Consider the following 113,144-nt stretch of genomic DNA (forward strand, 5'->3'; position numbering starts at 1 on the left):
TTTGTGAGTTCTGTGAGGCATTCTAGCAAATTATACATCTGAGGGGGTCATGGGAACTTCATGGGCAGAACTATGGGTGGCCCAGGCATCCCATTTGTGAATGGCATGTCAAGTATAGGCATGGAACTGAGCCTCAGAACTGGATTAAATGACCTGAAACGCAATTGTTGGAAATTTGGTTGCTGGTGTCAGAAATATCAGACGTTATTTAGTTTGACTTTTAAAGTTCCCTGCAAATAGGATACATGTTGAAAATAATGTCAATACAAACAGGAAAAAAAATGACAAAACTTACATATTATGAGTTTTCCAGGTAAAAACAGTAAGGCAGTTGGATTAGGTATTACAAGTAGTTAAAAAATGAAGAGGAAAACATCTGCCTTTTAAGAATACATGCTGTGAGAAAAACATTTTGAAAGCGGATGTGCAAAATTATTTCTACCGTTTGGTAATTTTGTCCCCCAAATGATGGAACCGTTACCTCTAAAGTCTCATCTGCATTGTAAAAAGACTTGGAGATGTAATTTATGATTTGTTTAAAAATTTCAGTGGGTTTTGAACCTATTTGTTAAAGATATTAAAAATGCAAAATCACCCAGTTCACAAAAACATTGGCTGACATTAGGAAAGAAAGAATTTTCCTAGCCAGGTCTTAACAATAACTGAAAAATTGGTGTATTGAATAAAAAATGAGTATCAAGACCTACAAAGTGCAAACAACAGTGTATTTCCATTTGGATCTTTGTATCTCGGTGAGGTATCTTATCAGTTAGAATTGTCATTAAAATCAAATACCAAAATAAACTGAATTAGATCTTTAAACCTGAGTCCTGGAACTATAGAACTATAGAAAAAAACAAAGGCTATAATCTCTTTTGGACATCACCTTCACAAAGCTTTTCTAGATATGTCTCTTAAGGGAAATAAAAGCAAAAATAAGCTCCTGGGACTACACCCATATAAAAAGCTTTCACCCAGCCAAAGAAATCATCAATAAAACAAAAAGGCAACCTACCTAAAGGTAGAAGATACTTGTAAATGATATATATGATAAGGAGTTAATATTCAAAATATATGAAGACCTTAGGCAATTCAACACCAAAAAGCCAAATAATTCCATTAAAGAATCAGCAGGGGATCCAAACAGACATTTTTCCAAAGATGATGTACAGATGGCTAGCAAACACATGAAAAGATGCTCAACTTCATTAGTCATCAGGGAAATGCTAATTAAAACCACAATGGGATTTCAACTTCACTCCTGCCAGAATTGCTAGTATCTAAAAGACAAGAAATATCAAGTGTTTGCAAGGATAGGACAAGAAGTAACTACGTGCACTATTGGTGGGAATGCAAACTCGTGCAGACGCTATGGAAAACAGTATGGAGGTTCCTCAAAAAATTTAAAAAAAGAACTACCCTATGATTCAGTAATCATACTACTTAGTATTTACCCAAAGGAAATGAAAATTTTAATCTGAAAAGATACATGCATCCCTCTGTGTACTGCAGCATTACTTATAATAGCCAAGATATGGAAGTAAACCAAGTGTCCACTGATAAATGAATAAAGAAGATGGGATACACACAAACATACAGAGTGGATTATCACTCTGCCACACAAAAAATGAGATCCAACCATTTCCAACAACATGGATAGACATAGAGGGTATTACGCTAAGTAAAGTAAGTCAGACTGAAAAAGACCAGTAACATATGATTTTGTTTATATGTGGAATCTAAGAAATGAAACAAACAAAAAAGGAGGAATAGATCCATAAATACAGAGAACTGATGGTTGCCAGAGAAAAGACTAGACTTTATGCCATCAGCTACTTTCTTTAAGGGTTTTTGTCTATTTAGTGAACTAAAGGAAGAAACTAGAGACAGAGAAGCCATGGATAGAAAGAAATAAATGAATACAGCTAGAATGAGAACAGAGATGGCCCTTCCTTCCTGAGAACACTTTTCCTCTCCATTTCTCCTAAACTCCAAAGACTTCCGTTTCTACTGCTTTTCATCCATTCACCTCCGACCTGGTCCTCACTCAAAACTGCATGACCTCCAGGGCCTCAAAGGGAGTTTTCTTTCCTGATCACATTGCTCTTTTTACCTTATTGCCTGAACTTGTCGACCTGCTTTCCCCTCTTGTAACTCTGGTCCTTTGCCCTTCTCTTTTTTACCTTCCCATTTGGGCTACCCCATTTCCAGTTTCCCTTTCCTAGATTTTTGTTGTTGTTGTTGTTGGCATAAAAAGGACCTAATATTGGATTACAAAGGTTATAAAACCCTGTTCCAGCTGCTTTAGAACCCAGAGCCCTTCAGGCTACTGGCCTCATTTTTTTGTGCAGAGTGCCCTGTAGGGTCTGGTTAGAGGCTCCCTACATTCTTAGGACAGCCACTTTGGCGTGGGCATAGCCCAGGGACACAATCCAAAACCCTAAAGCTGAAATTTCTCATCCGGGATTCTAAGATTTTTAAAAAAAACTGAACTAGTAAGTTCCTTGAATGCCATTCAAAAGTATAAGAAAGTACATACACCAATTAGATTCTATAATCACATATTTGCTAAACAGATTATAGTGAAAAAATAACAAAACTGTTTCTTTTCAATAATGATTGTATTGGAGACTTACTTTTATAAAAGAGATGGCAACAACATTGATTACAATAGACTGAAAGGCATAAATGTTTTTCAAGAAGTAGTATTAATTACTTCTCTGTACCTTACTGTATTTTCAAGAAATGATTTGTTTATTCTATTAGCCTAAGAGATGAGTTATAACACATTCTCTCATCACTTATAATTTTTAATTGCTTCACTCTCTGGCAAAACTTAGGATCAAGAAATACAAGCATTGATACTGCAGTAGTGTTGTGTGATGACAGATGATAGCTACACTTGTGGTGAACACAGCATAAGGTGTAGAGAGGAGATGAATCATTATGTTGGACTCCTGAAACTAATGTAACATTGTGTTTCAACTATACTCAAAAAAAATTTTTTTAAGAAATATAAGTATTCTCGGGGTGCCTGGGTGGCTCAGTGGGTTAAGCCTCAGGCTTCCACTCAGGTCATGATCTCAGGGTCCTGGGATGCCCACTTCCCCTAAGCCGGCTCGGTGTCTGCCTCTCTGCCTACTTGTGGTCTCTGTCAAATAAATAAAATCTTAAAAAACAAAAAAAAGAAATATAAGTATTCCTGGGGTGCTTGGCTGGCTTAGTCAGCAGAGCATGCAATACTTGATCTCTGGGTTGTGAGTCCAAGTCTCATGTTGAGCATAGAGATTACTTACAAATAAAAATCCTACTTGGAAAATAAATAAATAAATAAATAATTTTAAAAAATCCTACTTAAAAAAAGAGCATAAGCATTATTGATTCTGACTTTACTGCAAACCTCAGCATTTCTAGGGAAATATACATTTTTAAAATATATACAATTTTTAAAATCAAATGATTTTACCATTTTTAAAAGATTTTATTGATTTATTTATCAGAGAGAGAGAAACAATGAATAAGCAAGGAATAGGCAACAACAGAATTTTAGCAAACAGGTTTGTTTTCCTTTGCATTTGTTTTAAATTGCTCTAATTTTATTATTGTTGCACTTTCTGTGATTCTGTCAGAGGGAATTTCCCCCTTTTAACCACTTATTTTAGTTCTGATCAAAGAACTCAGATGTGGGAACAATCTGCTGGCTCACTGAAGGCAGATTCAGTTTCCTGACATGGTTTATAACTGTTAAAAGCAGCCAAAAGATGAGGTCATTTCACATATAGATTTTTCCTTTGGTCTCTCTGCTTTTCCAGTACAATAGAAAATACATGTGCCAATATCCACCAATTAATAAGGATTTAGATCCATAGAGTTTTTATTTTTATTTATTTATTTTTTTTTTTTTGTTAGAGCGCAAGCACAGGCAGACAGAGTGGCAGGCTAGAGGCAGAGGGAGAAGCAGGCTCCCTGCTGAGCAAGGAGCCTGATGTGGGACTCGATCCCATGACGCTGGGATCATGACCTGAGCCGAAGGCAGCCGCTTAACCAACTGAGCCACCCAGGCGTCCCGATCCATAGAGTTTTTATAATTTCAATGATATTTGAGGGCTGGTAACCTACTTCAAATGCTAGACAACCCCAGCAAATATTTAGGAACTCCTTGGGGTGCCTGGGTGGCTCAGTGGTTAATCCTCTGTCTTCAGCTCAGGTCCTAATCTCAGGATCCTGGGATCGAGACCCAGGCTTTCTGCTCAGCAGGGAGCCTGCTTCCCCTTCTCTCTCTGCCTGCCTCTCTGCCTACTTGAGATCTCTCTCTCTCTCTGTCAAATAAATAAATAAAATCTTTTTAAAAAATTAGGAACTCTTTAATCCCTTCCAGGACAAGAGAGCCTCCTGCCCTCAATAGAGAGCCACATCACTTCAGAACTCCTTCAAGCACAAGCCAGGGTGCTCTTTTACTTTTTACTTTGAACAGTGGATTTTTCAACAGAGAAATATATATCCCTTTACATATTTGTCCCCTTTGGTGAAGTGGGTCTTTAGGCACAAGTCATTTATTCATTATTAGACCAATTAAATGAACACCTGCGCTTTGCCAGATACTCAACGATGTAGTGAGGATAAGGCAGTGAAGAAAATAGACCAAATCCCTTCTCTGAGCTTCCACTCTAGGGAGAGAGAGATAGATTAAATAAGCAAAAAATTCTATAATGTATTAGATGGTTATATGTGCTGTGGAGAGAACTGTAGCAGGGGAAATGGTTAGGAAGTATTGGGGGGATAGCAGTGCTAGTTGCTCTTTTATTTAAAGGACAACTTGACAACACAGTTGTGCCTCTTCCTTTAGTAAGAATGAGCTACAGGGCAAAGGGTAGATGTAGACCTAATGGATTAAATTTAAAGTTTAATAAGGATTTAATAAAAGTTGTAATTTTGCCAAGCATGAAATAAGAAGGAAGAGGAGATAGAGGTGTTGAAGGTGATTGCAAGAAGAGATTGTCATGAATGACTGTAGTATGAAAGCTGGATAAGAAGGGAAGAGGGGACAGTAGGTAAGGGATAGTGAAAGGTGATAAAGGGTTAATGGGTTACTGATTCTGGTGGAGGTGAAGGATTGTGGGAATCCTTAAGTTCCTGATTCTCTTCTGGAAGGGAAATTGGAAGCCCCACTGGGATTTGATCCTCCATTTTTATTTTGGAGTGTGTGACTCATGAATAGCCCTCTTCAGCCCTTTAGTAATCTGGACTTGGGCAAATGGACTCTCCTTCATAATGGGTCTTCTTCTCATAAAGAGCCTGAAAATGCAGCTAAGGCCAGACAGGCATCCACGTTACTCAAGATGGGTAGGAACTTCTGAGGACTTTCAGATTAGGTTACAGCCCTTTCTCCAAAACTTCCAGAACTTCCTACTATACCTGATTTATATTTCTTATGCCAAAAGGAACTCTTTATGCCATATAGTTTCAGCATTCTAGATGCAAAATTAACTTTCAGTGTTTTCCAGTGTTATTTCTTACAAAATCTTGATTGACAGGGTTAATGGGACAGAACCTTAAGTTGATAAATCTTGAGTTGATTAACTAAACTCACGTTCTATGGTAGCACTATATAAAATTCACGCCTTCTTTCCTCACAGATGGGGCCTGTGTTTAGGCCACTTCCCCCAAATTATTTGTAACCTTTATTTGAACTTATTATGGTAAGGTAATTCTTTATTTGCTATATGTATTCATTCACATCCAAATTTAAATCTTCTACACATTTAAGTTACATATGAAGAAACTATATTTAATTATATTTAATGTTATTTGTTAAATAAATAAATTTAATAAAGGAAATTATGAGCTTATACCTAGTGATAAACATTATACATTTTATTGTTAAAACAATTTAAGGACGCCTGGGTGTCTCAGTTGTTAAGAGTCTGCCTTGGGTTCAGGTTATGATCCCAGGGTCTTGGGATCAAGCCTGGCATCAGGCTCCCCGCTTAGCTAGAAGCCTGCTTCTCCCTCTCCCACTCCCCTTTCCTGTGTTCCCTCTCTCACTGTCTGTCAATAAATAAAATCTTAAAAAAAAAAAATTTAAAAACTCATTTTACTTTTTTAAAAAATGGTGAGTCTGCTAATAAAAATATTGATATCTAAGGCAAGTAAGTAAAAGGTCAAATTTTTAAACCATGAAATTGAATAGGGAAGAAGCAAGACTGGGACCATGAGTCACACTTCCCCTTGAAGTATGTTATTTCATCCAAAGCCTTCTTTCATGTTTTGTCAATGAATAGGTAGATGATCTAGAGCCTTTAGGATCACTGAAGGACTTTGGTTTTCACTATGAGGGAAATAGGAAGCCACTGAAAAGTTCTGAGGACTGGAAGACATGAATTGATTACCAAGATCATTCAACTGCTGTGTTGAGGTTAGATTGAAGGAGGCCAAAGGGAGATGCAGAAGCAATGGAGATCAGCCTATTGCAACAAAGTCGATGAAACATATATATTGACTTAGACTAGTTCAGATTCTGGATAGGTTTTGAGACTGTACCCACAGAGATGCCTGGTGGCTCAGTCCGTTAAGTGTCTGCTTTTGCCTTAGGTCATGATCTACGGGTCCTGGGAAAGAGCCCCAAGTTAGGCTCCCTGCTCAGCAGGGAGTTTGCTTCTCTCTCTCTCTCACCTGCTGCCCCTCCTACCTGCTTTTTTCCCTCTTTTTAAATAATAAAAATCTTAAAAAAAAAAAGAAAGAAATGAAAAGATTTGCTAATGAATCAAATTCTTTTTACACTTGATTGGCTATAAACTGTGAAACAGGCAATGACTGAAATTTTTTAGCCAGAGTAATTGTAAGAATGGAGTTGTTATTTACTGAGATGGGGAAGACTGTGAGCAGAGCAATTTGAAGGGCATTATCAGGAACTCAGGTTTGGACACTGACACCAAGTTTAAGATGCTCATTAGACTTCCAGATGGAGAGGTATCCAGTAGGCAGCTGGGTGTATGAATCTGAAGTTCAAGAAAAAGGCTTAGGATAGACATGTAAATTTGGGAGCCAAGAGCAGATAAGCCTAGAGACTGTGCTGCTCCTAAGGGTGTTTCAGTAGGGAGAAGGTCCAAGGACTGAGCATTGGAGAATTCCAACATTTAAGAACTAGCAAGAGCTGACATTTGGATTTAGCAACATGGAGGTAACAAATACATATTTTTAAAAGATTTATTTATTTATTTATTTTGCAAGAGTGTGTGCACCTGCATGAATGGGAGCGGGGGTGGGGGACAGAAGGAGAGAAGCAGTCTCCCCACTGAGCACTGAGGCCAACGCAGGGCTGGATCTCATGACCCTAAGACCACAATTTATGCTGAAATCGATTCTGACGCTCAACAGACTGAGTCACCCAGGTGCCCTGTAAATATTTTTTAGTAATAAATTATCCTCTATGTCTATATGTATTAAATTGCCTCCAAATTCCTATACAAAACCATTGATAAACTTAAATCTTTAACTGAGTTCTGGGGACACTTGCAAATTCATAGGAGACCAGAAAGTTAATTTTCCTCTTGTTGAATCTGATGCTAGAATGAAGGATGGAAACTTTAAAATGTCTTTCATCTACATTCAGGTGATATATTGATTTAAACTAAAATAGAATTCTTTGATGCTTTTCTAAAAAAAACCCAAACAAACCATAATTACAACTATTTTTATGTGTCACAGAATAGCGTTTGTGATATCCTAGTCTTACTGTACTGGTCTTCAGCCACTCTTCCCCCAATATTTTAGAAGCTACTTTTCTCTGTTGTGTCTCTGTCACAAACCTCTGGCAAATCTCAGTGCCGGGGAAAAGCAACTATCTTACTTCTTCACGAACACTCACCAATCTTAACTTTTTCAAATGTCTCATTAAGACAATTTCCCCCAGATTTTCCTCCTGTTCTCCGTAAGAATTATTTGAAACTAATTTCACTCTTCTAACTTCCTTCCTGCCCTTTTCTCCCATCTTTAGCTTAGACTGAATTTGGAGCTGTATAATAAACTCCCTATTCAAAATCACTAACCAGATATTTTAAAGGCACCCTGAATTCATTATGTTCAAAACTGAAGTCATGATCTTCCCCCTCCCTCAAACTTGCTCCCCTCCAATTTCCTTTCCAGTAAATGGTGCCTTCCTCCAAATACTCAACCCAGAAACACCTTATCATCTTTACATCCAATCTAACAGCAAATCTTCAGGAGTCTACTTTCCAAATAAACTCATTCTCCATATTCTCCATTTTAGAATTTTTTTAAAGATTTTATTTATTTATTTGACAGAGAGAGATCACAAGCAGGCAGAGAGGCAGGCAGAGAGAGAGAGAGAGAGTGAAGCAGGCTCCCCGCTGAGCAGAGAGCCCCACGCGGGACTCGATCCCAGGACCCTGAGATCATGACCTGAGCCGAAGGCAGCGGCTTAACCCACTGAACCACCCAGGTGCCCCATATTCTCCATTTTATAACCATTCTATTAAATTCTTTAAAAGCTCAAGTCTATTTTTGTCACTCTCCCCCTCCCTACCCACCCATGCCCTTAATTCAAATTTGATTTGCCAATCTTTAAAACCTGGCAGGATCAAAGGATAATGTTCTCAATGACAATACACTTTGAAGGTTTTTGATACTTCCTTCCCATTCACGATTCTTATAGTGTAGTGGGGAAAATAGACATGAAATATGTGCCTGGCTATATAATTGTAGTTGTAATAGGTGTTATGTAATTATAACAGGAGTGTAGGATAAGGAAGACCAATCTAGTGGAGGCCCCCTTGATGGAAAGACTTTGAAAAGGTGAGACCTTGTGTGTGAGAAGGGGGTATAGAGAAGAGGTGGTTATAGGAGCCCTGAAGGGCAGAGAGAGGAAGGGAGGGGAGGTGTGGGGTGGAATGATGGGGTTATCAGAAGAGGTAAAAGGACAGTGTGGCGGGAGATGTGGGCACTATTGGAGGAGTGGTTGGAGCTGAATATAGATAATCCAAGTAGAACCTTGTAGCTCAACTTAAGGGGTTTGATCTTTATCTTAAGAACAACAGAAAGTAATTGAAAGGTTTTAAGGGTGTTAACATGATGAGATTTAGCTTTCTAAAAGATCACCAGAGCTTCTCTGTGGAGTATGCAGTTCTCCCTAACATTGGTTCTCAGGACTAGGACAGCCAAAAAGTTGACAGCTGAACAAGATTTGCACTGAGTCATTCCTCGCTTTTATTTTCTTTGACTTCCCTTGAGCCTTTCACAGTGTGAGTGTCACACCCTATGTCTGTAACTAGATCACACCCTAGTTCCTTTCTTTTTCCTGCCTAATAAGATTTTAAACAAAAACAGGAACACAAACATCAAATCTAACCAACCTGTACACTATGGCATTGCCTCTTCCATACAGTCCTTGATTATTTGGTTACCTGGAAGTAAAGGCCTTCTAGTCCTTCCTCTGACAAACTAAGCCATTTTCTGGGTTTTAAGTAAGGAGAGTCTTTCCAATGCAAACCTGCCTGCTGCTCCATTTATTTGTATGACCTGTAGCAGCACTGCTTGGTGAGCTCTCTAACTCTCACATAAAAGCGACAAAATAAAGACATGCCAAATTGTTCATGGCCCCCAGATTTTTGCTTCAAGAAACTGTAGATTGTTTTTTTTTTTTGTCTTTTTTAAAAAGATTTTATTCATTTATTTGATAGAGATTGCAAGTAGGCAGAGAGGCAGGCAGAAAGGGAGAGGGGGAAGCAGGGTCCCCACCGAGGAGAGAGCACCATGCGGGGCTCCAACCCAGGACCCTGGGATCATGACCTGAGCCGAAGTCCCAGGCTTTAACCCACTGAGTCAGTCACCCAGGTGCCCCGACAGGTTGGTTTTTAATGGGTTTCCCAGAGCAGTTCCCCCACCTATCCTTCCACCCATTCATCCATCTAGGAATGACTTTTTAGAAACATTGTTTGCCACTGGATCCAAAAGGCGACTTTAGTGCTAAATACATTCTTCTAATACATACCCACTAATAAAGAGGCAGTCGCCAAGACTCTCAAAAATCCTAAATCACTCTCCACGCAGCTGTGAAAATGCTGTTAAGTGCCATTTTAAACCAAGTGGGGTCCAACCTCAGCTGCTATCTAACACTGAGCATTCACTACATCAAGAAATGGGAGCTTTGGGGCGAACTGGAGATGAAGGATGAGAACGGTGCAAGCCCAAACTTACGAACCCCCCAAACAACATAAGGCTAATTCATTTCATCGTTTTTAAAAAAAAAAATTATTTATTTGACAGAAAGAGATCACAAGTAGGCAGAGAGGCAGGCAGAGAGAGAGAGAGGAGGAAGCAGGCTCCCTGTCGAGCAGAGAGCCCGATGCAGGGCTCGATCCCAGGACCCTGAGATCATGACCGGAGCCGAAGGCAGAGGCTTAACCCACTGAGCCACCCAGGCGCCCCCATTTCATCGTTTTAATGGTAAACTCCTTGTGGGTGGCGTTCCCACGGCTAAACCCCAAGCTCTCCGCATCGTACCTGGACTTCTGCAAAGGCTCAACAACAGGGAACTCCCCCGGGGAAAGACCTTCCCGCCCGCCCAGGCTTGCGCGGCCGAGCCGAGACCGCACGCCGCTCACCGGTGGCCGGCTCACGGCATGCCACGTGACACGCTCAGGCCAATGGGCGGGCTGCCCGCCGCGGGGCTCCCATAAAGGCGCCTGTGGCTGCCCGCTAGCGGCTGCCGCCATTAGGACGAGAGCTGCCTGCGACGGTCGGTGAACGACTGCTGCCTCAACCCCTTCATCTGGTGCAAGCTGGCGGGGACGATCAGATAAGGCCCTTTTCACCCAACGCGACACAGCGTCTGCGTGGACTACTGCTGTAGGATCGGGGCCCTCGGTGCGACGCTGAGCGAGGAGGAACCGTTTTTTCCCTCTTCTCCCCTCCCCCATCAACACCGTGCGACCGGCGAGGCCGTTGGGGAGGCCATCCCCGTGCGTGCGTTGCTGCCCAGGTGAGCTGCCCGTTCCTTTCCCTTGGCTGAAAACTGCGAGCTTGTTGCCCCAATGGATGCTTTTGAAATTTTTGCCCTTTTCTCTTAAATGCTTGGGATTTTTTTGCAAGGAGAGTGGGGCGAGGACATGAGGTTCCAGTGATACAACTGCCTACTCCCCATCTTGGAAAACGCTCGTCGTTTTTGTGGTTCTCTTGGTCCTAGGATTGGTGGATGTGTATGTACGGTATGTTTGGGGAATGCAAGAGAAAGTACGGGGCTTTAGCTGTAGCTGGCATTTTTGTTTTTTTTCTTGGTATCCTGATTTGGGACAGGGACATTCCCACCCTTGATTTATTTCTTTCTTTAGCTAACATTATTAAGCTCTTGGAACATGCCTAACTTTCTGCTGGGTGCTGCAGAACCTGGGCCTGTACTCAAGCTAGTGGTTTACATTAAGAATTCAGATGAAGTTTTGGGGCGCCTGAATGGCTTAGTAGGTTAAGGCCTCTGCCTTCGGCTCGGGTCATGATCTCAGGGTCCTGGGATCAAGCCCCACATCAGGCTCTCTGCCAGGTAGGGAGCCTGCTTCCTCTTCTCTCTCTCTCTCTCTCTCTCTCACTCTGCCTGCCTCTCTGCCTACTCGCGATCTCTGTCTGTCAAGTAGCTGAATAAAATCTTTAAAAAAAAAAAAATTCAGATGAAGTTTCTACATGGTGCTTTGGGACCCATGGGAAGGACCTAGGTGGGTGGAAGGCGGTGAGGGAGGCTTCTGGGGTGGAGGTGATAACTGAGCTGGGTCTTGAAAGACAAATAGAGGTTAGTCTGGGGGCACCGGGGTGGCTCAGTGGGTTAAAGCCTCTGCCTTCGGCTCAGGTCATGATCTCAGGGTCTTGGGATCGAGCCCCGCATAGGGCTCTCTGCTCAGCGGGGAGCCTGCTTCCCTCTCTCTCTCTGCCTACCTCTCTGCCTACTTGTGATCTCTGTCTGTCAAATTGATAAATAAAATCTTAAAAAAAAAAAAAAGAAGTTAGTCTGAAGAGTGTTGGGAGGAGCCCTGGTAACCAAGAGAAAATTTTAAAAAGCACAGACATGTGTAAGCACAAAGTAGGGTGGGATAGTGAAGAAATGCAAATTTTTTAGTGTGACTGGCAGAATGTTGGAAATTGGAATAGTAGCTACCTTTAAGTCTAATGAGAGGGAAGAGGTTTATATGTGTGTGTATCGTGAACAGAAGTGGGTTGAACAGTGCCATTGTAATTAGTAAACAAAAATCAAAATGTCACCGTTGTATCAGTTGAGGCGGGAGTAACAAGTGATTGAACTACAAAAAAAAGTGGTTTGGGGGTTAGAAAATAGGAATACCCTAAGTATTCAGAAAATGTAAATTTTTTTAAAAAAAGATTTTATGTATTTATTTGACAGACGGAGGTCACAAGTAGGCAGAGAGGCAGGCAGATAGGCACATAGAGAGGAGGAAGCAGGTTCTCTGTGGAGCAGAGAGCCCAATGTGGGGCTCGATCCCAGGACCCTGGGATCATGACCTGAGCTGAAGGCAGAGGCTTTAACCCACTGAGCCACCCAGGCACCCCCAGAAAATGTAAATTTATACTCCATAGTCAGAGAGTCTGTTGATGGAGTTAAAGAAAAAAGCAAGGGAAGACCCCTGAGAGATATTAATGGATTAGCAGATGAGATTATGACGGCACTATCTTCTGGATTTCCAATCTGATTCTCTTCCCTTAGCACCCTGTTCCTATCTCTGTCAAAGCAGTAACTATATGCATCCTCTTGTAATTACCTATTAGTCTATATAAAGAGACTGTACCCCCCAACTCCTAGTTCAGTGCTTGGCATCATTGTAGGTGCTTTATCAGTATGTAATAAATGAACAAATAGAATCTGGGGGAAAAAGCGGTATCCTGGAAACCAGAGAAGAGTTTCAAGAGAGTCTTGATGGTCTAATGATAGATGTTGCTGAGAGGTCAAGTGAAATAAGACTCAAAAGAATCCATTTAACAGCTAAGTATGGTAAGTATTAGCCTTAGTGTAAGGGGACTTTCAGAGGAATGGCAGGGGAAAAGTTGAGTGTGAGGTGGGATGTAAAGACAGTGTCATTTTTTGGCATGCTCCGGCGTGAGGTACAGAAGAGAGAAGATTGAGGCTACAAGGAGACAAGAGGATCAAGAGAATTTTTAAGGAGCCTTGAGAAAGTGTATATGGAGGGTAAGCTAGTATGAAATGTTGACAATATAGGCAGGAGATATGAAGGACTTTTGTTATCTCCTTATCTAGAATACCTAGGAGAAGAGTTTTACACAGTGAGGGCCTCCCATTCTTAGACTGAAGGGAGGAGTAGACGAGAAGTTTGAATCACTGTGAAGAATATACATTTTCAAAAAATCATCTGTTTGACTTTAAGTGAGGCCTGATTATTTATTTATTTAATATATTATTTATTTATTTGACAGAGAGAGATCACAAATAGGCAGAGAGTCAGACAGAGAGAGAGATGAGGAGAAGCAGGCTCCCTGCTGAGCAGAGAGCCCAATGCGGGACTCGATCGCAGGCCCCTGGGATCATGACCTGAGCCGAAGGCAGAGGCTTAACCCACTGAGCCACCCAGGCGTCCCAGGCCTGATTTTATTTTGAAGAAACCATTTTCTCCCTTGAATTGGATGGACATAGCTAATTTGATGATGCAGGATTTGGAGTCAGTATTTGAGCTCACATCCTGTGGATTGCTTTTTTGACCTTTCTGAGCACTAAAACAATCTGGTGTTCAGAATCCATACTTTTTTTTTTTAAGATTTTATTTATTTACTTGAGAGACAGTGAGAGAGAGCATGAACGAGGAGAAGGTCAGAGAGAGAAGCAGACTCCCCGTGGAGTTGGGAGCCCGATGCGGGAGCCCCTGACTCCAGGATCATGACCTGAGCGGAAGGCAGTCTTCCAACCAACTGAGCCACCCAGGCGTCCCACTTTTTTTTTTTTTTTTTTTTAAGATTTTATTTATTTATTGGGAGGGGGATAGAGGCAAAGGGGAAAGCAGACTCCCTACTGAGCAGGGAGTCTAGAGGAGGGCTTGGTCCCAGGACCCTGAGATCACGACCTAAGCCAAAGTCAGAGCCTAAGTCAGATGCTTAACCAACTGAGCTGCGCAGGTGCCCCCAGAATCCAAACTCTTTGGATTCCCTGCATGTGTAATATCTACTTAAATTGAGCCAGAGTGTCACCATATAGCAGAATAACTCATTCTCTCCCATTTATTGAAATCATGGAAAGTATTTTTAAACAATCTTCATTCAAAACCTCAAAATTCAACTCTATTTAAATTCACCTCTATCTAAAAGGAACTTCTAGGTTCTAGATATGTTAATTTATATTTTTGGTTCTTTATCAACTCAAAGTTTCCTTGAGACCTCAGAATATGGGGCAACACAATTTAATACTTGCACCAATGAGTTAATAATAATTAAGGAATTATGTAAACTTTTTTTTTTTTTTTTTTGCGAACTCAAGAAATTGGTTGGTCCTGGTGTTTTTGGAAGGGTGAAATTTTGCCAAAGAGATCAGACTTCCTGATATGTCTTCATGTGCGTTGAATTAAAGATGAAAAGTGTTTTTGCTTGTTGTGTACATTTTAGGAAACCTTTGGTTTATAAGTATTTGTCAGGGATGACTGGAATATTCACAACCATTTCAAAGACTTTTTCTTTCTTAGACGTTTAAATTTTTACTCTTGTACACTGTTGGTAGGGCTTTAAATTAGAATAACCTATGGACAGCAATTACACATGTACTGACATTTAAAAGCATTGTCCCAGAAATTGTTGTGTGTTTTTTTTGACCCAGAAATTGTTAAGAAAAATTTATCCAATAGGCCTGCCCCCCCACATATATATCTATATAGATATATATGTATATCTTCTAGATATATATGTGGGGGGGCAGGCCCCTCCATGTGTGTGTATATATATATACACACACATATATGCACACACGTCACACGTGCACGCATGTGCACGCAATAGATATTGGCTATATGCAATGATGTATTTATGAGGATAGTCTTAGCAACATTGTATTAATATCTGTATGTCCACATTCAAATGATGACATACTAGTCAGCCATTAAAAATATAGGGGGCTGCCTTGGGACAATTTCTAATATGAATTAAGTGTAAAAAACACTAAAAGATACACAAGAAATTGCTAACAAAAAAGAGGGGTCCTAGTTGGCTAGGGGAAAAGAATGGGAAAGGAAGGGTGCCTGGGTGGCTCAGTCAGTTAAGCATTCCACCCTTGGTTTTAGCTCAGATCGTGCTCTCAGGGCCATGGGATCCAGGCACATGTTAGGCTCCAAACTGGGCGTGGAGCCTGCTTAAAATTTTCTCTGTCTCCTTTTCCCTTGCATCTCTCTCTAAAAAAATAAATAAAATCTTAAAAAAAAAAAGAATGAGAAAGGAAACTTTCCTTATTGTATACCATTCATACTACATGGATATTAAAATTCAAATATACTTAATTTTTATTGTCTTTAAATAACAACTTTAAGAACTTGTTAAGAAGACAACTTCAAGAATTTGTCCAGAAATCAAAATATTATTTTATAATGAACTATTTAGTGGGCAAAACACGTTTGATTTTTAGTCACTTTGCTCATGGAACCATAGAATGATGACATGGTGATGCTAATTATGTGATTATTTTATTCAAGGTAAACCAGAACTTTTCCTAATTTATGGTACATTGTCTTTGAGCAATTGTAAGTGGTGGTTATATAATATTGAATTCTTATCGACATTAGACTTATTTCATCTTCCCATGCTATTTTTCTTTGTAGAAATGTACCCACGGGCAAAAAGTACATGAAAGCAAAAGTAACAATAAAATGACAACTCACCATAAACATTGAAAACAACAGTGGGCTTTCATAGAGACAGGATAGGCTACAAGTTATGTATATTTGTCTGTATACTTGTAACTCCATAGTTTAATCATGGAGTGTAGGTCAATGAAGTAACCACTCCACTTAAATAAATGACAAAGTGTGGCACCTTTGAGCTGATTATGACCCACCATTATGTCAAATAAGGTGAAAATCTTTTGAGGAGTGTGTTACTGAACTACTATGCTGGCATTTTCAGTTTTCTATTATTAACATTTTCTAATAAATAAGATCAAGAGTTAAGATTAATGGAAGAAAGGCTTTAGAGAAAGTAAAATAGTGGCAACTAATGTAGAAATTTGCCAAGTATAAAAAGCCACATAAACTGCTTTTTAAAAAATTCTTTAAATAAGAAACAGAAAATTTCACTGAACAGAAAGACTGGAGTAATTACACAGAATATTTTTTAAAGGGGACAATTCCTAGTCCTTTTGCTGAACTAGAGAGCTTCACCTTGCACTAGAAGCCAGGGCCTCTAGCCAAAGAATGCAGGGCATACTCCTGATATCATTACCAGATTATCAAATATTAACTTTTTTTTTTTTGCCCAATGATAATTATCATTGTTAAAAAGTTAAATTAACTTTTTCCATTTTTGCTCTTATTCATGGTTAAGTCTATCTACAGCTCTCAATAACAATGTGCCGTAAGTTTATTGCTTAAAATTCTTAACATATAGAAAAAAATACAAAGAAGATCTATATATCTACCAACAGTTGTCAGTATTTTGCCATGTTTGCTTTTTTGTATATAGGCTTTTCTTCTAAACCATTTGAAACTTGTTTTATAGGTGTCGCTATTGACATCCAATTTTTTGAACATTCATTTAAACATCTTTTTCTTGCATAACCACCATACTATTCTCAGACCTATCATAATGTATTCTTACACCTGTCAAGGTGAACAATTCCCTAAATTTCCCTGGTTGTCCAAAAACGTCTTTATTTTTTTCAAAGATTTTATTTATTTATTTGACAGAGAGAGATCACAAGTAGGCAGAGAGGCAGGCAGAGAGAGAGAGAGGGAAGCAGGCTCCCTGCTGAGCAGAGAGCCCGATATGGGACTCCATCCCAGGACCCTGAGATCATGACCTGAGCTGAAGGCAGCAGCTTAACCCACTGAGCCACCCAGGCGCCCCCAAAAACGTCTTTAATAGCTGATCTCAAACCAAGATTTGATCCAGGATGATAAATTGAGTTCAGTTATATCTTAATTCAGAGCAGTTATTCCACAGTTTCTTTGACAATCTTTTTATAAAAGATAAACCATTTGTCTTGTTTTATCTTTTTTTTTTACTTGTTTTAGGTCATTTGTCTTCTAGGATATTATATATTCTACATTTGTCAGTTTTCTTATGCTTTTGTTTAATTTTTCCTAGCACTGTCCCACAGAACTGCATCACTACAGTGATGGCAGTGTCCCATGCCAGTATTCAATAGCTATTGAGCATCTGAAATATGGATGAGTTTTTGATTTTGGTAATTTTGGTTAGTTTAAACTTAAATAGTTCTGTGTGGCTATAGCTTGTCTCTTTTTGGACAGTGAAGCTCTAGCCCTTTAATTTTCTGTTATATGAAAGTTAAATGTAACCACTTGTTACATATTTTTGGCCAAAAGCCTTTATGGGTTCTGTGTATATTGCATTTTGTTTTATCAGGAGACATATAGTCTTTCACCCCAATATATGCTATTTTATTTTTTTTTTCAAAGGTTTTATGTATTTGAGAGAACAAGAGAGTGAGAGCGTGCATGCATGGGGTGGGAACAGGAGGAACAGGAACAAGCAGACTGGGCTGAGCACAGAGCCTGTCTAGGGCCTCAGATCATGACCAGAACCTAAATCAAGAATCAGATGCTGAACTGACTGAGCCATCCAGGCTCCCTTTTATTTATTTATTTTCTTAGATTTTTAAAATTTGTTATTTGAGAGAAAGGAAGGGTGTGAGCATAAGCAGGGGGTGGGGCAGAGGGAGAGGCAGACTCTGCTAGGCAGAGAGCCTGATGCGGGGCTCGATCCCAGGACCCTGAGATCATGACCTGAGCTGAACGCAGACCCTTAATGGACTGAGCCACCCAAGCACACCGTTCTATTTTATTTTTAAATAATCTTGACCCATCTTGAGGCTTGAACTCACAACACCTGTTACTCCACTAACTGAGCCAACCAAGCACTTCCCAATACGTACTGTTTTAAGTTTTTACTAGTTAGTATTATCTTATAGGTACTACAAAAATCTAATTTTGGGATTTGACTAATTTTGTGCAGGTGTTTGATCAAAGTACCAAAGCAAGAAAACAATGACAAGTGGGGTTTAAATATAAGGGGCATATGAGGAAGTTATATGAATAGCTAAGGATATAATGGGTATAAAGGAGGAGAACAACTTTAAGAGTTGTTAGCCATTTTAAATACTACAGAGAAGTCTGGGAAGATAATTGAGGAAGACAGTGAGGGCTTTGGAATATTTCAGAGTGTTCGTTATCTTTAGAAAAGCAGTTTCAGAAGGGAGTTAGAGAAACCAGATGGATGTATTTGACTTTTAAAAATTTTTTTTGCACCCAGTGGTTGGTTAGTGGTTTTTTATGTTAATAAGCATGTAGCGGGAAAGGTGTTTTAGAATTTTTTTTTTTTTTTTTTTATTTTTTAAAATATTTTATTTATTTGTCAGAGAGAGGGTGAGGGAAAGCAAGTAAGCACAGGCAGACAGAATGGCAGGCAGAGGCAGAGGGAGAAGCAGGCTCCCTGCGGAGCAAGGAGCCCGATGTGGGACTCGATCCCAGGACGCTGGGATCATGACCTGAGCCGAAGGCAGCTGCTTAACCAACTGAGCCACCCAGGCGTCCCGGTGTTTTAGAATCTTAAGCAGACCTTTGTGCTGAGCACAGAACCTGACACAGGGCTCTATCTTATGACCTGAGATCATGACCTGAGTGGAAAAAAAGAGTCAGATGTCAACTACACCAGCCAGGCACCCCTAAGTACTTATTTTTTTTTTTAGAGCAATTTTAGGTTCACTGCAAAATTGGGAGAAAGATACAAATTTCCCATATACCTACCGACTCCCATACATGCTACCTCTCCCCCATCATCAACAGCTCCCACCAGCGTGGTACATTTGTTACAGCAGAGGAACCAACAGTGATACCTCATTATCACCCAAAGACCTTAGTTTGCATTAGGGTTCATTCTTGGTGTTGTACGTACTAAAGGTTTGGGCAAATATTAATGGTATGTGTCCGTCATTATGATATAACACAATCTTTTCACTCCCCTAAAAATCCTCTGTGCTCCATCTTTTTATTCCTTCTCCCTACCTCTTGGCAACCATTGACCTTTTTACAGTCTCCTTATAGTTTTGCCTTTTCCAGAATGTCATATGGTTAGAATTATACGGTATGTAGATTTTTCAGATTGGCTTCTTTTGCCTAGTATGCATTTAAGATTCCTCCATGTCTTTTCATGGCTTGATGGTTAATTTCTTTTTAGCGCTGAATAATACTCGATGTTGTTCCAGTTTATCCATCCCACTACTGAAAGACATCTTGGTTGTTTCCAAGTGTTGGCAGTGTTTGAATAAAGCTGCTATAAATATCTGTGTGCAGGTTTTTTTGTGGAAAGGTGTTTTTAAGGAAAAAACCTAAGACACTGACTAGAGCATATCTGTGGATAGAGATATCTGCATAAATTAATTACAAAAAATTTAAGTGTAGAAAATGTGGTCTTAAGAGCAGGAAATATAATTATGGATTGTATAATCTTTAGAGGAAAGCCTTCCTAATAAAGAAACCTACAATAATGGAAATAAAGGCATAACTAATAAAATAATAAGATTCTGGAAAAGGGGAAAGATATTCATGGAAAAGAAAGAAGGCACTTAAATATAGAATAGGAAATAAGCTAATGGAAGTTAATTTTTAAATGGTTTCTGTTGTAAACTGAGATCCTCTGCAAAAAGGGTATAGTGGAATTGAGGTTTTGATGAGGTTTGGAAATGCATTTTTTTAAATTGATCGACATTAAGTCATTCGTTTCTTTTAAGGCAAATTCCTGAGCAATGGGACCTAACTTAAAAGTAAAAAATTCTTTTTTAAAAGATCTTATTTATTTGTCAGAGAAAGAGAGCACAAGCAGTTGGAACCATAGGCAGAATCAGAGGCAGGCTCCCTGCTGAGCAAGGAGCCTGATATGTGACTCCATCCCAGAACCCTGGAATTATGACCTGAGCGGAAGGCAGACACTTACTCAACTGAGCCACACAGGTGTCCCTACAAGTAAAACATTCTTGATTGCTCTCCCGGTTTCTCCCTATATAAAAAATAGTCACATCTGCTGGATCTCTAACATAAAACTGAATCTGAACACTTTAATTCAGCTTATGTAGGCTCTGTCCTAAGCATTAGTCAGACAAGACCTCAATCTGTTGTAGGTCAGTACCCACAAGGTCCCTGCTGACATTGAGTTTACATTCTGGGAACTGGGGGAGGGAGGGTTGGGAGACAGTAAATAAGTAGACAAACATGGTAGTGGTGAAGCAGAGTAATAGCAGATGTATTAGCATTGGGAAGGAGGGGAAAGAATGCTTACTTAAAAGGAGGTTGTGAAGGAAAAGCATGGAGAAGATACTTGAAACACACAACAAAGGTTTTGTATTCAGACTATATGAAGAGCTAGAAATAAGGTAATAGCAGACAACACAATAGAAAAATGGGTAGGACCATTCAACAGATGATTGGCAAAGAAGATGTTCATGGGGCCAATAGACATTAAAAGGTGTTTCATATCATGAATCCTCAGTGAAATACAAATAAAATCATGAGATCACATTTTACATTCACCAGAATGGCTGAAATGGAACACACTGATAATACCAAATATTGACAAGGACGTGGAGTGAGTAGGATTCTCCAAGCTCTGTTGTGCATATAAATTGATATATTTTGGAAAACTGGTATCTACCAAAGTTGGACATACATATAAATTTTATGATCCAACAGTTTCACTTCTGGGTTTATATTCAACATAATGCATGCACATATTCACTGCAAGCATGTTCATGGCAGCGTTATTGGTCAAACACTGGAAATAACCCCAAAGTCCCAAGAGGAATGGATAGATTGTGATATAATTCAATCATAGAATAAAATACAGCAGTGAAGCTGAACAAATAAAACATAGTTAAATCTCACAAACATAATACTGGTACAAGGCCAGTGTAATACATAGTAAAAACAGTGTAGTACTAAGTAAAAACTATTTATGTAAAGGTCAAAAACCGGCACAGTTGAAAGGGGTAGAATTCATCATAGTGGTTATCTTTGTGAAGGAGGGAGGGTATAGTGATTAGGACACTCCAAAGATAGACTAAATAAATACAGAACAGAACCAGTTTTAGTTGCAACACTAGAGTATCTCCTTTGTTCTTGATGACCTTAAGAGTTCTAGTTCATGTTTGAATAACATGAGAAGAGGGTAAGGAAGTACAATAAATTATAAGATTGATAATCACCTCCAAGTTAATTCATTTTAATGTGGTTCTTAATCCTGGCTACACATCACAAGCACCAGGAGAATTTAAAAAGCAGATTTGTAAGCCTTATCACCAAGAATTGGGGCCTGGGCTTGGTATTTTTTAAATGATCCACAGTACCTCACACCATTAGTGTGCTTGCTGTTAAACAACAACAAAAAAAGTGTGAAGATGTGGTGAGACTGGAACACTGTTGGTGGGAATGTAAAATGTTGCAGGTGCTATGGCAAACAGTCCTGGGATTCCTAAAAAAAAAATTACTGTATAATCCACCAGTTCTCAGTTCTGCACTTCTGTGGTATATCTATAAGAGTTGTAGGTAGGGTCTTGAAGAGATATTTATACATCCATGTTTATAGCACTATTCACAATAGCGAGAGAGGTGGAAGTTAACCAAGTGTCCATTGATGAAAAAGTACGGTATATTTGTATAGTGAAATATTAAACCTTACAAAATGAAGGAAATTTTGACATATGTTACAATATAGATTAATTTTGAGGACATTATGCTATGATAAACCAGGCACAAAAATACAACTGTATGATCCTACTATTATACCCAAAGTAGTTAAATTCATAGAAATGGGATAGAATGGTGGTTGTCAGGAGCTTGGGGGAGGCAAGAATGAGGAGGAGGTTTTCTGTTTCTTTTAGAATTTTATTTATTTGACAGAGATCACAAGTAGGCAGTGGGGGGTGGGGAGTAGGTTTCTTGCTGAGCAGAAAGACTGACGTGGGGCTCGATCCCAGGACCCTGAGATCATGACCTGAGCCAAAGGCAGTGGCTTAACCCACTGAGCCACCCAGGTGCCCCAAGAATGAGGAGTTATTTAGCAGGTATAAAGTTTCAGTTTTACAAGATGAAAAAGTCATAGATTAGTTGCTCAAAAATGATTATATTAATCATTTATATTTATAAATATATAAATATAAAATATTTATATTTTATATTTATATATAATAAATGATTATATATTGAATGACACACTTAAAAATGGTTAAGATGATAGGGGCACCTGGGTGGCTTGGCTGATTGTGTCTGACTCTATCTCAGCTCAGGTCTTGATCTCAGGCTTGTGAGTTCAAGCCTGGAGTTGGGCTCCATGTTGAGTATTCAGCCTACTGAAAAAAAAAAGGTTACGATGGTAAATTTTGTGTATTTTACCATAATTAAAAAAAATATATTTTATTTATTTGAGAGAGAGTATGAGGGAGTGGGAGAAGCAGACTCCCCACTGAGCAGAGACACCCCCCGCCAATGCGGGGATTGATCCCATGATCCTGAGATCCGTGACCTGAGCCAAGGTAACCACTTAACCAACTGAGCCACCCATGTGCCCCTACCATAATTTTTAAAGAAAGATTCAAAACTGTCTAATATGCAGTTGAGAACTAACGCTGCTTTAATGGAAACAAAGATCACACTGGCTGAATATAATACTGTTCTAAAAAAATGGACAGCTTAAAAAAAAAAGACAATTTGGGGGCGCCTGGGTGGCTCAGTGGGTTAAAGCCTCTGCCTTCGGCTCAAGTCATGATCCCAGGGTACTGGGATTGAGCCCCACATTGGGCTCTCTGCTCAGCAGGGAGCCTGCTTCCTCCTCTCTCTGCCTGCCTCTCCGCCTACTTGTGATCTGTGTCTGTCAAATAAATTTAAAAATGGACAATTTGTTTAATAATTGCCCTTTTCATTTTGCTGAGATACTTGGTGTAGTACCTTTGCTGCTCTTTTGTCCTTTAATGCTGTTTAGGAATGTTAGATACCATCTTTCCAAAATACAGTTTTATTATTTTTTATTTTAGATGTAGTAATATGTACTTAATAGTAACATTTTAATATGTGTCATGTTTCTAGTATTAGGTTTTAAAGTAAATCACTTTAGGGGTGCCTGCCTGGCTCAGTCAGTAGAGCATGTGACTCTCGATCTCAGGGTCGAGAGTTCAAGCCCTACATTTTGGGTAAAGCCTCCTAAGTAAACAAATAAATCCCTTTATTTAAATTATACAGAAAAATCCTCTATTTTGCATTTCTTCTTTCATTGAATTAATTTTAGGGTATATATATATACATACATACATACATACCACAGTTATGTTTAACATTTCCTGTTACTTCTTTTTTACCAGAAACTTACAGCCTTTTCCTGCTAAGACCTCAATTTGTGTTTTAGAAAGCCAGAAGAAATACCATGAAAGTTTGAAGTACCTTAAATCATCCAGAACTAAGGCATACATAATGAAACAACTCTTAGTACTTATACAGAAAGAGGTTTGTATTTGTTTACAAATGTATTCATCACTTGGCTTTTTTGTTGTCTTAATCATAATGTGATGTAAAACATAATATTACTCATTAACACTTTTTAGCTCCTATAGAAACAATTTTAAATGTTGTTTGAATGTAACTCAGTTTTACTTTTGTGTTTAAGGACATGTATTTATAGGCAACATTGTAATATCAGGATTTGATCCCATTGACAATGTCTCTGTCAAGTCGACAAACAGCTCTAGTTAACCCTCCACCACCAGAATATATAAATACTAAAAAAAATGGGCGATTGACAAATCAACTTCAGTATCTACAAAAAGTTGTCTTGAAGGCTTTATGGAAGCACAGTTTTTCCTGGCCTTTTCAGCAGCCTGTGGATGCTGTGAAACTAAAGTTGCCAGTAAGTATATCTTATGATTATGTTGCTTATAAAAGAAAAACAATGTGAATCTCTGAAAGAAAGAAAGAAACTAGTCTTTTTTTAAAAAAATTATTTATTTATTTATTTATTTATTTGACAGAGAAAGAGATCACAAGTAGGCATAGAAGCAGGCAGAGAGAGAGGGGGAAGCTGGCTCCCCACTGAGCAGAGAGCCTGATGCGGGGCTCCATCCCAGGACCCTGGGATCATGACCTGAGCCGAAGGCAGAGGTTTTAACCCACTGAGCCACCCAGGCGCCCCATAAACTAGTCTTTAATATTATAAAATATATTTAATTTAATGAAGACCTCTAATATATTCTGTACCACTGAAGAATTTTCCAGTGAGTAATTTTCCTAAACAACAAAGCTCATTTTTCTGAGCATTGAAATTCTTATTTTAACAGTTTGGTAAATTATAGTACATGTTTTCTTGTTAGAGAATGTGTCACCTGACTTTTTTTTTCTTTAAGTTTTATCTATTTACTTTAGAGGGAATGTGTGTATGTGAGCAGGAGAAGAGGGCGAGGCTCCAGCAGGCTCTGTCCTGAGCATGGAGTCTGGTATGGGGCTCCATCCCCTGACCCCAAGGTCATGACCTGAGCCAAAACCAAGAGTCAAATGCCCAACCAGCTGAACCATCCAGGCACCCCTCACTTGTCTTTTTGGTGGAAGGTTGTCATGAATATCAGCTTCTTCATGAAGTTTTTCTTGACACTTACTTCTTGGTAGACTTAGGTTCATCAAATACAGAATTCAACTTTAAGTCTTCTCTTTGGTATTTTCAGCCATCTGATAACAGAATAGTTAAGTAATTTGTTGCATGGTAAACCATGGCACTGGGATTATATTCTGGATCTGTCAGACTCCATAAATTCTAGGTTTTTCTTCATGCCCTTCACTTTTTATTTTCCAGGATAATTTTATTCTTACATTCTTGTTTTTGTGATTCTTTGTTATTTTTTTCTCTGGAAAAAAAAAAATGCCCTGGCAGTCAGCTGTCTCAGTATAAAATTTTTGGTTTCTAAATTATGGATTTTTAAAGGTAATCTAGTTACAAGTGTATAACCTCTTAAATCTACTTGTGTACCAGTAGTTGTAGTGAATTTGTTCTTACTACTAACATTTAGAATTTCTTCTTAAAAACTAGGATTATTACACCATTATAAAGACCCCAATGGATTTAAATACAATTAAGAAGCGCTTAGAACATAAATATTATGTGAAGGCTTCAGAATGTATAGCAGACTTCAACATAATGTTCTCAAATTGTTATTTATACAACAAGGTATGTTGTATAAATTTATGTTATACTTGGTAATTCTTTGCTCTTATAGATGATGTGTATAGAATGTGTGCTGATTTCAGATTTTAGGTCTTGATTTGGGATATTTTACAGACTTTTTAAGGATAATGTTTATTATCCTTAAATAATAAAGGATAATGTTTAAGGATAATGTTTATTTTTTACTGGATTTCATAATTTTCATGTATCTATTTATTTAGACTATTTCCCATAATTTTGCCTGAATAACTGTAATGGTTCATTATGTTTTAAAAAATGAAATACCAATGATAGTTTGTTTCTCTAAGTATCATTTCAAAATGTTCTCTACCATACTTCTGCCATTTTAATTATAAATGGTAAACTTTACTATATACTAATCTTGGTTAAATGTTCATGGTATGAATGCAGACAAATTACATACATCTAAACTTCATGACAAGTTAACTTAAAGATGAGACCCATTCTCTGTTACATACCAGTAGTAGTATTTGCATTTGTGTTAATGAACTGACTTGTCTGATAATATATGTGGGCATTTGACCTTAGTCCCCACTTTAGCTTTCATCCTATAAAACTGGATTTGTGTATTCATTTTTTCTCCCTAGAGTATTCCTGTTTCCCAGAGTACTGCATTCTTTTTAAGTTGTTCTGTATCTAAAAATTTTAAAACTTAAATCCCATTTATTCAAAATCACTGGTAATGCTATAGTGTAATAGAAATTTTGGTTCCCAAACCCTCAGTGCCATCTTAAATTTAAGAATCTTAGCCAACATGATTTTTTAAAAAGTAACAATTCCAAGTGTCCTTTTACATTTAATATTTTAAAATGAAGTTCAGTAATTTTCCTTAAGTGCCTAACTTCAAAGTAAGTGTTCAAAGTAAGAACCTGCTTTAGGCTTTTGCTTTGTAATCTAACTTAGTTTTTTTTAAATCAGTAGCAAATAAAGCAAGCCAAAGACTTCTATGTGGAGAGTTAAGATTTAAAAATTGGAAAAAAAAAAAAAAGATGTAAAAACTTAATTAGTTCTGCAGTGTCATTTTATCACTTAATTAATTGAAAACTGCATCACATCAAGTCAAATGTACTTTTCACAGCCATGAACATGTTTTGTTTTAACTTATATGTGAGGTAGAAATTTTAATTTCTAAAACCTTTTTATATAGTAGGATTGGGTTAGATTGTAACACTCTAGTTACTCAGAAAGGCTACCTTGGTTATTTTTAGAAGTTAAAAGGGTAGAATGTTAGAATTTAAAATATGAGCTGATACACCATTTTCTGCACTTAATTTAGAAGCAATAAATAATGTTTAATAATATCTGAGAGTACTGTGTCACTGCCTTCTCTAAGGTAGGCTGAATTATTGAAATTTGGTACAGTGACCATATTGTGTAACTTTATGTTTATATATTTTCTAGCCTGGAGATGACATTGTTCTTATGGCACAAGCTCTAGAGAAGTTGTTTAGGCAGAAATTATCTCAGATGCCACAAGAAGAACAAGTTGTGGGTGGTAAGGAAAGAATAAAGAAAGGTAAGGCAGAAGAGGTTTATGTTTTCTTACTTTCTCTGTCTTTTGTATTAAATATGAATGTGTGTGTGTGTGTGTAAATATAATGACTAGAACTAAATAATAAATCCCCTAAAGGGGATAGATGTTCAGAAGTCCTTCCATATCCTGGGGTACCTGTGTGGCACAGTCAGTTAAGGATCTTATTCTTGGTTTTGGGTCAGGTGGTGATCTTTGGGTCATGGAAATGAGCCCTGCACCAGGCTCTGCATGGAATCTGCTTGGGACTGTCTTTCCCTCTCCTCTGCTCCCTGCCCTGTATGCATGTGTGCTTTCTCTCTCTCTCTCTCAAAATAAATGAATCTTTAAAAGAAAAAAAAAAAAGAAGTCCTTCTAAATCCTATTGTATTGGTATAAAATGTCTATTTAAACAGTAAGGCAGACTTTGAAAGCAAAGATGTATCATGCAAGGTTAGGGAATATTGTGTTGATTATGGCCTTGGAGCCCGAGATTTCCTGTAGTATAGTGTCATTCACATAGTAGGCATCCAGTAAATTTATTAGTATTTTTAGTGACTCTTGTATCTGTGCTATGATAATAAGATAGTCAAAATTGTCAATGTTTTCTTGTATGAAAAGATCCCATAGCTAAGAATGAAATGTTACTGTTGGGTCTGAATGTTCTCCTTTTTTCTAACTCTTAATTAAAAACAAAACAAAACTTTAGAGAGGAACATTTTACAGCTAATAATTATAGTATTTAAATACAGAGTTAAAAAATTAATCTTAAGTAATCAAATGGATATATTGTAGAGGTTAACCAAGGTTGTCATAGATGAAATGTTGGTTTATTTTTGGATCGCTGATGGTGTACATTTTAGATAAATTCCTTAATTATTCCATGTTAGTTTCCTAATGTATAATGTTAGGAAAATATTTCACTTTTGTGGTTGTAAATGTTTATAAAGTAAACGTTGTTCACTTTATAAATTACCTTATAAAATTATTAAGTGGTTGGAATATAAGAGACTTACACACTATAAAGGAAGTTTGTATCAGTAATCTGTGCTTTTTTTTCCTTGTTGGTAGGTCTTTAAGATGGGTCATGACTTTTTTTTTAATTTAAAGATTTTATTTATTTATTTGACAGAGAGAGATCACAAGTAGGCAGAGAGGCAGGCAGAGAGAGAGGAAGGGAAGCAGGCTCCCCGCTGAGCAGAGAGCCCGATGTGGGACTTGATCCCACAACCCTGAGATCATGACCCGAGCCGAAGGCAGTGGCTCAACCCACTGAGCCACCCAGGCGCCCAAGATGGGCCATGACTTAAAGCTTTACTCAATCATGCAAGATATTCACTGTCTTATTAGAGTTCTTATTTTATTTTTACCTTTGGAAAAGCTTGATCTTAGGTCTGACAATATAAGGCCTAGTGTTTTGAAAGAAGATTAAAATAAGCCCTTACTAGGTAGATAATGAAAAGATCAGTTTGCTATTTAAATTGTTAAAGCAAAGATTATTGCTGACCTAAAATAGTATCTCTAGCTAGGTAAAAATTACCTTTAGAATGCTTCCCTTAAAAAAAGAAACACTTTTTAATATATTCTTTTTTTTTTTTTTTTTTTTAAGATTTTATTTATTTATTTGACAGACAGAGATCGTAAGTAGGCAGAGAGGCAGGCAGAGAGAGAGGAGGAAGCAGGCTCCCCGCTGAGCAGAGAGCCCGATGCCGGGCTCGATCCCAGGACCCTGGGATCATGACCTGAGCCGAAGGCAGCGGCTTAACCACTGAGCCACCCAGGCGCCCCTTAATATATTCTTAATGTTTAAGTTGTAGCTACTTGTTTCAGATGCTCAAATTACTGTTTTTTTTAAATATTTTATTTATTTATTTGACAGTGAGAGATCACAAGTAGGCAGAGAGGCGGGCAGAGAGAGAGGAAGGGAAGCAGGCTACTGGCTGAGCAGAAAGCCCGATGCGGGGCTTGATCCCAGGACCCTGAGATCATGACCCGAACCAAAGGCAGCAGCTTAACCCACTGAGCCACCCAGGCGCCCCTCAAATTACTGTTAAGAGCTTAAATTTCCCTCAGACAAAAATTCTTTGACTTTTCCTCTCAATATGTATTTGGATGTTTGTCACTTATAATGCATATATTATGGGGTTACAAAGATGTGTAACCACTCTACCTCTCAAGTTCAATTTACATTTTAGTTATAAATAAAACTTAAGGGGCTGCTGGGTGGCTCATTTGGTTGAGTGGCTGACTTTTAATTTGGGCTCCAATCATGCTCTCAAGAGTCCTGGGATTGAGCCCGTGTCAGGGTTTGTGCTTGGTGGAGAGTCTGCCTCAGTTTTTCCTGTCTCCACCCCCTGCTTTTTTGCTCTATCTCTCTCTCTAAAATGAATGGATAGATCTTCAAAAAATAAATGAAACTTTTTAAAAACAATAAGATAATGCATTATAATAAATGTCAGATGATATTACACATAGTACATGCTATGGTTCAAGAAAGTAAGAAGTTGATTCAGGCTGGTAAAGCTGGGTAAGGCTTTAGTGGTGATAGAACTTGAGTTTGGCCTTGAAGGATTGATAGGATTTAGCTTTGGAGTAAAGATCTAGGTTTCCAAATAACTTTCTGGGAATATTCTACTGCCAGTGTCATGGCATTTTTATGCACAGTGGTAGGGAAACTGTCATATAACAGTAGCTAGTCTAAATAATGGCAAAGAAAAACTTTAAATTTAGTACATTAAATTGAATTGGTGTTGATTTATTGATTGATGAAATTAGTTGAGTAACTTTGAGGTGCTACAATACAGTTCTAGTTCTTGGGATTTATCAATAAATGAAACAAACATTTGCCATCTTGGAGTTTACATTCTAGTAGAAAGAGAGGCAAACAACATGAGGGGTTCTGAGTGGGCCTCATTGAGAACTCAAGATATGGACAAAAAAGAACCTTCCAGGAAGAGGGATCAGCTAGAGCAAAGGTCTATAACAGGATCCTTTACTCTTCTGTCACTTTGGGCCATGCCTTTAAGACCTGGATCTTTCCTCTTCATCTTGTCAAGGATTTTATTCTTTCGGTTTTCCTCTTTGTTTTGTACATCATTAATCTCTCCTTTGTAGAGTTAGTCTCATTACTCTATAAATATGCTCTAGTGTCTTATTTTTAAAGTTTATCTTTTACATGTCAATTTCCCACTACTGTCCCATTTTTTTGTTTTTCTCTTATATATTCATGAAATTCACTTCAGTGTAGGTTCTAGCCTCACTGAATCACCAAGAAGATTCTTACCACACTACTTAAGAAGTTCTTGTTATTTGGGATCTCTTACAGATCTTAATGTGGCAAAATTTAAGTAATATTTTTCTATTCTCACTTTACTCCACCTCTATCAGTATTTGCATTAGAAGGCTGTTATCCCTTTTCTTTTTTTTTCATTGATTAAAGAATATACATTTTATTATTCATAAATCCAAAAATAGAATATTTGTTACCTTATTACAGTTTGGAATTTTTTTCTCACCAAATCAAATTTTATTTGGTCAAGGCAGGCACTGGTAAGTAGATATTTATCATAATGGTGGCAATTACTGTGTTCACCCTTTTAAAATTTAAATTCAATTAATTAGCATATGGTATATTATTAGTTTTAGAGGTAGAGTTCAGTGATTGATAGAATACTCGGTGCTCCATTACATCACATGCCTTCCCCAGTGTCCATCATACAGTTACCCCACCGACCCCTACTCCTAGCAACCCTAAATTTGTTTCCTATGATTAGGAGTCTGATGGTTGTCTCCCTCTCCGATTTTGTCTTGTTTTATTTTTTCCTCTCTTCCTCTATGATCCTCTGCATTCTCAAATTCCACATAGGAGTGGAGGTTGTATGATAATTATCTTTCTCTGATTGACTTATTTTGCTTAGCATAATATCCTCTAGTTCCAACCACACTGTTGCAAATTGCAAGATTTCATATATTTTTTTTGGATGGCTGTGTATATTCCATGGCATACGTATTCCACATCTTCTCTAGCCATTCATCTATTGATAGACATCTGGGCTCTTTCCATAGTTTGGCTATTGTGGACATTGCTGCTATTTACATTGGGGTGTAGGTGCCCCTTTGAATTACCACATTTGTATCTTTGGGGTAAATACCCGGTAGTGCAATTACTGATTCATAGGGTAGCTCTATTTTCAACTTTTTGAGGAACTTCCATACTGTTCTTCTAGAGTGGCTGTGCCAGCTTGCATTCCCACCAACAGTGTAGGGGGGTTCCCCATTTTACATATCCTCGCCAACATCTGTCATTTCCTGACTTGTTAATTTTAGCCATTCTGCCTGGTGTGAGGTGGTATCTCATTGTGGGTTTTTTTTTTTAATTTTTTAATTTTTTATAAACATATAATATATTTTTATCCCCAGAGGTACAGGTCTGTGAATCACCAGGTGTACACACTTCACAGCACTCACCAAAGCACATACTCTCCCCAATGTCCATAACCCCACCCCCCTTCTCCCAACCCCCCTCCCCCCAACAACCCTCAGTTTGTTTTGTGAGATTAAGGGTCATTTATGGTTTGTCTCCCTCCCAATCCCATCTTGTTTCATTTATTCTTCTCCTACCCACTTAAGCCCCCATGTTGCATCACCACTTCCTCATATCAGGGAGATCATATGATAGTTGTCTTTCTCCGCTTGACTCATTTCGCTAAGCACGATACGCTCTAGTTCCATCCACGTTGTCGCAAATGGCAAGATTTCATTTCTTTTGATGGCTGCATAGTATTCCATTGTGTATATATACCACATCTTCTTTATCCATTCATCTGTTGATGGACATCTAGGTTCTTTCCATAGTTTGGCTATTGTGGACATTGTTGCATAAACCTTCGGGTGCATGTGCCCCTTTGGATCACTACGTTTGTATCTTTAGGGTAAATACCCAGTAGTGCAATTGCCGGGTCATAGGGCAGTTGTATTTTCAACATTTTGAGGGACCTCAATGCTGCTTTCCAGAGTGGTTGCACCAGCTTGCATTCCCACCAACAGTGTAGGAGGGTTCCCCTTTCTCCGCATCCTCACCAGCATCTGTCATATCCTGACTTGTTAATTTTAGCCTTTCTGTCTCATTGTGGTTTTAATTTGTATTTCCCTGATGCTGAATGATGTTGACATTTTTTCATGTGTCTGTTGGTTATTTGTATATCTTTAGAGAAATGCCTGTTCATGTTTTCTGCCCATTTCTTGATTGGATTATTTTTTGGGTGTTATTTGGGTATAGATTTTTGGATACTAGCCCTTTCTCTGATATGTCATTTATAAATATCTTCTCCCATTCTGTTGGTTGTCTTTGGGTTTGCCATCTGTTTTCTATGCCAAAGATTTTATCTTGATGAAGTCCCAATAGTTCATTTTTGTTTTTGTTTCCCTTGCCTCTGGAGATGTGTCTAGCAAGAAATTGCTGCAGCTGAGATCGAAGAGGTTGCTGCCTCTGTTCTCATCTAGGATTTTGATGGATTCCTATCTCACATTTAGGTCTTTCATCCATTTTGAGTTTACTTTTTGTGTATGGTGTAAGAAATTGGTCCAGTTTCATTCTTCTGCATGTGACTGTCCAATTTTCCCAACTCCATTGGTTGAAGAGACTCTTTTTTCCACTGGACATTCTTTCCTGCTTTGTCAAAGATTAGTTGACCATAGAGTCGAGGGCCATTTCTGGGTTCTCAATTCTGTTCCATTGATCTGTGTTTTTGTGCCAGCATAATACCATCTTGATGATTACAGTTTGTAATAGAGCTTGAAGTCTAGAATTATGATGCCACCAGCTTTGGTTTTCTTTTTTACATTCCTTTGGCTATTCGGGGTCTTTTCTGATTCCATACAAATTTTAGGATATTTGTTCCAGTGCTGTGAAAAATGTTGGTAGTATTTTGATACAGATTGCATTGAATATATAGATCGCTCTACATAGTGTAGACATTTTAACAATACTTGTTCTTCCAATCCATAAGCATGGAAGTTTTTCCCTTTCTTTGTGTCTCCCTCAATTTTCTTTGATGAGTGTTCTATAGTTTCTATAGTTCAGATCCTTTACCTCTTTTGGTTAGATTTATTCCTAAGTATCTTACGATTTTTGGTGCAATTATAAATGGGATTAACTCCTTTATTTTTCTTTCTTCTGTCTCATTGTTAGTGATAGAAATGCAACTGATTTCTGTGTATTGATTTTATATCGTGCCACTTTGCTGAATGCCTGTGTGAGTTCTAACAATTTTGGGGTGCAGTCTTTTTAGTTTTCCACATAGAGTATCATTTCATCTGTGAAGAGTGAGTGTTTGACTGCTTATTTGCTAATTTGGATGTCTTTTATTTGTGTTGGCTGATTGTTGAGGTTAGGACTTCTAGTACTGTGTTGAACAACAGTGGTGATAGTGGACATTCCTGCTGTGTTCCTGACCTTGGGTAAAGAGAACAGTATTTACCATGGGCTCTTTATATATGACTTTTATGGTATTGAGGTATGTTCCCTCTATACCCCCCATCCCTACACTGAGAATAGTTTTAATCGAGAAAGGATGTTGTACTTTGTTAAATGCTTTTTCTCATATTGAGAGGATAGTGTGTTTTTTGTTTTTGTTTTAGATTTTATTTATGTATTTGACAGAGAGATCGATAGCACAAGTAGGCAGAGCAGCAGACAGAGGGATTGGGAGAAGCAGGCTCTCCACTGAGCAGGGAGCCTGATGTGGGGCTTGATCCCAGGACCCTGGGATCATGACCTGAGCCAAAGGCAGATGTTTAACTGACTGAGCCACCCAGGCGCCCAGGATCATGTGGTTCTTGTTCTTTCTTTTGTTAATGTAGTTAGTGTATCACAATTATTGATTGATTTGCAGATTTTGAAACACCCTTGCAGCCCGTGAATAAATCCCATTTGGTCAAGGTGAATAATCCTTGTAATGTACTCTTCCTTGAAATGCCTTTATTCTTGGTGCACACTCTAATTTTGTGAGTTTACTTCCCACTTCCTCTTAGCATTATACTTTTCTATTAAACCTCTAAAATATTGGAGGTTTTTTTTCAAGGCTTGATATTAGATAATTCTTTTTCTAAATTCCATCTGTGTGCTGTTAATTTCCAAATTATATCTCTAATACAGCCACTGAACAGTTCCACTTAGATGTCTTATACAGATATTAACATTAACTGGCTCACAGTTAAACACTGATGTTCCTCAGATTATTCTGTGTAGCTGAAATGGTACTAATACACAGTTATTCAAGCTAGAATAGTAGAAGTTGTCCTTTATTCCTTCCTTTTTCTCTCACTCTTTTTCACATTCTGTTCATTAATAAGTCATTTGTATTCAACCCTCAGTTTGTTTTTGCAATTATCCTTGTTCACGCTACCATTGTCTTATTCCCTGTGATCCTGATTCTTCTATGTGGTCTATTGTCTACATAATAACAAAGGCGGTATTTTAAAAATAAACTAGAATACATCATTAGCCTGCATAAAGCCTCTCTTTAGTTTCTCATGTTAAAATGAAGTCTGAATTCCTACTGTGGCCCTTTGTGATCTGGTATTTGCCAATTCTCCATTCTCATCTTGAGCAGCTTTCTCCTCAGTCACTGAAGTTTTCCCTACTGATTGTCTTCAAATACATTTTTACTGCCATCCCATTCTCTGACTGGTTATTTCTTAAATTCACAGTAAAATCTTAATTGGTTCCTCTTCAGAGAGGCCTGCTGGCTTATCTTCTTCATAGTAGGTCTCTGTCTTAATTTAGTCAGCACCCCATTTATTTCCATTTTGGCGCTCAACATCACTTGTAATCAATTTGATTTTTTTTTTTTTTTTCTGTTTCTTACATTAGAGAATGTGCTCACCAAGGACAGAAACTGTGTCTGTCTTGTTCATTGTTGTGCCCTAGCACCTAGAAAGGTGGCGATACATAGTGGCATGCAATATATGTTCATGGGGTCCTTTTAAGTTCTAAATACTGTATTACGTCCAAGATATATTGTAGAGATTGAAACAAAGTTCCCTTCCCCTCACAGAGCTTTTTGTTCTAGTTCACAAATTTGGTAAAATTTAGTAAATGTACGTATTCCTCATTATACTTAGCTGTTTAGCTCCTGAGCTCAAAGAGCCACAGTTGGGATATCAAAAGATATGAGGTTATCTCAGTTTATTTGGTTCCTAAGTTTTAATTTGTGGATAATGAGAACTCAGAGATTGAGGAATACAAGTCCTGGCTTAAAATATATTCTAACCTTTTTGGTTCCTGAGTTTGTTAAGAATTCGAAGAGTCAAGGATACCTATATGTTGTACATCAAATGTGATAATATCAGGGAAAAAGTAAGAATAAGAGAACAAGAAAGTAGTGGGGTTCAGAAGAGAGTTGTTTTACATAGGATGGCCTAAGAATGTAACATTTCCGTAAAGACATAAAGGGAATTTGGAATGAGCCAAGAGGCTATCTCCTTCCGGGCAGAGAGAATAGTTTGCTTATGCTTACCAGATTTGAGGCTTTGTGGCAGACCAGTAGGCTGAAGTGATAGGAAGTGAGGTTGGGAGGGGGGAGTGCATGTAGGTAGAGAGATCATGCGGGTCCTTACAAAGCATTGTAGGTTTGAGGTCTCCAATATTATATCTAAATTGCTCTGACAGGTGTTAGCAAGTATGTGGGGGAGAGTTTCAAAGGGGAATTGGGAGTGTATTGTGTTTATATTGCTAAAAAGCTGAACTACATGAATTAGAATACAAAGAAAAATAGTTTATGTTTTACTCACATATTGACTCTTGTTCACACTTTACTAGGCATTCAACATAATGTGACAGTTCCTTCTGTTAAAGAAAAACAATCCCCCACAGCACTAGAACAAGTATTTAAGCCACAAGTGATTCCCTCTGTATTTCCTGAGACATCAGTTTCTCCTTCAAACATGGCACAAGGTACTCCATTCAACCCGACCTCACAAACAGTGGCCCAAGTAAGTTCACTATAGCTTTAAAATGTTTCCATGTAAGGAGTTGTGATGACTAAACCTTTTAAGTTGATGTGAAAATCTGTCTTCAGCTTACTGCAGCCAGTTTTTTTGTCTGTTTACATTTTATAACAAGAGACCTAGGATGTGAACCAAATTTTAGAGATTTCTTGTAGGATTTGTACTGGTTTACTATATTTTTAGTGTTACTATCAGTTGCCCACTTATCCATTCTGTGTGTTATGTAATTTCTTTTGGGTTGATAATTTAAAATTGTATACCATAGCTGATTTCAGGTATTCAGAAACTTGTTTTTTGTATAACCATGACTTATTTTTCCATATGTCTTTCATTTAGGTTTACACAAGACAGTTCTTTGAATATTAGGAAGAAAATACTTGAACTATTTCCTTATAAAAGAGAAATTAAGCTTCACTAATATTTAACATAGGGAAGACTTGGTGCTCTTAAGTTTGAAAACTTGCTCTGAATGCCCACTTAATTGTAATTTTTGTTGTTGTTGAACTGTTCCAGGTTACAAGGGGTGTGAAGAGGAAAGCAGATACCACAACTCCTACAGCTTCAGTAGTTAAAGCAAGTGGTGAATCTTCCCCAACACTTGCAGAAAAGAAATCATTGAAAATGCCACCTATAAAAGAGAATGTGCTGAAGACTGTTTTGCCAGATTCTCAGCAACAGTGTAAAGTTGTAAAGAATGTTAAAGTGACCGAACAGTTAAGGCACTGTAGTGAGATTCTTAAAGAAATGCTTGCAAAGAAACACTTGTCCTATGCATGGCCCTTTTATAACCCTGTTGATGTTAATGCTTTGGGGCTCCACAACTACTATGATATTGTGAAAAATCCAATGGATCTTGGAACTATTAAGGTAAATGTTGTTTTAGTAGAAGAAACTTTTCTTGATCATAAAAGTACTCTTGTTCAGTGTAAAAAATTGTTTTAATTCAGGAAAATATCATTAATTAAAATCATTAGTAGGTCATATCACCTGGAATGAATCATGGGAAAAATTTTAAACATCTTTCTTTTTCTTCTGTTTTATTCTATTGTTCTTGCCACAATGTTTGAGTTGCAGTATGTAATATTACTCTGTACCCTGAATTTTCACATACTGTGTTGTAGACATTTTCTCATTATATATTCAAGGTTATATTTTTAATAATTGCATGATTCTGATGTAATTTGGGGGAGGGGAATAAGGCACTGATATAGTTTCCAATCCCTCTCTGCATTTTTGGGGGCGATGTCTACTGCCTTTGTCAGGTTTTTTTAATTACTATTTTTTAAAATTTGATTTTTAAGTAAAGTCTACCCCCAGCATGGGGCACAAACTCATGAACCCAAGATGAAGAGTTACATGCTTTACCAACTGAATCAGCCAGGCACCCCTTAATTTTTAATTGAGGTATAGTTGACATACAATTTTATATTACTAAGGTGTACAGCACAATGATTTGACAGTTCTATACTTTATTTAGTACTCACCATGAAAGTGTAGTTACCATCCATTACCATAACAATGTTATTACAATATTGTTGATTATATTCCCTATTCTATACTATTCATCCCCATGGCTTATTTTGTGAGTAGAAGTTTTGTACCTCTTAATCCCCTTTGCCTATTTCATTCATCCCCTTTCCACCTTGCAATCATCAGTTTGTTCTCAGTACTTATGAGACTGTTTCTGTATATGTGTGTCTTGCTTTGTTTTTTAGATTCCACATACAAGTGTGATGATAATGGTATTTGTCTTCCTCTGTCTTATTTCACTTAGCATAAATATCCTCTGGGTCAGTCCACATTGTTGCAGATAACAAGATCTTATACCATTTTTTATGGCTGAGTAATATTGTGTGTGTCTGTGTGTCTGTGTGTGTGTGTGTGTGTGTGTGTGTGTGTGTGATCTTCTTTATCCATTCATCTGTTGTCTCTGAAGTTGCTTCAATACCTTGGCTATTTTAAATAATACTGCAATAAACAGAGGTACATATATATATTTTTTGAATTAGTGTTTTTGTTTTCTTAAATGAATTACTTATATATCTTGGATATTAACCCCATATCAGGTACATAATTCACATATCTCTTCTGTTCAGTTGTTTGCCTTTTTGTTTTATGATATTCTTCACTGTGCAAAAGCTTTTTTGTCTGATAGACTTTATTTTTGCTTTTGTTTCCCTGGCCTGAGTAGACATCCAGAAAAATGTTACTAAAACTAAAAATGTTACCCATGTTCAAGAGATTACTACTTATATTTTCTTCTAGTTTTATGGCTTTTATGTTTTATTTAGGTCTTTAATCCATTTTGAATTTATTTTTATGTATAGTATAGGAAGGTGGTTCAGTTTTCATTCTTCTGCACTTAACTCTAGTTTTTGCAGCAACATTTGAAGAGACTTGTCTGTTCTCCATTGTATATTCTTGCCTCCTTTGTCAGAGGTTAATTGACCATATAAGTGTTGGTTTATTTCTTTCTGTCCTGTTCTGCTGATATGTGAGTCTGGTTTTGTGCCAGTACCTCCCTGTTTTGATTACTGTAGATTTGTAATATATCTTGAAATCTGGGATTGCAATACCTCTAGTTAAGTTTTTCTTTTTAAATTTTTAAATTTTTTTATAAACATACAGTGTATTATTATCCCCAAATCTAGTTATGTTCTTAAGGTTGCTTTGGCAATTCACGCTCTTTGTGGTTCCTTAAAATTTTTAGGATTATTTATTCTAGGTCTGTGAGTACTTCTGTTGGCATTTTCATAGGGATTGCATGAAATCTGTAGATTGCTTTGGGTGGTATGACATTTTAACTATTCTTCCAGTTCATAAGCATAGTTTATCTTTCCATTTATGTCTTCACTTTCTTTCATGAGTGTCTTATAATTTTCAGAGTACAGGTCTTGTACCCTTTGGTTAGATTCATTTCTAGGTTTGTTTGTGTTTTTGCTCTTTGATGCAATTATAAATGGGATTTTTTTCTTAATTATTTTTTCTACTACTTTCTTATTAGTATGTAGATGTGGCATATTTCTACATATTAATTTCACATCCTGCAACTTTGAATTTATTTATTCTAACAGCTGTTTGGTAGAGTTTTTTGGTTTTTCTATATACAGTGTCATCTCATCTATAAATAGTGACAGTTTTACTTTTCCCCACACCTTTGGGTGCCTTTTACTTATTTTTCTTGTCTGATTGCTGCAGCTAGGATTTTTAGTACTATGTTGAGTAAAAGTGATGAGAGTAGACATCCCTGGTCTTGGTCTTAGAAGAAAAGCTTTCAGTTTTTCACCATTGAATATTGTATTAGCTGTGGTTTTTCATATATGGCCTTTATTATATTGAGGTATGTTTGATTTAAACCCACACTGTTGAGAGTTTTATCATGAACAGATTTGAGTTTTGTCATATTTTTCTACATTTATTGAGATGAACATATGGCTTTTACCCTTCATTTTATTCATGTATTATATCCCATTGATTGATTTGTAGATATTGAATCATCCTTGCATTCCTGGGATAAATCCCACTTGTTTATAATGGAAGAGTTTTGCTAATATTTTGTGAGGATTTTTGCATCTATGTTCATCAGGGGTATTGGCCTGTAATTTATTTTTAATAGTGTCTTTATTGTTTTATCATCAGGGTGATGCTGGCCTCATAGAAGGAATTTGGAACTTTTTATTCCATTTCTATTTTTTTGAATAGTTTGAGGAAGTTAGGTGTTAACTCTTTAAATGTTTGGTAATATTCCCTTGTGAAGCCATGTGGTCCCAACTTCTGTTTCTTGGGAGTCTTTGATTACTGATTCAATTCCATTATGAGTAATTGGTCTGTTCAGATTTTCTATTTCATCATGACTTAGTCTCAGAAGATTGTGTGTTTCCGGGAATTTATCCATTTCTTCTAGGTTATCTTAATTTGTTCTCCTTTTTTTGTTTTTTTTTTTTTTGTAATAGTCTCTTATCCTTTGTATTTCTATGGATTGGTTGTTTCTTCTCTTTCATTTCTGAGTCCTCTTTTTTTGATGTGTCTGGGTAAAGGTTTATCAGTTTTGTCTTATTTTTTCAAAGGATTGGCTCTTACTTTCATTTGTCTTTTTTGTTGTTTTTTTAGTCTCTTCATTTCTGTTCTGATGTTAGTATTTCTTTCCTTTTACCAATTTTGTTCATTTTAAATGTCTTTTCATTTTGAGGAAATTTTTAATAAAAATCTTTCATTTAAATGTTCAAGGTTGGTTTGAGGAATTTATCTTTTCATTGCTTTTTTAGGATCATATTTGTCTAAGATTGTCTAGAAATGCACTATTTTCCTGCTTTTGTGATTATGTTCGTCTTCTTTTCTTTTTTTTTTTAATACTTGGAATAGCAATCTTCCTTACCTCTATTTGTCAAAATGCATTGGATATTCTCAAGGTCAAAAAGACAAAGCAAATACAGCAGGATTTTAACATTTGTCAAATTTGGAGGGTGGGTGTCTGTTGTGGGTATTACCTGTGTTGTTCTGTATGTTTCAACTATTTCATAATATAAATAATTAATGTAAACGCTCAAATGATTATTGGACTGTGTTGTTTATGAATCCTGTAATTTTTCCTTAATTTAGGGGAAAATGGACAACCAAGAATATAAAGATGCATATGAATTTGCTGCAGATGTTAGATTAATGTTCATGAATTGCTACAGATACAATCCTCCAGATCATGAAGTAGTAACAATGGCAAGAATGCTCCAGGTAAGTTGATGGGTGTGCTCTGAAAGTGAGTTTTCTCTGAACATAGTTTGGAAATTTTATTTTATTTCTTTAAAAGATTTTATTTACTTGAGAAAGCAAAAGTGAGAGAGATCACAGAAGGAGAGGGAGAAGCAGACCCTCTACCAAGTAGAGAGCTCGATGCAGGGCTTGATCCCGGGACCCTGAGATCATGACCTGAGCTGAAGGCAGACACTTTAACTGACTGAGCCACCCAGGTGCCCCTCGTTTAGAAATTTAAGAGAACCATAAGTCAATAAAAGAATGCCCCACTTCCCAAATATAAAGCACAATTTATTAAGTAAATTGACTCTTAAAATGGGGTTGTTTTTTAAGGTGTAGTACCCATTAGTAATAAATCTTTTAAGGAGACTGCATTATACATAGAGGATATGGGGCAAATATTAGTGAAGAGGGGATGGTAGATAGCTTGAGATAGGATTGACTAGAACCCATGTTCCCCTGAAGGTAAAGCTCTAGGACTTTGGGTGGAATGCAGTGGAGTTGGAGTTAGTGGAATGATGAATCAACCATAGGACAGGAGCTCCTTGAAAGAAGGTCCTCTCTACAGCTTAAGAGGTCTATCTTATGTAGTGAAAAAAGTACCATCTGTACCCCAATGTTTATAGCAGCAATGGCCATGGTCGCCAAACTGTGGAAAGAACCAAGATGCCCTTTAATGGACGAATAGATAAGGAAGATGTGGTCCATATACACTATGGAGTATTATGCCTCCGTCAGAAAGGATGAGTACCCAACTTTTGTAGCAACATGGATGGGACTGGAAGAGATTATGCTGAGTGAAATAAGTCAAGCAGAGAGAGTCAATTATCACATGGTTTCACTTATTTGTGGAGCATAACAAATAGCATGGAGGACATGGGGAGTTAGAGAGAAGAAGGGAGTTGGGGGAAATTGGAAGAGGAGGTGAACCAGGAGAGACTGTGGACTCTGAAAAACAATCTGAGGTGTTTGAAGTGGTGGGGGGTGGGGGTGGGAGGTTGGGGGAACCAGGTGGTGGGTATTAGAGAGGGCACGGATTGCATGGAGCACTGGGTGTGGTGCAAAAATAATGAATACTGTTAGGCTGAAAATAAATAAAAAATTTAAAAAAGATGTCTATCTTATATGGGAGAGAGGAGAAAAGTTTTAAGGTTGGCAGGCAAGGAAGCATGAGTCTTATGTTACTTCTTTGGCAAACTGCCCCCCCCCCCGAACGTTTTACAGAGATAAAATGGAAATATAACACTGTATACATTTAAAGTATATAATAGAATGATTTGATGTATATACTATGCAATGATTATTCGAGGGAAAAATAGAATTATCATCAAAATACGACATTTGCTGAAGGGTGTTACTGCTGTATTACATTGGAAATACAGAAAATATAGTCTAAATATAGTGTAATTATAAGTATAAATATAAAAATATAGTTTAATTTTTTATTATAGGATGTTTTTGAAATGCATTTTGCAAAAATCCCAGATGAACCTGTGGGGAGTATGCCTGTCTGCTACATAAGAACAGACACCACAAAAATCCTTGGTAGAGAAAGCAGTAGTGAAGCTTCATCTGAAGGTAACTCTTCTGGGGATTCTGAAGATGAACGAGTTCAGCGTCTTGCAAAGCTTCAGGAGCAGGTAGTTGATTGTATTGATGAAAGTTTTTGTATTTTTATGAGCTGTTGTTGCAGATCTATTATAACATCTTTTTTGTAGATTAAAAGCTGTTACATTTAGATCACTTAGGAGCTATGACTATTTATTTCCTGCCACGTTTGTAATGTTTAGTAGTTTTACACAAAGATCTATGTATCTTAAAATTCTGTTACCTTTCTAACCACAAGGAATTTATACTCATTGAAATAATTTACAGTACATAATCCAAGATATTTGATGGATTAGTTTTTGTTCAGTATTGCTACCTTTTGTGATACAATGTTAACCTCCTAGCTCAAGCCTGAAAGAAAACAAAGTTGAGATTACCTAGAAATGTTCATTTTCATGGTCTGTTTTTAGTTGAATATCTTAGTTTATGGGTTGAGCACGGAAAATAGTATTTCTGATTTAATGTATGCCCTTCAAAATGATGAATTTGTGGAATGAAATTAGAGCTTGAAGGAAATCTAGTATGAAATGAATTTCAAAAGGATAGGGTTGACTTTTGAGTGCCTTCATTTTTTTTCCTAATGTGTTTAGAGCCATGAATGTTGAAAGAATTTTTTTCTTTATTAGCTGAAAGCTGTTCATCAACAGCTACAGGTTCTCTCCCAAGTACCTTTCCGCAAGCTAAAGAAAAGGAATAAGTCTAAAAGGGAAAAGAAGAAAGAAAAGGCTAATAACAGAGATGAAAATCCAAGAAAAAAGTTTAATCAAGTGAAATTAAAGGAGAAGTCCAAAAGCAAGTAAGTATCTTTTATAATGCCTTATTCATATAGTAGTATTATTTAACATATTTGACTAAATTTAGTTTTTGTTTAGTCAGCCAAAGAAGAGGAAACAACAGGTGTTTGCTCTGAAACCTGAAGATGAGGATAATGCTAAGCCTATGAACTATGATGAGAAAAGGCAGTTAAGCTTGGATATAAACAAACTCCCTGGAGATAAACTTGGGCGAGTAGTTCACATAATACAATCAAGAGAGCCTTCTCTAAGAAATTCCAACCCTGATGAGATAGAGATAGACTTTGAAACACTGAAAGCATCAACACTGAGAGAACTGGAAAAGTACGTTGCGGCATGTCTAAGAAGAAAAAGACTGATAAAACCTCAGGGTATGTATTTCTATCAGTAGAAAGCCGACTGGTATTTGTGTTAGTTTTTTTTTTTTTAATTTTATTTATTTGACAGAGAGAGATCACAAGTAGGCAGAGAGGTAGGCAGAGAGAGAGAGAGAGAGAGAGAGGAGGAAGCAGGCTCCCTGCTGAGCAGAAAGCCTGATGGGGGACTCGATCCCAGGACCCTGAGATCATGACCTGAGTGAAGGCAGCGGCTTAACCCACTGAGCCACCCAGGCACCCTGTGTTAGTTTTTGATAAGACGGTTTTTCCCTCTTAAATCACATAGGTAAGAAAATAACGAAGTCCAAAGAAGAATTTCATTCACAGAAAAAACAGGAGTTGGAAAAGCGGTTACTAGATGTCAACAATCAGTTAAATTCAAGAAAATGTCAAGCAAAACGTAGGTGGCAGTTTTTTATGTATTTGTTTTTAAAAAGGGAACAGGTTTCTTTTTTCCTTTTTTTTTTTTTTTCCAAGTGTTCGTGTAATTATTTGATTCTGCTGGCATTGTAATGTGTTTCCCTGTTTTGTAGCTGAGAAAACCCAGTCATCCAAGGCTGTTGGAAGCGGTTCCCGATTGAGTGAAAGCAGCAGCAGCAGCACTAGCAGCTCATCGGAGACTGAAAGCAGCAGCAGTGATTCAAGCTCCTCGGGCAGCAGCAGTGATTCCGAATCAGGTTAGCTGTCCCCTTAAGTGTACCTCTGTTTGTGGGAACATCCGTTTCTTGTATTATTGAGACTTATATTTTTAAGAAATGTTTGTCATTTACCCAGAACCTATGGTTTGGATGCCACAGTTATTATTTAATTACATGTTGACATTCTTGCTATTTTCTTTAAAAGAGATACTGTGTAAAAAGGAAACTTCATATTATTTGTATAAGACTTACAGGTTTGTAATGTTGAAAAGAAATTTACTAAAGGTGGGAGATAGTTTCTTAGTATGTAATACCACATCTTAATTCGAGAAAATAACAAATAATAAAATTCCGATCTTCACTTCTTTTTATAAAATAAAGGCTTATTTGAGGACATCTTTCACTTTACTCTGCGTGATATATCAGACCACTCAAATGTTGCACAGTATGTCCTGTTGTGACAGTATATTCTAAATTGAATAAGCACTTTGGATTGTCATCCCAGAAAATGTTTAAAGCAGAATTTTATTCACTTTTGCATTTTCACTAATAGATATTCCATTTATAGAAAAACGTATTTCAAATTGAGATTTTCAGTTATGCTAAAGTATCATATTACCCTGGTAGTTTCTCATCAACTGTATCAAGCTTAATTCAGTCATGTTTTCTTTGTGCTCTTTCATTGATGGTTGTGTAGTTGAGAAGTAATCACTGCCCCAAGAATACTGACTTGGCAGGGGCATCCCATTATTGTCCACCGATAGGTACATTCAGAATATAGGGCACTTTTGCGCCTAAAATTTTGCTTTATTTTAAATGAGTTTTGTTTTATTTGTCATGAGATTTAGTTCGCTTTTTAAAAAAATATCCTCCACACAATAGTGTCACATCAGGGATTCTTAACCATTTGTAAGAATGTCCCTCTTATTTCAGTCTGGTAGTAAGGGTCTGCTGGCTTGCAGTACATTCTGTTTCATTTTTGGTTTGTTTTAGTTTGCATTGATGTGGTGCTGATTGCTGCGTTTTGTTTTTACATTTCTAAAGTATATAGTGGTAAACGTTTTTGTTAGAATAAAAAATTTTTACTTTTGTTGAAATTTGTCATGGTAAATTTTTAAATTATTTTTGGGCTCTGACTATACATTATTTCCTTATATTTGACTTTAAAGCATAAAATAATGCTGGAAAAGTTTGTAATTAGCGTTTGTAATTTCATCTAATAAAGCATTTGTGGCCTATTAAGTTAGAGCACTTTGTCTTTCATTTGTAGGATAAAACTGAGTTATCCAATTATATGTTGGCTACTGATCAATAAATGCCTTGAGAACTAGTGGAAAAGTACTATATACAGAGTGCTTCAGTAAAGGTATTCAAAAATACCTTAATTTTAATTTGAATTAGTAATTTCTGATAGTCTTCTAATACATTGCTTAAAGGAACGATGTTCATCATCCACTATGTGTGCTTAAAGTGGTGTAATATGTATGTTTTCCTAGCTTTCTAGTGGAGTATCTTGGCCTCAAAGTTATAGTTATTTTTTTTTAACAACTTTGTGTTGAATTTTTATTTTATGACTGATTTTTTTAATGTCATCTTTTTCAATAATGGACTGTTTTTGAAAACACTGTTAAAATCTAAGCAACACATTCTTAAATTTCAGCTTACATTATGGATAATATATAGGTTTGTGACACTAAGGTCAGTTTGTCCTCTAACAATGGTACGAGTTATCATTTTTCTTTGAAATTTTTGTTTTTATAAATGTTGAACCTATATACTTGATTTAAGAAACACTATACGTACAATGCGCAATTATAAATTGCAAACATGGTGCCTACCTTAAATGATCATTCAGTTCTGTTCTTTTGTTTTGTTGTTGTTTATTTTGTTTAGCAAAGTAAATTAGTAAGTGAAGCAATAGGACCTTTGTCCTAAGTATTAACTTTAATTGTATGCATTAAAATACTGTAAGGCTCTTAATTTTTAGTGTGTAACCTAAGAAAAATTCTCTGTATTTTCACCAGTACTTGGTTGTTGTTTTTTTTAAGATTTTATTTATTTATTTGACAGAGACAGATCACAAGTAGGCAGAGAGGCAGGCAAAGAGAGAGGGGAGGAAGCAGGCTCCCTGTGGAGCAGAGAGCCCGATGCGGGGCTTGATCCCAGGACTCTGGCCCGGGATCATGACCTGAGCTGAAGGCAGATGCTTTAACCCACTGAGCCACCCGGGCGCCACCTAAGAACATTTTTTATTTGAACAACAGAAACCTTAAATAAAAGGACTGTAAATTATAAAAAATAATTTGCAGACCATATCAATAGCAATACTGAAGTAAAAATAAGTAAAGCATCTACAGTTCTTAATTATGTACGTGACAGTCTCAAGGAGCAGATGACAAATCCCAAGTATGTATAAGTCTCAGGTTGGAGGGAAATGGAATTACTGAGAAAATAACAATTTGTGAAAATTAGGAATAGTAGCAAAAAATCTGTTATATAAGTAAAAATTAACTGAAAATATGCAGATGATTTTGTAGGTTTAGAGTTTATTATGATTTTCCCAGAACTGAAACTTGGAATATCTTTATTATCATAATTCTGGTTAATAAGGCTTTTGATTATTTAAGATAGGTGATAAGAATATAAGTTCAATTCTTCAAAATGTTAATAGAGAAAATTTTTCTGAAAGCTTTTGTGAGAAATTCTTTCCTGATAGAAGATTATTGATCTTTAGCAATTTTTTCTTAATCTGTTTTTTAATGACTGCCTTTTGGAATTTTTATAGCAGCTTGATTATATGCAGTTTTCTTTTTTTTTAATTGTATGCAATTTTCTTAACCAAGTCATAATCTTTTGTGATTTTGGTTATCAGGGACAGAGCTCTACATTAACTTTTCTTAATTCCCCAATATTATTGACTCATTTTTCTTCATTTATCCTCTATTATGAGTTGGTCTATCTTTACTCCAGTAGCATTCTGTTCAGATGTGTGAAGTGGGTGTGCAAAATGATTGAAAGGTAACATTGTGAAAAACATTTACGTGTCATAAATTGCGTTACAGTTGTTTATTCTACATTATTTTTATTTATTTATTTATTTAAAAAAAGATTTTATTTATTTATTTACAGACAGAGATCACAAGTAGGCAGAGAGGCAGGCAGAGAGAGAGAGGAAGAAGCAGGCTCCCTGCCAAGTGGAGAGCCCGATGCGGGACTCGATCCCAGGACCCTGAGATCATGACCCAAGCCAAAGGCAGAGGCTTAACATACTGAGCCACCTAGGCGCCCTATTCTACATTATTTAAATGGTTATCTTCTATGTATTCTCAAACCTTATTTTATATACTTTGAAAAATATGGACTCAATTCTCCTTTATTAAATAAGATTAATTAAATGGCAGAGATTTGATTTCCAAGGAAAGTTTGATTTAAAAATTCTTTAACATTTCAAGCAAGATATTAAATCCATTCCAAGAATAGAGTTGGAATGAAATCCTCAAATCTTTGAAAAATATAAATGAGCTATCTGTGGGGTAGAAGCAGTACTTGATTGCAGATGTGTTGTAATTTGGTTTTATAATTTATTTTCTTGACTAGCAACAGTATATGGAAGTTGTCATGTGAAGATTAGTCAAGAATATTTATTAAATATTGGTATAAATATAAAACCTTTCTAAAACTATTTCTCATAACCATCAAAATATCAAATGTCAGATCAAAGATGTTAATGAGGTTTGATAATAAAATGAATTCCAGATGCTTATCTCCTGTGTTAGCTGGCCTCTGCTAGTGTATACACATAACCTGTTGAGAGTTTTCTAATGTTCAACAACTTTGGCTATCTTGAGTGTTATTATAGGGATGAATATAATAATTAATAGATTTAATCTTGTGGTGAATATTACTGAGAAACAAATGGGAACAGCTCATAGGTAGTAGTGCTTTTGATAGAAATCTTGTGGGAAATAACTTTAGGAACTAAGTGTAAGCTCAAATACTCAATTAGTGTAGAATATTTTTCAGGAATGTTTAAAATTTCAATTGTTTACTACTTACACACAAGGGAAACTCAGTGGTTACAGCATCAATTCTTTATCTTATTAGACAAAGCGAATTTGTCACTTTGTTAAACTTTTTGCTTTCCTTGGCTTCAGGCATTTTCAGAGAATGAAATCTATGAAATTCTCTGTTTTTCTTTTCTTTTTTTTTTAAGCTTACTTAGTCATGGGTGACTTACAAACAGGAATAAAACAACCTCTCTTTTTAGTTATCTACAACCTAGGTTTTCTGTGGAAGTGACAAGGATATGATTTTTTTTCATGCAATGGAAAAAGGACAAAAAGGACTTGCTTCAAGTCTGGATTTTGTTTTACTTCTTTAGGAGGGGGATGGTTTAGTGAATGTAGGAAGTGTGAAATGACAGTTTGGGAATTATCTTTGCCATTTAAGAAAAATGATCAGAGTTTATCATGAAGTTTTTAAAACTTTATGACTTTTCTAACCAATTAAAGTGTTTTCAAATCAAAAGCACCAGAAAAATTCAAAGACCCAAGCTTGACTGAAAACTTATATATATATTGAGGTCCATACTTGATCCTTTGAGTCTTCCAAATTAGTGATGATACTTGCCTTGTGCATTTAAATATTTTCTGTTAAAAATGGATCTTCCTGAATAAGCAGTCTGTCTAGAATAGGCAGGTATATGTGATGGTAGAAGTATCTCAGGTGACTTAATGTGCTGCCACATTTGAGAACCAGAGGTCTACAGTTTTTTTGCTTTGTTTCCACTTTTTAACTCTAATTATAATGACTTTGGTAAAAGGAACAGCAGTTTATAATTGGGTTGTTCTGGAGCACCTGGGTGGCTCACTCGTTTAAGTTTTACGCCTTTGGTTCTGGCCATGATCCCAGGGTCCTGGAATCGAGCCCCTCGGGGAGTGTGCTGCTCTCTCTCCCTCTACTCCCTTCTCCACCCCCCACAACTCATGGTCTCTATCTCTCTGCTCGCTTTCTCACACTCTCTCAGATAAATAAAATCTTTAAAAAAATAATTGAATAGTTCTTCTATATTAAAATAAGTACCAAACTCTTCAATGAAAATTGCCAAGCGGTCTTTAAAGGAATTAAAACTTTTTAGTTCAAAAACAAATTGCTGATGTTTTTTTTAAAGATTTTATTTATTTGACAGAGATCACAAGTAGGCAGAGAGGCAGGCAGAGAGAGAGAGGGGAAAGCAGGCTCCCTGCCAAACAGAGAGCCTGATTCAGGGCTCAATCCCAGGACCCTGAGATCATGACCTGAGCAGAAGGCAGAGGCTTAACCCACTGAGCCACCCAGGTGCCCCTTGATTTTTTTTTTTAATCAATAGAACACATCTTTGGTGATAAGTTTGGGCAAATCATTTAATGTCTCTGGACATTCAGTAGCGGAACCCAGGAGTGACTTCCAATTACCTATCTAAACCCTGTACTATGTAACAGAAGTGTGATTTATTTTTCTAATTTTAAAAATTTTCATTAATTTTTTCTGCGTATATTATATGGTAAAACATTCTGGTTTTACACCGTAGTATTACATTCATATTCAATGTATTAAATTTTTTAGCCCATACTATCTTGCTGATAATATTTGCTATCTCAAGCATTTATCTCAGTGCTTTGATGGGTATTAAACCAATTTTTGAAGCAAATGTTTGATTCCAGCTCTTCTTTTTTTTTAACTAAATTATTAAATTTTTTCCCCTTAAGTTTAAAATGAAAACTTTCCAAGCCAAGTTTTATATTGAGGTTTAAGGAAAGATGTGAAAGTAGAACATAACATGCATAATATGTCTTCGTTTAGTAGTTCACATTTATTATCTGATTCAGTCTTCTTAAGGTGTAGGTATGCATTTCATCACAGTTCCCTGTAGAATTAGTTGACAGTATATGTGTTACCACTATACTGTTCAATTTCATTAATATTTTCAAGACCTGGGGCTTCTTCACTGATTGAAATGATGTCTTAAGCTTGGTAGTGAAAATGTGTATGTTGTTTTTTTTTAATTGCAAAGTCCAGGAACTCATAAATAAACAGAAATAAACAATTTTACTTCACTACATTCCGAAAAGTCAAGTATGTAAGAGTAGAATGAGAACCAAAATGCTGAGTTTTACTCTGTCGTTATTCATCTATCCATAGTCTGTAATACTTTTATGAAACATACTATATTGGGTGGTTTTGACTTTTTTTATTGCAGTATAATTGATATCAATAGTCTATTAGCTTCAGGTGTTTAACGTAGTATTCAGCATTTGTATACATTATAAAATAATAACTACAATAAGTCTATAGTCACCATTCTGGTTTTTTCATTTAAAAATTCTTTGATGCCTTTTGTAGTGTCTTCAGACTTGGAGATGCTAATTTTTAAAATTCTGAGCTTTATATATCAAACTAAATAATGCCCTTGGATTTTTTAGTAGAACACTAATGTGGTATGTCATATTTTACTTTAAGTTTATACTTAAGAATTTATGTAAATCATAGAATAATGTAGTTTAGCTGCATATTTGAATAGTTAAGATGTATAGATGTGCATATAGTATATGACCATATTAATGAAGTCTGTTTTTTTTGTTTGAAGCCGAAACCATAATTTATCCCCTAAATGTGAAAGCTCCTTGGATCTATAGCCTCAGTCTTTGCTCTCTGTATTCTTTCCCTCCACCTAACCTCCAACACTTAAATAATACTTAGAGGAGTGACATTAAGATGGTTCTTGTCATTTCAAATACTTGAATTCTTTAAATTAAAGCACTTAATTGAGTGGCATTTAGCAGTTTTAACAATGTCCAGCATCAAACATTTTAGGAGAGGAAAGAACAGTAACACATCCAGTGGAAACTGATGGCATTTCAGGAGACAGAAGGTAATTATTAAAATTAGAATGTTTTAAGTTTGAATAAGATTTTGTGTTAACCAGCTGTGGTGCCCTGGAGCCCAAGGCAAATAATGCTTAGGTGGCTCATGGATGCTTACCTGGAAAGGTGGGTCAAGGCATTAACTGCTGGTTTGGTGCTTTACCACATTGACCTAGGCTTATGATTGGGGAGGAATCAATTGTAAGATAAAGAGGAACCTATGAGTACTGCTTCAGAGATTTCTTTTTGTATCTATCCTCCCACCAATGTCCCCTGTAAAGGTATTTCTAAAGGTAAAGAAGGTAGTATAAAAACCATTTGTTGCTACATAATTGAGGCTGCCAAATAGCTAGAGAGTAAATAAAGGATTATTTGGGGTCTTTCCTAGAGTGGTCTTAGAGGAGATTTTGCCATGAAATCAAATAGATTCACTTTTCATAAAAGACTCAGTCAGATCAGTGACATACCCTTCTCTTATAGTAAATTCTTAATTACTTAATTAAGTCCCTTATGGCTATATTTATGGCTGCTTGATAAAAAGGTTTTACTGTAATTCAACCTACTTATTTAAAACCTTATCTGTGTTATAACTTGTTCCTTTTTAAACTATTTTTCAAACTCTTTACTATGCTATTCTTTTTGCCTAAATAATCCAATTTGAAATTTGTGAGTGGGTATTTCTTCCATTATGTGGAAAAGAAAATATCCCTTTCAAAAAAGTGTTCTTTTAGAATTTTGACTGGTTCAAAGGTCAAAAACCTGGTTAACTATAAGAATTTCTTGATTTAAGAGGTTGCTATTAAAGGTATTTTCTTGAAATGACCATTTTATTTCTAATATGAAAATAATTTATAATTTAAATGGTAAGTTTTAAAGCTGGTAAATATTGAAATATTTCTTTATATACATTTGCAGAAATGTTTCCTAAATTTACTGGAGTAAAACAGAACGATTCTCCTAAAGAACAAGTAAAGGTAAGTTAATTCTTCCATTTTTTACCTTAGAATTTTAAAATGTATGCTGGGACTCACTGGTATAGTAGTAAATTCTTTAAAATTTGTTTTGAATTTGGGTGCCTGGGTGGCTTAGTTGGGTAGGCATCTGCCTTCATATCAGGTCATGATCCCAGAGTTCCAGGATCAAGCCCTCTACCCCTGCTCTTCAGGGAGTCTGCTTCTCCCTCTCTCCCTGCTTGTGCTCTCTTGCTCACTCTCTCAAATGAATAAATAAAATCTTTAAAAAAAATTTCATCCTGAAGAAAATACAATATAAGAAATAGTTGGCTACCTTTTTCTAATAAGGTATAACTATTCTATAAATCAGACAGATTGGTAGAACAAATTATAGAAGTTTAGAATTAATCATGAGAGTCTAAATACAGAGGGAAGGCCTTGCTTTTCCTATATGTACACAATAGGATATAGGGTGTGTACAGTAAGGTGGAATTTTAAGAGTAGTAGGAAAATGGTAGTTAGGGTTTAAGATAAAGCTTTTAATTAGGAGCTATTTTTATTACATGTATGGTTAGTAAATGACATGCTTTGAAAAGGATAGAAGTAATTTTATCTGTTACTAATTCAGGTTATCATTTTCATTAAATTTTTAATCCTTTGTACCCCTCTCAAGTATAGAATTACAGATATATACCTTTATTTATTATAAATTATTTAACCTCACATATCTAGGTTAGGAATATACAACATAAATACCTGTCTTGAGGGAGCTCTCAGTTGTGAGAAGAAATAAAATCACACGGATAAGAGGTTGCATAAATAGTGCTATAATCTCTATTCATAATTTATTGAGAAAATGAAGAGGAATATACATACCACCTGAAGGAAGGAGCGCTTACTATGGGTTTTAAACTACAGGGAAAAGGAAGAAATGGTTAATACGTTGACATAAATTAAGGACTTTTTTTTTCTTTTAATCTAGTTTTATTTAGCAAGTGCTTGATGGGTGGATGGTATACTGTGTAAGAAACAATATCTGATAAATGTGCCAAGTCATAGTGGCAGAACAAATGCTGTACTGATAAGAAAAAAAGGATTGCTAAGCAGTGTCTATCAGGAGCTGAGATTTATACCCAAGCTTTGTTTTGAGAAACAGGATGAACACACTAGGGTATACTTTCTGTCCATACAACACACACATGTGTTTATGTGTGTGTCCACATACTTTCGATATTTCTTAAAATCACTTAAAATTCTATACAAATGTATAAAACGTTGGCCAATTAAGTTCAACAGGAGATATACTTTTGTATGTATTTATCAACATATACATATACATATACATCTATTAACATCTGAACTCTAATAACTTTACTGTCACTAAATGTTAACATAATCAAAAATAAAACCATTTTCTGATGGAGCCATAATATTCCATTATATATATGGACCATATCTTCTTTATCCATTCATCACAGTTTGGCGATTGTGGCCATTGCTGCTATGAATATTGGGGTACAGATGGCCCTTCTTTTTCACGAGGACTTATTTTTTTTAACAGAGGTAGTAGCATGAAGAGAGGCAAAAAAGCACAAGAGGTGTTCAGGGAAATATGGCGACATAGGGTAAATACAACAGGGAAATACACCAGGGAGGGCTTTGAATACTTAGGTGAAGTGGTAACTAATATGGTAGGCAAGAGTGAGTTCTTGAAGGCTTTTGAGTAGGAACAAAATACAGATAGTCTGTTGCCATAGGTATTAGAGGAATCAAAATTATATTAATGAATTTTGAAAGCATTCTTCATACATAGCATATAGAATGCTGCATAATAATCTGTTTGTAGCCAGAATTTTTTCAGTGTCCCTCTTTGAGGAACAAAACACCCTTTGATAATAAAAGGATTTTTTTTAAGAATATGAATAAATACATATATTTGTGTGTTTCAAAAGCTGGTTTTGTTTTGTTTTGCTGATTTAAACCTCAGCATTTGACTTTAAGTTTTGGGCTTGGGTCTGTATTATGGTTGGGATAAACATTCTTATGGCATTAGTTTTATTCAAGCTAGCGTGGATAGGTATTCATATACTTGCTTTATCTACTCATTCACCCTAACTCCTTTGTTAGAAGGAAGAGAAAGATTCTTAGTCTCGGTATTATCTATAACTTAAAGCGTAGTAGGTAAGGTACCTGGGCTTTGGTACTATAACTTAGCTTGCAGCTGAACAGATGTAAGATTCTTGGTAAGTTGCTTTTATTATATCTAAGTCCTATTGCAGACTGTAAATGGGGAGGATAGTTATAGCAAACTCATGAGATTATTGTGAGAATTGAAGAGCTATATAAAGGGTTTAGCCTGTTGCCTCACATATTATAAGCATTTAAAAAATGTTAGCTGTTACACTACAATTTTTAGTAGTAAATTGATGAGAATTTGTTGATAGTCTTACAGATAAACTGTCATATGATTTTTACCCACCCTTCCCATTATGTCTATAATTAAGTAACAAAAATGGGGTAAAAGAAAGTGGATTAGTCTCTAGATTTTTTTTTAAAAGATTTTATTTATTCATTTGACAGAGAAAGAGATCACAAGTAGGCAGAGAGAGAAAGGGAGGGAAGCAGGCTCCCTGCTGAGCAGAGAGCCCAACGTGGGGCTTGATCCCAGGACCTTGAGATCATGACCGGAGCTGAAGGCAGAGGCTTAACCCACTGAGCTACCCGGGTGCCCCAGTCTCTAGATTTGGTTTAAAAGCTCAGTTTTTATTTTCCATAGCTCACAGGAAAACATTGGGAAATAAGCAGCACTATTTAATAAATGCTTAAGTTTATATGTATTACTAACTAAGATTATAAGCTTCAACTAACTCTACTTAGAACTATAGATGGCCAAGTCATTTAATCTTTCCACACCTTGGTTTCTCATCTATAAGAATGGGATAATTAATACCTTATAAATTTGTATGACTTAAGTAACACCATTTTTTGAAGCTAGAATTGTTTCTCCTCTAGTGTTTCTATTTTTTTTTTTAGTTAAACCTCTTGTGTAGTTAAAACTCTGAAAGACAATTTTATTTATCTTTGTCTTAACAGATACCATCTTCTGCGCAAGATGAAGCATCTGCAAAAACTACGCTTGTTTGTCAGACCTCATACTCATGTGAAACACTACCAAATCACCACCAGTTAGCATTTAATCATCAAGAAGTAGAAAATGTACAGAGTGTGAAAAACATTTCACCTTTACAAAATCTGCCTCCCTCAGGTAAAAACCTATCTGGTAAATAATAAATTCCAGGTTAGAAATAATCACTGAAGCACAATGTTAGAAATTATCTGCTTTATACCTAAAGGTACTCAATACATTTGGTTTTTTAAAAAATTTTATTTAAATTCAATTGGCCAACATATCATTAGTTTGAGATAATTCATCAGTTGCATGTAACACCCAGTGCTCATCACATCATGTGCCCTCCTTAATATCCATTATCTAATTATCCCATCCCTCCACCTACTTCCCCTCCAGCAACCCTGTTTGTTTCCTGTAGTTAAGAGTCTCTCATGGTTTGTCACCCTCTGATTACTTCCCATCCATTACATTTGAATAAGAAAATTTACATGTGCAGTTCACACTCAACTTACGTTCAGGTAGGATATATACATTGGCATAGGCCATATATGAAAACCTGTCACTGCCAGAGTCCATACTCCTATGTTCTGAGCAGATTTCCATGCCTATTTGAGTTGGAAAGGTAGGATGGAATATGGAAAAGGTAGAGATTTTATAGGTAGAGAAATTAAGTTACATACATGAGAAATAGTTTATAGCTAATGAAACATAGGCTAGAAATACTTGCCTGGCAGTGGTTCCCATTTACCAAAACATCTTCCAAATCTGGCTAAATTTTTATATTGTTTGATTCATTGGACTCAATATCCTGTCTGTTAGTCTTGTCAGAAGTGAAGGTATTGCCTATCTCATCCTGATTTTCCTGCTGCTGTATGGCACAAAGGATAATTCTCTGATACTGATGAGCCAAGCCTAGGAGTGCCTGAATCTTGCAGTACTATTCAGGTCTAGCCCAGAGACAGGTGTGACTATTCCTTATCCATTTCTCCTTCCGTCTAGGCTGCTCACTGGTTTGTATTTGGCCTTCCAATGACAGGGGTTTCTCCAAAGCAGAAGAAGTTTCTAAATTGTTTTACTATAGCACAGATTAGGAGGAACAGAGACATTTTGTCCTCCTTTATTGCTTCCATTGATAGTTCCCTACTGTTCTGTGTTAGGTATTCCATATTGTATTTAACTCAAGTTTTAGCTCTTCCCAAAGTAACACTGGAGGGCATCCCAAGAATAAAAATAAATGAAGATCCAGAATATGAAATATTTACATCTGTCCTTTTCAGAAAAAGATTTTCAAATTATGCAGGAGGATAACTGAAGATGTTGTAATTTTAGGTCAATAATTACCTTGAATGCAGGTGTTCCATTTGGGTTTTTATTTTGTATACAAATAGCTTCAAACGGGAGCATAACAAATTAGATTTTATATTAGGAAGTTATTACTGCTTAACTGTGAAGGGGCAAATTAAGATGAAGATGCTCTGGTGTAGTTGGGATCAAGTAAGGAAGCTGAGTGCTATAGTCTAGGAAGGAAATTATGAGGACCGTAAATAAGGCAGTAAGTATGGAAAGGATGTGGATAAATTAGAAAAATATTTTTGTGGTGCAGTTGATAGGATTTGTTAGAATGAATGTCTCACCAGGCATCCAGTAGTTGGACTGCCATTAAGTGGTGGTGCTCACTTTGGACATGTTTGAGGTACTAGAGTATCTAATTGGAAATACGCAACTATAAATAGATTTCTAGAACTAATGTGGTATAATGAGAACTGTAATTTAGGAATCACTGGTATATAGAAGCTACTTGAACAGACAATGAATGAAAACACCTAGGAAGATGTATAGAGCAGGAAGAGAAAGGTCAAGGGCAAAATTCTAGGAAATAAAACTTCCACAGTAAAAATAGAAAAAGTTAAAAGATGATGTCTTCAAAGCACAAAGGTATAAAAAAGTACCACAAGAGGGGCGCCTGGGTGGCTCAGTGGGTTAAGCCGCTGCCTTTGGCTCGGGTCATGATCTCAGAGTCCTGGGATCGAGTCCCGCATCGGGCTCTCTGCTCGGCGGCGGAGAGCCTGCTTCCCTCTCTCTCTCTCTGCCTGCCTCTCCATCTACTTGTGATTTCTCTTTGTCAAATAAATAAATAAAATCTTAAAAAAAAAAAATACTCTTTAAAAAAAAAAAAAAGTACCACAAGAGTATATTGGAGTGCATTAAAGTAAGATGAGGAGTGAGGAGAGAGGTTTAAAATTAGCAGTGTGAGACTTTTTGTTTTTGCAAAAGGTTTTTTAGTGGTTATTGTGATTGGGGTAGAAGCCAGATTTTTGTAAGTTGAGAAGTAATGGAATCTGAATGTAAATGACTCTTTCAAGAAGTTTGTTGGTGGAGAAGATAGCTGTGGCTTTAACAGGAAGATAGTTTTAATTTTTGTTTTTGGGGCTTTGTTTTGTTTTGTGGGTATTTGTGTGTGGGGGGGGATGGTGGGGTTTTTTTTGGTAAGGGGGGAGACTTTTCATTATGTTTTGCGTTTTTGAATCAGAGAGATTTGGACATTTTTAAAGGTTGATCATGAGAGCCAGGGTAGAGAAAGGTGTTGTTTTCATTAAGAGTAAGTTCGTAGAAGATTGGTAGGGGTAGCCCTGAAGAAGAACTAGACCGTAGAAAACAAAGAATGCAGTCAAGATGTTCTTTTGTTCCTATTTTAAGAAAACATCCTAGAACATCCTATCTGTGAAAAGTCAGGCTTTCAATATCTAAGTCTTCGGTTGGGGTAAGCTTACTGTATTATTTAAATTTTGATTTATGTGTGATTGTGAGTAAAAGGAATTTGTGTGAATATTGTATAAAAGGAATGCATGGTTGATGCCAGAGTGGCTGTTCTATTGCATTTACCAAAATTTTTCAGAACCGAGTGGTTTGCATTTGCCAACTGTAGGTGGCACTATGCCCAAGGGAAACTGCAAATGTGTATAAGCTAACATGTATATAGAAGCTTACTTTTCTGGAGTTTAATCTTGATGGAAATAAATTTTTAGTTAAATCTTTATTTTTTTCACTTACATTTTCTTAATAAAAAAGTTTGGCAAAATGCTAGTACATAAAAGCTTCAAGAAATTGATCAAGTGTTACCAGTTTTTTCAAAACAACTGCCATCATCTCTGCATGAACTGGAAAATGCCCATATTTTTTTCCTTACAATAAGTTGAAGTTTTAAGTTATAGAGGATTACTAGCTTTATCCTTATAACTTACCCATTTCCCAAATTCGTCTCTAGCTTATAAATCTTCCCTTAATGATATTAAGAATTCTTTAAAAACAAATATTTATGCTGTCATATGATTATGAATATGGAAAATGAAAAGGTAAATCAAAGAGTTTGCCAGCTAGTAGGAGAAATAAACAACTGGTATAGAAAAAAATAATGTTCCCTAAAAGAAATTAAAATTTAAAGAGTTGAGGAAGGCAAAATTACCTGATCTCTTTGGCAGATGTGTATTTTACAGATTAATTATCATTTGAGCTAGATATTGAAGGAAGAAGTAAGACTTATCTATGTATATCTAGGACTGAAAGGCATTTTGGATGGAGGAAACAACATGCTTGAAGGTATTTAGGCAATCAATAATTGGATGTGATTAAAGCTTTGGTTGGATAAAGAGGAATATGGGGGAGGGAATGAATTTGGAAAGGTAGACCAGGTTCAGATCATAAGGAACCTTGATATCTACAGACTTTGGACTTAATGGCTTCATTGGGGAGCCAGTGAAGGTTTTGTTTTTGTTTGTTTGTTTTTGTTTTGAGCAAAAGTTGTGCTTCAAGGTAATTAATCTGCCAATATTATATAGGCCAGTTGGAAGAATGGGGCATAAGGCCCAGAGAAAGAAGAGACCAGTTGGGTTTTTGCAGTAGTAGGGAAAAAAAAATGAAATAATGGGAAGAAAAAAAAGTGAAAGGTTGAAAAAAATGTAGAATGAGCAGGTCTGCAAAAGATAAATATATGCTAGATTTTAATAAAGTATAAGCTTCAGTGGCTCAGAGAATATGGGCTAGATACTGGTACAGGTTGAAAAACTAAGTCTGTGGAAAGAGAAGTTCTGTGGTGTTTTGCAGTACCAAAGGGTCATCCCCATAAGAATGTTTTTCAGAGAGTTGGACTCTTGACATACTTGGCAGGCTTCTGTGACACTATTTTCTTCATCATTCCATTTTTTTGAGTGTTCCTTACAAGTATCCACCTGTTTTTAAATGCTGATAATACTCTGAGTTATATCATTAAGCCTTTATCTTATTTATATCAGAGTATTCCAGCCATGTTCCAAAGCCTAGGTTTACTAAGCTCGTAGTGATCCCCTAAACTTATAGCAGTAGGCGTGGAACAGCCTTCCCATTTACCCAGGTCTGCCGTACATTGATTATTTTCTACTTATTATAACATGTAAAAGGTTGGGAGGCAGTGAGCTCTACATTCTGCCTGAGTGATCTTGGCGTCTGTGACTTCTAGTCTCATTTTTACAAATCAAGCATCCAGGCTTCATACATATTTTTATTTATTTATTTATTTTTTTAAAGATTTTATTTATTTGACAGAGAGAGAGAGAGAGAGATCACAAATAGGCAGAGAGAGGGGGAAGCAGGCTCCCTGCTGAGCAGAGAGACTGATGCGGGGCTCGATCCCAGGACCCTGAGATCATGACCTGAGATGAAGACAGATGCTTTAACCCACTGAGCCACCCAGGTGCCCCAGGCTTCATACATATTTATACAACTCTAATGAACCTCTTTTCTTAAACATCACATAGGCATGTCAAACATAGCATGCCCAAACTGAATTTCCCTATTTTAATCCCCACATTTTCCTTTTTTTTTTTTTTTTGCTTTAGAGTAAAACGTTATTGTTTTATTACCTACTAACAGGACTGGCCTCCATGCCACAGTGGACATTGGGCTCAGGGTATGTGTAGGCTGTGAGGAGGAGGTGATGACTAGGAGGCTGCTTTGAAGGAAAGGAGTAGTCTGGCAGCCAGGCTCAAGAGCCCCTCAGCTTCACTTCCACCAATGGGTAGACCTTGTAAAGTAGTCATGGCAGGCTGTGGCTGTGCCACCAGTAAGATGAAATTCCGGGAAATGTAGCTGCCCATCAAAGTTGAGGTCCAGTTTTTTCATCATGCAGTGACACCAGGATCCTTCTGGTTCTTTGTGAAGGCAGCCAGTTCTGTATTCATGAAGGTTAGCAACTCTGTCTTAGAGAGTGCAGTTGTTACCCTCCTATCCAGCACACTTCTGGAAAATAGTAATCCAACAGACAGTGCACTGCTCAGTCTCAGTAGGCCTGGACATTTTGCCATGTGTACATGGAGCAGGCACAGAGCCTGTGACTAGGTGGCAGCCATGCTATTCCTCTTTAACTCTTGGTAATAACACTGCCACCACTTATCTCAGCCAACTGAGAGTCGGTTAGAATTTACTTCTGCTGACATACATGCTCTTTTTACTTCTTACAATAATCTTAAATAATATCTCGCCTTAAGCACAAAAGGTATGTAGTTATAAACTTAAAGCTTAACTTCCTATTTTTTCCATTCCTTGTTGAACTGAGAAAATATAGGCATATTGAGCTATGTAGGGACATGCAGATTTAATCTTTGTTCTGTCATTCTTGCCTCTGTTGTAACTTTTTTCTCACCCTTCTGTGCTCACTCCTATCCCTTGATGTTCCTCTCTTCTTCAAGCCTCAACTTCAACTAGTAGGATTTGGCCAGAGAATCAGTCAAGGGATTGATGAGTAGTAGAAGCTTAAATGTAAGTTCCTACAGTATGTAAGTGCCTAGATTTCTGTGAACTTGAATCATTTAACAAAGATAGCTGCGTACTTTTCATTTGTCTACTTTGTCCTTTGACTTCTTGTTAGGGCCTTTAGAAAAGTATTAGGGAGAACTAAAAGAGAAATGACCCAAGTAAGTTCATGCATCAGAATGTCCATGGTTGCATATGACAGAAAAGTCTGTTCAAGATGGCTTGTACAATAGGAAGTTATTTCATTCGCATTTATAATCACTAGTCCAAAAGTAGGTTATTTAGGCATGGTTTGAACAAGGCGTAAGCTCGTTTTCTATAATTATCTTTATCAATAATAAATATTTGTATGAAAGTTTAACAGCTAATAGGATTTCATAGTTTGTTCTCTTCACCCGAATCAAGCCAACCTTTTGCATTTTATACTCTTCTCCTCACTAGCTATTCTAGATATTTAGTGTCTTAGTTCTTCCATTCTTTGTGTTTTGTTTTCAATTTCACCAAGAATTATCTTTCCCTATGAGCCCTGCATTGGCTTAGGCCTGCTCTTTCCTAAATGACTCACTGGTGTTGGGGTAACCTAATGAAAACCCATCTCTGGAGTGACAGTCAGTTTGCGCACTAGAGGACTGCTGTACCATGGGGACTGGTGGAACACATTTTGGTGGGCGAGCCACAGTGTCAGTTATCCTTAATGTAGACAAAGCAAGAGGACATAAATTTCAAGTGAAAAATGTTTATTTTACAGTATAACAGTTCATCAACTAAGAATATTCCAAAGTTAAAACCACATGAAAAATTAATCATTTTGTTTTCCTAGTCTCTGGCCTCGGGGTGGGGTCAGGAAGGGAGAGAAAGTCAAATTATGGACAAACAAAATGAAGTTTCTTGATTATACTGTTCTAAAAATGTGTGCATCTAGGTGATTCTGAACAGCATTTGAACGGCCTAACTGTGATGCATCAGTGTGGTGATAATGACACAGCGATGTTAGAATCTGAATGTCAGGTATCCGTGCAGAAGGTAAGAGTAATGTTATTTTTTCCCCCACAGATCTTGAAGGGATTAAAAACTGAACATGGAGGTGGCACAAGGGGTATTTTCAGACTTAACTTGAATGAGGTTTTGGATCTCTAGGCCTATTTAATTAAAAAAAAGTATTTTTTGGTGTATTTTTTTAAAAGTTACTTGTGAATAACACCTTCCTTCTCCCTTCTACCGTAAGTTCTCACACTTGTGTTTAATGTAAGTTCTGTAATGCTGGTGTGTGCTAGCTATCCTAATGTTAAAGCATGTCCTAAAGCTGTCTTTTAGAATCTGTTACGGGGGATTTCCTAATGGAATCTTTTGTGCACTTACTCTCAAACTACACATCAGTCATTCTTTCAACAAATATTATAGACATTTGGGATGCTTTAGATACATATCAGGTGTTCTTCTAGGCATTTGAGTCATTCTCAGAAACTTACTATGAGGGAAATGTTTATATATCCTCTTTTCCCTCCCTCCTTTTCTCCCTTCCATTTTTCACCTCTTCCTTTCCTTTATTTTTTACTTGCAAGGATGTCAGAGGGCAATTTTTATTATTTCTAAGTATTTGCCCACACTTAGGAATATCTAACATTTCACCATATGGAGCATACTGATTTAGTCCTTGTGTTTTCTTAGTATTTATAATTTTCTTAGATAATTTTGTGCTAATAATTATTATCATCAAAGATTATGTTGAATTTGGGTGTTCTGTTAAATAAGAATCATTTTTAAGCACCTGGGTGGCTCGGTTGGTTAAGCATCTGCCTTCCGCTCAGGTCATGATTGCGGGGTTATGATATCGAGCCCCACATTGGGCTCCCTGCTCAGTGAGGAGTCTGCTCCTCTGCTCCGCAGCTGTGCTCTTGCGTGCACTCTTCTATCTCTCTCTCTCTCTCAAATAAATAAAATCTATTTTTTTATAAAAGTGCCTTTTCTGATATCCAAAGTTAATTTTTTGTTTTACTCGTCTTTGTTTTAATAACAGAAGTGTTGCCCATCCCCTTTACAATGGAAAGAATAGTGCCACAGAATTTCTTAAATATTTGGCTTACCTATAATCTTTGTTTCTAACTTAACACAACTGTTTATAATTTTGACTGACCTAAAATAAAGTTTGAAAACAATAAGGAAATTTCCAAAAGGGCAAAATAAGCAGCAAAGCATGTAATGTATGTCATACTGTTGTAGTTTGTGCCATAGGTAAAAGTGACATGTCTTCTTAGTTTATTTCTAATGCCTAGCATGTAGCAGAAACTGAACTGTTGAAATGAAAGCTTAAGAAGGAGTAAGATTATGTGGCTTGTTCTCCTCGGAGCAAACTGTTTCCATTCTTGATATTCCCCAGCAGTGTTGCCTCCTATTGAGAAGAGAAGTTATAGAGTATCAGTGCTAGAAGAGATTTTTGAGTATTAATCTGTGTGCCTAAACTATAGCTCAGGTGGTTCAAGCATCTTAGTGTCAAATAAGAGCTGGGACTAAAACAAATTTCAACAAACATTGAATCCCTGGTCTTTTTACATTCTTCTCTCACTTCACCCTCAGGAAAAGATCTCTCTTATTACCAACAATAACTCATCTCTGTTCTTAATTCTCTTGTATTCAGCAGATTTATTATGGAGGTCTCCTGCCATCTCTGTGGTCTCTATTACTCCTTTTTTGTTGTATTTTCCTACTACCTGTTTACATTTTAAACCAGGGTTTCTCTTGTTTAACACTGTTAACATTTTGGGCTTGGATAAGTCTGTGTCAGCAGCAGGGCTGTGCGTTATAAAATGCTGGAACCTTAACTTCTCCCCCACTGGATGCTAGCAGCACCCTTTCTCCCACCCCCATGGGACAACCTAAAGCATCTACTTACACTGCCATGTGTCTTTCCTGGGCTGAGGGGAATCACCCCCAAGTGAGAACCAGTGCCTTAGTTTTGCCTTGCATCTAGCTGCTCTTCTGTCCCTGTTGTTTGCCCTATCAGAGGAACCAGTGACTTCTAAAATTGTTGCATCCTTCCCAAAGTCTTCATAGGGTAAGAAACCAGGATGTTCTACTTCTTTATCTGATTGAACATCCGGTATGGTGATTTCAGTTTTAGTGTCTCTGCAGATGACTCAAATATATATTTCTAGTCCTGACCTCCTATACTTTTTAAATGTTTTTGATGACTTCTCAGTGTCCTGCAGCCAAGGAGTTGCTATATTCTTTTGAGTTTCACTTCCAATATGTCTCCTTTTCTATTTCCACCTCACAAACTAGTGAGGTGGAAATAGAATATTCACCACTTTTAATCTGAGCTCTTTTTAATATTTATAACTTGTCTGACTTGAGACCCTCCTTATTCTAATCCATTCTACTTTAAGCATTATGTTCCTCTTGGATGTGTTCCTCTGATTTTACTCATCTGTATGAAAACACCACTGGTTTCTAACTTTGACTACAGAATGAACATTAAACACCTTTGTGATACCGAGCTAGCTTTTCACTCCTCTAACAAAGATGCCTTGTAACTTATTGCAACTGAACTATTCTTTTCTCCCTAGATATTTATTTTATATCTTTAATTATATGCATACTTTGATGAGGAATACTTGCCATTCTCATCTCCACCTTTCTAGTTTTCCTGTTCTTTGTGATACCTGAAAAACTGTCCTGTACTCCAAACTCACATATGAAGTTTATTGCTTTAGTATCAGCCAAAACTTCATTGAAATTTAGTAAAAATTTTAGGCACAAAGCTAGAAACCAATTTTCATCCTTCCTTTATTCCCTGTTTAATATAATGCCAGGTTTTAACATGGTTGCCTCAAACCTCTATCTGAAGATGAGATGCTTTTTTAAAATTTATTTGACAGACAGAGATCACAAGTAGGCAGAGAGGCAGTCAGAGAGAGAGGGAAGCAGGCTCCCTGCTGAGCAGAGAGCCCAATGTGGGGCTTGATCCCAGGACCCTGAGATCATGACCTGAGCCGAAAGCAGAGGCTTTAACCCACTAAGCCACCCAGGTGCCCCTGAAGATGAGATGCTTTAAATGACCAAGTAGTCATAAGAATTCTGCAACTGGTATTTAGCCTGTTCCGTGAGTAAGAACAGAATAGATTTTATTGGCAGCAAATGGCAAACACTTCCGAAGGACATCTAGGTGACCACTTTTGATGTCTGACTCCTTTTATTTCTTTGGGACAGAAGTTAAAGTCCCATGAATATATCTAGTCACACATTTCCTTATGCTTTATCTTGGGACCCTTGACAATTTTCTCCCTAGTATTTCATGGAAAAATATGAAAAGAGCAATTAAGCATACTTACTATGGAGAAAATTATAAAAAAATAAATTTCAACAGAGGATGTTTAGGTATTATATAATGCTCTTCTTCCCTTACGCAGGTTAACTCTTTTTTTAAAATTGAGATATAATAAACATGAAGTGTTAGTTTTCAGATGTACACTGTAGTGATTCATTATTTGTGTATAATAATTCAATATTTGTAATGTGAAATGATCACAGTAAGTCTAGTGTCACACAGTTACAAATTGTTTTTCTTGTGATGCAGACTTTTAAGGTCTATTCTCTTAACAATTTTCAAATATAATCTAGGTTATTAACTGTTAGTCACCATGCTGTATATTACATCTACTGAACTTAGTTATTTTATAGCTGGAAGTTTGTACCTTTTTTTTTTTTAAAGATTATATTTATTTATTTGACAGAGAGAGAGAGATCACAAGTAGGCAGAGAGGCAGGCAGAGAGAGAGAGAGAGAGAGAGAGAGAGAGAGAGGAAACCGGCTCCCTGCCAAGCAGAGAGCCCGATGTGGGGCTCAATCCCGGGACCCTGAGATCGTGACCTGAGGTGAGGGCAGAGGCCTAATCCACTGAGCCACCCAGGCATCCCAGAAGTTTGTACCTTTTGACCCCCTTCATCCAATTTCCCCACTCCTCACCACACTTCTCTGGCAGCCACGAATCTGTTCTGAGTTTGGTTTCATTTTTTTTGTTTAGATTCCACGTATAAGTGGAATCATACATTATTTATTTTTCTGTTTTATTTCACTTAGTATAATGCCCCCAAATCAACCCATGTTGTTACAAATGGCAAGATTTCCTTCTTTTTTATGGTTATTTTTAATTTAATTTTTTTTGAGGAACTTCTATACTGTTTTCAGTAGTAGCCATACTGGTTTATATGTCTATCAACAGTATGCAAGGATTCCCTTTGCTCTACATCCTCACCAGTACTTGTTATCTCTTATATTCTTGATGATAGCCATTCTAACAGGTGTGAAATGATACCTCATTGCGGTTTTGAAATGCATTTTCTGGTGGCTAGTGATGTTTAGCACCTTTTCATGGACCTGTTGTCCATTTGTATATTTTCTTTGGAAAAATGTTCAGATCTTCTGCCTGTTTTTTAAATGGATTGTTTGAGTATTTTGTTATTGAGTTGTAGGAGTTCTTTATGTATTTTGGATATTAACCTGTTATCACATACATGATTTGCAAACATTTTCATCAGTAGCTGACCTTTTTTGTTGGTTTCCTTTGCTGTACAGAGCATGGAACTGTCCAGTTTTCCCAAGCACCATTTATTGAAGAGACTATCCTTTGCTCATTCTATACTCCTCACTCCTTTGTTGTATATTAATGGACCAAATTTGTGTGATTTTATTTCTGGGCTCTGTTCTGTTCAAGTGATCTGTGTATCTTTTTTTATGAAAATACCATACTATTGTGATTACGATAGCTTTGTAATATAGTTTGAAATTAGGAAGCATGATGCTAATTTTGTTCTTTTTCAAGATTTCTTTGGCCCTTTGAGGTCTTTTGTGGTTCCATACAGATTTTAATATTGTTCAGTTTCTGTGAAAAATGCTTTTGTAATTTTGATAGGACTTCATTGACTCTGTAGATTGCCTTGGGTACATTTTAACAATACTCTTTCTTTGAATCCATGTGCATGGAATATTTTCTCATTTATTTGTGTCTTCAGTTTCTTTTACCAGTTTCTTTCAGAAGTCTTAGAGTTTTCAGTGTATAGGTCTTTCATGCCCTTAGTTTATTATTCCTAGTTATTTTGTCCTTTTTGATGTAGTTATAAATGTAATTGTATTTTTAATGTCTTTTTCTGATAGTTTGTCATCAGTGTATGAAAACAGCATGAATTTTTGTATAATGATTTTGTAACTAGCAAATCTACTGAATTTAATAGTTCTAATAGGGTTTTATTCTTGTTGAGCCTATAGGGTTCTGTATACTATTATGTAATCTGAAAATACTGACAGTTTTACTTATGATTTGAGTGCCTTTTATATGTTTTTCCTGCTAAATTGCTCTTGCTAGACTTATAATACTGTGTTGAATAGAATTGGCAAGTGTGGGGATCCTTATTTTGTTCTTGATATTAGAGGAAAAGCTTTCTTCTTTTCACTGTTGAGTATGTTATTAGCTGTGGTTCTTGTCATATAAAGCTTTTTTGTGTGAGACACCTTACCTCTCTGCCCACTTTGTTGAGACTTTTTATTATCTCAACAGCTGTTGATATACCTGGGAAGCATAGTCAGTTAAGCATCTGACTCCTAGGTTTGGCTCAGGTTGTGATCTCAGGGTCATGGGATCGAGCCCCCACATTGGCCTCTGTGCTTGGCTTGGAGTCTGCTTGGGTTTCTCTCTCCCTCTGCCCCTCCCCCCTTTCAAATAATTAAATTTTGTCATATGCTGATACAGAATGTATCAGTTGAGGTAATCCTTTGATTCTTCTTCATTTTGTTATTGTGGTATATCATACTGATTGGTGGATGTTGAACCATCCTTGCATTGCTGGAGTAAATCCTACTTGATTGTGGTATATGATTCCTTTTATGTATTGTTGAATTGGGTTTGCTAATTTTTTTTGAGGACTATTTATATCTGTTCATCAAGGATATTGGTCTATATAATTTTCTTGTGTTCTTACCTGGTTTTGGTATCAGGGTAATCCTGGCTATAAAATGAATTTGGGGGGGGCGCCTGGGTGGCTCAGTAGGTTAAAGCCTCTGCCTTCGGCTCAGGTCATGATTTCAGGGTTCTGGGATCAAGCCCCATATCGGCTCCCTGCTCAGCAGTGAGCCTGCTTCCTCCTCTCTCTCTGCCTGCCGCTCTGCCTACCTGTGATCTCTATCTGTCAAATAAATAAATAAATAAAATCTTTGAAAAAGAAGAAAAAATATTAAAATGAATTTGGAAGAGTCCCCCTCCTATTTTGGGGGAGAAGAGTTTGAGAAGGACTGGTATTCTTTAAATGTGAAGCCATCTGTTCTTGGATTTTTTGTTTAGAGGCTTTTGGTTACTGACTTTTTGTCCTCACTAGAAATCAGTCTGTTAAAGCTTTCTGTTTCATTACCATTCAGTCTTGAAAGACATGTATGTTTCTGGGAATTTATCCATTTCTTCCAGGTTCATTTCCTTGACTTATAATGGTTCATTTAGTCTCTTATGTTTGTATTTCTGTGGTATCAGTTTAATATTTTTCATTTGATTCTAACTATTTGAATCTTCTTTTTCTTCGTGAATCTAACTCAAGTTTTGTCTATTTTTTTTTGTCTTTTCAAAAAATAAGCTTTTAGTTTAATTAATCTTTTCTCTTGTGTTTTAAAACTATTTCTGCCCTGGTCTTTGTTATTTCCTTCCTTTTACTAACTTTGGGCTTTGTTCTTTTTCTAGTTCCTTGAGGTGTACAAAGTTAGGTTATGTGAAATCTTTCTTGTTTCATGATGTTATCACTGTAAACTTCCCTATTGAACGGCTTTTACTATATCCCATACAATTTGCTAGTAGTATTTCATTTTCATTTGTTTCAAGATGTTTATTGTTTTTTAAGTTTCTTTCTTGAGCCACTGGTTGTTCAATAGCAGCATGTTGTTTAATCTCCATATTTGTGAATTTTCCAGTTTTATTCTTGTAATTATTTTTAGTTTCATATTATTGTGGTCAGCAATAATGCCTGATATAATTTCAGTCTTCTTACATATCAGTCTTGCTTACATTCAGACTTGTTTTGTGGCATAACACATGATCTGTACTGGAGAATGTGGCCGTTTAACTCTTAGGAGGGCCTTCTAGACTTGCATTGTATAGTGTCCAGTATGGTAGCCACTAACCACATATGATTATTGAGCCCTTGAAATGTGGCTTGTGCAACTGAGGAACTGAGATTTAAGCCTTCTTTTTTAATTAATTTAAATTTAAAACTGATAGTTCAGTTTTTGGAAAACATATGTTTGGAATAATAGTTTGATTGTGCATATCCACTTTTTCAACTATATATTTTATGAAATGTGATTGTAAATCTTTGTCAAAGATTAATCATTGGTTTCTTTCTCTGTTCTGTATTCTGTTCCATTGATTGATATGTCTGTTTTTGTGCCAGTACCATACTGGTTTGATTGCTGTAGCTTAATAAGTGTATCTTGAAACCTGGGATTGTGATACTCCCAGTTTGATTCTTCTTTTCCAAGATTGCTTTGGTTATTTGAGGTCTTTCTGGTTCCATACAGATTTTTTAAATATTTTATTCATTTATTTGAGAGGGAAAGGGAGAACAATAGTGGGGTGAGGGGTGGAGGGAGAAGCTGAATTCCTGCTGAGCAGGAAGCTCAATGTGGGGCTTGATCCTGGGACTCCGGGATCATGACCTGAGCTAAAGTCAGATACTTAACTGACTGAGCCACCTAGGAACCCATGGTTCCATAGAAATTTTAGGATTATTTGTTCTAGCTTTGTGAAAAATTATATTTATATTTGAAATTGATTGCATTAAATCTATACATTTTCTTGGGTAGTGTGGACATTTTAACAATATTTGTCCTTCCAATCCACAAGCATGAAATACCTTCTATTTGTTTGTGTCATCTTCAGTTTCTTTTATCAGTATTTTATACTTCTCAGTAGAGGTCTTTCACCTCCTTGGTTAAGTTTATTCCTAAGATGTCTACTATTTTTGGTGCAATTGTAAATGGGATTGTTTTCTTAGTTTCTCTTTCTGCTACTGCAGTATTAGTGTATAGAAATGTGATGGAATTCTGTATATTGATTTTTTTTTTTTTTGGTATACTGATTTTATTGTACCCTGTGCTTTACTGAATTCATTTATCAGTTCTAGTAGTTTTTTTGGTGAAGTACTTAGGGTTTTCTAAATATAGTATCATGTCATCTGCAAATAGTGAAAGTTTTACTTCCTTACCAATGGCAGTGCCTTTTATTTCTTTTTGTCTTGTTTTTTTTTTTTTTTATTTATTTGAAAGAGAAAATGAGAGAGAGATATCATGAGAATGGGGAGAGTTAAAGGGTGAAGTAGACTTCTCTCTGAGCAGGGAGCCCGATGCAGGACTTGATCCTGGGTCTCCAGGATCATGACCTGAGCTGAAGGCAGTTGCTTAACCAACTGAGCCACCCACACACCCTCTCTTGTCTGGTTGTTAAAACTTTTTTTTAGTTGGACTTTCCAACTATGTTGAATAAAAATAATGAGAAGGGGCATCCTTGTCTTTTTCCCGATCTTAGGGGAAAAGTTGCTATCTCACTTATTTCTGCTTCAATCTTTATCATTTCCTTCCTTCTGCTGACTTTAGGCTTTGTTTGTAGTTATCATTCTAGCTTCCTTAGGTGTAAGTTTAGGTTGTCAGTTTGAGATTTCTTGTGCATCTTGAAGTAGGCCAGTATTGTTAAAAACTTCCCTCTTGGCATCCCAAAGATTTTGGACCATTGTGTTTTTATTTTCATTTGTCCCTACACATGTTTTGGTTTCCTCTTTGATCTCTTGGATGAAAAATTCATTGTTCAGTAGCATGATATTTAACCTCCATATATTTGTGTTCTTTCTAGATTTATTCTTGTGGTTGACTGCTAATTTCATAATGTTGTGGTTGGGAAAGATGTGACATGACTTTGATCTTTTTGAATTTGTCAAGATTTATTCTGTGGCCTAACATGTGATCCACTCTCCATACTGGAGAGTGCTGTATTTCCACTTGAAAAGAATATGTATTCTGCTGGTTTAGGATAGCATGTTCTGACTGTATCTTTTGGTTCCATCTGATCCCGTGTGTCATTCAAAGCCACTATTTCCTCTTGATTTTCCATCTTGATAATATATCATCAATGTAAGTCAGGTGTTGAAGTCCTCTACTATATTATATTGCTATTAATTACTTCCTTTGTGTTATTAGCTGCTTTATGTATTTGGGTGCTCCTATCTTGGATGCATAGATAGGTACAACTGTTAGATCTTCTTGTTATGTCTCTTGTTTCAGTCTTTGTTTTAAGGTCTGTTTTATCCACCCATAACCAGGAAGGAAATTGAAGCAGTAATCAAAAAATCTCCCAACAAACAAGAGCCCAGGGCCAGATGGCTTCCCAGGGGAAATCTACCAAACATTTAAAATCGTGTTTGTGGGGTGCCTGGGTGGCTTAGTGTGTTAAAGCCTCTCCCTTCAGCTCAGTTCATGATCCCAGGATCCTGGGATTGAGCCCCGCATCAGGATCTCTGCTCAGCAGGGATCCTGCTTCCTCCTCTCTCTCTGCCTGCCTCTCTGCCTACTTGTGATCTCTGTCTGTCAAATAAATAAGTAAAATCTTAAAAACATGTTTGTTTGTTTTTAAGATTTTATTTATTTATTTATTTGACAGAGAGTGAGAGAGACATTGAGAGAGGGAACACAAATAGGAGAAATGGGTGAGGGAGAAGCAGAGTTCCCACGGAGTTGGGAGCTTGACATGGGGCTAATCCCGGAACCCTGGGATCATGACCCAACCTGAAGGCAGATGCTCAATGACTGAGCCACCCAGGCACCCCTCTTCCAATACTTAAAGAAGAATTAATGCATATTCTTATGAAACTGTTCCAAAAAACCAAAATGGAAGGGAAGCTTCCAGACTCATTCTCTGAGGCCAGCATTATCTTGATTCCAAAATCAGACAAAGACCTCACCAGAAAGGAAAATTACAGACCAATATCCCTGATGAACATGGATGCCAAAATTCTTAGCAAAATACTAGCCAGTAGGATCCAACAGCACATTGAAAGGATTATTCACCATGACCAAGTGGGATTTATTCCTGGGCTGCAAGGTTGGTTCAATAACTGCAAATCAATCAATGTGATAATACTACTTGATAAAAGAAAGGATAAGAGCTATATGATAGTCTCAGGAGATGGAGAAAAAACATTTGACAAAGTACAACACATCCTTTCTTGATTAAAACTCTTCACATTGTAAGGATAGAGGGTACATACCTTAATATGATAAAAGCCATCTATGAAAAACTTCCAGCAAATATCATTGTCACTGAGGAAAAACTGACAGCTTTTCCCCTAAGGTCAAGAACATGGCAGGTATCTCCACTATCACCACTGCTGTTCAATATAGTACTAATGATGAATAATACGTTGGCTAAATGAACATAAAACAAGATTATAATAAAAAAGATTTTAAGGGGCACCTGGGTGGCTCAGTGGGGTGGGGCCTCTGCCTTCGGCTTGGGTCATGATCCCAGGGTCCTGGGATTGGGCCCCGTATCCGGCTTTCTGCTCAGCAGGGAGCCTGCTTCCCACCTCCCCCGCTCTGGCTGCCTCTCTGCCTACTTGTGATCTCTGCCTGTCAAGTAAATGGATGAATCTTTAAAAAAAAAAAGATTTTAAAAATCACATACACAAAAAATGTCTATGCTACCTAGAGCAATCTATTCACTCAAAATGATCCCTGTCAAAATACCGTTAGCTTTCTTCATAGAACTGGGGCAAATAATCCTAAAATTTGTATGGAACCAGAAAAGACCCTGAATAGCTAAAGGAACATTGGAAAAAAAAAAAAAAAAGAAAGAAAGCTGGAGGCATCACAATTCTAGACTTCAAGCTCTATTACAAGGCTGTAATCATTAAGACAGTATGGTACTGGCCCCAAACAGACACATTCATCAGTGGAACAGAATAGAGAATTCAGAAAAGGACCCTCAACTACATAGTCAACTAATCTTCGACAAAGCAGGAAAGAATATCCAATGGAAAAAAGACCATCTCTTCAACAAATGGTGTTGGGAAAATTAGACAGCCACATGCAGAAGAATGAAGCTGGACCATTTCCTGACACCATACACAAAAGCAGACTCAAAATGGATGAAAGACCTCAGTGTGAGACAGGAATCCAAATCCTAGAGGAAAACACAGGCAGCAACCTCTTGGACTTAAGCTATAGCAATTTCTTGCTAAATACATCTCCAAAGGCAAGGGAAGCAAAAACTAAAATGAACTATTGGGATTTCATCAAGATCAAAAGCTTCTGTACTGCAAAGGAAACAGTCAACAAAACCAAAAGACAACTGACAGAATGGGAAAAGATACCTGCAAATGACATATCAAATAAAGGGCTAGTATCAAAAATCTGTGAAGAACTAATCAAACTCAACACCCAAAGAACAAATAATCCAATCAAGAAATGGGCAGAGGACATGAACAGACATTTCTGCAAAGAAGACATCCAGATGGCCAACAGACACATAAAAAAGTGCTCAACATCACTTGGCATCAGGGAAATATAAATCAAAGCCACAGCGAGATACCATCTCACACCAGTCAGAATGGCTAAAATTAACCAGTCAGGAAATGACAGATGTTGGCAAGGATGCAGAGAAAGGGGAACATTCCTACATGCTGGTGGGAATGCAAGCTGGTGCAGTCACTCAGGAAAACAGTATGGAGGTTCCTCAAACTTTGAAAATAGAACTACCTTACAACCCAGCAATCACTCTATGGGGTATTTACCCTAAAAATACAAATGTAGTGATCCAAAGGGGCACATGCCCTCGAATGTTTATAGCAGCAATGTCCACAATAGCCAAACTATGGACAGAACATAGATCCATCAACAGATAAATAGATGAAGAAGATGTCGTAAACACACACACACACACGAATATTATATAGCCATCAAAAATTGAAATCTTGGGCGCCTGGGTGGCTCAGTGGGTTAAGCCGCTGCCTTCGGCTCAGGTCATGATCTCAGGGTCCTGGGATCGAGCCCCGCGTCGGGCTGTCTGCTCAGCAGGGAGCCTGCTTCCCTCTCTCTCTCTGCCTGCCTCTCCATCTACTTGTGATTTCTCTCTGTCAAATAAATAAATAAAATCTTTAAAAAAAATAATAATAATAAAAAAAATTGAAATCTTACCATTTGCAACAACACGGTTGGAATTAGAGGGTATTATGCTAACTAAGCAAAATAATTCAATCAGAGAAAGACTGTTATCATAGGATATAACTGATGTTTGAAATTTGAGAAACAAGAGAGAGGAGCATAGGGGAAGAGAGGAGAAAAGAGGAAAAAATAAAATAAGACGAAACCAGAGAAGGAGACAAACCTGTAAGGATGCTTCGTCTCAGGAAACAAACTGAGGGCTACTGGAGTGGGAGGGTGTAGGGTTGGGGGTAGCTGAATGATGTATGTTGAGGGAGCAGTATCTGTTGGTGAGTGCTATGCATTATAAAGGACTTATGAATCACAGACCTGTACCCCTGAAACAAAGAATTCATTGTATGTTAATTAAAAAAATTAAAAACTAAAAAAAGGGGGCATTACAGGGTAGACATTTAATGAAATAATTGTAGCTTTAACAGGTATATTCTTTAGTACAATGGATTTTTTTCACAATGAAAATGTGTGGTAGTAAAGAACACAGTGATTAATGACTATAATTTGAGGTCACTAATTGCTATGTTTTCATGACCAACAGGTTTTTTTTTTTTTTTTTTTTTTTTTAGTTTTTATTTATTTATTTGACAGAGATCACAAGTAGGCAGAGAGGCAGGCAGAGAGAGAGAGAGGAGGAAGCAGGCTCCCCACAGAGCAGAGAGCCCAATGCGGGGCTTGGTCCCAGGACCCTGAGATTATGACTTGAGCCTAAAGCAGAGGCTTTAACCCACTGAGCCACCCAGGTGTCCCCGACCAACAGTTTTACCAACCATTACTTTTGTACCGTGAGGGCAAATGTCAACACAGGGAAAACGGTGTGAATAATGTTTCAGTATTATTATGGAAAGTGTTTTGATCTTGTGGACTCCCTACAAATATCTGAGGACCTTCAAAGATCCATGGATAACATTTTGGGAACCACTTCTGTATAGGAATCTATTGAAATAAATATACCACACTAAATTAAAAAAAAATAAAAAGAATAAAGTCTGTTTTGTCCAATACAAGTGTTGCTCTCGTGGTTTTCCTTTCTCTTCCATTCACATGGTAAATGTTTTTCCATCCATTCACTTGGAATCTGCATGTGTCGTTAGTATGAAATGAGTCTCTCAGAGACAGCATATTGGTGAGCCTTGCTCCTTTATCCATTCCATCACCGTTTGTCTTTTGATTGGAGTGTTTAGTCCATTCTCGTTCAAAGTAATTATTGGTAGGTATGGACTTACTGCCATTTTGTTGGTTGATTATGGTTATTTTTGTAGGTCTTCCCTGTTGCTGATTTCTTATTCTTCCCTGTTCCTGATTTTTTTCCTGTTCTCTTCTCATACAGTTTTTTGCTTTATTTAGTGATAGGCTTGGATTCTCTTCGCTTCTCTCTCTCTCTCTCTTTTTTTTTTTTTTTTTTTTTTTTTTTGCGTATCTATTACTGGGGTTTTTAGTTTTTGGTTACTATTAGGTTTGTATGTAACATCTTATGCATATAGCAGTCTGTATTAACTTGATGGTCCTTTAGGTTGGACCTATTCCTTGCTACTGTACACCCTACCCCCATTAAGTTTTAGGTATGTGGTATCATACCTTACATTCTTTTATTTTGTGAATCCCTTGACTAATTTTTGTGACTATACTTAATTTTACTGCTTTTTTGTTTCCTATTTTTCTTACTCCTAATTACGGTCTTTCTTCCACTCAAAGAGTCCTCTTTAATATTTCTCACAGGGCTGGTTTAGTGGTAATGAATTCTTTTAACTTTGGGAAACTCTTTCTCCTTTTCTGAATGATAGGCTTTCTTGCTAGAGTATTCTTGATTACAGATTCTTTTTTTTCTTCAGCATGTTGAATGTATCATGCCTCTTTTTTCTTGACTGTACAGTTTCTGCTGAAAAATTAGCTGATAACCTTATGGGGCTTTCCCTTAAATGTTTTCTTTTCTTCTGAAGCTTTTAAAACTATAGTTGGCAATTTTAATGACTATGTGTCGGAGTGCCTGAATGGCTCAGTAGCTAAGCATCTGCATTCAGCTCAGGTCATGATCCCAGGGTCCTGGGATCAAGCCTGGCATCAGGCTCCCTGCTCCACGGGAAGCCTGCTTCTCCCTCTCCCACTCCCCCGCTTGTGTTCCCTCTCTCACTCTGTCACACACCTCTCTCTCTCTGTCTCTGATGAAAAAATAAATAATTAATAAATAAAATCTTCTCAAAAATAAAATAATTACTATGTGTCTTGGGGTGGACCTTCTTGGATTGATTTTGCTGGGGCTTCTCTGTGCCTCCTGGATCTGGATTTCTGTTTCCTTTCCCAGATTTGGGAAGTTTACAGTTATTATTTCTTCAAATAAATTTTCTCTCCCCTTTTCTGTCTCTCTTCTTTCTGGGATTCCTATAATGTGAATATTATTATGCTTGATGGTGTTGCTGAGTTCCTTAAGTCTTGTTTCATCTTTTATTATAATTACTACTACCACTACTATTATTACTAATTTCTCTCCTTTTCAGCTTGATTGTTTTCCATTACTGTACCCTCCAGTTTGCTCATCTGTTCTTGTGCTTCCCCTAGCCTACTATTTATTCCATCTGGTGATTTTTAATTTCACTTACTGAGTTCCTGTCCTCTGGTGTGTTCCTGTGTGTGTATGTGTTTTCCATCTCTCTTTTTTTTTAATGGTTTCACTGAGGTCTTTCACTCTTGTCTGAAATCCAGTGAGTATCTTTATGACCAACACTTAAATTCTCTTCTAGACATACTACTTACCTGTTTCATTTTAGGTCTCTGGCTATGAGTTTGTCCTGTTCTTTCATTTGGGACGTATTCCTCTTCTCATTTTGTTTAATTCTCTGTCTGTTTCTTTGTGTTACAAAAGTCACCTACATCTACACTTGAAAGTAATGGGCTTTTGAAAAAGAGGTCATGTAGTACCCTTCCTGCAGTGCAGTGTTTCCTGTTTAACAGAACCTGGCACTTCAGGCATGTCTTCTGTGTATGTCATGTGTGCCCTACTGTTGTCACTAAGCCACTTTTGCCTTCAGCCTACTTAGGTGCAATGGCTCATTTCCTGTTGTAGGCAAGATTTGGTTCCAGTTTTGTTAGTGAGCCAGTCTTCAGTTGCTTTGGGTTTAAGTTGAGTCAGACCAGGCATTTGCCACAGAGGCAGTAGCAGAGAACTGCTGAGTGTAGTGCTTTCCCTGTGTTTTGTCCTGACAAGCTTTAATCAGTGATTGGGTCCTGCAGCTAGCCTAGATGTCTGGCCCCAGCCCATGGCTGGGGCTGCAGTTGGACTGCTGTATATGTTTATCTTCCCCTCTCCCCAGAATAGTGGTCACTTTGGAGTGGTACTAGTCTCTGTCAGGGCTGCTTGCACACTGCCGGGCTTGTGGCATCACTTTAGATGGTCTTTTTTTTTTTTTTTTTTTAAGATTTTATTTATTTATTTGACAGAGAGAAATCACAAGTAGACGGAGAGGCAGGTAGAGAGAGAGGAAGGGAAGCAGGCTCCCTGCTGAGCAGAGAGCCCTATGCGGGACTCGATCCCAGGACCCTGAGATCATGACCTGAGCCGAAGGCAGCGGCTTAACCCACTGAGCCACCCAGGCGCCCACTTTAGATGGTCTTAAGGGCATATTGGAGGGTGTAGGTACACAGGAGAATGCAGGGTAGGGCATGGTGCCAGCAAGAGCCACCTCAGTTCACTGGGCTGGGATCAAGGCAAGCTGGGTTTTAGGGTCCAGGTTTGCAGAAGCATGGAGGCAGAGCAAGTGGTGTTAGCAGGTTATGTGGAGAGTGTTGTGATCATGCTGGTTCCAGGTGTCTAAGCTGGGGGTAAGGGGAGGGAAATGGTACCAACCAACTCCCTTGTTCCTGGAGAAGTCTGTCATTGATTTCTGCCCCTATAACTCAGGTCCACTGTACACTCTGAGATAAGTAAACAAATCTCCCTCTTTTATATATATATATGCACACACCCCAGAGGTTTTCATATTGTTGTATCTATTGCTGACCTCCACAGTGCTGTTTGTTGTGCTCTCTGTAAGGACTTAGACTACCCTCCCAGTTCTCTGACAGAGCCCTCTGAGTTTTAAAGTTCCAAGTGTTAAAGACCTGCTGATTGTAAGAACTTAGGAGATTCTGCTTCTCTGGCTCGAAAGCCAAATATTATGGTGGTTCATCTTCCTGGTGCGTCGGGTCTGTTTCATTCTCATGCCCATGCTCAGTATCCCTCCCTCCCATAGACAGTCCCACAGAAAGTGCAGTGGGTCTCTTTAGCTTCCCACCACCTCTTGCCCTTCCTACCCTGCCTCTTCTCTATATTTAGCTGTGTAGATTCTGTTCTGCCTGTCTTGGGTCATTTTCTGGGTTATTTACATCGATATGTGTGATATTTGTATCCAAGGGGCAGGGTTTTTATCCAAGGAGTTTAGGATTCTCCTACTCTGCCTTCCAGATATAATCCCTGTACTGGAAAATTTTATTTTTTGTTAATTTTATTTTATTTTTTAGATTTATCTATTTACTTGAGAGAGAGAGAGCAGTGTGCACATGAGCAGGGGGTATGGGGCCCAGGGAGAGAGACTCCCTCAAGCAGACTCCCTGCTGAGTTGGAGCCCAGCTCAGGACTCAATCCCACAACCCTGAGGTCATGACCTGAGCTGAAATCAAGAGCCGGACACTCAACCAACCAAGCCACCCAGGCACCCCTATTCTGTCTGGAAAATTTTAAACTACACTTCTCTTGGGTTGCATGGATCTAGATCATGATAGAACTCATTTAAGAACAGTGGTCACGGTCAGTTAATTTTTTAAGAAAGGAAAGAAGAAAGTATGTCAGAGGATTCCCAGCAAATGGCATTCCCATGCCACTCTTATGGCATCATCTTTCTTTGCATCTTATTAATAATTTGTATATTTGGTTTATTTTTTGTATGGGACCATAAATATCTTTTTTTTACATGACTGACTTAGTGTTTACTTAGTTTTATATTCCTTGTAGATTCTCATTTAAACTGTTGGGTCCACTTATCATAAGCTAGCTTTTCCAATACAGTACAGTACTGTAAATGTATTTTCTCTTCACTACAATTTTCTCAGTAACGTTTTCTTTACTCTAGCCTAATTTATTGTAAGAATACAGTATATAAATACTTACAGTATAGAAAAGATGTGTTAATTGACTGCTGATGTTATTGGTTAAGCCCTCCAGTCAACAGGCAGCTATTAGTAGTTTTTTCAGGAAGTCAGAAGTTATACATGGACTTTTGACTGTGTAAGTGTCAGCAACTGCAAATCCACATGTTGTTCAATAGTCAACTGTGTATGTACATTAAATTGAAATAATTGGTAAGCATGCTATTTTAATTTGGTCTTAGATGAATGAGTTCAGCTTATCTGATACATTTCCAGTATTTTTCATAATTTGATAAAATTACATGAAGGCCTTTGGAATCTTAATTTGATCTATTACTATATCAAAGAATACTGTTTTCCTTCCATAATGTGGTTGACATCTAAAGACGCAAACTAAATCAGATATTTGTTTTAGGATATAAAGATCAAGAATGCAGACTCTTGGAAAAGTTTAGGCAAACCAGTCAAAACATCCGGTGTACTGAAATCCTCAGACGAGCTCTTTAACCAGTTTAGAAAAGCAGCAATAGAAAAAGAAGTAAAAGCTCGAACACAGGAACTAATACGGAAACATCTGGAACAGAATACCAAGGAAACAAAAATATTTCAAGAAAATCAGAGGTCTGTAATTTACTGTATTAAAGGAGGCTGGGAGATAGTCTTTTTTTTTTCATTTATTTCCTTTTATTTATTCAAATATTCGTTCATGTCTGCTTGCATTGACTATGTGTAGCAGTCTCCATCCCTTACGGTAGACATGTAATTTTAAATATATTTCTTTTTTGTCAAGTGATCATGATTTATCTATTTAGTAGAACACTAAACAAATTATAATTGCAGAAAGTACAATTTTATTGATTTTTTTAACTGACAAGTAGTATCTACTTTGAGGAGGAGAGAAATTCAAGTGATTAAGCTATTTATAACAAGATACTAATATAGCTAAATCATAATGATACTATTTTCCAGAAATATCTTATTTCCATTCTGTGTGAAAGAACATAGTAGTATACCTTGGTTAGTTTTCATAACTTTCTCTTTGCTAATGTAGATTGCCTTTGCACAATTTGACATCAAAAGTCAAACTTTAAAATGACATCATAACATATGAAAAGGGGATCTAAAACACTGCTTTATATTTATAATTTAATTAATATATCTTTTGTAATGAAAACTTTTAAGGAGCTTGAAACCTACTTTGAGCTATACTTTTTCTTTAAGGGACCTTGGCTTCACTCAAGAATCTTTTTCAAATAAGACACAAAACCAGTACCTTGGAGAAGAACAGAAGGAACATCAGCAGTCTTCAGAAGCTCAAGATAAATACAAACTCTGGCTCCTCAAAGACCGTAATTTAGCAAGGGAAAAAGAGCAAGAGCGGAGGAGGAGAGAAGCAGTAAGTAAATATTAGTTTCCTAAATCTAACTAAGGAACGATTTAACAGAGCAGTATCTTCTACAGGTTCAAAGACAAATTCAGAGTGGTTTTCATAGACCGTGAATTTACATCTTTAGTGAGGATCAAGTTCTAAAATCAGAACCTAAAATAAAAATTTCATAGTCAGAGAGTGTAATCATAGAGTATGGTCATGGAGTTACTAGACTATGTAGGTCCAATTACTAGTTCTGCCATTTCCTAGACTTGTGGGTTTTGGCAATTTATTTAACCTCTCTGTGCCTCAGTTTCCTTGTCTGTAAAGTGGGAATAATACCTGTTGTGAAGACAGAATGAATTTACATGTAGTAGTAAGCACATAGGAACATTCCTGGCATAGAGATAGAGTGGTTTGTCACTTACTGTTATTAATTCTTGAAAAATCCGTAAACTATTGGTAAATTGTGGCCAAAAGTTACACCATATATCCCAAGGTCAGTGTTCTAGTTGAACACTAGATGAAGAAGTTGACTTGCATTGTAAGTCCGTTATATCTCTCTCTTCTTTATAAAATTTTATTTAGTTAGTTCAGACAGACAGAAAGAGCATGAGTTGGGGAGAGGGGCAGAGAAAGAAGTATGCTTACAGCTGAGCAGGGAGCCCAATGTGGGGTTTGATCCCAGGACCCTGGGATCATGACCTGAGCTGAAGGCAGACACTTAAACCAACTGAGCTACCCAGGTGCCCCTAAGTCCGTTATACCTTAATAAAATTGGAGAGGGAAAAAAAAAACCCGACATGTTTAAGAGTCTTAATACACAGAAAATAATGTTTAAAAACTAGAATTAATTCCTTCTTTCATCCATGGATATTTAGAAGTATATAGTTTCCAAATATTTGGGAATTTTCTGGCTAGTAATTTTTGTTAGTGATTTCAATTCCACTGTAATCCAAGAATGTATAACATCTTAAATTCATTAAGACTTTTTTAACGGTCCACATTATGGTCTACCTTGGTGAATATTCTCTGTACACATGAGGAGAATGTGAATTCTGCTGTTGAGTAAAGTATTAAACAGGCTAAGTTGGTTGATAGTGTTGTTCAAGACTCCTGTCTATATTCTTGCTGATGTTCTGCCGGCTTATTCTATCAAGTACTGAAAGGGGCATTGCCATCTATGATTAAATAGTTATAGAATTGTCTTTTTATCTTTGTAACTCTGTTTTATTTCATGTATTTTGAAGCTGTGTTGTTAGACACCTGAACATTTAGGATTTTTATGTCCTCTTGATTAATTAATCCCCTTTCCATTACAAAGTAATCTTGATTCTTGATGATACTATTTACTCAGAAATTTACTTGGAAACATATCCACTTCACCTTTTGTATGACTTATGTTGGTATGGTATAAAAAAATATTTTTGTCCTTTTACTTTTAACTTGTGTTTTAATATGTATATATTTTTAAAGATTTATTTATTTATTTATTTATTTGACAGAGAGAGAGAATGAGAGAGAGATCACAAGTAGGCAGAGAGGCAGGCAGGGAGAGGGAGAAGCAGGCTCCGCGCTGAGCAGAGCGCCTGATGCAGGTTCCATCCCAGGATCCCGAGATCATGACCTGAGCCGAAGTTAGAGGCTTAACCCACGGAGCCACCCAGGCACCCCTGTATTTTAATATTTAAAGTGAATTTCAGGGGTGCCTGGGTGGCTCCGTGGGTTAAAGCCTCTGCCTTCGGCTTAGGTCATGATCCCAGGGTTCTAGGATAGAGCCCCACATGGGGCTCTCTGCTCAGCAGGGAGCCTACATCCTCCTCTCTCTCTGCCTGCCTCTCTGCCTACTTGTGATCTCCATCTGTCAAATGAATAAATAAAATCTTTAAAAAAAAAGTGAATTTCATGTAGGTAACATGTAGTGAGGTCTTGCTTTTTTTTTTTTAATCCAACCTCTGCCTTTTATACAAGTGTTTAGATAGACCACATTCAATATGGTTATTGATAAGGTTAAGTTTGAGTGCAACGTCTTTTTATTTCTTTTGTTTGTCTGTTCTTGTTAGCTCTTTTTGCCCCTACATTCTTCTAATCATGTTTTTATGGTTCTGTGTTATTTGCTTCCTTGGCTTATTATCAGCAACACTCTGTTATTTGATGGTTGCTCTAGAGTTTTTAGTATGTACTTTAGCTTAACACAGTGTTCCTGTGAATAATGTTATACCACTTCGCATTTGGTAGAATAACCTTACAGCGATGTGTACTTCCATTTCTCCTCTCCCAGATTATATGCTAATGTTTAAGTAGTCAAATTATCTTTTTTTTAACTTTATTTTTTCAGTGTTCCAAGATTCATTGTTTGTGCATCACACCTAGTGTTCCATGCAATACATGCCCTCCTTAATACCCAGCACCAAGCTCACCCAACCACCCATTCCCCTCCCCTCCAAAACCTTCAGTTTATTTCTCAGAGTCCACAGTTCCTCATGGTTTGTCTCCCCCTCCGATTTCCCCTAACTCACGTCTCCTCTCCTTCTCCCAGTGTCCTTTATGTTATTCCTTATGCTCTACAAGTAAATGAAATCATAGGATAATTGACCTTTTCTGCTTGACTTACTTATACAGTCAGTATAATCTCTTTCTGTTTATACAGAAGTTGGGTATTCATCCTTTCTGATGGAGGCATAATACTCCATAGTATCCACATCTTCTTCATCCACTCATCTGTTGAAGGGCATCTTGGCTGTTTCCACAGTTTGGCGACTGTGGCCATTACTGCTATGAACATTGGGGTACAGATGGCCCTTCTTCTCACTACATCTGTATCTTTGGGGTAAATACCCAGTAGTGCAATTGCAGGGTCATAGGGTAGTTCTATTTTTAATTTCTTAAGGAATCTCCACACTGTTTTCCAAAGTGGCTGCACCAACTTGCATTCCCAGCAATAGTGTAAGAGGGTTCCCCTGTCTCCACATCCTCTCCAACACTTGTTAACTCTCTTGTTGATTTTGGCCATTCTAACTGGTGTAAGGTGGTTTTGATTTGAATCTCCCTGATGGCTAGTGATGATGAACATTTTTTCATGTGTCTGTTAGCCATTTGTATGTCTTCTTTGGAGAAGTGTCTGTTCATGTTCATGCTAAGGAAATGTTAAAAAAGAAAAAAAACTGGGGGCATCACGTTTCCTGATTTCAAACTTTACTACAAAGCTGTGATCACCAAGACAGCATGGTACTGGCACAAAAACATAGACCAGTGGAATAGAGTAGAGAGTCCAGAAATGGACCCACAATTCTATATAGGGTCAAATAATCTTTGACAAAGCAGGAAAAAATATAGAGTGGTAAAAAGACAGTGTCTTCAATAAATGGTTCTGGGAAAATTGGACAGCTATGTATAGAAGAATGAAGCTTGGCTGAATAAATACTCCCAGTATGTGGCTGTATGACCGTTTATCCATTCACCTATTGATAGACATCTGGTTGCTTATACCTTATAGCAATTACAGTGAACTGCTATAAACACACGTGTGCAGGCTTTTGTGTTTTAAACTTGCCTTTATTTTTTAAAATATTTTTTGCTGGATATATAATTCTAGATTGTTAATGTTTTTTTCTTTCAGTACTTTACAGATGTTCCTTCACTAGCTTCTTGCTTGCTGTTTTCAGTGAGAAATTTGGTATCATTGTATAACATGCCTTTCCTCTGGCTGCTTTTAACAGTTTTATTCATCACTGGGTTTTTTTTCTATTGCTTTTATACTTTGTTGGGCTTATTAGAAATGTGTGTTTATAGTGTCCATCAAACTTGGAAATTTTTGGCCATTCTTTCTTCATATTTTTTCTTTTTCCTCTTTTCCTCCTTTGAGCACTTACTAGGTCTCTTGAAGTTGTCCCACATTCATGCTCTTTAATTTTTTTTTTTTTTAAGATTTTATTTATTTATTTGACAGAGAGAAATCACAAGTAGATGGAGAGGCAGGCAGAGAGAGAGAGAGAGGGAAGCAGGCTCCCTGCTGCGCAGAGAGCCCGATGCGGGACTCGATCCCAGGACCCTGAGATCATGGCCTGAGCCAAAGGCAGCGGCTTAACCCACTGAGCCACCCAGGCACCCCAATGCTCTTTAAATTTAAAACAGTTTTTTTCTTTTCCTTCGGGGTGCCTGGGTGACTCGGTCGGTTTGGTGTCCAGCTCATGATTTCGGCTCAGGTCATGATCTAATGGGTTGTAGGATTAAGCCCTGTATTGGGCTCTGCAATGGGCAAGGAGTCTGCTTGGGATTTTCTCTCTCCTTCTCTCCCTCCCTCTTCTCACTCGTGCTTGCTTTCTCTCTCAGATAACTAAATAAAACAATAAAACAATTTTTCTGCATTTCATTTTGCTTCAGTTCACTAATCTTGAATGTCTATCTGCTGTTAATTCTATCCAGTGTATTTTTCATCTAAGACCTTGTAACTGTCATCTCTAAAAGTTGAATTTGAGTCTTTTAAAAATATTTCTTGTATTTTTATTAAGCTTTTGAACAGACAAAATAAAATTATCATAACCTATTTCAGTGGGCTTCTCTGATAATTCTGAGTGTCAGCTCCAGGTTGGTTTCAGTTGATTGATTGGTCTCTTTATAGAAATGTTTTTCTGCTTCTTTATATGGTAATCATTGATGCCCGATGTTGAGTTTTAACTTGCTGGGTGCTGGATATTTTTGTGATTCTGGGAAAGATGCAGGTATTCATAGGACATCCAGGAACGTAGTTTGAAAAGAAAAAAGCCATTGACTTTGGCTGTATATTGATTATCATACAAATGAATTTACTAAGGAATAATGTACAAAAGTTTTGTCAGCTTCTTATTTTATAATACTGAGGTAGAAATAAACTGTATTTGGCAGTGTTGTAACATGTGGTGTTTACAACAATGTGTTCTTACAGAACTTTCTACTATGAAATATTCTTTATCTGTGAAATCAAATATAATAGCAGCTAGCCACATATGGCTCTTGAGCACTTGAAATGTGGCCAATCCCACTTAAAAACTAAATTTTAAATTTTATTTAATTTAAATTAATTAAAGGTTTAAGTAATTTAAACATTAACCTTTTTTGTGTTTTTTTAAGGAGCACATAATTTTTCATTAGTACTTAGCTAGGACTGTTTTCTCTAATGACTTATGAATTTTTCCTGTTGGTTCTCATAAGGGCTGAACTTTAGGTACCCATATGTGATTTCTCAGCAGCTTAACTTGCTACCTAACAATCCAGTGAGGTAACCTAGTATAATTTCTAATATCCTAAGCACTTTTCTGGAACTTGTCTAGACCTGGAAGCCACCGAAATGTAACTAACACCACATCTGACAGATTTGATAACTAACAACCAGATCTTGGATCTACCTACTATTATTTTTGACATCCCAAACTCTTATGTTGATGCTAATTTACAGATACGTACTCAAAAAAAGACATCATAACTTGAAACCTAGTAGAGTTACCATGAATTCCCAGTTCCCTTGACCAAGTGTTTTATTTTAAATCTGAATGGTTGAGGTGTATATGTTAGGTTATGATGATAGCTGCAGAGTGTTAGTTAGGTAAATCATGGTATCAGAGGTTAGCTGGTGTAGAGAATAATTGTTCCATATCAGTAATTATTTCACACTGCAGATTTTAGTCAAGATGGAAGACAGTCTGAAATAAAGTACTTTTAAAGTAAAAATAAGTTTCATTACATATTTTTATAATTTTGCAGTATGTCTGATACTTAACAGGAATATTACATGATATTTAGATGAGGACAGTGTATCCAACTCTTATATTGGAGGGTTAAAATAGAACTTTGGGGAACTCTGGGACAGACATATGGCAACCTAGGCATTAGGCATCCTAGGCATTAGCTGGCATTAGGAAAGTAGCCTGGGTTATGATTTAATAGTTTATCCTTTTGTTTCTATGACATTTTAAAAGCAATGTTTATAGTTTATAAGAGTCACATGTAACTTTTCAATATCCCTTTGGTATATAAGCCATAATTTCAAATCATCTCCCACATAGCCAATGGGAATACTTCTCATCCAGGAAGTCAACCAGTTAGTTGCAGATTCACACATTTACCTACACTCTAGGCTGTTACTATTTACTGATGAAAAAAACAAAAGAACATTTTTTTAAAAAAAGATTTTATTTATTTATTTGAAAGAGAGTGAGAGCAAGAGAGATCAGAGAGGGAGAGGCAGACTCTCTGCTCAGCAGAGAGCCTGATATGGGGCTGGATCCTAAGACCCTGAGATCATGACCTGAGCCAAAAACAGAGGCTTAACTGACTGAGCCACCCAGGTGCCCCAAGAAAGAAACATTTTTTTAAAAAATTTACTTGCTTAATTGGGGGAGGGAGTGGGCAGAGAGGGAGATGGAGAGAGAATTCCAAGCCAACTCCACATTCAGCATGGAACTCAAAGCAGGGCTCAGTCTCATAACCCTGAGATCATGACCTGAGGCTAAACCAAGAGCCAGATGCTTAAGCAACTGTGCACCAGTCAGGTGCCCCAAAAAACATTTTTAAAAATGTAATAGTTGGTGTCATTTTGGATGCCATCACATGAACCTTTGAGAGAAGACTTGAGAATATAAGATACATTTATTCCTTTGCCTTATTATTTTAGATTTTATTTATTTATCTGAGAGAATAAGAGAGAGTGAGCAGGGGAGCAAGAAGGGCAGAAAGGGAGAAGCAGACACCTCACTGAGCAGGGTGCCCGACATGGGACTCAGTCCCAGGACCCTGAGATCATGACCCGAGCCAAAGGCAGATGACTTAAGCAACTGAACCACCCAGGCACCCCTATTTTCTTTGTTTTAGACTTTTATTTACTTTAGCTTATTTTCAATGGCTTTTTAGCATTTAATGAACACCATTGTACTGAGTATTATACATGCATTTTGGTTTGATTTTCATAAATACCTATATATAAAATAAACTTGGTTAAATAATTTGCTCTAGGTTACACAGTAAGTGGCAGAATCCAGGAAAGTCTGCATTTTAATGTTACATATTATAATTTCCTAAAATAGTTAGAGATACTGATCCACTAAGAAAATAATTTTATATGTCTAGTGCTATGTTGGTTGTAGAGATAAATGAAACAATATAATCTCAGTTCATGTCCTTGTTAATATTCTGTCAACACTGAGAGTTTTATCTCTTATATGGAGAAGTGAAACTTGTTCTTAGTGTTCTTGTAATTTTATTTATCACATGAACAAGAGTTTAACAAAAGTCAGTATTTGAACAGAAATAGAAAATTACATAAACTCATTATGTTAAATAGTGTTCATGTTGTATAATCTGTTCTAAATGTTGTGTAATCATTTTTATATAGTTCTAACAAAGGCATAAGTTTTTTTAAAGTAATAATGAATTTTCTTCCTTCTTTCTACAGATGGCTGGTACCATTGATATGACTCTTCAAAGTGACATTATGACAATGTTTGAAAACAACTTTGATTAAAACTTACTAACCATCAACTTAAAATGGATGATATAAAAGATTAAAATGCATATGGTAAATGATTGATTTCAAACACCAAGATACCAATCTTATATTGTATTTTGACTGCTCTAAAATGATTAAACAGTTTTCACATATATTTTTAATAGCTATATGTTCATTTTCTAAATGGTATAATTTGCAGGGAATTATATTTTGGATCCCTAAAAATTGAATAAATTCCCAGATGTTATTCATTTTATAAATAATTGTCTGCTATGTATTATAGGCCCTTTGTAAGCAGTGAAGAACTAAAAGAGATAGCCCCTTCTTGTTTAAAAATGAAAAATATATAAAAGTGTACCAAAAACAGCCCCTGTTGAGTTTTTAACTTTTAAAACAAATGCCTCTCTGCCTTAAAATATTTAGGACCTCTAACAAATAATACTTGGGTTTTTTTGACCATTAGGCTACATAAAATTCTCTGCTGATCCTGTATCCAAAAGTTATATTGAAATTTGGTTTAAAGAGAATGTTACCTATGGTTTGGATAATGTTAAATTTGAGCAAAATAATAGCAATATTATGATGTAAGTTTCTATAGGAACTTATACAATTCTTATATGCATATGTGATACCAATGAATGTTTACATTTTTACTTAACTATGTAGTCTTTAAATGTGTAAATTATTTTTGTTTCATCATTCTCCAGTTGCAATTATGTATAAGTCATGTGTATCCACTTCATATATTTTAACGTTTTAGACTCTTGAAGTGTAACATGATTCAGGCCCCATTATGAAACCATCTAAAGTAAAAATTCAGAATGAGTGTGTATTATAGAGAGAAAGAGAAAAAGTTTCCTTGACTTCATTTGTTTTTATAATCAGTATAATTTTTTGAAATATCTAAACTACAGCCATTTAAAAAATATCATCTCTTGTGGCTAAAATGGTGGTGACACCTTCATGAAATATAGCTAGAATTAAAGTGGTAATCATACCCATTCAAGTATAGCTAATTTTTTTAAAAGATTTTATTTATTTATTTGAGATAGGGAGAGAGAACACAAGCCAGGGGGTGAGACAGAGGGAGAAGTAGTCTCCCCACTGAGCAGGAAGCCCTATATGGGGCTTGATCCCAGGATCCTGGGAGCATGACCTGACCCGAAGGCAGATGATAATAGACTGAGCCACCCAGGCACCTTTCTTCGCCTGTAGATATTTTTAAGCAAGGAATTAGTATGCATATACTAAGTAGTTTGCTTTGTTATTTTTCTAAAAGATCATTCATAGATTAGATCTATCTCTGTATATTCTAGCATATATATGAATATATATATATATATTTTTTAGGATGTACATAGTGGTTAGCTCTAGGTGATGGAATTACAGGGTGTTTGTGTTTTTCATTTAAGATATTACAGTGTTTTCTGGTTTTTAATATTAGGTAATACTTTAAGATCTGTGGGAAATTTTGCATTTTGAAGAGAGAATGAAAATAGTAAAGATTTACTTCTGTCAAGTACACATTAAATCTTTCAATAGCTGCTTTTAAACAACTAATAAAAACTGATGAATCAGTGAGCTTTGGCTACATCTGAAAAAAGAAAATTCAGTTTTATTGACATCTTCTTATATTAAAGAATAACGGCTTACTTAGGGTTTACCTAGTAACATTGGAGGAGCCCTGATAGAGAGCTGTGTTATGGTTATCACTGTTTTGTTTAACCAGCTTAACACTTTAACCTTCACTCTGTCAACAGACTTTTGATAGGTTAGTTGAAGTCAGTTTAGCAGAGAAAATATCAGTTTACATAACTCATCCTTCCTATAAATGCTTTTGTTCCTTATATTATGCTTAATTCCTATATCAAGTGTTGTGTTTTTTGTTTTGTTTTGTTTTTTGGCTTTTCAGAACTTCTTATGGAGTTTACTTCTGTTAACTTTATGTATGAAATACGGCATGTAACTTATTTGCCTTCAACTCAAGTCTGGTTTTGTGAGGACCCTTTTTTTGTCCACATATCTCACTACTCTCCAACTTCTAAAACTTTTTCATGGTGTTTTCTTGGTTTCTTGATCAGTCATCAGAAACATTCCCTATATGACCAAACTTACTGTTTGTTTCCCGCTCCTTTTTTTTTGGTACTTGAGTTGTTCTGGAAATGTGGACCCTGGAGCAGCTTCCTCAGCATCCTCTGAGAATGTTTAGAAATGCAAATTCTCAAACTTCAGAATTACTTAATCAGAAACTCTGGTGTAGGATTCAGCAGTCTTTTTAGTCGAATACTCCTTCCAGGTGATTCTAATACACACTAAAATTTGAGAACCACTACTCTGATGGAACCTGGGCTCTCTGCTGTAGGCTCTCATTTAGTGCCTGTTTCTTCTCACTAGTGTTTCTCTTAACCTTTGGGGTGACACTTGCAGACTATCCTCTCCTCTACCCCCTACCTTCTTCCCTAAAACCCCAGCTTAGGGTTTTTCATGATCATAAGACCATACCACCCTTAGTCATTTACCATCCCTGGTTCACTCCTTATTCCCCAAAGATTTTAGTCTCTCACTGTTTCTAATTGACACCTCAGTCCCTTGAACTCTCCTAATGATTTTAATAGCTAATCAACTTTAGCCATTCCTTTGTCATTGCCAATAATTTAAATTTTTTATTTAGTCTCAATTTCAGGCAAGCTTTTACTACTACCTATATTTTTCTAGCTTTCTCCAGATAATGGCTTTGACTCCAACAATCGTTAGACTTTGCTGTGACCTTACAGTCCATCAATCCTAGTACTGGTTTTACTTCTTTCCTTATGCAGGTTTGTTGTGCGCTATTATTCATAACCACTCCCTTACATAGACCCTCAATCCCATTGTTCCTTTCTTTGTTGTATTCACTTGGCAAAACTCAAATCCTTATTAAATCTGCCTGCCTGCTCTGCACCCATGAAGCTGTTTGTGATTACAGAAACACATGCAACCATGATAACCAGCCTCACTTCAAATTCACGAACATAAACTCAAGTTAGCCATAATGCTGCCCAGAAAGCTTACCTACCAAGGTAAAGATGGTAGGAAAGAGTTTTCTTTCCTTCCTATCCCAACTATTGAGATATCAAAACTTGTATAATATTCAGTCTCCTTTTAAAAGGATTTTATTTACTTATTCATGAGAGACAGACAGAGGGAGAAGCAGGCTCCCTGCTTAGTGTTGGAGCCTGACGCAGGGCTCCATCCCAGGACCCTGGGATCACGACCTGAGCTGAAGGAAGACTCTGAACCAACTGAGCCACCCAAGTGCCCCTATTTTTCATCTTTTCATGCTCATCCAAATATTGACATGTCAGGACTTTGAGGTGGTTGTTTTTACAAAAACACGATCCTTTATACATGTTACTTGGCAGTTGAGTTTTTCTTAATGTATCAGGAGCATCTGTCTAGGTCTTTAGATGGATAGAGATGGATTCATTCATTCTTTTCTTTTTTTTTTCATTTTTTAAAATTTAAATTCAGTTAACTAATATATAGTGTATTATTGGTTTTGGAGATAGAGGTCAGTGATTCATCAGTTTTATATAATACCCAGTGCTCGTTACATGATCTGTTCTCTTTTAAAAGGCTAAACAACATTCCTTAGAACAGACATATGTCATGATTTATATAATCCCCTGTTGATTCAGTTAATTCCAGTCTTTCTCTACTGAACAGTGCTGCAGTAAATATGCCGTGTATATAGCCTTACATAATTGTGCTATTTCTGAAGAGTAGAGCTACTCAAATGGGGTTGCTGGGTTAGAAGTTACAGTCAAAAGGAGTAGTTTTTATTTTAATAGGAGGTACCAAATGACTTTTCCAAAAAACATTAGATCAGGTCACATTCCTAGGAGTCTAAAAGCACCACTTTCCCATTATCCTCACCAGCATTGGATATTACTGCCTTCATTTTCTTTGTTAATCTAAATGAAAAGATTATAATCAGTTTTTTTGCTTTTTATCTACCGGACTTCAAATGGGTTGATCTTTTATCTGTTAGCTGTGTAACTTGCCTAATAACCAATATCCTTTAGAAATTCTTTTGGTTTATAAGTTTGTACAAAACCCCTTTTTTAGATGGTTTGGAAACATTTTTTCACAATCTACTGTTTGTCTTTTGAGATTTATTGCCTTTTTTCCATTAAAATTTTGAATTTTATGTAGTCGTATGTCTGGATTTTCCTTTATAGTATCTGGCTATTCTACCTTGTTTTGGATTGTATCTCCATGTCAAGATGATAAAGCAGTCTTTATTTTGCACTTAAAATCCAGTTAATTAATTTTTACACTAAGATTCCAGATGGATTAAAGACATTTTTATATACAGTAAGAGATAAGGAACTGCTTTTTTTAATAAATGAACTCTCAGTTATGCTGCTACAATTTACTTACTGCTCCTCTGAATTGCAGTAGTTGTCATTCTATGAGAAATTCATAATCACTTTGTTCAATTTTTAAAAATTCAGTGAAATTAAACATTAGAATTTTGATTGGGATTAGATTAGAATTAAATTTAGAGACCTGCCAATTTTATTTCTAGTATTACAAGTAAAACCAGCATGGGACCCATTTTTTAAGGCATTGCCATGCTTGGAGGCAGAAGCTCTCTTGGGAACATCTCTCCCATGCCCCCTCTGCACACATGCACACACATTAGTTGGGAGGAGAGCAGTAAGCGACAGATATTGGAGCTTTCTTGAGCTCAGATGCTAGGACCAGTGTTAACGTTAATTGCGCCATGGACCAGTATTGAAGAAGGTCTTCAAGAGGGTGAAGTGGCCCCAGGTTGGCTAGAGGCGTATGCAGGATCACCACAAATTAAGGTCCAGAAATCAGCTATCAAAGATGAATGATAGGAAAAAAGCTGCAGTGAGTGAGATTAACATAAACAATGAACAACACATAGAAATTACTCTTTTATCACCCTCTTCCCAGGAGTGAAGTAGACTAGCTATTTGTAAAATGTTTAAATAAGACTTTTGGAGGAAAATGAGCAGATTTGGAAAAAGTGAGGCTTCAGGAGGGCAAGTGTTACACTAAAAAACTCAATGGATTAAAACAAACACAAGTAAAGAGAAAATCTATGAGCTATATAACATTTACAAATAACTACCAGGACATTGCACAGACAAGGAGAAGGAAAAAAGATTGAGAGCAGGGATTTGCAGAATATACCCCACAGGTCAAATCCAGCTTGCTTGTTTTTAAATTACTTATTGGAAGACAAACATGTGTTCTTATATACTGTGTATGGCTGTTAGGTGCCATTATAATGGCAGAGTTCAGTAGGGATAACAGTCTGTGTGACCCTCAAAGCCTAAAATAACTACTCTGTAATCTCTTACAAAGTGTGTCAATCCCTGACCCACCTGACCTAGGATGAAATGAAATCTAATCATAGTCTTTGGAAGCAACAAAGAGGAGACCATGATTGTGGTTTTCTTAAAAATGTAAAATGAATCCTTTTATCCTTAAGTACAACTTATTAAGTAAGATAAAAAGAAATCCATACCTAAGACATTTTTCAGTGGCCTGAACAATACCATAAGCAAAGAGGATTTTGCAGTCAGAGAAATGGAGTTATCACCAAATAAATTTAAAAGAGTTAACCAGCAGCAGTGACCACCAGAAAGAGTGGAATTAAATCTTCAAAATTTTGACAGAAAAATAACTGTTGGCTTGAAATGTGGAGAAATTTTGGAGGGCTATGACTCCTCCAGTATTAAACATGCATGTGTTAATCGTGAAGTTTATTTTCTTACTGTGTATGTATATATAGCTTTTTTCTGCAGGATAATATCTCTTGATAATGCCCTTTTGGGCATAGTTGTCAATAACAATGTATGGCTGCTGCTGCTTCTTCTTTTTTTTTTTTTTTAAACAAAAAAATGTTCATAATGTTAGCATCTAGTTTTTTGTATTCTCTATGTCTGACTCATTTGTCATGGGAGAGCATGTGTTGATGAAAGTCTAAATGTGGTTAAATTTTTCTTCTGCGCGGGAAGAAAAAGCTATACATTTCACTGCTGGTTGCAGATTTCTTTCAGATTACATTCATTGGCTTGTATGTATACAATATGAAGAGTGATCTGAGGTAATTGTGCTGAACTTATGTTTATCCACTAGTCTTTGATTAAATAAAATTATCAGATTGGAATTCTATACTCAGAATTATTAAATTATTATAAGACTAATTATTAATTAGTGTCAATAATTAAAATATATTATAAAATTATTAAAACGAGGATGAAATAAATGAAAGTTTACCACAAAATGTTTTCCCCTAAAGGAAATGTATAAGGGGTATTCCATTTGGTAATATGGTAATTTGAGAGGCCCTATTCCTTCTAATAATTATGCCACCTGGAACACAGTCTCTAAAACTGATGGAGCACAGAAGATAGGATGACACTGGATGCTGTTAAGGGCCAGACTTGGAGCGAGACTTAAACTTCTCGTACTCTTATCCCTCTGGCCAGAACCCACTTGGTCATATACCTGACTGCAGGTCTGGAAAAATTCAGAGCAGCACGTGAATAGTAGTAATTCTCCACCATACACAGGTATTTCACTTGAGAGGAAATTCATATAGCTAATAAATATAAAAAGATGCTCAACCTTGTGCAACAGATGATATGAGGCCATAGAAAATATCAATTTTTACCCAACAAATTAGCACAAATGATGTCGCATTATCCATTATTGGAGAGGATCAATGGGAACTCATATCCTGCTATGGGGGAGTGTAAGTAGATACTACCAGTTTATAACTAACAATAGAATCACTTTTTTTTTTAAAGTACCTATGGAACATTCACCAAAATACTATATATCCTGGGTCATGAAACTAATTTAAAAGAATTGAAATTATATAGAGTATTTTTTTGTCATTAGTAGTATCAGATCACAAATAAATAATAGACAATAGGAAAGTCACTAAACAAATTAATATACTTAATAATTTGTGGATCAATAGGAAATCGTATAAGAAAATTAAACACAGAAACGAATGACTTATCAACATACAACATACCGAAATGTGTGGAATGCTGCTGAAAGAGTACTGATAGAGAAATTCAGAAGTGTCAAGTGCTTGCATTAGAAACAACAAAAAGTCAAATCAATAATCTTAGTTTCTAACTAAACAACCTAAAACATATCCAAAACAGGACAAGAGCAGAGATTAATCAAATTGAAAAAGAAAATCGATGAAACAAAAAGCTAGTGGTTGAGGGAGGAAACATAGTCGTTGAGTTTTTTTCTTTGTTTTTTTTTTCTTTTAAGTTTTATTTATAAATTTAAATAATTTAAATTATAAATTGTAATTCAAGGGAGACAAACCATATAAGACTCTTAATTGCAAGGGGATGCCTGGGTGGCTCAGTTTGTTAAGCAGCTGCCTTCGGCTCAGGTCATGATCCCAGCGTCCTGGGATCGAGTCCCACATCGGGCTCCTTGCTTGGCGGGAAGCCTGCTTCTCCCTCTGCCTCTGCCTGCCACTCTGTCTGCCTGTGCTTGCTCTCGCTTCTCTCTCTATGACAAATAAATAAAATCTTAAAAAAAAAAAAAAAAGACTCTTAATTGCAGGAAACACGGTTGCTGGAAGGGGTGGGAGTGGGAGGGATGGGGTGACAGGGTGATGGATACTAGGGAGGATATGTGCTTCGGTGAGCACTGTGGATTGTGTAAGACTGATGAATCACAGACCTGTACCCCTGAAACAAATAATACATTATGTGTTAAAAAATTATAATTCATAATTTAGAAGCTCCTGAAAAAGAAATCCAAGCCCATATGATTTCACTGGAGGATAATACCAAACATTCAAAGGATTAACACTAATTTAAGACAGTATCTTCCAGAAAATCTATTCTGTCTTCCAGAACTTGGTCTATCCTGTAATTCTTGTCAACAGAACATTTTTTAAAAGATTTTAGTTTCAAGTAATCTCTACACCCAATGTGGGCTTGAACTTGCAACCTCAAGATCAAGAGTTACATGCTCTACTGACTGAGCTGGCCAGCCACACTACAACAGGACAAATTTTATCAGCAGGAAGAAGGAACACTTCCCAACTCAATTTTAAAAGGCCAGTATTACCCTGATAACTAGAACCAAAGAAATTAGAAAAAAAAAAAAAAAACACCAAAAAACTACAGGCCAGTATCTCCTAATGAATTTAGACACAAAAATCTTCAACAAATAGTAGCAAACTAAATCCCACAATGTATGAAATTAATTATATACCGTGACTAAGTGATTTATTCCCAGTATCCAAAGCTGTTTCAACATTGGAAAATTAATCAGTGTAATTCAAAATCCAACCCACATTCATGATAAAAAAAAAAACAAAACACCTCAGTAAGTTTTTCAGGGAAATTACTTCAGTTTAATATGGAGCATCCTACAGTAAGGAGCATGGCAAGGATATCCACTCTCCCCATTCTTACTCAACATAATACTAGAAATTCCACCCAACGCCTCTGTGTGGCTCAGTGGGTTAAGTATCTGACTCTTGATTTTGAATCAGGTCATGATCTCAGGATTGGGAGATCAAGCCCTGGGTTGAGCTCTGTTCTGGGCACAGAGCCTCCTTTAGATTCTCTCCCCACTCTTTCCCCTACCTCTCTATCTCTCTCCTTCTCTAAAAAAATAAAATAAAATTGGGGGCCTGGGTGATTCAGTCAATTAACCATCTGTCTTCCGCTCAGATCATGATCCCACAGTCCTGGGATGGAGTCCTGCATGGGGCTCCCAGATCAACGAGGAAACTCTTTTCCCTCTCCCTCTGCCACTCACCCCACTTGTGCTCTCTTGCACGCATTCTGTCAAATAAATTAATAAAAAACTAAAGTAAATAAAAGTAAATGGCAACAGCATTTCACCATAGGCTATGGCCTTTATTTTTTTGTTTTAAACTAATTTTTAAGCAGTTTCTGAATCAATTTAGCTTTCAGGAATAGCTGCTGAATTTTTGCACATGATTTTCTACATAGAAAATCCCAAGAAATCTACAAAAAAAAAAAAAAACCCTTACAATTAATAAATGATTTAGGCAAGGTCACAGGATACAGTATAAACATACAAAAATCAACCTGATCTCTATTCTGATCTCTATTACTAATAAGTATATGGCAACTTAGAAGATTACATATATAATCATTTCAAAGAATATGAAATACTTAGGTAAATGTTGAACATATGTTCATATATACAGGATCTATATGCTGAAAATTATAAAATGCTTATGGAAGAGTTAGAGAAGAAAGACTGACATAGGTATATTGCATGCATAGATTGGAGGACTCAACATAGGAAAGATTCAGTTCTCAAACTGATCTGGTTTAACACACATCCTATCAAAATCCCAGGAAAAATTTTCACAAACATAGGCTTATTCTAAAACTTAGACTGAATGGCAAAGGCATTAGAATAAACAATACTGACAAAAAACAAAGTGAGAAGAATCATTCTGTATGATAATAAGACTTACTATAAAGCTACAATAATCAAGAAAATGTATTCGTGAAGCAGTAGACCCCGGACTAAAGAACTCAGAAAAAGACCCCCACAAATAGCTGATGTGATTTTTGACAAAGGTGCAGTTCAGTGGAGAAAGGACAGCCTGTTTGACAAATGGTGCTGGAGCATCCATAAGCAAAAAAAAAAAAAAAAAAAAAAAAAAAAAAAAATCTCAACTTAAATCTTACATCTTATCCAAAAATTAACTCAAAATTGGTCATGGGTTTATTTATTTATTTTTAAAGGGTCATGTGTTTAGAAGTAACATATAAAACTATGAAACTTTTAGAAAAAAAAGATAAAAATCTTTAGATTGTGTGATTAGGCAGAAAGGCTTTAGACTTGATACCAAAAGTTTGATCCAAAAAATGAAAAGACTAATAAGTTGGACCTCATCAAAATTAAGACTTTTGCTCTGTGAAAAGGTAAACTACAGATTAGGAAAATACTTGCCAACCACATATCTGACATGAAAGAGCATATGAGAATATATTAAAAACTCTCAAAACTCAACAAAGAAACAATTTAATTAGATGGGCAAAAATATGAGCAAAATTTACCAAAGAGGATATACATATGGCAAGCACACATATAGAAACATTTTCACCATTGCTAGTAGCCATCAGTAACATATAAATTTAAACCATAATGAGATATCAGTACACACCTATCAGGAAGGTTTAAAGCAAAAAATAGTGACTCTACAAAATGCCCGCAAGGGTGCAGAGAAACTGGATCATTCATACATTTCCAGTGAGAATGTGAAATGGTATTCATCCACATAAGAAATCAGTTGTCACTTCTTGGGGCACATGGGTGGCTCAGTGGGTTAATAAGCTGCTGCTTTCGACTCAGGTCATGATTTCAGGGTCCTGGGATCAAGTCCCACATCGGGCTCTCTGCTCAGCAGGCAGCCTGCTTCCCTCTCTCTCTCTCTGCCTGCCTCTCTGCCTACTTGTGATCTCTCTCCGTCAAATAAAAAAATGAAAAATCTTAAAAAAAAAAAAGTAATCAGTTGTCACTTCTTACAAACAAAACATACAAAGCCATATGACCCAGGCATGCCTGGGTGGCTCATTTGATTAAATGTCTGCCTTTGGCTTAGGTCATGATCCTGGGGTCCTGGGATCAAGCCTTGTATCGGGCTCCTTGCTTAGCAAGGAGTCTGCTTCTCCCTCTTCCTCTGCTACTCCCCCTCCACTCATGCTCTCTCTCACTTGCTCTTGCTCTCTCTCAAATAAATAAAATCTTTTAAAAAATTAAAATAAAAAAAAAACGAAGCCATATGACCCAGTAATCGTACTACTGGACATTTATCCCAGATACACGAAAACTTACAGTTACACAAAAACCTATACACAATTGTTCATAGCAACTTTATTTTTACTAGCCAAAAACTCAAACAACTTAGATGCCATTCAATAGGTGAATGGTTAACAAATTATAGTATATACATAATTTGAAATACTAATCAGCAAAAATGAATGAACTGTTGATACTTGCAATAACTTGAATTTATAGGGAATTATGCTTTGTGAAAAAAACTAAGTCCAAACATTACCTACTTTATGGTTTCACTTACATAACATTTTTGAAGTGACAAAATTTTAGAAATGAAGAACAAATTAGTGGTACCAGGGGTGAGGGACAAGCTATGACTGTGGTTATAAAAGGACAACATAAGACATCCCTTTAGTTATGGAGCTGTTCTGTATACTTGACTTTGGTGGTGGGTCCACAAAGCTACATATATAACAAAATTATAAAGTGTGATGGACACTAAAGTTTACACAGTTTCTCTATTTCTCATGCCTGCGTATAAATTTCCGATCATCTCATTTAAAATTTCAATTTGAAAATGGGAATACTCAAAATTTTTAAATGCACAAAATTTATTTTGGTAATCATTCCACAATCTATATACATATATCAAATCATTATGTCATACAGCTAAAACTAATACAATGATATATGTCAATTACATCCAGTTTTTATTTTTACTTTTTTAAATTATTTTTTTTAATTACTTATTTGACAGAGAGAGAGATCACAAGTAAGCCAGAGAGGCAGGCAGAAAGAGAGGGAGAAGCAGGCTTCCCGCTGAGCAGAGAGCCCCATCCAGGACTCGATCACAGGACCCTGAGATCAACACCCAAGTCGAAGGCAGAGGCTTAACCCACTGAGCCACTCAGTTGCCCTACATCCAGTTTTTAAAAATCAGGAAATTTGGGCTTCCACTTGGGATTTAGAAAGCTGGAAAAGCATTTCTCCCACCACTATAACAAACACAAAAGCCAGAAAGTCTTTAAATTCACATTTCTTTTTTTTTTTTTTTTAAAGATTTTATTTATTTATTTGACAGACAGAGATCACAAGTAGGCAGAGAGGCAGGCAGAGAGAGAGAGAGAGAGAGAGAGAGAGAGAAGCAGGCTTCCTGCGGAGCAGGGAGCCTGATGCGGGGCTCGATCCCAGGACCCTGAGATCATGACCCGAGCCGAAGGCAGCAGCCCAAACCACTGAGCCACCCAGGCGCCCCTAAATTCACATTTCTTAAATTAATCTGAAGGCTGAGATTACAGGGTAACCAAAACCTGAAATTTAAGGTAAGACGAATGCATCAAAAGAGAGACAGGACATAAGTACTGGTTTACCTGAGGCAGATGTCTCCAAATGCTATACAATCCAGTAACAAAAACACAATCAAACAAAATTATCTAAAAATAACAAATCCCTAAAGACTGGCTATGGGCTAGTTGAGAATATGGAACCCCTGACAGCACAAGAGCAATTTGTCGCAACGTGTAGATTCTTCTTCTCTGCAGAACTCATTAGGACTTAGAAGAAGATGAGGTTCTGAGAAAGCTAGCCTCCTGATGCAGGCCTGGAAAAGAATAGCACCAGATGTAGGAAAAGCATAAAGGCTTCTCCAGATCCTTCTTCCCTGTCTTCCTTAAGGAATATAAGCCTGAAGCTTTCTGGTTGAGGAAGAACAAACTCTGTCACCTATCTAGGGCACTGATGAAGACCTATTGCAGCTGGTGGGTGGAGGGGAGAGTGGGTGGGCAGAGGAAACAGAAATAAACCCTCTATTCTAGGACAGGGGCAGGAAATACATCATGGATCCAGACAATTAGAGAGTCCCTGTCACTGGGTACAGGAAAAGATCATTGGGAAGATCCCACCCTGATATCCAATATACCCCAATATCCTGATATCCTTAGCACCTGTCTGCGAGGCTGAATCAGACACCAGAGAATGCCCCTCTACCCCCTGCCCTTCCTACCTCCAGGGTAATAAGCATTCAGTAATGAAAGCAGTCTACTACTATCAGAATAGCAAAAGCATGGAGAGAGACCATCTCTGTATTACTTATCACTAAGCATAAATGAAGACTTAAAGATAAGCATGTAGCAAAACAAACAAAAGCTGGAAAGAATTTATTGTCAGCAGACCTATTCTAAAAGAAGCTTAAAGGAAGTTCTCTGGTGGAAGAAATATGACACCAGACAGAGACGTGTACCTATATAATGAATGAAGAATGCTGAGAATGGCATAAATGGAGGTAATATCAAATTCATTTTATCTTATTTATAAATGCCCCAAAATATAACTGTCTAAAGAAAAATAGCATTGATAGATCTGAAAGAAAGAAAGAAAGAAAGAAAGAAAGAAAGAAAGAAAGAAAGAAAGAAAGACAAAGAAAGAGAAATCCATCATTACAGAAAGATTTTAACATTCTTCTCTCAGTAGTTGATAGAACAAGTAGACAGAAAATCCATAAGGTTCCTAACAGTCCTGGACAGCATTGCCAAAAAATTTATTAATTAACATTTATACTGCACTCCAGATAACAACTTTTCAAATGCAGTTGGAACATTCACCAAAATAGATCATATTCAGAGACATAGAGCAAATCTTGATAAATTTAAAAGAACAGGTAATTTTAAAGGTAAACTCTTGGAACATACCATATTTAAGCTAGAAATTAACAAGAAAAATGTACCAGTAAAATTGTCCAAAATATTTGGAAATTAAGCCATAAATTCAATGACTTAAATGAAATGCATAAAATTCTTAAGAGACACAAACTGGCAAAAGATCGCCTGGATAGTCCTATAACTTGTAAATAGATTGAATTATTATTTTTAAAAAGATTTTATTTATTATTTGTCAGAGAGAGAGAGAGAGTATGCACAAGCAGGGGGAGAAGCAGACAGAGGGAAAAGAGGCTTCCCACTGAGCAAGGGGCCCAATACTGACTCAATCCCAGGACCATGGGATCATCACCTGAGCTAAAGGCATCCATTTAACCTGCTGAGCCATCCAGGTGTCCCTGATTGAATTATATATTAAAACCTTAAAAAAAAAAAAGAATTAAAAAAACAACTTGAGATCTAAATGGCTCTTTTTTTGTTTTTTTTTTAAGAATTCTACCAAACACTTAAGGAAGAAATAATATCAATTTTATATAAATTCCTCTGAAATGTATAAGAAGATAAGAAATACAGATGCAAAAATCATCAACCAAATATTAACAATTTGATTTCAGCAATATATAAAAAAATATAGTACTTCATGGGGTGCCTGGGTGGCTTAGTGGGTTAAAGCCTCTGCCTTCAGCTCAAATCATGATCTCAGGGTCCTGGGATTGAGCCCTGCATTGAGCTCTCTGCTCAGCAGGAGCCTGCTTCTTCCTCTCTCTCTGCCTGACTCTCTGCCTACTTATGATCTCTCTCTCTCTCTGTCAAATAAATTTTTAAAAATCTTTAAAAAATATATATAGTACTTCATGGCAAAGTAGGGTTTAATCTGGGAATGGAATGTTGGTTCAACATCCAAAAAACTTTATATGTAGAGACTCTTAAATATAGGAAACAAATTGAAGGTTGCTGGAGGGGAGGTTGGTGGGGTGATGGGGTAACTGTGTGGTGGACATTAAGGAGGGCACTTGATGTAATGAGCACTGGGTATTATATGCATGCAACTGATGAATCACTAAATTCTACCTCTAAATAATAATATACTGTATGTTAATTAAATTGAATTTAAATAAAAAATGAACAGTTTATATGTAATTACATTAAAGGTTAAAGAGGAAAAACATTATCTCAAGAAAAGCAAATGCCCTTTGACAAAATTCAACCTCAATTTATTTAAAAAAATCTCAGGAGCGCCTGGGTGGCTCAGTGGGTTAAAGCCCCTGCCTTTGGCTCAGGTCATGATCCCAGGGTTCTGGTATCGAGCCTCACATTGGGCTCTCTCCTCAGCGGGGAGCCTGCTTCTTCCTCTCTCTCTGCCTGCCTCTCTGCCTACTTGTGATTTCTGTCAAATAAATAATAAATAAAATCTTTAAAAAAAAATCTCAGAAACTAGAAATAGAAAAGAACTTCCTCAACATGATAAATGGCATCTTTAGCTAATACTATGCTTAATGTTGAAAGACTGAATGCCTTCCCATGAAGATCAGAAATAAGGTAAAAATGTCCATTCTCACTACTCTATTCATTATTGTACTGGAGGTCCTAGCCAGTGCAATACAGCAAGAAAAAGAAATAAAAGAAAAAGGTCAGAGTCAAGATGGCGGGGAAGTAGCAGGCTGAGACAACATCAGGTAGCAGGAGATCAGCTAGATAGCTTATCAAACCACTGTGGACACCTACAAATCCAACAGGAGATTGAAGAGAAGAAGAGCAATAATTCTAGAAATAGAAAATTCACCACTTTCTGAAAGATAGGACCTGTAGAGAAGTGAATCCAAAGCAACGGGAAGATAGACTGCGGGGGGAGGGGCCAGTTCCTGGCAATCGGTGGAACAATGAAGCACAAAAGCAGGACTTTTAAAAGTTTGCTCCACTGAAGGACATCGCTCTAGAGGCTAAACTGGGGTGAAGTCCACGCGGGGTCAGCGTGGCCTCAGGTCCTGCAGGGTCACAGAAGGATGGGGGTGTCTGAGTGTCGCAGAGCTCGCAGGTATTAGAGCGGGGAAGCCGGCTACAGAGACAGAGCTGAGAAATGAGCTCTCAACCCGGGGTTATCTTGAACCCATCACAGGCTGGGTGAGCTCAGAGTACAGCCGGAGGCCAGGGAGACAGGAGTGAATGAGTGCTTTTCTCCAAGTGCGGCCAGAGACCAGGAAGTCAGGAGTGATTGAGCACTTTTCTCTGAGGGTGCACTGAGGAGTGGAGCCCTGAGCTCTTGGCTCCTCTGGGCTGGAGATTGGGAGGCTGCCATTTTCATTCCCGACCTCTGGAACTCTACGGAAAATATTCAGGGAACAAAAGCTCCCGAAGGCGAACCCGATCGCATTACTTAGCCTGGACCCTGGTAAGGGCGATGCAATTCCGCCTTGGGCAAAGACATTTGAGAATCACTACAACAGGCTCCTCCCCCAGAAAATCAACAGGAAATCCAGCCAAGACCATGTTCACTTACCAAGGAGAACAGCAGAATTCCAGAGAAGTAGAAAGCAAAGCATGGAATTTATGGCTTTCTCCCCATGATTCTTCAGTCTTGCAGTTAATTAATTTTTTTTATTTTATTTTTTATTCTTCTGCTAAATTTTTTTTAACTTTTACCCTTTCCTCTTTTAACATTTTTTACTAGTTTATATTAACAATACCTTTCATTAAAAAAATATCTTTTTTGAAACTTCATTATTATATATTTTATCCTTCATTGTATCTAATTTTATTTTTTGTATACACATAGGGTTTATTCTTCTAAAAAATGTTGGGTACAACTTCTTCTAATAGATCAAAATATACCCTAAATCTAGCTCTGGGCTTGTTCTAGTCTCCAGCCCGAGCAAATTCTCTCTGCTTTCTTTCTCTTTGTTCTCCCAACCAACTTACTTTATCAACTCCTTTTTTAGAAATTTAAAAAAAATTCTTTTTCATCTTTATAGGCATATTCCATCTCTTCATTGTGTTTACCCTTATATATGTTTTTCATTCTTTAAAATTTGGGGAGGTAGTTTCTTCTAAGAAACCAAAATACTCCCAAAATTAAGTGGGTGACCCTGTTCTAGTCACCAGTCTAATATATATATATATATATATATATATATATATATATATATCTTTTTTATATTTTTTTCTTTGTTTTCTTTTTTAACTTTTTTTTTCTGAACTTCTTTTTATCCCCTTTCTCCCCTCCACTATTTAGCATCTCTTCTGATTTGGTTAAAACACAGTTTCCTGGGGTCTTTGCCACCCTTTTAGCATTTTATTTGATCCTTCATATATTCCTATCTGGACAAAATGACAAGGCGGAAAAAATCACCACAAAAAACAAAAAACAAACAAACAAACAAAAAAACCACCAAGAGGCAGCACTGAAGGCTAGGGACCTAATCAATACGGACATTGGTAATATCTCAGATCTAGAGTTCAGAATGACGATTCTCAAGGTTCTAGCTGGGCTCGAAAAAGGCATGGAAGATATTAGAGAAACCCTCTCTGGAGAGATAAAATCTCTTTCTGAAGAAATAAAAGAACTAAAATCTAACCAAGTTGAAATTAAAAGGCTATTAATGAGGTGCAATAAAAAATGGAGGCTCTTACTGCTAGGATAAATGAGGCAGAAGAAGAATTAGTGATATAGAAGACCAAATGACAGAGAATAAAGAAGCTAAGCAAAAGAGAGACAAACAAATACTGGACCACGAGGGGAGAGATAAGTGACACCATAAGACAAAACAGCATTAGAATAATTGGGATTCCAGAAGAAGAAGAAAGACAGAGGGGAGCAGAAGGTATATTGGAGAGATTATTGTAAAGAATTTCCCTAATACGGCAAAGGGAACAAGCATCAAAATCCAGGAGGTGCAGAGAGCCCCCCTCAAAATCAACAAGAATAGGTCCACTCCCCGTCACCTAATAGTAAAATTTACAAGTCTTAGTGACAAAGAGAAAATCCTGAAAGCAGCCCAGGAAAAGAAGTCTGTAGCATACGATGGTAAAAATATTGGATTGGCAGCGGACTTATCCACAGAGACCTGGCAGGCCAGAAAGAACTGCATGGTATATTCAGAGCACTAAATGAGAAAAACATGCAGCCAAGAATATGATATCCAGCTAGGCTATCATTGAAAAAAGAAGGAGAGATAAAAAGTTTCCAGGACAAACAAAAGCTGAAAGAATTTGCAAACACCAAACCAGCTTTATAGGAAATATTGAAAGGGGTCCTCTAAGCAAAGAGAGAGCCTAAAAGTAGTAGATCAGAAAGGAACAGAGACAATATACAGTAACAGTCACCTTACAGGCAATACAATGGCACTAAATTCATGTCTCCCAATAGTTACCCTGAATGTAAATGGGCTAAATGCCCCAATCAAAAGACACAGGGTATCAGAATGGGTAAAAAAACAAAACCCATCAATATGGTACCTACAAGAAATTCATTTTAGACCTGAAGACACCTCCAGATTTAAAGTGAGGGGGGTGGAAAACAATTTATCATGCTAATGGACATCAAAAGAAAGCTGGGGTGGCACTCCTTATATCAGATCAATTAGATTTTAAGCCAAAGACTATAATAAGAGATGAGGAAGGACACTATATCATACTCAAAGGGTCTGTCCAACAAGAAGATCTAACAATTTTAAATATCTATGCCCCTATCATTGGCAGCAACCAACTATATAAACCAATTAATAACATAATCAAAGAAACACATCAACAATAACACAATAATAACAGGGGACTTTAACACTCTCCCCACTGAAATGGACAGATCATCCAAGCAAAAGATCAACAAGGAAATAAAGGCCTTAAATGACACACTGGACCAGAAGGACATCACAGATATATTCAGAACATTCCATCCCAAAACAACAGAATACACATTCTTCTCTAGTGCACATGAACATTCTCCAGAATAGATCACGTCCTGGCTCATAAATCAGGTCTCAACTGGTATCAAAAGATTGGGATCATTCCCTGCATATTTTCAGATGACAATGCTCTGAAGCTAGAACTCAATCAAAAGAGGAAATTTGGAAAGAACCCAAATACATGGAGACTAAACAGCATCCTTCTAAAGAATAAATGGGTCAAGCAAGAAATTAAAGAAGAATTGAAAAAAATTCATGGAAACAAATGATAATGAAAACACAACGGTTTAAAATCTGTGGGACACAGCAAAGGCAGTCCTAGGAGGAAAATATATAGCAATACAAGCCTTTCTCAAGAAACAAGAAAGGTCTCAAATACACAACCGAACCCTATACCTAAAGGAGCTGGAGAAAGAACAACAAAGAAAGCCTAAACCCAGCAGGAGAAGAGAAATCATAAAGATCAGAGCATGAATCAATGAAATAGAAACCAAAAAAACAATAGAACAAGTCAACAAAGCTAGGAGCTGGCTCTTTGAAAGAATTAAGAACATTGATAAACCCCTGGCCAGACTTACCAAAAAGAAAAGAGAAAGGACCCAAATTAATACAATCATGAATGAAAGAGGAGAGATCACAATCAACACCAAAGAAATATGAACAATTATAAGAACATACTATGAGCAACTCTACACCAACAAATGTGACAATCTGGAAGAAATGGATGCATTCCTAGAGACATATAAACTACCACAACTGAACCAGGAAGAAATAGAAAACCTGAATGACCCATAACTAGTAAAGAGATTGAAACAGCCATCAAAAATCTCCAAGCAAACAAAAGCCTAGGGCCAGACGGCTTCCCAGGGGAATTCTACCAAACATTTAAAGAAGAACTAATTCTTTTTTTCCTGAAACTGATCCAAAAAATAGAAATGGAAGGAAAACTTCCAAACTCATTTTATGAGGCCAGCATCACCTTGATCCCAAAACCAGACAAGGTTCCCTTCAAAAAAGATAATTACAGACCAATATCCTTGATGAACACAGATGCGAAAATTCTCACCAAAATACTAGCCAGTAGGATCCAACAGTACATTAAAAGGATTATTCACCATGACCAAGTGGGATTTATTCCAGGGCTGCAAGTTTGGTTCAACATCTGCAAATCAATCAATGTGTTACAATACATTACTTTTTAAAAGAAAGAGCAAGAACCATATGATACTCTCAATAGATGCTGGAAAAGCATTTGACAAAGTATAGAATCCCTTCCTGATCAAAACTCTTCAAAGTGTAGGGATAGAGGGCACATACCTCAATATCATCAAGGCCATCTATGAAAAACCCACTGCAAATATCATTCTCAATGGAGAAAAAAATGAAAGCTTTTCTGCTAAGGTCAGGAACATGAGAGGGATGTTCATTGTCACCACTGCTATTCAACATAGTACTAGAAGTCCTAGACTCAGCAAGCAGACAACAAAAAGAAATTAAAGGCATCCAAAGTGGCAAAGAAGAAGTCAAACTATCACTCTTTGCAGATGATATGATACTATATGTGGAAAACCCAAAAGACTTCACTCCAAAACTGCTAGAACTTATACAGGAATTCAGTAAAGTGTCAGGATATAAAATCAATGCACAGAAATCAGTTGCATTTCTTTACACCAATAACAAGACAGAAGAAAGAGAAATTAAGGAGTCCATTCAATTTACAATTGCACCCCAAACCATAAGATACCTAAGAATAAACCTAACCAAAGAGGCAAAGAATCTATTCTCAGAAAACTATAAAGTACTTATGAAAGAAATTGAGGAAGACACAAAGAAATGGAAAAATGTTCCATTCTCCTGGATTGGAAGAACAAATACTGTGAAAATGTCTATGCTACCTAAAGCAATATACACATTTAATGCAATCCCTATCAAAATCCCATCCACTTTTTTCAAATAAAGGGAACAAATAATTCTAAAATTTGTATGGAACCAGAAAAGACCTCGAATAGCCAAAGGAATATTGAAAAAGAAAGCCAAAGTTGGTGGCATCACAATTCCGGACTTCAAGCTCTATTACAAAGCTTTCATCATCAAGACAGTATGATACTGGCACAAAAACAGACACATAGATCAATGGAACAGAATAGAGAGCCCAGAAATAGACCTTCAACTCTATGGTCAACTAATCTTCAACAAAGCAGGAAAGAATGTCCAATTGAAAAAAGACAGCCTCTTCAAAAAATGGTGCTGGGAAAGTTGGACAGCCACATGCAGAAAAATGAAATTGGACCATTTCCCTACACCACACATGAAAATAGACTCAAAATGGATGAAGGACTTCAATGTAAGAAAGGAATCCATCAAAATCCTTGAGGAGAACACAGGCAGCAACCTTTTTGACCTCAGCCGCAGCAACTTCTTCCTACAAATATTGCCAAAGGCAAGGGAAGCAAGGGCAAAAATGAACTCTTGGGATTTCATCAAGATCAAAAGCTTTTGCACAGCAAAGGAAACAGTTAACAAAACCAAAAGACAGCTGAGAGAATGGGAGAAGATATTTGCAAATGACATATCAGATAAAGGGCTAGTATCTAAAATCTATAAAGAGCATAGCAAACTCAACACCCAAAGAACAAATATTCCAATCAAGAAATGAGCAGAGGACATTAACAGACATTTCTGCAAAGAAGACATCCAGATGGCCAACAGATACATGAAAAAATGCTCCACATCACTCGGCATCAGGGAAATACAAATCAAAACCACAATGAGATACCACCTCACACCAGTCAGAATGGCTAAAATTAACAAGTCAGGAAATGACAGATGCTGGCAAGGATGCAGAGAAAGGGGAACCCTCCTACACTGTTCGTGGGAATGCAAGCTGGTGCAACCACTCTGGAAATCAGCATGGATGTTCCTCAAAAAGTTGAAAATAGAACTACCTTATGACCCAACAATTGCACTACTGGGTATTTACCCTAAAGATACAAATGCAGTGATCCAAAGGGGCACGTGCACCCGAATGTTTATAGCAGCAATGTCCACAATAGCCAAACTATGGACAGAACATAGATGTCCATCAACAGATGAATGATAAAGAAGAGGTGGTATATATATACAATGGAATACTATGCAGCCATCAAAAGAAATGAAATCTTGCCATTTGCAACAATGTGGATGGAACTAGAGGGTATTATGCTTAGTGAAATAAGTCAATCAGAGAAAGACAATTATCATATGATCTCCCTGATATGAAGAAGTGGAGATGGGGGATTGGGGGGTAGGAAAAGATTAAATGAAACGAGATGGGATGGGGAGGGAGACAAACCATCAGAGACTCTTAATCTCCAAAACAAACTGAGGGTTGCTGGGGGGAGAGGGGTCGGGAGAAGTTGGTGGGGTTATGGACATTGGGGAGAGTATGTGCTATGGTGAGCACTGTGAAGTGTATAAACCTGGCAATTCACAGACCTGTACCCCTGGGGCTAAAAATACAGTATATGTTTATAAAAAAAAAAAACATTAATTTTAAAAAAGATTTTAAAGGGGCGCCTGGGTGGCTCAGTGGGTTAAGCCACTGCCTTCGGCTCAGGTCATGATCTCAGGGTCCTGGGATCGAATCCCACGTCGGGCTCTCTGCTCAGCGGGGAGCCTGCTTCCTCCTCTCTCTCTCTCTGTCAAATAAATAAATAAAATCTTTAAAAAAAAGATTTTAAAAAAAGAAATAAAAGGAAAATATGTAGGCAGGAAGAATAAAACTTTCTCTATTCACAGATGACATATGATTATTATCCATATAAAAAATCCCAAAGACTCAAAAAGCTACTAGAACTAATTAGTGAGCTTATCAATGTCTCAGTGTCCAAGACAAAAAAACAAAAATCATGTTTATTTGTACTAGTAATAAGCAACTGGGAATTTTAAAAAGTAGTATTTATAATAACATATAAAAAAGAAATACTTAGGTCTAAATTTTATAAAATATATGCTATATTAGTATGTTTTAAGCAATCAAAAACTAATGAAAGTAATTAAAGAAGAGCTAAATAAATGGAGTGATCTATCACATTCATGGGTTGAACATAATATTGTTAAAACATCAGGGCGCCTGGGTGGCTCAGTGGGTTAAGCCGCTGCCTTTGGCTCAGGTCATGATCTCAGGGTCCTGGGATCGAGTCCCGCATCGGGCTCTCTGCTCAGTGGGGAGCCTGCTTCCTCCTCTCTCTCTGCCTGCCTCTCTGTCTACTGTGATCTATCTCTGTCAAATAAATAAATAAAATCTTTAAAAATATATATATATTGTTAAAACATCAGTTTTCTCCAAAATGATTAATTTTTGCCTAAGATGACAAACTAATGCTAATTTTTTTTGATAATTCAAGTAAGAAGAATAGCCAAAACAATTTTTATAAAGAAGAACATAATTTAAGGACTCATACTATCTGAATTCTAGATCTAGTATACTACTTTCAAAAGTCATAACAAGTGTGGTGTTGAAGAAAATATAGTCGTACAGATCAATGAAACAGACTAGAGGCTTAGATATAGTCCCACATGTCAAATGATTTTCAGCAAAGGTACAAAGGCAGTTCAAGAAAGAAAAAATATTGCTTTCAACAAATGGTGCCAAAACAATTATATATCCACAGGCAAAACATAAATGTTAGCCCATACTTTGTACCCTATACAAAAATTAACTCAAAATAGATCATAGACTTTGTTCCTACAAAAATTAAAAATAGAATTACCATATGATCCAGTAACTCCACTACCAGGTATTTACCCAAAGAATACAAAACACTAATTCAAAAAGATATATGCACCCATATGCTTATTGCAACATTATTTACAATAGCCAAATTATGGAAACAGTCCAAATGTCCATCCATAGCTGAATGGATAAAGATGTGATACACACACACACATGCACAAAATATTACTCCGCCATAAAATAGAATGAAACTCTAGCATTTGCAACAACATGGATGGATCTAGAGGGTATAATGCTAAGCAAATAATTTAGTCAAAGAAAGACAGATACCATATGATTCCACTCACATGTGGAATTTAAGAAACAAAACAAATGAACAAATAGGGGTGCCTGGGTGGCTCAATGGGTTAACCCTCTGCCTTCAGCTCAGGTAATGATCTCAGGGTCCCCAGATCGATTCCCCAATCAGGCTCCCTGTTCATCAGGGAGCCTGCTTCCCCCTCTCTCTCTGCCTGCCTCTCTGCCTACTTGTGATCTCTGTCTGTCAAATAAACAAAATCTTAAAAACAAAAACAAAAAAAACCAAATGAAAAAATAAAAAAAGAGACTCTTAGCTATAGAGAAGAAACTGATGGTTACCAGAGGGGAGGTGGTTGGGGGATGGATGAAATAGGTGATGAAGATTAAGAGCACACAGGTCCTGATGAGCACTGAGTAATGTACAGAATTGTTGAATCACTATATTGTACAGCTGAAATTAATATAAAACTGTATGTTAACTATACTGGAATTAAAATGTTCAAAATAATAAATAAAATAAAACGGGGTAATTGAAGAAAAATGGTTCGTAGACCTAGATATAAAAAATAAAAACATAAAACGTCTGGAAGAAAACATAGGGGAAAAAATCCTGCTGACCTGGACTTATGCAAAGATTTCTTACATTAAAGACCAAAAGTACCATCCATATCATCAAAATTAAGAAACATTTGGGGACCACCTGGTTCAGTGGGTAGAGCATGTGACTCTTGATCTAGGGGTTATGAGTTCAAACCCCACATTGGGGTATCTCCCAGAGGCTTCTCCCTCTGCCCTTCACCGTGCTTGTGCTCTCTCTTGCTCTTTCTCAAATTAATAAATAAAATATTTAAATAGTAGGAAAACAACACAATTTTTTAAAAATGTGTAAAAGTTTTTAACAGACGCTTTGCCAAAGAAGAATATACTTGATGGCATTCAAGTACATAAAGATGCCCACACATTATTAGTCACTAGGGACATGTAAATTAAAATCTCGACGAGATACTACACACCTCTTAGAATTGCCAAAATTAAAAAAATTTTCTTGACAATACCAAGTTCTTGCAAGAGTCTAACCTAACCTTAACTCTCACACCTAGCTGGTATGAGTTCAAATTGTACAGCCATTTTGGAAGTCAGTTTGGCAGTTTCTCATAAAGTTAAGTGCACACTACCACCAGGCCCAACGATCCCACTTCTAAGTACTGACTCAGGTGAAAGGAAAACTTACGTTCACAAAAAAACTTCCCACGAGTGTTTATAGTGGCTTTATTCATAACAAAAGAACTGGGGAAAACTCAAATATCATTTAACTCGGGAATGGATAAACAATATGCCACACCCATTCATTGAAAACTAACAAGCAATAAAAAAGAAACAATATACGTAACAGCATAGCTGAATCTCAGATGCATTTCGCTAAATGAAAAGTAGCCACAAATAAAAGGTTACATGTTATATGATTGCATTTATGTAAGAGTCTTGCAAAGGAAAAACTCGCAGGGATAGAAAACAGACCAGGGCTTTCCAGAGGCTTGCCTTTAGAACCAGAGAGGCCTGGCTGGCCGGATAACTACTCTGAACCTTGCTGGGCAATATCAACACCGTCAGAGGAATGTTAGGAATGAGTAAAGTA

General features: G+C 36.8%; 1 protein-coding gene across 3 annotated transcripts; it reads left to right on the plus strand.

Moving 5' to 3' along the window:
- Window positions 1-10,742: 10,742 nt before the first annotated feature.
- On the plus strand, window positions 10,743-88,270 carry BRDT (bromodomain testis associated). Of its 3 annotated transcripts, none has more exons than XM_082688674.1 (19): window positions 10,743-10,999; window positions 23,585-23,726; window positions 23,887-24,126; window positions 25,297-25,434; window positions 26,854-26,968; window positions 35,784-35,956; window positions 36,485-36,838; window positions 40,571-40,699; window positions 42,172-42,360; window positions 42,955-43,124; window positions 43,201-43,493; window positions 43,786-43,899; window positions 44,033-44,176; window positions 51,955-52,013; window positions 55,086-55,257; window positions 61,829-61,929; window positions 79,676-79,881; window positions 80,482-80,656; window positions 88,056-88,270. In XM_082688674.1, exons 3-19 carry the CDS (start codon window positions 23,938-23,940, stop codon window positions 88,122-88,124), a joined length of 2,790 nt encoding a protein of 929 aa, XP_082544800.1. In that variant the 5' UTR covers window positions 10,743-10,999; window positions 23,585-23,726; window positions 23,887-23,937; the 3' UTR covers window positions 88,125-88,270. The 3 variants fall into 3 exon arrangements, with proteins under 3 accessions (XP_082544800.1, XP_082544802.1, XP_082544801.1); XM_082688676.1 differs by lacking the exon at window positions 10,743-10,999 and adding an exon at window positions 11,012-11,225; XM_082688675.1 differs by lacking the exon at window positions 10,743-10,999 and adding an exon at window positions 12,925-13,009.
- The last annotated feature ends 24,874 nt before the right edge of the window (window positions 88,271-113,144 follow it).

This window comes from Mustela nivalis (assembly GCF_964662115.1).
Source record: "Mustela nivalis genome assembly, chromosome: 10".
NCBI classification, from domain to species: domain Eukaryota; kingdom Metazoa; phylum Chordata; class Mammalia; order Carnivora; family Mustelidae; genus Mustela; species Mustela nivalis.

What these genes read in the sequence shown, in the direction of transcription:
- BRDT (XM_082688674.1), top strand. Translation starts at nt 23,938, where the DNA reads ATGTCTCTGTCAAGTCGACAAACAGCTCTAGTTAACCCTCCACCACCA. An exon ending in TGGATCTTGGAACTATTAAG is followed by an intron (nt 36,839 to 40,570) that starts GTAAATGTTGTT and finishes TCCTTAATTTAG; the next exon opens with GGGAAAATGGACAACCAAGA. An exon ending in AAGACTGATAAAACCTCAGG is followed by an intron (nt 43,494 to 43,785) that starts GTATGTATTTCT and finishes TAAATCACATAG; the next exon opens with GTAAGAAAATAACGAAGTCC.